Source organism: Leptinotarsa decemlineata, unplaced genomic scaffold (assembly GCF_025532065.1).
Source record: "Leptinotarsa decemlineata unplaced genomic scaffold, Ldec_3_MD MMD2_tig00000882_RagTag_RagTag, whole genome shotgun sequence".
Classification (NCBI taxonomy): domain Eukaryota; kingdom Metazoa; phylum Arthropoda; class Insecta; order Coleoptera; family Chrysomelidae; genus Leptinotarsa; species Leptinotarsa decemlineata.
In genome coordinates this window covers 44222-171469 of record NW_027412556.1, presented here as the reverse complement: position 1 = coordinate 171469, position 127248 = coordinate 44222, and the positions used below count along the sequence as shown (strand labels likewise).

Below are 127248 nucleotides of genomic sequence, written 5' to 3'. Positions count from 1 at the left end.
TTCAGTAGCTTCGGATTTACGTTAATATAAGGGCAGGCAACAGCTAGTGATTTATATTTTTAATTTGAAAATATAGTAACTAAAAAAATGTGCCAACTGAACTAAGTAATGACTAACTTCGAGAATCGAATTATGTTACCTAAAAAGAAATTCGCAAAACTAACATCCTGCATTCTGCTCGCGTTCTCGGCAATGGCGCCTTATTGCTTAGACCGCCCCTCAACCCCCTCGCATGGTCCCCTGTCGTTTTACAGTAGACGCGACGCGTATGAGCTTACTGCATTGCGTCAAATTAATTTTATCCTGATAACATTCGATTCAACCACATTAATTAGTGTAAAAGACAAAATGTATCTGTAATGAACTTAAAACTACAACTATGTAAATTTTTATGAGAATTTGGCATATATTCTACAATGTGCGTTGTAAAAAAAGTATCCAATTCAATTGTATTCATGGCTCAGTATTTTGTATATAGTGACATAAGAGGATTTTTATTTAGAACTATATAAGATGAACAACCTTATGGTACATTATCTGCATGTAACTCCAACGGTATAGGCAGCACACACCAAGAACGATCTCAGGGAGCAAGAATTATTCCGACTTACTTAATACTTACAGTTATATTGTGACCAAAATCTTTGTAGATTGTAGCCTCAATGTTATTCTGATGTATAAGCTGTAAAGTTTCATCTAAATCCGTTCATTCGTTTAGGCGTTAAAGAATCACAAACAAACATAAATGCATTCCTCCTCCCAAACTTTCACATTTTTATTAGTATATATCTTTATTTGAAATAGGAATTCCTAATATACATACAAATCTTAAAAATTATGATAAATGTGAAAAAATTGTCAATATCGCGAAATATATGAATACATCAATTATAATAGCTACTAGTAATAAAATACAAATAGATAAAAACAATTTTTATATCAATCTGTTAAAAAAATATTCTTCAAAATAAGTGTAAAACAGTGAAACATATGAATGTGTGTGTATAAAGTTAAAAGTATTTTAAAAGCTAAAAAGAAAGAAAAGAAAGTTAAAAGAACGAAAAAAATTAATAAATATCCAGTGACCTTATATGTTTTTTTAGCTGATATTTGAAACTATCGATAGTGACCGAGCATTTAATGTCTTGAGGGAGTTCGTTGAAATCATTCAGTCCCCTGAAAAATAATGATATCATAGAATTTTTAGTTTTGGTTCTAGCTATATGAAATTCATTATTAGTCCTTGTATCATAACGGTGAATTTGATTGTTATAAGTAATAAAAGACTTGAAGTAACTTGGTAATAAATTCTTTGTGATTTTATAAATGAACATCATTGACATATAAAATAGTCTTTGCGTTACACTATACCAATTTAGAGTATTTAGCATAATTTGAATGGGAGTATATCTATTACACATCAAGATTATTCGCATTCCTCGATTTTGTAATTTTTCTAATTTTTGTTTGTTGTTTTTGTCCAAGAGATATAGAAGACTAGAACAGTAATCAAAATGTGGCTGTATAATGCTTCTATATATAGTTATCTTTGAAAATAAAGACACTTGAGATGATATCCTAGAAAAAAAGAAGAGTTTTTTCGAAATTTTTTTGCAAATGTAATCGCTATGAGCGTTCAGTGTTAGTGAGTCATCTATTATGAAACCTAAGTATTTAAACTCGGTTACCCATTCAATCTTGTCATGATCAATGGTAAGTTGTAGAGACTCATAGTCCACATACTTTAATTTATGTTTATTACTGAGAATCATGGCTTTGGTTTTTTTTGTATTTAATTTTAGTTTATTAGTTCCCAGATAGGTTTCATATTTTTTTAATACTTGGTTCATTCGAGTTATTGTTTCGTTAAGATTGTGACCATAACATGCAACCAATGTGTCATCCGCGAATAAATTCAGAAAATCATGACCTTGCACATAATTGAGATCATTCAAATATATTATAAAAAGCAGTGGTCCCAGCACACTGCCTTGAGGTACACCAAAATTATTAATAATTTCGTTTGAATAAGAGTTGCCTATTTTGGTTCTTTGAGATCTATTACTGAGATATTCTTTGAACCAATTCAATACTTTACTCTGAATGCCATAATATTTCAATTTTAGAAGTAAAATTTCTCTGTCGATGGTCTCAAACGCTCTTTTGAAGTCAAGAAATACTGCCACTACATATTTACCATCATCAAGTACCTGCTTCCATTTCGATATTGTTAACTGAAGGGCAGTTTCACATGAATGATGTTCTCTAAAACCAGATTGGTTACCCATAAACAGATCATTCTTACTGAAGTACTGAGTTATTTGTTCGTGCACTATTATTTCTAAGAGTTTCTCTATAGTTGGTAAAGTATTTATGGCCCTATAGTCAGACATTTCTATTGCGTTATTAATTTTAGGAATGGGCATTATAGTACTGAGTTTCAATTGGTTGGGAAAACTACCATTTGCAAGTGAAGTATTTATCAAGTTCAGGAAGACAATTCCACCAGTATAAAACGTTTCTCTCAAAAACCTGACACTAATTACTTCCTCAATACTGCCTTTTTTTTTGAGAGAAAATATAGTAGATCTCAACTTACTTAGGTTTACACTTTCAAATTCAGAAAAACTAGCTACCACTGGTTTAAGATTTTTCTGAGACCACTTTTCTTCAGAGATGATAGAACTAGAGATCCGCTCAATGCTATCAACATAGAACGAATTAAACTTATTGGCAGCATCTTGCTCAGTTTTTACCCTTGATATAGTGCCATCAGTGCTAAAGTTAATGCACTTGAAGTTCATATGCTGCTTCTCACCTTTTGTTAATTTTTTAATAGTTTTCCACATTTCTTTAGGGTCATTTTTATTTGAATCAATTTTATTTTCAAAGTATTGCAATTTTTTTATTTTCAGTAAATTAACAACCTCATTTCGTTTTGATTTATATTTATTCCACAACTCCTCTTTATTGGCATTGGAAGTTTTTCTGAAATCTTTATACAATTTGTCTCTTTGTTTTGAAAATGATTTTATCTCATCATCGTACCAAGGTACCTGATTTTGTTTGTTTTTGATTTCGATAATGGGTGCTATCTCATTTAAAATTAATCTACACTCCGATTCAATATTATGGTAAATCTCATTCACATCAGTGGAGGTTTTCAACCATTCACATTCAATCAGCCTCAGGTTGATACTATGAAAAACCTCATCATTTAATCTCCGTGTGAAAAAAGGTGTAGATATTGCAAAGTCACTATTTTGTATAATAACGGAAATTATTGAATGATCAGTAATCTTAGGCTCATGGTGAACACAAACTTTTAGACCACTCTGATTTGATATCGCATAATCAATCAATGAAGAACTATTAGAGGTTATTCTTGTCGAATCACAAACAAGTTGTTCGATACCAAAAGTCATCATTATATTTTTAACTTTTTTGCCGTGAGTAGTATTACTAAGATAATCTATATTTACGTCACCAATCAAAAGACACTTTTTATTTCTCATGAAGTAGTCCTCACACCATTCTTCAAATTTGTCCAGGAACACATCATGACTTGAATTTGGAGAATGGTAGAGTCCACCTACTAACCATTTAGTGTTATTCAATTCAATTTTGATAAATTGGCACCAGTAATTGGTATCCAGTATATATTTTCCTTTTAACGAATAACTTATATCCCCTCTTACATATATAAGTACTCCTCCAGTATGTCTGCTGTTAGAATCACATCTAACGATAGAATACCCTGAAATGACAATTTCGCTATAGAAGAAACTCTACGTGCCAATTACTCGGTAGAGCTTTGGTTGAATTCGTCCACACTTTATTAGGTCCTCACAACAAGGAATTCTTTTACTTTTTTCTGATATTCTTTTTGTTATGTATTCGAAGTTAAATAACTCTTTGGTATTGAAAATAACAGAATTTTGGGTAAGGGCTAGAACAGGTGTTGGAAGGGAAATTAAGTAAGACTGATGTGTACTATAAGTTGAGGTGGTATTAGATTGATTTTTATATTTTTTGTGGATAAGACGGACTGTTTCCAAAATAAAAAGACATACTAAGGTCAGACATACTTCACAATCCCTGTAGCTAGCCTTGCATCCATATCTGATGGATCTTTTTTGTAGAGAGAATACCATATTGTAACGAAACAGTACACAATTTTTCTAGAAACAAACTTCATAATAGGACTCAATTTGTGCAAAATAAACTGATTTTGTAATAGCAGTATCTAACTCTCTTGCAACAACTCTCACTGCATGGCATCCTGTTGCTAGTCTTTTACATAAGTAGGTAGTCGACATGGGATTCAAATTTTGGATTTTCAGCAATTTAGAGCCCTAATTCAATTTTTTTTCAATTTTTACATTTTCCAAGTATACCGCCCATATCACATCTAAACGTGGCCACATTTGTTTAGACAATGTTGAATGATAACAGATTGGAATCGCACCACTCATGTCAACATGGATTTAAGTCATTGACATAAATGAGAAACAACATCGGTCCCAAAACTGAGCCTTGTGGAACCCCAAAGCCCATTTAATGTTCTGATAAAATTCCATCTAACAGAATCTCACCATCTGCAAGATAATAAAGTAAGTGCCAATCAAAATGTATCAGAAAATACATATATCATAATGTACATTGTAATTTTATTGGTATTATTGATTATTTGAGCTTTGAAACTTCTGACAATTTTTAAGGTGTACTTTTATCTTCTCATCTAGCAATCGTATGTGGTAAAAAAAGGTGACCAACTGTAAAATATGAGTGAGCTTGGAAGTATATAAAAACGAAATCATTCCTAAAGATGTATAATTTATTTCACAAGTAAGTCATATAAATTATTTCTTATAAAAAAATACCTAACACTAATGAGAAATCGCACAATGTTTCAATATTACTCAATGTTCAAACATTAATCTCTCATTTCTCCTTCTTCATCTTCTTCTTCTGCACCCCTTATAAATAATATGTTGTTACACCTGATGAGTACTTCACCCAAGTTTCCTGAAAAAAAAATTGTACATTATGTGGGAAACACAAGGCATTTTTTGTATATGACCATGATACTGAAAAACCTCAATAACTTGAAGGATTTTATTAATACTTGAAACAATCTCAGGGAACTTTTTGTCTTTTCTGTAAAATAGTTCGATAGAGATATTTTTTTTCATTTCAAATAAAAAAAAATATTGATATAGAAATGGGGTAACTATTCATCAATAAATTATTCATTTTCTCAAAAAACACGATCCACTGTAGATTGTCTATTTCTGATGGCTACTCATGGACCTTTTGCTATTTAGACGTAAACTTACAGATTAAGCGTATATTCTTATATCTGGAGAGAAGTGTATTTTGAATAGTTGCTTAGAAATGGAACCTACTTGGCTACCCGTCTTGAAGGGAAATATGAATAGTGGCGAAATGACGAGACTGATATCGGAGAACACACCTTGTACTATATCGAATGTTTCAGAAGTAAATCACCATTGACTTATTTTACAACAATCGAGGAAGTCGAGAAATAAAACGAGTCACTGAAGAAAAAACTTCTTACAAACCTAAATTTTGTCCAATTTTAAAGACGGAGGCAGATTTTATCCTCCCAAAACGTTAAGATAAGTAGATGTATAATTCCTAATGTCTTTTTTTGATAATCGCAAAGAAAATCGCAGGTTATGCTATGCAAATATGACTACTAAACAATGTTTATTTCATCTGCATGTGTGGTATTCTCAAGTATTTCATATTTAACTGGTAAGAAATTACCTGTAGCACTCCCATCAATGTACTCTTCTGTATTAGCCAGCTGCAGGTTCATATAACCGTCAACAGATACCAAGTATCCTTTATATTCATGTCCCCACTTCAATTTTACCATAACAGCCTTACCAGTTAGGCTATTCAGGAATGGTTTTGGATTAATTGGCATAGCAGTCGACATTTTGTATGTTTTTTTTTCTGTTCAGCTGGAAAAAATTCAACTATAGCCCTTATTTGTTCAAATATAAAATTATTATAAGAACTTTAACAGCGGCAAAGTTGATGGTTGTTGAGGTTAAGGTTAATACAATTTCTTCTTCTTTTCCTCACCGTACCGCCTATTCTTTGAAAAAAATTAGACAGTCGTATTATTTACTAGACAACCGGGAAACGATGGGGTGGCGACATCTAGACTGTATATGTCATACTCACAGAAATCATTGATTATTGCCGGAAGAAACTACTCACAAACATAGGCTTTTACAACCGGAGTAAAGATTGAAAACGAAATTCGGGTTGTTGGGCCTAAGTCAAATGGAACCTGAAGTATCAAACGTTTCGTCTTCTACTGTGCCAAACATGCGTCTCCTGCAATGACTGCGAGGAGTCTCAGCAACGACTGATTCTGTCAGTAAGGCCAGATTTTATTAATTTCGAATATTATTCATTCAATTTATTTATTGTAATATCAATTTACAGAAAATGAAAATCAGTGCCAATGTAATAAATATACAAAGGCAAAACAGTGATTTTTCAATTCCATTTGCAATTGAAAATCTCCTAATCATATGGCTCTTAGAATATACAATGCTCTTCCTTCAAATGTGAAAAACTGCTTCATTCAAACATAATTTGAAATCCTTTTTGACAGAACATAGTTTTTATAAACTGGATAAATATTTGTCGTGGCAATTTACGGTGAAATCAATTTTTTAGTATTATTGTATTTTAAATGTCAGTAACTGACTTTTTCCATATGCTTTGTAACTGTCTTAAGGAAATAAATGATTATTATATTAAAAAAGAATAATTTTTTTCCTGATCTCTCCTGAAGTTGGACGTACTGTATAATACTCAACCTGATTCTGTGCTCTTGAAGTAATAAGAGGGTCTAATCAATTCGAGTCACTACTTGAAACCATAAAATTAATATTGGTAGAATTTTCAAATTGTATCCTTCTAAATTATTTGCATAACGATCGACCTCTAACCTTTCATCAGATTCTTCTTTTTTATCACATCAATTAACAACATACATTGTAGGGATTTCATTGACTGATGATTATGTTAACTTCATGTACGAATTTTTTAATAACAATTCAAATCAATCGGATATTGCAACACATATTTGAGATAAAATTTATTTTATTTCTCGAACAGTTTCATCAATGAAGATTATGGCGTTATAATAATAATCAATAATCAAAATTTGTAAGATGATACTCATTGAACGAGGAACTAAAATATATTTACTATAATAAATGTCGTATGGAAACGCGTCCCTTTTACCCCCAGTTGAAATATTTGAAAATCCTTTCTAAGTGTGCATCTAAGACCTAAGAAGCACCTATATATCAAATTTTAGCTTCCTAGGACTTACCATTCATGATAACGAAATAATTTTCATACTAATAATATGACTAAAGACGCGTTTCGCTACACAGTAGCTTCCTCAATTGAACTGTCCAGTAAACTATTCAATAATGCATTTTATGCAACAGATAATTTTAGGTAAACAGGTCTATGATTAATACTTAATTAACGGAACTTCATGGAAACAAATTCAAAAAGAATGAGTTATTAACTTCTTGTTTGTTGTTCAATAGAGAATTTATTAGTTTCGTTAAATGATATCCAGGGATTTTAGCAGGTTCAGACGTTATTCCTATATAAATTTTTGGGCACAATCCGACGATTTCCCGGTATTTATGAGTGTTTTGTAGGTTAAGTATCAGCTTCAATGTGTGGATATACTTTATTAATTGCCTGTTTGATATATTTTTTTGAGGATTTAATGACTCATGTTCGGGTTGAAATTGTTATTTAGTGCAATGTGTTCAATCAAATTCAGTTCCTTATTGAAATTCTTAGTGGACATCGAAATACTACCTGATGAGTATGTGGATCACATTATGGTAAGCTGTTAATTTATGTTGATGGTAGTTTATTGTTGGCTTAGTTTGTGACAAATTACGAATTCATGTTTGTTGCTAATTTTTCTAATTGTTAGGTCTGAAGAGTTTATCGAATTATTGGTTTCAACTTCCATTGTAAATTTCATTTTATTGTGAATACAGTTAATTCATTTATAAAATTACTGAAGAATTTACAAAACTCTATGTCTATGTCACATCACAATACCTTATGACCAATTTTGTTGAAAGACGCACATTTAATACGGTTCTCCTTGAAAAAAAATATGAAAATTCAGAAGTAATATTATGTAGGTTATATTCAGTCATTGCAAAAGGTTTAAAATTATCATATTGAGCTGAAATTTTGCCCATGAGCTGAAGACGGAATTCAGAAAATCCTTTTCTGAAAACTTTGAGCATGCGATATTTCGAAAATAAAAACTTTTGGATTTTGTGTATATTAATAATTTTTATTGTTCTCTCATTTTGATTGAAGCAGAGACTGATGTCGAAGGCAAATTCCAAAACAGGTATCAGTAAAAAATACATATTATAAGGTCTTTACCTACGACTAGACACAATGTCAGTATTGCAGATAACGTGGGAGAAAATGAGAAGGGCATGTTTATAATTTTCCTTCAGTTATTTGCGAAAATAATTTTCAATTTCAATAAAAATAGTTGAATATTTCTGTGGGCCGAGAACTTTGGACATCAGGTATATACTCGATAGTACAACTGTGATCTTTAATACTTTTTCGTTTCTGTCAATTAGAGGGTTTGCAACTGATTGCGGAAAATGTCGAGGAATGAGCAACCCCTCAGTATTGTCATTCACTCGCAGAACAATACACCATTATTATTGGGGCTGTCTGGATGATAGTATGTATGTTGACTTATTAGATAATCTGTTCCAAATGACAACGATTATTTATGGTGGCACCCTAGAGACATATGACATGAAGATGACGTGATCCCAATGCAACCATTTTAATGCCTATTATTGAGGTATATATTAACGACCTGTTGCGGAGGGTGGATTTTAAATTGAAATTTGTTTCTTCTTCCTGCTTTATATTCGTGACATTTGGATTCATGTTCTCTGGAATGAGAAATGCTGACATGATACCTGGAGTGTTGAAAAAGTGTATCCAATTGGTTGATGCTACAGTTTCATCCTCATTCAACTGAGGACCATTCGAAGTATTTTGTGAACTTCTATTTTATATTGGAGGGCTGAAGTTTTTGTGATTCTTTGTCTTTTTCTTTAATATCTCCGAAACTATCAAAAGTATCATGAACTTATTTATTACAAATGCGCTGCATTATCAATAAGTTGAAAAAGTAGTGATAATAAAAATAATTGACTTATTCATTCATCACAACAGATAAAGGACTGTATTTACATTAATTGAAGAGAATCTTTGACGAATGGGTTGAAGCTGTTTTTCAACTCAACCCTGAAGTAGCCTTCAAAACATCTTGCTCACTTCAACTAAAGACAAGACGTTTGGAAATGAAAAGTCGGGGATATATAAAATGAGGTTTCTGGAGTTTGTTACAATAATACATCGGTCAGACTAATTAAAATGAAAGTTACTCCCATATATAGAAAGTAACTTACGACGAATCTTCAACTTTCTGCGCGGCATTAGCTGAGTTAGTTGTTGTCTTTCCGTCGGTTATCTGCCACACGAACCTACAAAATCGTAGGTACAACATAGAACATATTTTTTAAACAGATTTTTAAGCAGATATATGTGTGTGTAAATATCTATCTGAGAGTACTTTGGTATGCTTTTCGCTCACATCACAACTGATTCTTTTCCTGTTTCAATTTGTAGTCGTACATTCAGTTTTGGGGGTTCAGTATGTATATATTTATGTGCTCCTCTACATTCGTATTTATTTTTTTTTGAATTTCATCGTATATGAATTATATATAGTAATATCACATCACAATATCACAAAATAATATTCATTACTACACGAAAGGTTCCAAACAGTGCATTACAAGTTGAAATATAGAAATGAATGTATAATCATTTGTACATCGCTTCAAATATATGTTGTTTCCGACCAATAAATTCAATACTGAGTTTCCAAATGATTGCCTCCCTTCTACCATTCGATGTGGGAAATGTGGAAAAATGCGAATGAAGAATATAATGATCATTACAGTCGACTGCAATCTACCTCTGTTTAACCAACATGAACTATTGTCTAATTGGAGTGGAGGATGAGCGTTTGAAATACAAATAGCAGTCCGGCAAATATAGGGTTAAAGGGTTAATGTGCTTGAAATTTTAATTGTGAACAAATAATTCGGTAGGTATTTATTCAGTGTCGTCGATAATGAGGTAACGGTTAGTTAGCTGAGAGAAGATTTAGTAGATTGAAATATGCCTGTGTTTTGCTAATGAAAAAAGTTGATGAGCAGAAAACATGTCAGAAAACGGCGAGTTGCTATCATTCCGTGAAAAATGCCCTCCAGAAATGTATGTACTTTACAAAATATTCTGAACAGTTCACGACGTCATGAGTAATTTTCATTCTGTTTCTTCCACTATGAGAAAAACGTTTTTTTCTTCTCTTTTTTTCTACTCTCTCGATTATCAAATGTCATGTTGAGAATTCTCATAATTTTTTTCTTGTAATGGACTATTTGGAACTTCTGGTGTAGTAATGAATGGAAGAATAATCTTCCTCTTGATGATGGTCACTTGGTCATTGAAACACGTGTCAGAAATATATTAATTTCTGTTGTTATTCAGTTTTATAAACATGATTAAGGCCCTGTTATGAACATTCATGTTTCTTCTGGTGAATGAATGATTCATTGATTGAAAAAAAATGGGAACAACTTAACTTTCATGAAATTTCTTCATCACTTCTCAAGCAAAAGTAATTCTACTTGAATATTTGACTTGCGGGCCAATTCAAAATTCATGGAATAAAACCTAATTTATTTTCTAGTTACTGGATTCGTGGTCTGGGTAAATTCTTGTAACTGTTCCGTTTCATTATATCAGTGTATCAATTGAAATACATGATGAATTCAAAATATCCAATCGAAAAGTTTATAATGATTGACCTGTTTTTACTATTTTCATTTACTAACACTATGGATTTTAGTTTTCTTTAGGTATATTCCTCTTCTAGGAACTTTCTTATCAAATCATATCTGAAGCTCAATAACCACGTTAACATCTGCAGTGAATTATTACTTAATCGTACAGTTCAATTAAGACCTTGTTTATTCTAGATTTTGGCGAAGGCAGTGAGTATAAAATTTTCATTAAAGGTCTTCTGCAACTTTTAATTAGGATGGTTGTTCTAACCTAACCTAATATTGTGTAAATATACTGAAAGTTTGTTATTTTTGTGAAAGTAAAAGTTGTTGAAAGTTATTTATGATACATTTAATCGTATGGGTAGCTCAACAAGGTAACTTCAAAATTTGGAAAAATGCATTATCCTCTCACATGCTGGACCTATATACGCATAAGAAAAAAAATTGGATTGAAGTACTATAAAAGGAATTCAATATTTTATTCATATAGTTCATTATAAAAAATAATTCAACTGAAAAATAAAAGAAAATTGGTAATCGGATGATTTGAGTTTAATAAAAACTGATGAACATCGAATGGTACGGTTCAAGCCCCTAAACATTTTGGAATGGTTGGACCTCTTTAGAGGGATGCAACCAAGTTGAATAATAAATAACAAAGTTCATGGATGAACGACACTGATTATCAAGAGATACAACTTCATCAATTAAAAGTTGATGTCAATGAGGCCATTACACAGAATTTACTTCTCACAAGTAGCACTTTGTGCAACGGGAACTTCATAATGAACTTTTTAACAGTTGAAAAATTAAAACTTCATGGGAATGAATGAATTTTTATGAATTTATCTCAATTATATAAATATTTGAATTGAAATTTGCTTGATTTGATTCTGGTTTCTCACTCTTGAAAATAAAAAAACGAATTATTAACCAACACTAGGTATTGCATGTATACCAATACAAAATAATATTTGCGGAATTCCAGTGATAAGAAATGAACAATTAGGGTCAATGGCATTCCAAATCGTGAACTGCTATAAGTGAAAAATCGATAACGTACGCCACTGCAATCCGCAGTTTTTCCTGACGCTGCAATAAACTTACGGAACAACCTCGGAAATAAAGCACTGCCAAAGTATCTGACTTTGCATTTTGTGCAACTGGTGTTTATTTGTTACCGTTGTATCAAAACCAACTGCAAATTCACTCGAACTGATCGCCCAATTCAAATGTATATTTTACCCAAAGTCAAGTGATACACAATTGCCGAGTTGTTGGAAATTCAACTGGTTTTTTTACACTTGACTTCATGTCCCTTTGCTCTTCGTAGGTGAATTTCCAAGATCAATCCTACGTATTTTCAGATTATGTGCTGATAACCTCACGTATTTCTTTTTTTTATAAGTTTATTGAAAAATACAGATAACTTCTTCGAATTCATTTCAAGATGGAAAAAATATGTAAGTTGACTTTTTTAAATCAATTGAGTGATAACTGTTTGAATTTATAGTCTATACGAAGTCAATCCGAACAGCTAAATTACTCTTACCACTTACTTTACTACTAATGAAAAGAATCTGTGTAGGTTTATGAAAAATAAAAATAATTTAGAAAAACACCTATACCACGCCGCCCATGCCATACAAAGAAACTGCCGATGTTCGGTAACTACTTAGTTTTTATGTCATTCGAGTTAACCTCGTATGTACTATACGTGGTCAATTTGATATACAAATTGAATAATTATGCTAATGTTAGTATCTGAAAGAATCATTTATGGATGATTATACATGTTTCGTAAGAAGTTTTTATATTTTTTCTCCATTCATAAGAAGTTTTTATATTTTTTCTCCATTCATACCTCTTATACAGGATGTCAATCAAAATCAAAAACTACTGAAAATGTGGTCCATTGTAGTCCAAACAGCAATAGTACTCGGCTTTCGTACTCCTTCCTTATCCAATGAAAGACTTAAGAAGAGAAAAATCTAAAGGAGTTGAGTCCAGCAATGCATTTGTGATTGAGCTTGGTTTTGCAACTGACCGCCTTCAGTTCTCTGGCGATCCCATAGATGGCGACCTAGTAAAGGGGGATGTTTTCGTCCTTCTTTGTCTTGAAAAATTTCAATCAATTAGTGTTGGACGAGAAAAAAATTGGTGTGGTGGAGCATTATTCGCTGAAAATGTGTAATAGTCCCTTTCCAGAGTTGATTACTTTCTGTAACAATTTGAGAAGCTCATGAGTTATAAGAGGATTGACAGACAGCGTCTTCAATCATATTAAGGCACCTACAGATTGTCACAGGTAGCGACAATTTAGTCTACCTACTCACATCGTAATTCAGATGAAATGAACAATGGTATTGATACAAAACTGCATTAGGGGGATACTATTTTCAGTGGGTTTCTCTCGTGTATTAATCCCATCTGCTCTGCTACTGTTCTTGACGAACTGGCAGGCTCTCCAAGAGATCTAATAATAATTAAAATCGTAGCTAAACAGTTCAACAAGTCAAACCGATTAAATGATTTGGTAAAATCGTTGAAATTTTGTGAATAATTCTTGTCTTTAAAAACCTTCTAATTTCAAAACATTTTCAAAGAAGTAGTAAGAAAATGAAGACTGCATATGTATCATCTGACGAACCCAAATCGATATTTCACTATTTAATTACATTAAAATTTTTTTAGGATATTTTTGCTGTTTTAAAAATTTCTACTGACGATACAATGAAGTACACCCTCAATGTAGACAAACCTTTCTTCCTGAAGAGGCGATAAGGCAAGTGTCTTATTCCGAAATAGAATTCTCAAGTCTCTTCCTAGTTTTGACATTCACTGTTTATATGAACATAGTTGTTTCGAAAGGGATTTTTCTTCCAGTTTTTGTCTGAAAGTTACTTTTTGGAAGATTCCCACATTTTTATATGAAGATGAAGAACAATTTCTGCTTATTTCTGTAATTTTCGAATACGATTTTTCAAGAACTGATAGGTAATCGAAAACTGAAAACTTAGGTTACTATTGTAAAAAGAATTGAAAGCAATTTTAAATGATGTACTTCTTGGCTTCTACATTATGAAAGTAACTTATATCCCACAAAGATAATGCCCCTTTCAGGAATAAAATTGAAGTATGTTTCCACTTTTCCATATCACTATTTTCTTGAAGGAAGGTATGAAGGATTTAAATTTTTGAACTGAAATTCTTTATATGATTATTTTTTCAACTTTAGCCGAAAATTTCCATTTCTATTCTTCAGAAAAATTACAATTTTCAACATTTTCAAGAGTTCTAGAAAATGGTGATATTTTTTATGGAACCTGGTTACATTTGTGCAAAAAATATCCACTAAGAATGAAAAGTAATTCTTTCTCACTCATTATAATTTAAACTATCAGGTAATGATTTTCTCTGACATTGAATTAGTTTTTCGTGGTCAATCACAGTGAAAATAATTTCCAAAGAAGCGATTAACGATTTATTGAATTCCCCGTAGAATATAATCCCCATGTCACAGATTCCTTTGAATAAAATAAGTACGTAATAAGTGAAAAGCGAATATATCAGAAAACCATCTAATCAGATCAGATAAAGGTCGCAGTTTCAAATCAAACGAGGGCGATCCCAATAAAAAGGAAGCTCAAACTCTCCGTGAAACATGAGCATATAACATGTCCACAATAAAGCTCACTTTTACAACAATATGGTTCAAATTTTCTCAGTGTTGACTGGCTATTGAGGTATAAACAAATTTCCGTAGTGAAATCGCTGGCACCTATCCTGCTGAGAGGGGCGGCGCTTGCCAGTCGCCGCCCCTTCCAGCCGGACTTTCCAGAGCTCAGTTTCTGCTCCCAAACCCAATTCAACCGCCGTCGCGGAAGTAAAAGCCACGGGCCAGTGCCGGGTGCAGTGCTTATGAATAAAGTCAGTGTTCGTGATGGAGGAGACCCAAAACTTGGCTGAGGAATATGTGCAGGACTTCGTGTTAGACCATTTCGAGGATGTGACTGTTAAACGCGAGGACAAACGTCAAATGATTGACGCCGACACTACTTGGTTGCAGCAGGAGGATTCGTCCAGCAGGCTGTGCAGGAGTCAATGGGACGATAAAAGGATACCTTCGCCTCCACCCGAATCGATGTACGTTCAACAACCAGTATTAGTGAATATGTCGCTGATGAACGACCCTGGAACGCCTCCCGACACCCCCCCGAACAACTCCCCGCTTCCTTGTAGACCCCCTGGCATGATGGAGGAGATGCTGTGGTTTCCCCAGAGTATGCGAGCAGATCCACAGCCTCTCGACCTCCGACCCCTACACTGCATGGGCGGCGAACCGGACTGGGAAAGAAGGGAGTACATTCCATCGGGAATGATTCTCGACACTCCCAACCATCATATTATCCACAACCAAAGGCCGCTATCGGTTTGTTCCGGGGCGAGTGCTCTTTCTCCGAGGCTGAACCACAACAGTGGCTATTCCACCTGCTCAGAAGACATCGGATTGAACGACGACATGTTGATGTCGTTGTCGGTTAGAGAACTCAACAAGAGGCTACACGGGTGTCCGCGGGAGGAAATCGTGAGGCTGAAACAGAAGAGGAGGACGCTCAAAAACAGGGGCTACGCGCAAAACTGCCGATCGAAGAGGTTGCAGCAAAGACAGGACCTCGAGCTGACCAACAGGAATCTCCAACTCGAACTGCACAGACTGAAGTCGGAGCTAGCCAGGGTTTCCCAGGAGAGAGATCTGCTGAAGCAGAGGCTGCAGCTTGGAAGGCCCCCGCACCTCAGCAACAGCCTCAACTCCGACGGGCAGAGTTCACCGGAGTTTTACCTATGACATCATTTCCCGGGTCGAAGGATTCAGTGATTTTCGGCCCCACGGTTCATAAAAACTGATAAAGATGTACCGTGAACTCTACAAAAAGTGACTTCAATATTTGAAGGAGTGATTCGCACAATCCATTTTCAGTTAGGGATTAAGACTGTTGAGAGTTTCGTTCAAAGTTTTGATTTGTTATCATATCACTCAAAGTGAATGGCATATCTTCCTTTATTAGTTGTTTCTTTCGTATATCTATTTTTATATCAATCAGGTGTTTTCTGAATCTGAAAGGTTGTGTCAATAAGATATAATATATGTTACGTTATTATACTGTAAATAAAATTGTCTAGTGGAAATAAGTAAACACATTTGTTAGTATTCATACATAATTTTTTATTTTATTTTGGTAATGTTGACCTCATTAGGTGCTTCCGAGTAACGATCAGGAATCTTCAAGCTTCAATAATATCATGACAATACCGTTAACCCCATATTTGAACTTACATTTTTGAAAAATTCATGAGATTTCATGGACGTAACCTTTTCAACATTTGGCATGAGATAAATCAAGTAAGTAAAGAATTGTATCATGAATGGATAAATTGTTTATTCTTCTATTGGTATTATTAACACGAGTATGGATCAATTCAGAACACTTTTACATTATGTGATAACCTTTTGCAATACTAAATTTCATTGTGAAAATATGATTACAGATATCACTTTGATACTAACTGATTTACTTTCTTCCTTTCAATAATAGCAATGATTTTTATGGTTTCATAAAAATAATTAATATGTACTACATATAAATGAATGATTTTTTTTAAATCATTTGTATAATTTCTATCAATTTTCAAGTTCTTTTCCAACTAATGAAAAATCTTAAATGTACTGGAATATATTTTTCATAAAAAAATTATTAGTTCCTCAAATCATTGAATGAAAATATTTGAAGTCTTGTAAAAATATTTTGAATTTCCGAGGAACATATTATATTTTTATTAATGTTTGATTTGAAGTGTTTCCATTATGAATATTGATATATTTCAGGTCGAAATTTTCAAGTTCAACACAATATTTTATGTTATAAATTTATCCATAGATGCCTGACATCCCGATATTTCTTTGAAATTATTACTCTGAGTAAAATAATCAGAAATGGCATTATTAACTTTTTAAATTCATAACATGTGTGAAAAATCAATTCTTCAATTTCCAAGATTTGGTTACAAACCAGAATATATATTATTCTGGATTCATTGGTTTAAATTTTTAATATTCCAATATGGTTATACATACCTATGTATGTTTTTTTCTAATTACTATCACAAAATCGAAAAGTTGATATCTTCAATAAAATATTTCAGGGTGAAATACAGACTTTTTTCTCAATTTTGAAATAGGAATTCAAGATGTGAATTATTAATATAGTATTCTATAAAATATTCAGCATACGACATATTATTTTGAATAATGTTGTGGTAAAAGGTATGGAAATATTTCTCATTTGGTATAAACATGGTAAGTATTTCAAATATCAGATTACACGAGATAAAAAAATTAATAAAGCATTTTGAAAATGAGGTTTCATAAAAACTATCCTAATGGCTTGTGTTAAACAAAAATCAGACCCATACTTTGAAATAATCACTTAATTTCTGTGATTTTGCATAATTTTTGAAAAATGTGCCGTGGAAATTGAACTAGCTAGGATTTCGAGAGAGAGAATGTTTTTTAAGATAATAGTTTTAAATGATTTTTCACGCAGAATTAGCATTAAAAAAATTGTAATCCTTTTACGTCCTTTTTTTCGGAAAAATACAAAAGAATAAAATGGAGGCTTGAAGGTGAATTGAAATGTTTTCCAAATAGTCAATTTATTTTACAACTTACTAACATAGATACAAATTTTGCGAAAAAATATAAATTTTCAATATGATATTCCAATCTGACTAATAAATTTATATTGGTAGGTATCTAAGAAACACTTTATTATGAGATTTTCACTGAACTGCAACAGGTTTTGCTATACAATAATTATTTTGGTTTCATATATTCTTCAATCTTTCAACCAATAATCTCTATGGAAGTAAAATATAGAGTTTTTTGTTTGTGTCATGTTTTCGTGATCCACAAAAACTAAATTTTTTTTTTATCATTTAAATATTTGGTAGTCACAAACTTTCTTGGAGCATTAGAAAAATAATCTCGAATTATAGTATGTTGATGAGTATTAATTTATCCAATTCAGAGTCTGTTCAATAATTCATAATTCAATGAATAAGCGTAACATTATTCAAATTATCGTACAAAAGTAAAAATATTTGAATTGAAGGGAAAGATATTTTTCAGGGCAGATTAGTTTTTGTGATTCAAGATTATTTTCATACCAAAAATCTCTGTTTTTTGCTTGAAGTTGAATAGTACTCGATTGTTTGTGAACCAGAAAGCCAAAAAACTTTATTTCTGAAAATATTTGAATTTGAAAACCCTCAAAAGTCGCAACTTGTGCGAGTTAGGTGAGTCGCACAGAAGTATTCAGAGAAGAGAGACTAGTTCCTATGTTGTTTCCATATTCCAGACCATCAAGGCTACTTTCAGGTGGGTGGTTCTTTTCTAGACAGAATTTAGCAGTTTCAGGGTGTTGAAGTCTGTTTTCGATTCGACCGATAATAAATAACAATCATGATTGTCATTTAATAGCTGTCGAAAGGAGGCATCATAGCATTTTTGACTGAAATTTAAAAAAAACCATTTGAAAAAGTTGGTATTTTTCACACATATACTTTGATTTGAAAATGAAATTTGGCTCATTGGTTCAAATTTATTCCTTCGTGAAAACATGTCAAATTGAACAGTAACTGATTATGAGTGTTCTTCAAAAACATAACAAAAATAATCCTATCATTGATTGAAATTTACTTTAATTGGTAACCTATTTTCATGATTTTTCTGGTTGAATGAATGAATGTACAGTTCAATTCAGTTTCAATTTATTTGATTTCATTTCGGCATTTACGAGTACATGTTGTGTACGAATCATTATTCGATATTTCATCGACCTTTTTTGGGTATTTTTACCTTCCATAATCTGAAAAATATGCCTATCAAAAAAATTGATTTTTTTTGATAAGCAAATTTATTAAATACGACAAGTTACTGATAAATAAAACACTTCTCTTCGTGAAAAATACTTCTTTTTTACGCAGTAACTCATCGAGGCGAACTAAAAGTTTGCCCTTTCTACACTTGTATAAAGTTCTCCATTATAATTTTCATAGTTTTTCAGATTGTGGAAGGTAAAAAACACCCAAAAAAGGTCGATGAAAACTGATTTTCCTCCAAATGACTATCGTTGAATTATTAGATACTAGTCAAAAAACTGAAAGGAAAAATTGTCAATTTTAAAATTGAAATAATTAATAAAATGTTTAAGGGACCTCTTTAAAACACGAGAATGGAAGACATTATGAAAATCATCTAATTTTCAGTATTATTACAATTCTAATTTTGTCCACTAAAATATACATTTTTCATTTCTTTCTCTTCTTGAGAGTGTTTTGTATTGAACTCAGTGTGTCATTTGGTTCGTATCTAATAAATTTTCAATGAAAATGTGACTCGGTGGTTTGGAAAAACATCAAAATAACCCTTTATTCGTCATTCACCTTTTGGTATTGCAGTAGGGCAAACCAGCCCAGATTTTGATCTCTTTAATTGTTTTGAATTTCATTTGGAACTATTCATTTTCCCAATTTCCATTTAAAAAAGTTTTCAAAATACGTCAAATGAGAAATAAATTTTCGTGCCAAAAATGTTTTTCACAGAAGGTGAAATAATTAAAATAATTACTGATAAAGTCTTACTTGTTACATATCGAGCATCAACGAATCATTTTTATTGATAAGAAAAGTTTTGATTATAATTAAATTTTTCTGACACATCGAACATTATTAAATTCTAACAGGAAGATCGAAGAGGATCAGGTCATTCGGTTGCTATCGAGTGGAAATTTATGTTATGTTTTAAGTGGAGATAACATTTTTTTGCAGTTTCAATAACCCAAGTAATTATTACTGACCCCTGACGGCACATGCTTCATTCAACTACAATGTATGTTCATGAATTAATTTCTGTTGGAAACTTGAAAACCGATTGAGATAAATTTGATCAATTATTCAATTATATAGTCTAGTGTTAAATTAGTTTATTTTGCTAGTGTTGAAAGTAATTTTCTTTTTCATCCTCTACACTACACCTTCAATAGATTGTGGGAAATGTAAACAACTACTTTCCGCTTGGGATATCGGTAACTGGAATAGGTATCATTCAACAGTTTTAAAATAAATTTTTTTTGCAAAAATCATTAATTTGCAGATCAAGTTCAAATGTTTGTTTGTAGTTTCTGATTCCTGGTGGTTTTGGATGCACTTTTGATATGTTGTACTTTTCATCGTCCTGATCAGGAGTGTACATAGGCACAAAGTCCAGAATGTACATTTTTAGAGATAACCAGAACGGAAGTTCTGGTTACCTCTCGAATTTTTAATGGACATTCTCTTATCAAATCGAAAGAAACTTCCAGAATCAAACGAGAATATATTTAATATTCATTTTTGAGGTCGCTGTATTCATTTCGACGCAAGTGGCTCAGAATCAAGGGTATCTGAAGGTCAAATCAGGAAAAAACTCCAGAAGCAGAGGAGAACAGACCTTACTATGCCCTTTACCTCAAAAACTTGAGATAGATCTAGCTTATATCTTGATTGGTGAGGAGAAATAGAAGGCCACATAAATATTTGACAGCCTCAAGGATTGTCCCATTTTTCGATTACTTCCGTTTTTTATATTTCGAAAACTTTCTATTTCTGGAATTATTGACTACGACATTTTTTATAAGTATACGATGAATAATAGTACACCATATCAAAAATGCATCCAAACCACACAGAACCAGGTACCGATAAGGTTGGTGGAGATTCTTTTACATTAGGAAAAAATATCGTATATTTCAGAAGCATGGAAGATGTGTATCTAGGGGGCATTTGATATCGCCACTTTTTTTCTCAATTATTCTCAATTCTTCAATCAATTTGAAATGTGTTCAATCAGAAATTTGAAAGACCTTCCATAAAATGTTCCAAAAACGATATTGTACGGACGTTTGGATGTTTTATTCAAAGTCACATTTATAGTTCTTGCTGGTATTTAATGTCTTGTATAATGAAGAACCATAGTAAGGAATTGTGTGTTCATGAAGCAGTGAAGAGCTGTTCCATTTATTAATAGAAGACATTAAATTAATGGATAAAGCATTGATTGTTCAAATTTCTAATACAAACACGAAAATAGGTCGTTATTTTTGCATTTTTGAAAAAAAAACATTGACTATATTTTAATAAATACATTGCATTACGCCCTTCTGTTAAAAATATTTTCAACACGCCACTTTGTAAACATATTCTTTTAATACTCTTTATAACCATTAAAAAGTCACAGTTGTACAAAAAGTTGATTGTGAAGGTTTATGTAAACAACATTGTGTACTGACGGGGTCCAACTCATTATGACAAAAAATGAATTTGTTAGGGAATGCAAATACCCAATCGAAAAGTAACGATAATATCAACTTGGCGAAGGAAAACACCACTGAAATGAATAATAGAAGAAAGAAATGGTTATTAGGAACATCCGAACAATCAAAATAAATAGTAAAAGCGTTATGAGTGCTTGAACATTTACATAGCTTTCTTGTATTCACAGTGGATCCTAACTAAAATAAACAAATTGATTATCTGATATAATGAATATGCATATGTATTCCTAAAGTCCACACAGAATAATTAACCTCAAGACGTCTAGAGATTTACGCATTATTCAAGATTAGTGTTTACAACCATATAATTATGACAGCGCTATGAATCCAGTGAAATTTTCGTAGTGGAGTTTATGTATAGAGCTTTTTCAAACGTCCACTAAGGGGAGATGAAGAAACGTTTGATTTGAAATAATTACTTTTAAACTATACTTTCTAGGCTTGACAGAAACTTGGCCATAATGACCAATGATCCATAACAGAAGCAATATCAACTTCATACTTCTCCATTTCAATTTGAATAATATCAAGCTTATTTTCTAGGTAGTAAGAATTCTGATAAATACTCTCTTTGAATCACATAATTTTCCAGACTTGTAATATGTCTTCGACAAAGATTATTGTTATTTTTAACAAGTTCTGTTTCAACAACAGTTCGGCTTCGCAAATGAAAAATTTTCTGGATATAGGCGCTTCAACAAATATATAGCATCACTGTAATGGTGTTCAGATACTCAGACCTTGTATCAGGATATTTAGCCTCAGAAAAAAGTCATTTTACGTAATTAGTTATGTTTTCTGATGTAATTGTTGTAAGACATTCAATATTTAGTCATAAACTACAAAATGTCGAACAGCCTTTGGAAAATGATAGACACAATATTGAGATGGTTTATCCTGCGGAAAGAAGAATGAATATTTCCAAAGTTCACAAAGATCTGATAAAATCAAATATAGTATTTTCGGTTCATTTCGAAATTCTCTATACTAGCACTCTAAAAATCCTGTATTTCAATAAATACAAGATTTTTTAGAAATATCAGCATCGGTTTTACAGTTAAAAACGGTGACTTATATCAGAGAAACCTTCTGAACTTTTTTGTATACAATTTAATGATGAACAATAAAAGTGATACTTCTTTTTATAGTAGCTACGATGAATTCCGTCATATTTCAATTTTTGTTTAACATATGACTTTTATCATTTGAATACTGAATGTCTGAGAATCAACGACTTATACTAAAGAGGCAAGTTACCATTTTTTAAAGACTTATAATTAACAAAAGGTGTAATAACTTATTATGGCGTATAGTATCGATATTTCTGTCGAAAATATTTCATTAAAATTTATCTTTGAATAAATTAAGAATCTTCACTCGGATTTGAAGGGAATATTCAGGAGTTGTTCTTCACTATCAAGTTGAAGTCTAGTACAAAATTCAGCCGGATGCAAAGTATCAACACTAGACTATCCGCAGATTATTTATGTTCGGTTACGAATATTTCTCTAGCAATAAGTTGTGAGGATATTCATAATTAATTATTCATACTATAATTATTGGGGATTTTTATTGGCAACACATTCTTGTCTCTAAATCTCTACCGAAATTATGCAGGATAAATTCCGTTGCAGAAAATGTTTTCAACATTGTTTGCACAGAGCTTGTATAAATTTTTCGCCGCAATCAATCTCGGACAAAGAACATTCTTCATAAAGAAACTATGTCTGACGAGATAAGGCCTGTTGGGAAAGGTTATTCTCAGAGTTTCTTATACACCGGCAAGGTGACACTATCTGAAGGTTCCAGTCAGCAAAAATACATCGAGGCGTTTCTGATGACTTCTGTAACCCTAAACCGCGTTATGAAGAAGGAAATATATCAGCAGTTTACTGTAATCTAACCTATTGCATTTAATATTACTAACAAAGGGCACGTTCATAACATTGTATGTCGTATTAAAACGGAGAATGAATTTTATGGAGATATAATGACCGGGTTATTTCATTGTTGAAGTGAAACTTTTCACGAGTAAGTTGAACAATACCCGGTGATCTAAGACTATTTTGTGATTTTAATTTTTGATCTCAAATATTTTTAGCACGTTGTATATTTTATTGATGAGAGACATAAAAGTTAGAAGTGTTTTGCGTATTCGTCGATTTTCTGGTATTAAAAAAAATAGAGCACAGCAAACACTTGGAATGTGACATACGTGATTGTAGTCTGAGTCATTAATGTGGATACTCTGGATTGGATACGGTCATATCTTTGTGACAGATGGCAGTGTGTCTCAATTAAAAACGAGTCTTCTGGGTACTGTAAAAACGACTTGAGCGTCCCACAAGGATCAGTATTTGGCCCATTGCCATTCATAATTTACATGAACGACTTCGAAAAGCTCCCTGTGCCAGCATTCTTCACTATGTATGTAGATGACACCTCACTTATAATTTCCAACATGCGAAAACTGTGACGAAACTTTAGGTATCAATATTTGATAATTGGTTCTCGGCGAACTTTCTTTTTCTAAATATTAAAAAACCGAAATGCCTTAGATTTCATAGTTCCCAGAAAACCTGTGAATTTATCTCACTTGGTTCTCCTATGATCTACACTAATGTCACAAGAACGAAGTTTCTAGGATTAAATGTCGATAATAATCTCAATTGGAAGTCTAACTGCGAGGATCTTGTTTCCAAACTTCATACAGTTGTCTATCAATTTAGGATTATAAAAGAAATTTTGATTCCTGAACAGGTAGAAATGATATGATCTTTCGGGGAACATCAACTTTATCGTCTTGTGTTTTTATAGCACAAAAAAATATTGTTCATTCAATGTTGCGGATTTGAGCTCTCGAACATCTTGCAGAAACGCAGTCAAAGACCTAGAAATAGTAACCTTACCCTTTATATTTTAGAATTATGTATATATATATATATATATATATATATATATATATATATATATATATATATATATATATATATATATATATGTACAAAAAAAAGATACATTCCCCCATGTTGATTATAAACATGAGTATAACAGTAGACATGAAAATAACTTTATTGTACCTTCAACAAAACTCAGACTAAATCAAAATGCCCCAAACTTCAGGGCTCCAAATTATATTATTCGATTCTAGAAAACATAAAAATAGTAGTTCAATAGTAGTTTAGTGCATCACTTCTGAGGAATTTTTTTCATTTTCCTGTTATTTATAATTGTTTTTATGTTTTTATGAGGTGTTTGTCATTCGTTTTTTGCTGGTATATGCATTTTGTATTAAACCCTTTGTTTGACTTTTTCCATACAGCATGATGGGCGACTCAGCCTATATCCGTCGACATAACGCGACCCCAAAGGTGCCGCCCTACGCTCCTGGAGATATTGAGCCCGTTGTGGGAAATGAGAAGTACCGAATTTGTTGGAACCATTCATTCCTCACCCTCAGGCTCATACAATATAATAAACCTGATGTATTTTTTCTCGACCACCAGAGCAAGATGCTATTATTTGTCGTCTAATTTTCAGTATAGGTATCAAGTATGAAAACTAACTAATAGGTACAATTTAAATCTGAAAATATGGTTATATGGGGAGTTTGTAGATAAGCTGAATGGTGAGGTAATTGAATGAACAGGGGTGCCAATTATAAAAATTTAACACTTGAGCTTATAGAAATTACCGGGGTGTGTCAAACTCATAAATTCAAGATACAAACCCCAAACGAGATTGAATAAAAAAAATCAGGTATTCATAGAACACGTCTGTTTGGACAAAAACTCTACAGTGTGTGAACATCTGTGATGATAAGTGAAGATAATCTCAAAATCCTACACACACGTAATAAAGGGACGAACATGATATTGTTGGAAGCCATGGAAATTAGTAAATCAATTGAAAATCCGAAATATATGACCCTAAACGAGCAACTCCACTCTTGAATTTATAAGTTTCACAGCCCCGGTAATTTCTATGATCTCCAGTATTGAATTTTTATAGTTGGCACCCCTTTTCATTTAATTACCTCCTTATCCATCTCACCTACAAACTCCCTAAATAACCACATTTTTGGGATTCAAATCGTAAAAATGAATTGACTAGCTGAAATTAGACGAAAGTGTTTTCATTCATTTCATTAAAGGGGCATAATATCCCAAAAAAATTGAAAAGAAAAATAGATTGATTCATTGATACATGACTGCTCTGACTGGATGTTTAACAATGGCTGAGTCACCAGGAAGAAAGTTGTACATTCTAATGGAGTGGAAGATGAAAGATCTATGAAACATCGCATTTTTGTGTCAGGCATAGTCAAGGCGATGGCAATTTGCAGTCAAAATTTATAAATACAAGTTACCAAGCTGCTACACACAATCGTAAAGTACGACTGATGGGGAAATGAGATCACTAATTTCAGAAAATCCTGCGACCAAGAATCGAAGATCCCCCTCGAGAACACTCTACCTGTACCTTTCCATCGATCCGACCCACAAAAATGCACACAAAAAACGTAATCAAGCCAGGGACTGATGAGAATGACGTCACGAGCGCGTTTTCAGAGAGGCGAGGGTCGGGTCAGAATTGACTGGTGACCAATAAAGCAACGTCAGCATTCTATTGGAGAGCAGCGTCGCGACGGCGCACCTTATTCCGACGCCCAACGTAATTAAACTCACCTGTGAACAGAACAAACGCGGCATAACTGGAGGAGATATGTAGATCGGTGGATGGGAATCCAAGAATTGTATTTTTGGATCGTAGGGGTGTACTGGGGTGTTTATTCATATAAACACGACTGGGGAGACGCGTATGTAGGTCAATGATACTGGGTCGGTATTCGGGTGATAACTAATTGTTTTCCGATACTTTGTTTTATGGTTTTTCGTTCATTAATTAAATCCCCCTGTTTTCAACAAAAACTTTTGTCAAAACTCCTCGGTGAGGGGTAATATGAATTTGCACACCTTCAGGATTTCAGTCCTATTGCAGATTTATTTCTTTTAAAAACTTGAAAGATCATATTTAATTTTCATACACCACTAGATAGAGAATGAGTTCAAAAAATTATTTTTGAGATACTGAATTCCACAAATTTTTAAATCAGCTGATTCTTTCCATTTATGATGCATATGCTTCTATCAGCCAGCTCTATATTACTTTCAACTTTCAGTTGAAAAACGATATTACATAAGATTTTATAGCAAAAAAAATATTCAATTTTACAGTTATCTTGTATTATTATGAACAATAATTGGAGTCTTTGAAGTCCACTAGATACTCGTTAGGACAACAAGAGGATTGTTCCGAATTCTTGGGGTTCTTGTTGAATACTCTTCGTGAGCAAAACAATAGCAAAATCAATACTCCCAGCCGCTCTGGACTGAATGATTCCGTACAACCCATCTCGTCTTGTGTTTGTAAATCTTTTGGTGGAAAAATCCTCACTTGTTTACTTTGCGGTAAATGTTCAAGACGTACTGAAAACTTATGTGAATTTCTGGAACTTCATCTAGCTTTTCCTAATACGACTAATTACCAGTCCGTGCAAAGCTTATTGTTAAATCATCTGAAAATGGAATTTTTAACAGGTGATGATCAACTGTATTGTCAAACATGCGCCAAACTAACTGACTGTTATAAGGAAACAAGTATAGCTAAGGCACCAGTCAATCTAATAATAACACTGATGATATTCAAACAAGACTCAACCTCTGACGGAAGCAAGAAACTCTTTGGAAGGTTCGAAATAGATGAACATTTCAACCTAGCAGACCACTGTTATAATATTCATGCAGTCATTGTTCACTGTGGTTCTGGCGTTGAATGTGATCATTATTACGCCTTGGTCAAAGAAGAAACGGACTGGTTTAAGTTTGACGATAGTCGTGTCACGAAGTGTTCTGGCGATGCATTGAATTTATTGGAGCCTCTGGAGACACCCTACATTTTGTTTTATGAGAGAGAGGACATTGTTAGATCAAGATCTTCAGATGATGTGGTGCTGCAGGTTTTTCCGGGTTTTCCTGCAGCTGAAAAAGCAAATGCGCCACTGGAATCAATGAAGTCGCCCCGGAGCGCCAATTAATTTTTATTGTTGTTTTTACTCACAGTTATTAAGAATTTTTCCCAACATGAAGAAATAAATAATTTCTTTTTTCGTGTGGCTGGTCAAAACCTGACATGAATATGTATGCACAGAAAGGGGGTCTTTTTTTAGGACGGATTAGTTTTTGGGAATGAAGCTCTCGATCAGTGACTTGAAAATCATTTTTGAATAGTTCAATTATAATGACTCTATAATTAATACTAATAAATCTATAGAATCATCTTAACAGCGGGTCCATTCCGGCGCCTATCACGATTGAGCTCACCTGTAAACAGAACGGATGTACGATAACTGGAAGAAAACTAATGACCGGCAATCGGAAATCTAAAAATTTCAATGAGTTCTAATTTTAAATAAATCGTATGTTAGGGGTGTACTGAGGTGTTTATCCATATTTTGCTACTGGAAAGACGCGTATGTAGGTCAATGCTATTGGGGCCAATGTTCGGATAATAACCAATTGTTATTCGATACTTTATTGTATGGTCTTTCGTGTATTAAAGCTATGGGCTCTGTGAAATTGAAGAACTCAAACTGAGGAGACGTGATGATTTGTTCGCAGGCGGAAGAGTAAAAAATCAATTCACATATTTTTAGGTTCTTGAATGAAAAGGAAGGCCCGAAGGCTCTCAATTCAATTTGAACAAAAATTATTATACAAAGTCTAATTTTATAAAAATTATTAGATTAGGTGGCACACCTAATAGATACCAGCAAGAAATTCTTACAACATTTGACATTTACAATAAGTTCCACATTTATTTCAAATAATTTGATATTTGCGAACTTTGGCGAAATATTTCAAACGTCTTGCTCATGTGAAGTTGTTTAAAGTGCTTCATCAATACAAAAAAACTCATATACCCCACAGTGAATTTAGGAACTTGGTGGTTGAATTAAAAACAACCTTTTTTTCTGGTTTTAATTTCAAAGGGCATTTGGTGATGAACATATTACATCAGAAGACGAATTGAAAAGCATGTCAACTTTTAGATTTCTATCCAATTGCATATTTGAAGAAAACCAACCAAAACAGCGGTAAAAAGTTTCCTCCCAACAACGAAAAATCTGACAGAGATTGATTAACATCTGGTGTCTTTATTATTCAATCATACGTCACTCTCATGGCCCAGGAATGCATCATTCTTACAATTTCATTGTCACTGTCTTAATCAATTGAATTAACGTAATCAAATATTCAAATATGATTATGGGCTAAATACTAAAACTTTGCATAAATAGTTCTACAGAAATTAACAGGTTCAATGTGATACATAACTCCACTGAGACATCAGAAAATATGCAAATAGACTAAAACTCACCAATACATGAACAGATACAAGAAACCAAAATGAAAAACAAATTTCCACACTCCACTTTCACGAAAATAAGACAATATTTCAGTTCAAATTCCAAATTGAACACCAACAATTTATATTCCGGGTTTTCCTGCAGCTGAAAAAGCAAATGCGCCATTGGAATCAATGAAGTCGCCCGGAGCGCCAATTAATTTTTATTGTTGTTTAATAATTTCAAAATTTGTATTAATTTCTTCTTCAATATACTTCTATTACTGGAGTTTTTTCCCAACACCAAACCATTATTTTAACACCCCTACACGTGTTTCGATCACCAAAATCAAACTTGATGATCTTCTTCTTGAAGATGATCACTTGGTGATCGAAACACGTGTCGAGGTGTTAAAATAACGATTTGGTGTTGGGAAAAAACTACAGTAATATAATTTCAAAAGAAGTAACTCTATACATGGATGTGTAGATCAACCAAAGAGGTAACTGTCACACAAACTGGAAGAAAAAGCCTTTATGAAACAGTTACTTTATATAAACATTGGATTCCCACATTTTTTGTATCAAGATGTAGTAGTAGAAAGCCACAAACTTTTTTCCCAAAAAATTAATCACTCCTAAAAATATAACCCTCTCAATTTAAACAAGACATTTTTTATTCGAATCGAACCAGTTAACTGAATAGTAGCAATTTTATCTAGCTGGTTGAGTAAGTCCGTAGACTTGAGTATCGGTCTCATGTCGAGGCACGATAGATTTTAACAATGAAATTCTATTGTTGAAGAATACGTGTTTAGTCATTTACCTGCTCTGTTTAAATATTGAGATGGTTGTGATCTTCATGTTACAAGAACCAATCTTTCAAAGACCATGAACTGTTTATTTCAAAAGGAGCTACTGGATTTTAGTGAACTGCAATATCAAAAAAAGGATACTGAACAGCAGCACTTAATTTTGAGAAATGACTGACGTTTTTGCCTCAATCTCTTGCAGTGGCGTACGGAAATTATACAAAACAGATGAGAAAAAATTATGATGAAATATTTAGGATCCCAATGCAATAGCAGCTCAGATACATTTCACAGGTTTTATGAATGCTTTCGAAAAATTGAACGAACGACATTTTTTTGTGAATACGCAAAACAACATAATTATTTTTGTTAAAATATAGATACTTCGAAAACAGGCCAAACGTCACAATCCACACTTCAGTAGTTCTGACCAACAGGTACACCCTGTAAATACTAGTGTTTGTTGGTAGTTGCCCATAACAAGATAAATCCAATCTTCTTCCGATATAATGAACCCAATAATTCTCGCCCTCGCACCAGCCAACTTTGTCTTCGTTGACACATATTCTCTCGGCGACGTCACTAATTGTAATCGTGTTGGTTTATAACAGATCGCCCGAGAAAGAGGAGACAAATTGTGATCGATAAATCGGAAGTTGGGGAAAGTTTTCGTCGGAACCCTGAAAATGATCATGTGGAATGATAGAAACTCGAGATTGTTGTCTTTCGGCACGTTTTGTCTCGTTACAAAAAGATGTAATGTGGTTTGATTCACAAGGTCAGAGAAAACATCGTTTGATCTTCCTCTTGAAGATGATCGCTTGGTGATCGAAACATGTGTCGAGGTGTTGAAAATAACGGTTTGGTGTTGGGAAAATTTTTCGGTTTGGTAAATGGATGTAGGTAGATACATATATTACATGAAATTCGCACCCACGGTCGAAATTATCAACTCAGAGGTAAACTTTAAATCACCTTAGTACTTTTTACGAAACTGTTATAAAAAAAATGTAAAAAAGTGTAGGTATTACAAAGGATATGAAGTATTTTGAAATGAGGCGTATAAACACATACGCTTAAACAATAGTTGGATATTATAATCAGACATCTGACCTATTTTCGTTTTGTTTTTTATGATGTCAACCAATTGGAACCGCGAAGTTTCTGGGTTGTGTTGAGAGACAACGATTGTTTTAAAATTGTCTGATTTTTATTACAACATTCGTAAATACAACTCAAATTGATTTACTTTCCCGTCACACTTCAATTGTGATACGCACTCATTTCGGTTTATTTTTCGTTCACACCATGATCATTTTCTTGCATTTTCTTCCTTATTCACCATTATCAGTTTTTGAGAAGATTTTGATATAAATACAACAGTGACCATGAAATCGATCGTGTGATTCTAGTAATGATGTTGATATAAGTAATGGAAATAATAATAGACGAAAGCAATGATTTGAAACCTGAAAGTAATAAAATCTTAACTTCTTCTGGTGTAGGTACTGAACTTAGCAGATTATTTAAAAGACTCAGTTCTCTACTTTCAACAAAAAAGTTAATGGTAAAGTTACTGCCCAATCTTAAATTGTTATTATTTTTTGGTCAATAATGTTAGTAACCTTTTCAAGCAATCGAGAAAACAATTGACCTGTTTTGCTCTTGGATAAAGAAAAAATCCGAAAAGTTGTTACTTTCATGAATAACCGCAAATTGAGCTTCCTAAATAACATATATATATTTATAAAACCATATCCTGTATTTTATCATCAAAAGTTTTTTCATTTGTATTTTCAATGTTCGTTTCTTTTTTATATTCGAACATAATTTCACATTCTCTGGTTTTTGGGAGTTTATCATGTTAGGTATACGAATATTTTATTCTATACAATTTTGTTTAGAAATGGTTGAGTTGCGAAACCGATTATTCAATAATATACTGATCCAAAGATAGTTCATTACTTAACGACATATTTAAAATTTATTTTCAACAATATTTTCACAATGTCTTCCACGAAAATAATAACAACTTTGTTGGTTTGTCATTTGGTGCGAGGTTAATTACCTTTGAAATATAAACTTATTTTACTCTAATTTGCCGAGGGATAGTCATTAGTAATATTGGTGTCATTTTAAAAAAGTGCTAACGCATGTTTGGGTAATATGCTCCTCATTTCAATACATCAAGATGGGTTAATGACCAGCTGTAATGCGACACTAGTTTTCATTATTTGATAACGAATATATACGTTATAACTTTTCGCGGAATTGAGGAAGCAAGCATGGACTGATCATTGTAATATTTCAAAAGTTATTATGAGTGTGGTATTTAGTTTTGCAGGAATCTTGGCGGTTGAAATAAAAAGGAAATATTAACCGCCAAATCACAGTCAACATTTTCAAAACTCCTGACAGGAAATATAAGAAAACAAATGATAAAGGACGTAATACTCGAATAATAAATTCTACTCAATATAAACAAAGTCTGAAAAATATAGGTTTTCATTCATAACACGTTTCCATTGATAAGTAGAACGACCGCCTTTCAAGATGAAGAATTTATCGGCCCATTAGAAGAAGAAAACATGAACTGGATATTGAGTTACTATGCAAGATGTTTACAAACAATACGATATTGAGATATCGGGACACTGTGAAGTATTCGATGAAGAATGCATCGGTTAATCCCGTTTTTAAATAAACTTGAATTGAGTCACAATAGACTGCCATAACATATTAGTCATTACGTATAGTATGAAACTAATTTTATTATTGAAGAATTATTTGAGATTGCGGATCCTAAGCAATGGAATCAATGGAAAATTTAAAACGTTAGTTTATGATTTTCCTTTTATCTTTACCAACCAACTGCTTTCATTCGACTAGTCTTTAACAAATTATGCGAAATAAAAAACAGCGAGGGTTTGATCAAGATTAAGAAATGGTTTCATAATATTCATTTATTCGTACTAGAAATCATACTGATAATCGCATGTTAAATGGCACGACCTCGTTTATTCCCTAATCAGTCCAAGTTTCGTTTTTTAAAAGTTCTCGTTTGTAAATTACCTACAATAGACAACGTTGAAAGAACAACAACAAAAGTTCAAAACTAAAAAAGAAGATTGAAAGAAGAAGTTGAAACAAAGATGAATAGTACATATCTGATGAATTAAAGGAATCCAAATATTAAGATTACCTTTTACTCTCTTCAATCAGATCCATATTTCTAAATATCATCCTGAATAATAAGATAAAAAATTGACATTTTGCCTCCATTTCAATAACTTTATGTCATGTATTTTTCCATTAGCACAAAAACTTATGTACTGCTTCATTGTTAAATCTCTTTTTGAATATATCCCCGTAGTTTGATTGTCTGATTATTTGTATCATATTAAAAATATTGAAATGAATCAGAATGAATCTATCACTAAATCTACAATCACTCGAAAAATGGGACTTTCGAGTTCTTTGCATTTTTTTTCAGGCGATGATAATTGTCCTGAACTTTCAAGATAGTTTGGGTTTAGTATTTCTATGAAACTAACTAAAAACATGTAACTTTTTACACAGCCATCTGTTACACTAATTATAACTTCCACTCGAAAATAGACGTATTTGAAACAACATTACAATATTTAAACAATCTATTGAATAGGAATGATCCACAATACAGCAATACAACTAGTTTCTTTTGGGTCCACGCTTTCAGAACCATCACAGGAGTCGGTGCTTGCACCATGTTCTTCCTAAAGAGGACCTTCAGTAACGAACTGAAAGTGCTCACAAATAATAAGACTTTGTCGAATCCCCTGTACAAGGGGCTGACTTTGGGCGAGATCAACCACTACGGGGGCTGGCACTGAAAATACTGCAATACCCCAGCCTAGTGGAATTTATAGCCAGCAAACCGAAGAACATCATCGGCTGGGATAAGATTGAGCACAAAAAGATAGACAAGAACAACATCGCCCACTCGTCATTGCTCGTTCTTAATTGTTTTTGTCAACAACACCATATTCATGCCTCAGCCACAGTATTCACCAGATTTGACTCCCTGTGACTTTTTCCTGTTCTCAAGATTGAAGGTACCACATAATACCACAATCAATAGTTGTGTGTGAATCGAATACAGCCATCGTATCCTGAATAACATAAAATAACTTTTTGTCAAGTTTTCGGAACAACCTTTACATCCAACAAATGAAATTTCTATCAGAGCCATAACGATGTTGACAGATCTATCTTCCGTCGCGGCATTACGGCCGTATAATCAATTTTAATCTGTACTTCATTAGTTCCGCCGCTTTTCGGAAGTAATTCCCATTAAAAATGAAATTAAAATTACAAACGGTCGCAATTAGAGAATGGGCGTTCTCCATGACATACTGGATCAAGGAGGGATCATATTCTTAATTTAACAAGTGACGTATAGGCGGGTAGATTTCGCAGTTTTGTCGCCTGACGTGATTCTCGTTTAAGGGCTCTGCCACCCCTAGATAGGGCTACCCCCGAACCGTATGATAGACTGCCGCAAGGGGACAAGAAGACTATATCAAGAAGAGGACTTCCGCCCTCCGAATCGTGACAGCGAAATAATCTGCAGTGCAAACGAAATGTGTCCTTGTGGGGGAATCACTGGAGTCGAGTTTCGTTTTCGATTATGAGCGCTGAATGTATTCTTGTTATACAGGAAATTCCTTCAAAACGATTGCTAATACTTCATAAGTGAAGCCAACCGTCCTTTATAAATGGATTTTATCAATTTCAAACTCTAAAGGATTTGATTTACGCCAAAATGATGTTTTATCCTTTTCATCATTTTCGAAGATACAGATAATGTAATCACCCTTTTCAGTGAATAGTGATCTTGGGATCAATTTTATTTCTCCATTTACATCGGGACATTTACGAGGAGTTCTTCTGTCTAAGGATTCAGATAATATATGAACTGGAGGAGTCGAAATCTAATCAGATAGTTTTTTAAAATTGCATGGATTTATAATTGAGGATATCGAAAAATATAATGTCCAGGTTAGATTTTTAGACGAACAGTTCAAATTATATTAATTTTATTCAAAAAAACGAACAAACAAATTATAAAGATATTAAATTTTGAGCGAATTTGGAGTCCTACCATGCCGTCCAATTTCAATTTTGTATGATATCACAGACCAGAATGTCACTATGGCCGTTACAATCACCATTGTGGGTAGTAATCTCAGGAATTTCCTTGTAAACTCAACGTTTTCAGTCAAAACTACAGGTATTGTATTGACTTCTGTCAATTATTCCGAAACATCTGCTGTTTGTTTTTTCTGGTTGCTTTCCCCATGTACTGCCTGTATATGTTTTCCGATTTGTGTGTAACTGTGTCTATATACAGTGATGAACCTGAAAATATCAATTCAATACTGCTCGAAATTGATATTTTAATCATACTTATCTACTGAACGAAAAGATGAAGTGGAATTTAGTCCTTGGTGTAATCACCTCTGAAAAAAAAACATTAATCAAAGTCGAATTCATGAACCTTATCCATCAACGTTAGATGAAAGTATACGTTCAACTCATGACACCTATTAATTGATGTTAACGTCGATAAAAGCTGAGCATATAATCTTCGTAGAAACATCATTAGCAAGACTTCAACGTTCCCCTTCTATGCCGATTAGTAATGTGCTCTCATACTCTGTTAATATAACGTGCAAGTACACATTTTTCAGGAGATATTTATTACAATGCTTGTTGAATTGTTATAATATGTTTTATCATCTATTCTCAGTTTACCGAATCTCGCTGATCCAATTCACTGTTATGTGTTAAAATGAAAGTACTCACTTGTTTTGATTCTCCAAACACACCGAATGTATTTATTTGAATTTTAAATTATCACGATCTTTCTGAGTTATTCCCAGATCCTTCGCCAAAATATAAACTCCATTACTCTTGGTTTTTTCCTTTCTATTTCCACTTCTCGTTAATTTTTTGAGACGCTTTATGGACTCAGTGAAGCCCTGTTCATGTTCAGTTTTGTATTAACCTATCGAAAAACTTTTCGCAGTTCAGTAAAACGTGTAGGTTTCACAATCCATAGTTTTCTTTATTTGTTGTTAGCTTCTATTTCAGTGTGTGTGAAGAAACTCGTGTCTTGTCAGAGGAGAGAGAACATAATTTAATCTTTTTTCATTTGTGAAATTTCAAATTATATTTTTCAATTTTCTTGAATATTACTACCTACAATATATCAACTACCTACGTAGTACTATGGTATACATATAGATGTTACTCTATTTCGATGTGTCTGTGTTATAAGTTGCCAGTTTAGGTTAATCCTGTTCGTGAGCCAATTGCAGATATCTGAAGAAAATACCTACACCTGTATACTCAATCCAACTCTGCGTTACAATCAATATTCCATAGGATTTGGATTTTACACAATAAGAAACAAATAGAGCGAACCAAACTCAATAAAACAAATCCCATCTTCCAATCGGCTTTCTGAGGAAAATCAGACAGAAATATTAGGGAGTATATGTCCTCGGCCGACGCATTCAGAATTCTACAATAAATGTCCGAAAACGCAAATGTCCGAGTAACATTTGCCAATAACGGCGTCTTCGGCGGGCCTTTTTATTATTATGCGGAAGCACTAAAAAACCAGATGACGGTCCTCCGGTCACTTTTATGGCCCCAACACGCATCTAATTACGAAACACTGAAGGTCTACGAGCTGATTATTGCCTTTGCTATGATGTAAACGCGGTCATTTTTTATGTTCTCTGCAAGGGATGGACATGCAGGATGGTGTGAGCAGGGGCAGTTAAAACGGAACGGGAGGAACGCTTATTGTATGCAAAATACACTTTGATTTCCGATCCGACAACTTTCGGAAGTCGGCGGAGATGATATTTATCTTGATGTCAACTGAAATTATGGTAGTTCAACACATGGGAATGGGAAGGCGAATGATACTGGAACCTCCGCCAATATTTGAAATAAAAATTGTTCTAACCAGCTCGGTTTTGGAGGATCGTTGGAAGTAACCACTTTATATTTTGAATATAAAATTGAAATCTATGAAAATAGTTTGTTATATAGAACAGTTTGTGCCAAAAAATGCTCATTTATTATGGCCAATTCAGGGATCTTTTGAAATTCAAAAATGTCTACTGATGACTATCTGTTTGTTCAATTTACATATGCATAATCACGAACACAGCAAACATAATCCATCAGTGTTGAAAGTAAATATCAGCTTAATTGTTAATATCGTAATATTACTGGAAAAATTAATTAGTCGAACAAGTAACATGGGATTGAATGAGGCGAAGTTTAGGATTTTTCGCGATTTCCATTGAAACTAGTTCTTCTGCCCAACAAAGTTGATTATAGTAAAAGTTGTAGGTAATGAAAATATTAATAACTTTTCTATGCGCCATGTTTCCAAATTTAAAAAATTGTTGAAACTTGTTATGTCCCAAATACGTTGTATTTTTTATCAAATATTTATTTTTATATTTATTTTTTAAACCTTAAAAAAATTTCCTAGTGAAACTATCTATGTGCTGGTTTTTATTTCAAGAAATCATAATTCTACTGATGATTACCCATATGTTCAATTTAGATATGCCTCATCACAATCGCATCACACAATAAATTGTAAGTAATTAAAAGAATAGATACCCAATAATAATAATAAATTTATTGTTTCAACAACAAATGAACAGAAGTAATACACGAAATTATTTTCACATGGGTCCGCATTTGTATGTTTTTCCACAAAATGTAACCGAACGAGTCAGAGACTTTAGAATTGCGCATTAGTTTCCCAGACATTTAGTTACAGTATATCAGTTTAGACAGTAAAGCAGTATGGCAGTAAACAGTTAGGCTCTATAACTGAAGCTTATGAAAATATCGTAATAAAATAATGGGTGAGAAAAAAAAAACATATACAACCGACAGAATAGTTGGAATATACAGATGTAGTGAATGAAGTAGAGCTGATAGTACGATAGAACGTATGTAATGAAGTATATAATGAAGTCAGTATAATGAAGGGAACTAACAAACAGATAAAATAAGATAAAAATCAGAACAAATAATATCGCAATCATGCGAGTAACATAAAATTTAAATAAAATAATTAATATAAAATAGTTGCTACAGATATGTAAGTCAAACTAACTTGATCACAATATACAAACACTCAAGTACAATTAATATCCCAACCTGTGTTGAGTATCTTCCACGGGATTGTGCAACGTCGGTCCTGTATCGTAAGTATGGTCTTTTTGTTGTAGAAATCGCTTTTTTTTAAGTATACATGATTAGCTTATATAGATATATCTAACGCGGATCCAGTACTTACAAAATTCATTCAACTTCAACCTGTGGGAAAAAAACATCATATCCTTTACAATTTCAAGAAGTTCAACAGTTCAAATACCTCGTATTTTTTGCGGTTAGTTCAAGAACATCACCGGCTCTATTATTATTTTCAGGGTGGATCTGATGGTGAAGTATGGAGAACGGTTTAAGCGTGTTCAAGTGCCGCTATCCTGTCTTTGTCCTTGCACGGATTCCTTTTTGGTATGCTGAAAGGATACGACTGGCTCGCCGACTGAAAATTACATTACCGGACTGAAGACATGAATGGAATTTCCTCTCGGATACAGACTTTCAGATAATTTTCGCCGATGTATTTATCTTTCGTGTTTAGATAATTTCATTCCATGAATAAAGTTGAAGGTTAGTGCAACAGAGTTTTGAAAAATAATTTTGTATGTATATTTGCCTACTAAATCATTTCAATGATGAGAAAGAAAATCAGAGTAATTTCAGCAAATATTGAGTTCGTGGTCATTATATCATAAAACGTAATATTTAAAGTTCATGGGAATTCCTTTTCAAAATCATCCATTCAATCATTGTCTTGAATTTTCAGTTGGAAACAAAAGTTCTTTTCAGGTATGCGTTTTCCTGTAAAAATAAGCAGATAAATTTCTTTTAAAATATTAATTTCCTCAGAAAGATTCGCCAATAACCAAGAACATGCAGGATACTCCCGATACCAAGTTAATGGTAGGTATGTCCCTTTTTCAAAAGGTTTTACCGAACCCATTTCTGAAGACTATTTACAGAATTGAATTTTGATAAAGTGAAAAGGAAAGTGAGGAATAATTCGATGCGGACAGCAAAGAAAAGAACCAGCCGGCCTTTATAGATTTATAAAATATGCTGTGTGGGCATTTCTTGAGCGGGTCGAAGACGATCGGCTCGGCCCTTTCAGTGCATTTATGTTCGGCTAGAACATTGAGTGGCAGATTTATATCGCGAAGATGTGCACTAGGGCTATTTATAGCGATAGCATATAAACGATCTTATATGCGAGTCCTGGAACATGAGAATCGCCGGAATCGAAATGGTAATTCCACCAATATAATCAATGACTTTCATTCTACTTGGAAATATCGGCAGGACTGAATTTAAAATTGGTTGCTTTGATTTGATTCTTTTAATCAACATATTTTGGGGAGGTATCTACTAATGTTGTGGGTTTTCATCATCCTACCGACTGTGGTTTCACATCACGAATGCTTCGCTTTTGGGCGAGCTGTCATTAAACATTTGTTTTTGAAAGGTAATACGCCTACGAAAATCAAAGATGAGTTAGATTCTGTGTATGGGGACTCTACACCATCATTTACCACATTGGAATGTTTGGCAGCTGAATTTAAACATGGCTATAACGACGAAAACATCGCCAAAGTTCACCAAATAGTGCTAGACGACCGCCGAGTTAAAGTGAGAGAGATAACAGAGGTTATGAACATTTTTGTCACATATTGAATCAACATTTAGGCATGAGAAAGCTGTTCGCGTGTTGGGTGCCGCGTTTGCTCACGTTAGACCAAGAACGTGTTCAAATGAAAATTTCCAACGCTATGTTGGCGCAGTTTAGACTCAATTTGGGCGCCGAATAATTACTGTAGATGAAACTTGAAAAGAAAATCCTGTTTTACCAAGACAACGCACAGTTTCACACCTCAGCGATTGCGGTGGCAAAAATCAACGAATTATGTTTCGAATTGCTTGACCATCCGCCTTACTTACCAGATCTAACCCCTAGCGACTTTTTTTGTTCCCTCATCTAAAATCTGCACTTGGAGGAAAGAGATTTTCGTCAAATGAAGAGGCAATTACGTTCGTGAACAATTATTTTGCAGAGAAAAAGACTGAATACTATTTGGACGGGTTACAAAGATTGGAGCATCGCTGGAAGGTGTGTAAAGTTGAAAAAAAAAATTTTAAAAATGTCTTGTAACTTTGTTAGGTTGTTTCATTCAGTAGGAACATCGGTAGAGTTGAATGTTTCGAATTTCAATCCAAAATAAATATTTTCTCAGAACTGAAATATTTTTCTTGACAAAGAAATGAATAGAAATGGAATTCAATCAGACTGTATACTGCTCGCCCCCGTGTTATGGCCACCATAGTTCCGAATACACGACCACAGATTGGGCTTCACGTACCTATCTTATAATTAAAAACATAAAATTAACATTATCGTCCGGCAACATAAAGTGGAAGCAAACGCAATAAATACAGTTTGTAATCTTCAAATGAAAATCCGTTCGACCAGGAGGGCAGTGCATGTTCAAACACATTCAGATATGATGGGTGGCCATCAAAATTAGCATGTTCAAATATGCCCTCACTCTCGACGGTGGTGATGTTCAAATGAGTGTCAACATATTAACATTCAAGAGAGATTTTTGCATTAATATCAGAATGTAGTACGACTTCAATTTATGCATATTAATGAAGGTTTTCAGTACACACTGTTAGTGGAGGGTGCAGGCATTCGGATTATCGATTCAGTTTGTAAATTTAGCCCCATCGTTTCAAAGCCAAGAACGAAATATCATTCACAAGTTAAGTCGTCACCCTATATTTTTCTTAAAATAAATAATACAAAAAAGTCAAACAATGAACACTAAAATCCAGGTGCCTGAAAAGTCTACTAGTATCGAAAAGAGTTTACAGTATTTTATTAGTTTTCGAGAGTATTCTTGTCAGGTAAAATGTTCAGTATTGAAAGTCTAGAGAATGTTTTTAGTTTGCTCTTTTGCTGTTCATTTTCTTTCATACATGGTGAAACCTGTGTCAGAATCTGATGATACTTTGACCGCAAAAAGGCACCACTCTTAGAACGCCTTGAAGATTTTCTTGTAGTGGAGATTCCTTGGTTATCGTTTTCTCAGTATTCGATTTTTTTCCGGAGTAGCAGTTATGCTAGAAGGAGATATTCGTATTGTCTTCTGTCTTGAACCTGCTTTTGGTCCAGTAATGAAAGTGATTGGAGCTAACGGTGTAGGTGTATCAGTTCCGAACTTATCTCTTTTCATGTCATAGTGTTTTCATTCACATTGTTTTCTGTAAATGTATGAGGCTTATCTTCTTTGGATAGCCCATCAAGTCATGTGTAGGCAAACTTTTTCATAGAAAAATTAAAACAATATACCACAGAACGAGCGGCTTTACCATATTTTTGGCTGTACTACTTTGACAAATTTTCATTCAAGCACTCAAAGAGTTACGTCAAAAATAGAAATATATATTTCAGTGTAGTCCATATCATGAGAACAGGACAAAAGACGATTCCTCTTCAGTTTCGAAAATAATCATCAGACAGGCCCAATAAAATCGGGAACTCCGTCTGCAAAACAAACAAACAAGATAACAGATAACGGGATGCGTCGCACTAACTTACTTGCCTGTCGATTTTAACTTATTGTCCTTCCATCCCTTAAAAGGTCAATACACGACCCTTCTGAATTATTTCTCTAATTTCGGTTCATAATATATATTAACCTCTAGATGAAACAAGCATTTCTGATCCGGTGATTGGAATGATCTTGTATTGATTATTAGAAAGACAAAAAAAGTTTCATAGAAAAACGAGCGGACTATACATTTGCTTGAGTTTTGGAAAATATCTATGATATTATAAATGTATCAATATACTTCGATACATTTTTCCGGTTTTGCTCTGTCAATGGAAAAACAAGATTGTGAAATTTGCTGGAAGTTGAAGAATATATTATATATACGCCATGTATACGTTCACATGTTGTTATTTTATGAATAATGCCAGAAAAATTCTCGTCAGGTGGCACGATTATATCGCGAAAGTTTTACTAACGAGTAGAACACAAGTGAGGAAAGATTTGTGCTAATACAACAAAATAACAAAGAAGTATGTTGAATAAGTAATACACTACTATTCGAATAAATTAAACAATCATCACGTTGCTATCAACCTCCAAGTATCTGAGGTGAGATTGAAATCAGTAAACGTAAACACAGAGGCGATAAAACCCAGCATGGCTGAATCTAATGCGCCTTTAGATACATATGACTTACAGATGCTCTCAATTGAAGAGACTGATGCGGTCATTGAGGTGTTACACAATCAATAAGCTGGAATCTCTTCAATGTGCCGTCATTTCTAGAAGAGAGGGCCTAGTTACCATTCCAGAGATCCACATTCATGACTTCTTGAGAGGATCAGTGGAGCTTCTCCTGGATGGTTGATGCAGTTAGTATTCTGCCTAGCAGGATGTCTCCCAGACTTTCTGAGCCACAGTAAACTTTGGAGTGGATAATTCTTCACAAGAAAATCAGACAAGCAGAGCATATGCTCTATGCCTGCCCCGTCGTGGACTAGGTCAGATTTTTAGCATTCTGACCAAATTAAGGTAAAGTCTTCGTTCAGAAGCTAGATTTATTTGATCAAGTTTGAACAAGTGGGCCACAATAAACCACCGCTTTGGACTCACTTTGGACCTAACGACAAATCGTCTTCAATCCAAAAAAATATAAAGATAATTGCCATTTGATACGTACAAAAAAATAATTTGCCATTTTTCGGTTAGGTTCTCGATGATGGTAGTGACCCAGCAGCTATATCACTATATTTTTCAATTAGTTTCGATCATTTCAAATAATGGAGATAGGATAGGATAGGAAGAAACCTAGCGAAAAACATTAAAAAAAATCCTATTCACAAAAATAAGAAAAATATAACGAATAATTCAATTTTTCTCACACCTACAAGTATGAATGAGATAAGGAACACTATAAATGAATTGAAGAATAATAAATCTCCTGGACACGATGGAATCAAAGCCGAAATTCTCAAAATCATCATTGACTTCATTAGCAAACCTTTAATGGACATCATAAATAGATCATTTGAATCTGGGACATTTCCCTCAGTTCTGAAGAACTCAATAGTAACTCCAATTTTCAAATGCGGCGAAACAGATAATGTCACAAATTATAGTCCCATATCCCTTTTATCATCGATCAGCAAAATTTTCGAAAAAATTCTAAAAGCCAGATTATGTACATTTCTAACCAAATATAATCTACTGTCAACATCTCAGTTTGGCTTTAGAGATAATAAATCTACTACTGATGCAATTCATTCCCTAACAAAAACCATCTATGAATCTCTGGACTCAAGTACCCCTTCAATAGGTGTTTTCATAGATCTGAAAAAGGCATTCGATACGGTCGACCACTCCATACTTCTAGATACCTTAGAAAATATGGGCGTAAGAGGTACTGCACACAAATTACTTAAAAGCTACTTAACAAATAGAAAGCAAAGAGTGAAAATTGGAAGCCAAATCAGTGCAGAAATGAAAATAACATGCGGTGTACCTCAAGGGACAGTACTGGGGCCGGTGCTATTCGTGATCTATTTGAATGACTTATTCATACAAAAAACAATCGGGAAAATTATAAGTTTTGCGGACGACACGGTAATATACTATAAAGATGAAGACTGGTACAATCTGAAACTGAACATTGAAAAAGACCTAAGAAATCTCAAAGACTGGTTTGACAGTAGATTACTTTCAATTAATTTTGACAAAACAGTATACTTACCATTCAGCAGTCTCTCAACATCCTTGCCAGAATACACTCTGAATATTCAACAAAATCTTGTAATTAAACCTGCGAAAAAAATCAAATATCTGGGTATATATATATAGATAATCATCTTAGATGGGACCACCATACACAGTACTTAACAAAAAAACTACGTTGTATTTCATATAGACTGAAACAAGTCGGAAAGTTCGTGAATTACAAATACAGAAAAATTCTATACCACAGTTTAGTAGAATCACACTTGAATTATGGCATCATTGGTTGGGGAGGAGTATCAAAAACTCACCTACATCCTCTTGAAGTCTCTCAAAGACGATTTCTTCGAATACTACTCAATAAACCTGCAAGGTATGAAAGTAATTTGCTGTATAAAGAGACACAAATTTTAGATTTGAGACAATTATTCATCGTTCAGATAGGATGCCAGCTATACAAGAACAAAGCTGAACATGACACTCCAAACCACCCATACGCAACGAGAAAAAGGCATCACCATTGTATACCACTGGTTTCCAAATCTATAGGACAGAGAAGCTATCGTTATCTAGCTCCCAAACTATTAAATTATTTACCAAAAGAAATTACATATGAAACTTCTATGAAACGCTTCAAAAAACAATTAGTATCATTTGTAAAGGAAAATGCAAGAACGGATATTCATAAACTAATCGAAGGTTGAACCACTGTCCAAATATATTGTTATTATGATTATCAATAGCTTATTTATATATGTATGTATGTATGTGTATATGCGTGTATGTATTGTGTATGTATGTGTATATATGTATGTATATGTGTGTGCGTATGTATGCGTGTATATGTATGTATATATGTGTATATCCATTGTTCATTAGATATAAGATTTCTGCAGAGATGGAAATGCATGTATGTATACTCAAGTTTATCTATACTATTATAATATGAATTAATCAGGTATAATTTTAATTGATGTATATTTATTTTACACTTAGTTTTATATTTTATCTTTCGTGACTGTCTCTTTTGTAATTCCACAAACAAGTATGTTTGATACTTCTGTGGATATTATTATGTTTATTCATTTTTATACACAACTCTTATATTATTGTATGGATTTTATTTTATCACGAATAAACGTCATTATTATTATTATTATTATTATTGTCTGTGGAAAACAATGTAGGTCACCCTGTACACTCCCAAATAATGTGGTATTTTGCTCGTCCAGTGATGGAACTGACAGACCAGTCCGTGTCTGTATAAGCTTCTGATACACAAAAGAACGCAGCTATATGGAGGAGTGTATTTCTTTATCGGACAAGCATCTAACGAGGGTAGTTGTTGGCAGCTCACGGGGTCAGATCTTTGATACGTCACGTCCGTTCTCGTTCTCCTTTGGCATCCCTTGATCACCTCGATATTGACACGGCGGTAAACGGCTACCAATAACCCTCTCGTCCATATATACAGGATCCCCTGCACACGTTGTTAAATGTGTATTCGGTGACCACTGACCCAGTCAGTGGAAATAATTAGGGATAGAGGTATGTATATGTGAATAGTTCAGAGTGCATTGACTGAAGTTGTCAGTAATAAGAATTAAATTGAATGTGGTTCTATTACGGATGAATAGTGTCTCATATGAAATGAAATACACATCTGTCTTGCTGATTATAATTGGAGATTTGATTGTGCAGAAATCAATAGATACGACTTTTTCCCGAAAGTAACGATAGAAATTCCTACCGATTCCCTCAGTATAAGAAAAAAAGTTACTGCCAAAATTTTCAGCTAAACGTGTGTCCTTATACATACTTTGAGGAACAGAAAAATTAGACTTATTTAAAAGTAAATTCTGATGGTTATTGTAAAAACTTACACAAAAACAATTACAATACAATATTATTGGCATTTTATGCAAAAGCTCTTTGACATTTTATGAAAAATGTGGGAAACTTCAAAGAGAAGAAAGACGTTAACTAAAATAAAAATTATCCAGAAAGATGTGTAGACCATAAACAGAAGTTTTCTTATGTTGTGAAAGAAATTAATGCTTTGTTTTGTAATTTTTTTCAAAACTGTACTATTGAGAAGTTAAGACAAGTGTCTTGTCCAGAAACTTCGAAGTACACCATTGAGTATAGTAGTGTTCCATGTAAGTGAAATAATATATCAATATTTTTCCACATATAACGTTGTGTAGCGTTTTTATGAGTGATATCTGTTTCCATTCCAAAACAAATGTTTGGAATAAATGCTGAAAAGGAAAAGTTATTTTTATGTTATTCAATGTTCATTTGAAAGAAGTTGTTTCGAATTAACCTTTCTCTTTCGTGTAATTGAATATTCATGTAGAGTTGTTTGGAGAGAACTTTTTCATCCTGTTTGTATCCGAAAAACTTCTTTTGCATGACCTACAAAACTCTGTAAAGAGTTGATCTCCCCACATTTTTTGTTGTAATAGAAGGCCAAGACGTTTTTCTTTCAAAATAATTTATCCAAATGTTTTTCTTGAACATTTTCAAATGGATATACCATTTTTTAATCGGATGATCGTATCAGACACTGATTTAATTTGTATACGACTTTCTCTTGGATTCGAATAACTTCCCCTTTTATCCGACATGCATAAAATCATCTCGAAGTAAACAATGGAAAGACTCTCGAAACTTTTCAGTGTGTTGTGAATTGTACTCAAACTTCTCGAAGTCATGTCTTGTCTGAATATATGAATTTCAATCGAAATTTGTAATTCAGTGGAATCTTCGACGGAATATGAACATTCTCGCGATAATATTCAACTCTGTACTCCTGTTTCCACCGGTGAAAAGTATTCTTACTAAAAGTTGTGTAACTTTTTTTTACGGGACTACGGAAGCTTATTCGAGACAGATACAGTATCATTCCAATAATTAGTCGAAGTAGACTCGGAAGCAGTTGCACCAACTCAACGTGAAGACTGAAAAAAACTAGACGTCTTCAGGAATATGTACCAGAAATCTGCCTTTCCATAATGTATGTCCCCGATGAGAGGGTGGCAGTGGATTTTTGTATTTTGCTTATTTATATAACGGAATGGTACCGGACGAAGCCTTTGAAGTCAGAAGTTCGGTTCCACTTCTCTGTATGTTGCGCGACCATGAGACGAAAGGAACTGGATTATCACCTTTTAAGGTGGTGACCAACTCTGGTACTGCATAGAAATCCGTTTTGTGAAAGGCCCACATCACAACCGCAAAGAACACCTGATTAACTAGATCAGGTACTGGAAATGAGTGGAACTCTGACAAAATTATTATTCTGATCACAGGAGTCCTTTTTAGATTAATGCCCTCTTTACTCTCGAACTCAGGATCATGCTAGCTTGCCTTGAATCGGCAGCCAGACAGTTGCAGAAAGCTGACATCCTTGTTTCGTTACTTCTAATGAGGGCAAATGATTTTCAGACCCAATGATCACTTACCCTTAGTTTCGTGTACAGAGCTTAACTAAAAACTCATTTTCAGGTTCAAAAATAATAATGAAACTAATGAACCCCAATCCATTAGCAGTTTCAATATCTATAGTTTTACAGATATCTATATAGGTATGTACTTTATTTTCATAAACTTCATGTTTCGCTAACACAGAAGTTTTTTCGTAGTGAATTAAGTAATAGTTTAATTTCAAAAGACAAAAAAGTACAACAGATTCTGTTTCAACAAGGGATGTGGAAAAATATGTCATCTACAAACACTGAGAAAGCTTTTAAACTGTGATAGCTTACATTCTTTGATCAATCATGACTTAACTATTCCATTCCGAAACAAAGGTTTTGGCTTTCTACTGTTCCATCCCAAAAATGAAACTCCCTCAAAAATATACACAGAAACAGGAAATTCAAGGAAAATAGTTTTAAACATTTATGGAATTAAAAATAGTGTTGTCACGGTTCTTGTGTTCTCCAAATATTCTACCTATAAAATTTGAACTTCAGAATGCCCAAAAGTCTCTTGTCGAGTATTTTTCATAGTAAAACGATTCTGGCCCGTAAAGCATTCCGGAAAAGTTTCAATTGCAGATACAAGAGCAAAATTATCATTTCCGTTATGGACTATTTACCGAAACGAAGCCGCACATTTGATTTTGATTGAGCTCGTATTCCGAAGCTTTGAAGTGGATCAGTTCCGAAAACCGGATTACACTAAACAAAGTATCGCTTGAGACATAATCTCGGACCGAAATATTCTATTAAGAATCTGTACAGAATCAAGGAAGATTTACGATCGGGGCGAACGGCCCTTTTGCCGCGCCATGCCTTCCAAGATTTATATGAATGGAATATTTATAATCCTCGTGGCGTGGTCGAACCAAAACTCCAGAACAAATTAAAAGTAACGTGGTCCGATTTGGGGATTTAGGGGCTTAGGAAAAATATTGGTTTTGAATGTCATTTTTTTACTTATTGAAAACAAGGGGGCACGGAAATCGTATGAAACGAAAAGACGTTGAACTTAGTTATCTATTTCTAGGGTAGCAGTCTGGTTTTCTTTGAATCATTCCTGGAATCATGACTGTAATTAAAGGTGCTTGCAGCGATTTTTCACTATTTCCAGAAAGTGAATGGTGAAAATTTTGAACATTTATTGAGATTTCACATATAATAAGGAAGCATACTTGAAGATTGGCTGTAAATCAAATTATCTGGAGTTTTATCCCATCACCAAACGGTTACTTTTAACACCAATTGTTTTAATTTCGAAAGTAAGACTAATCTTCCTCTTAAAGATGATACTTGGTGATCGAAAAACGTGTCGAGATGTTAAAAATAACGGTTTGGTGTTGGGATAAAACTCAAGTAATATTCAGGGAATTATCTGTCAACGAATCTCATGTATCCACCAATGGGCAAGCTGTATTATGTCGTATAGTTCATCTATCTTTATTTTTCTCATTTATGGTTTTATCAGAAAATATATTCAATCCAATTGCTCAAATACTACAAACACCACACTATCTTTACAATTATTATCATTGTCATTGGACAACTTGTAAGACTTCACCAGTCGATCTTCCCGCCGCATTCGCCAAATTATCGTAAACAACTTTTTATAATTCAGGTCATTTTGTTGTCATTTCCATAGTATTTTCTGATTTGTTTAAATCAAAATATAGCTCATATACGTAGGTTTCTAGAGGTCGAAAAAAAATTAAATCGGCCAAGTATTTTTGGAGATTATACCCAAGTGAAAAAAAGGGTAATTTGTTTGCATATTCATCTGATGAATAACTACATAAAGATGTATACATTACACAAATTCAAAATCATACTCCACAATCGATATTTTCTAAATAATACATGAATGATTCTACAGCAAAAATCATTAGATAAGTTGTCCCCAATTGTAAGTTACATCCTTCTTTATAATGTAATCGATTTGGCCCGTTATGCAGAATCAAGGGTCCAGATTCATACGATAAACGCAAAATCGATATCGTTTCTCTATTGAACCCCAACCGATATGATTCCAGTCACAAATAACTGGACAGGGACTCCGAATGAACATCGTGAGTGAGAGACTGGCTGTGGATATGCAGGACCAGATGATCTGGTCTATTATGGGAAGTGTATTTCGAAGCTGAGACAAATTGCCGGACAACATTGTCTGAAATACCCTCAGTTCTGGAACCCCGATTGCTGTCACTTTACGAGCAATCTCCAAACATAAAAGAATCGATCTTATCCGTTACTTATACGTTTCAAAGAGAGTTTTTGACTTTTCTCTCGACCAGATGTACTGAAAATTAACATCAGCTACTGAGTTAAGAGTAATGTATTTTCCTATTTCTTTAACTAGTTTCAATCTATTTGAGACACAGTTTTTTAAGGTTTTTTCGCTCCATTTTTATACAAAAAATGTGGGAAAAGGTCGGAAAAAGGAAGAAAGTATATTAGTTACTGAAATAAAAAAATCTTTAAAGAAAACTACCTTTATACGAACATTGAATTATACAAAAGAAAAAGTATTTTCGAAACAAGTACTTAATCATGAGTTTTGAATTATATTCTAATCATTTATTATCGAATTGAAACATCATTCACATAATGCTATAACGTAATATTTCAAATGTATCAGAATATATACATATAATCAAAGGATAATTTGAACTGATTTGATGTCTACCAGTACATGAAAATTCTGAGAAAAATCACTGCCAATGATAGATAAACTGAACTTCTGTCTCCGCCAGTGTTTGTAATCATTGCCATGCAGACGTTGATACAAAGCTATTACTATTCTATTGCTCGCTTTCGTTCGACTAAGCCCCCAGTTTCTTAAATACCTTCTCTAAGATGACGTTCATTATATCATAATTCAGAAGATTTCCACTGAAACGATAAATGAAATTAAAAAGTTATTTTGAACTCGCAAATGGAGTTTTTAATACAGAGATTGTCGAATCTGAGCAACGTAAAAAATTATTGGGCCAATAGTTTTTTTCTATGAGGGTGTGAGGGTTTATAGTTGAATTTTTGTCTTTGTTTTGTAATAATAGAAAACAATTTGCCAAAACTGTGTTGAACTGAATGCATTCAGCATCTTGAATTGAAAACATTTTCTACCAAATTTGCTTTACAAAAATACATAGTTTTGTAATGTAAAATAAAAATACAAACGTCAGGTAGAAGTTTACTAAAGATTCAAAAGTGTTTTGTAATTTTTCTAAACAGAGTTGGAATACATCGTTTAGTAAATTTACAAAACGTGATTATTATTAAAAAATGTTATGCGTTGAAACTTCCAAAGCTTTTTTTTGTAAAATTACTATTGACATTTCAATAGTGTGTATAGTTTATACCAAAAAGGTAACGAGAAGTTTAATTTTTCAAATTAGATAATGTACATCTTTGAATAATGAATCTTCATGTACTACTGAAAAGTTAGGCGCTACCCCTTGGCCGAATAATGTTCAATCCGGTGAAAGGGTAGAGAATGTAGAGAATCATACACACGAGGCCGCAATTTTAATCATGAACCAACCAAGCGCTTATACCTAACACCACCAAGCACCGCTTTATAAGTTATTACCAATAAATCATGCTAGTGTAATTGCGCTTGTTCTGGTATGTTGAGTTCCGATTTATGGCAGAGTCGAGATCGGTCATTTATACTTGGTGATACATTTTTGAATTAGGTACACATTTTTCGTAGCTTTGGAAGAAGAGTTTGATGAAGAGCGGATTTAAAAAAATTGTTTATCTCTGATTGATGTAAGAATGCTGAGAATACGGAAGTTGAAATCAATGAAAATCCGTCAATTCACAACACATGTACCTAACAAATTTGTGAATAAAGTGTCGGATCCGTGCCCAAATAGTATTTTATAAAACTAGCTTATAATGCAGGGGATTAGAACTTAAAACATAATGGAACATCAAAAGTATCCACTAATTCACTATTATCGGCAACTCAACATCCAGATCCATTGAATTTTTTGCAACCAACATCTAGATTTGATAATTAGAAAAGCATTGGTTATTGTCGTAAGGAACACTAGTGAAATAATTTTTTTGTTACATTTGTTTATTGTAATATTCTCTAACAGAAATGTGTGCATGCACATCTTTTTCCAAGATCAAAACTAGAAATAAAATAGAAAATTACAGCAAGAATCGGTACAGTAAACATATTTGTTTGTGAGGAAAATATTAGTAAAGTAAGTAGCATATGTGTCAGTACTAGCAATCATCTAACCTTCTAACACTACTCTTTTTTTTTGCAAAATGTCATTTGCCTTCCCTTTATTTTCCTTGAGTTCCATCACGCCATCTTGCGGTAATTGTCATCTTGAATTATTTGATAGAATGAAAATGAAACGCTCATCAAGTTTAAGAACATACATGCTTTCACGACCAGAGTCATGATTGAATAGAACAAAATCCGCGCTGGTAGGTCGTGGTCGAATGGAACCTATTCTACCAAACGTTTAGTCTTCTACTGTGACAGGCGTCGTCAATAGGTCAATGATGTGTATGTTGACCTTTGTCCTCGCAGTAAACGCACATACCACTTCACGATATACCGGAGTATGACAAAATTGCTACTGTAATCATGACATAGGTGGTCGATAAAGAACTCATCCATATAAACTATAAAAGTGACGAATGTAAAATCTTTATATCAGGATTTTTTAATCTAGTTCCCATTCTACATATTTATAAATCATAAGTACAGGAATTATCAACTAGTTTCGACAAATAGAAACAGATTAGGAAAAAGTTACTGTTTCACCTAAAATCCCAGTCGTAACCCGTAACCGCCAGCGAAACGACGGAAACCCTCAATTCACACGGAAGAAAGCAGAGAGGGAAACTGAATGAACAATTATCTGTGCTTTAATTACCGCGGCCTGCGGTTACTAATGACAGTATTGTCGACTTCTCCCGTGGGAGTCAGCATTTCACACTCTCTCCTGCTCTTCTCGCAAGAAGCTTTATCTGAGAATCATTCAACATCCCCAATATTGACCATGTACTGGGATCAAAAACTTCAACAACGTTTTCAAGTTGTTAAAATTCGAAATGGTAGAGCTGGATGGTATAGGAACTGATCAAAATGGTAATTTATCGTTGAAAAGTAATTTTAGTAAAAATCAAATGATTCAAACGAATGAAGAACCTGTATTTATACATTTTGATTGAGATGCAATTTGAAAAAATTGTTTGAAATTATCACATCTCAATCGTAATACTGGGGTATTGGCCTGAAGAAGGTGTTCATTATTGAAACACGTATCGCGATTTTGTGAATCATCAAATGAAAATCTCAAAATAGTTATTTCAATGCAATTAATGTATCTTTCCGTACCTACAGTAGGAACCTGCAGTACCTACTGTATGTTATGGTAAATGCCTACCGGTCCTTTTTGAATCAGAATTAATCAGAATACTGATAAAACGTTGCATACGGAAGTTGATCAGAATTTTCTAAAAAATTACTGAAGTTTTAATGAAATTACCATAAGTATGTCTTTGAGAAGAACAATCAGCCTAAAGAAACTTTTTTAAATAACATTTTGTTGTATTATTCGTCTACTGATTAACTTAAAGTCAACCTAAATCCATGCAATAAGGTTATCGAACACGCATTAATTTCTGGTGTTGTTCAAATTTTGATTAGGCAACGAATAAATTCTCCTTGTTGCAATACCTGTGTTCTGTTATTCACGAACAGATATAAAATCTTGCTCAATACCGAATTATTTTCCCAAGTTTTTCAATCTGTTTATCGATTTTTTCCAATTCTTTCTCCTGTCGCCCATTCACTTTCCACCGATTTCTAAAAGGCTCTATTTAGACCAAACTTACGACAGAAGGAGGGTGACATTAAAGTAACGATTTCCAGTTTCTCCACTATAACAATGTCGTTAGGCACCCGCATAGCAAATAAGCATCAGTGTGAACACGATTGGTGTGGGGCAGAGACCGCGATTTTCGAGAAATAATACCGAATGCAGGTCGGGTCCGCCGCAAATATCTTTCAGCCACGACCTTCTACAAAGACGGAGGTACATGCATCAACGAAAATTGGGAAAAAAGAATTGCCCATATAAATTGAAACACGAACTGGTGCAGTGACGTACGAGGTCTCCCATAAAATGTAATGGATACAGTTGAACCTTTTCCAATAAGATAGAGGCACGCTTTTATTTTCCATTCATTCGTTCGAGTATGATTCGGTAGATGTATAAGACAGCGGCTATCACTTCAATCATTACAATAAGAAAAAAAATCCTCTGAGAACTGTTTCATATCTTTACTATCTTTTACTTCAGAGGTCAGCCACCAAAAAGTCATACATAACATACCTTTATAAATACTGGCAGTAAAAGCAATGTACATTCCATCATCTACATATTAGTAGATAAAATTATACTAATTCATCAAACCCAACTTCGCTTATTTATATCTAACAGGATAGTGATTTCCTGAATACAAATCAGTAGGATATTTTCTATATAGGAAAGTTTTCGGTAATTCTAATAGAATTGAAAGTGAACACTTGGGCTATTTGAAATGAGAATTTGTAATTTTTTTTTCATTTCAAGTATACATTCGAGCATTTTCAGCAACACTAGACTCTTCTGGTCTACGAAATCCTAAACGCACTCTTTTCAGGCTTCTCAATCTCCATCATCCCATTCTCAAGGTATTCTCAAACTTATTGAGTAGATCATCTACAGACCAGTTTCTAGTGCAGGAAAGATCCAACCAAAACAGCAGTATGCCTGAGTCTCTGAGGATTTCATCGTGGATCTACTACACATACGATACATTTGTCTAGAAGGGAGATTTCTTAAGTAGCTCAAACAGATTGAACAGTTTTATGTAGATACAAATCCCAAACCGAGAAAAAAGCACCTTACACCTAACAGAAATCAAAAACAGTCTGATGACTTTGTCCAGGGCGTTCCTAGACGGTGGGATCTTGTGAATAAAAATACTTTTCCGGCTAATATCACGATGGACATTGGCTTATATCCGACAGACATTTATGCAACTTAATTCACAGACGTTACTCTTGCAGATGTTTTTGTTCATATAGCAAGTCCTCGCTGAAATTAATCGAGTAGGTCACTACTGACAGCGATTTCGAGGTATTACTTCTCATTAGTACAGAAACGATCCAACTCCAACAGTAATGTGTTTGGAGCTCGATGATTCCATCGTAGATCTGCTACATATACGATACCTTTGCTGAGAGAAAGATTTGTTGAATAGAAAAAGTCCTATATTGTAGACAAAGTCATCCCATGTACCAATACTCTGAAATAAATCACAATCGGATGACTGTCTTGGAGGGCAAACACAGACATATCAACATTCTTAAACAGTAGTATCTGGTAAATGCCTGCCGGCAAAAAATTACTTCAAGGGCTAGCAGCGCGATAGAAAATGAATTATATCCGATAGGTATTTATACAAGTTACCTCACAGGTGATCCATCATGAAATGAATCGAGTAGATCATCTACAGACCAGTTTCGAGGTATTACCTCTTATCGGTGCGAGAAAAATCAACCCAAACAGCATTATACCTCTTCATTCGAGCGAAATTTCTTACCGGTGAGCATTTTTTGAGGTCTGCGAATAGCCAGTAGTCACTGGGAGCCAAATCTGGCGAATACGGTGGATGTGGGAGCAATTCGAAGTGGGAGCACGGTTCCTTGTCTTGATAAAACATTTTTTTCTTTGCCATATGCAGTCGTTTCTTTGAAACTTCGGCCTTCAAACGCTCCAAGATAGTCAATGAATATTATACCACGCACATCCCAAAATACCGAGGCCATAACCTTCCTGCTTCGTGCGCTTTGAAGGTTATTAGTAAGTGAAAAAGTCGTAACTCATGGACAAATTTCATTCTATTGTAATTTATCCATTGATGAAGCAATTGCTTACATTTAGAATATAATTGTAACCGAAAAAGGTGATTACGTTTTCAATATTTTAGATGAGTATTATTTTCACTCTTCATCCTAAATAAATACTGAAAAAACATTAAAATGTCTCGGGTATAGATTCTACTCAAGATTTTGAATGAGATATTTCCGATCAGTTAATTCGTAACACTAATCAATGAAATCTAAAAATTATTGATCTCGGCCGTCGTACACAGAACAACCACCCCTGCTGTCCACCCTCACTTCCTATTCTTTCCGCGGCCACGGCTAATTGAGCGAAGGCGACAGTGGGCCTCGGTAATGAAGTTACCTTCTGTGCCGGTCTAATGGACACGAAGCGAGGCCCAGATAAAGCTTCTGCCCGCAAAAATAATGGTGGCGGTGCCTAGCAGCATTTATCACTGCTGTAAATAACACTGTGCTTTGTCGTACTGATTATGTGTCGTTAAGCGCTAGATCATCGCTCTTTATGGTGTGTAAATGCCCGCAATTCGGCGGCCGTTTCGGATGACCGCCCCAGGACCATTTCATTAATACATCAAGATGATTTTTCGAAAATGACCTGCAATACATTACGAACCGGAGGGGATAGTGTATGGATTTATAGATGTGAAATCATGTAATGAAAGGTAAAAGTGGAACCTCATCTCCACACTGTTTTTCAAGGAAGCTATATAGGCACTACAGGAAAATAATGAGAATCTTAAAAAAACTTTAAATTGCAGCAGACGTTCAGATAGAAAATATAAGTATGCTCGAGTTATTAAAGCAAGTTATTGGATTGTTGGTCATTTCCTATTGAAAACGATCTATTATCATTGATGGATAATAATAAAAAATGAGTTGGAGATAATACAGAAGCCTAGAGAACACCAGCGTTGATTTTAAAGGTATCCAAGACATAACCACCGATGACTACTTATGAGAATCGGTTTTTTTGAGAGCTGGAAAGCCTTGAATAAAGACGATCTGAGAAGCCATAACATCAAAGTTCCCCCTTTCCAGGCACACTCACAAAACAAAACAATTAGCTCCCAATTTTTCTCGAATGCATATTGTAAGAAGATAGTCTGCCTGGAAACCATATACCTAGATTATCGTTATTAGGATATTCAAGAATGTGATGATTAACAGCTTTCTCTTTGATTTTCTCTATCAATGACAGTGAAGCAACTAATCTATAGTTCCGAAAACATGCACTTCTCCCAATCACCAAAAATGCAATACTCTTCTCGACGCCTGTTTCACCAACCAACTAGGCCTCTTCAGGAGATGAAGAAAAAACCTTATTAAAGTTTTTCTTCATCTTCTGAAGTCGCTTAGATGCCAATCTACGGTTATTAAACAAATAATTTTTCTTCTCCTTTTTTAAAATAGACTGAATATTCCATTATATTATTCTATTCTGAAAGCCAAAGAAAACTCTTAAGCGAAAAATTTTGTTTTAGAAGCAGTTTTTAAAGATAATGTATCTGTCGATCATTTAGAGTTTTTTATGGGCCATCTTACAACGGATACATCTCACAATGAAACCCACGAAGAAAAATTTTAATGTTTCTGCATCAGTTTTTCAATCATCACTACAACTGAACTCAAATATCGATTCAATCAGTGAACTATACTTACGTACATCCCAAACCATCACCCTCTCGTGTTAAAGAGCAAAAAGAAACAAAATCCAAACAACACTCCAGACGTATCGTGTTTGTCCTTTTATCAGACTACTGAGAAGTATTATATATGTGCTGAAATATGTCAATTCGTTTGTCGAGTCCCGAGGGAAGAGGTTAAGCGCTCAATTTGTCGCGGTAGAGCATTAAAGTTGGCTGCGCCTCGAAAAAGAGAAGACCCGCTCCCTTGGCGCTCGTCAACGAGATTACCCTCTAAACGTAATCCAATCACAGGAACTTGACTTTATATGTGAAGCTACTGCCGCCTAAGGTGGAGGTCACTTTCGCATCAATACACGCACATAATATTATATTAGATTGGAATTCATTTGTTGGTTACTGTTATTTCTTTTTCGAGTTCGAGGGAAACTACGGAGAAACTTCTTAGGTTTTATAACGTTGACGTTGATTTTTTGCGTACATGACTGACACATACAGGTTCATCCAAGAACAGATCACTTTCTATCAGATATATTTTCAAAAAAAACGACGAAGAACTTTCATGACATTATTTACATTTTTCTTCTGTCAAATAATCATAGAACGGTAAAAATGAGCATGGAACATATAAAGCAGATTAATATCGTTACATACTACCGATATAAAATAATTTTAACATAAAACTCAAGATGGTGACCGAATATCGATATCAATAGTACCTGTCAGTTGCAAATATAATTTTGTAAAAAAATATGTACCATTTTCATGAGCTTCAGTTAATGACTTGACATTCAAACGATTGTAGTGGTTAGTATCTAGTTCAGCAGATTCATCTGAATCAGCAGATTCAGACCGTGCGGTGGCGGCGGCAGGCAAGGCCCGTCAACTCTATTCCCATTAATCAGTATAGCGGCGGCAACGAATAGACACTTGATCAAAGCTATCACCTTTACAAGCAAAAAGGTAACGCAACATTGAATTCGTTTTGTTAACTTTGTGAATATTGAGTTTGAAATAATGAGTTTTTCCGTAAACCAGCTGTCGTTCTCATATGAACGATAACCTACAAAAATTTAAATTTGGGCAAGCTAAGCAATAATAACGTCGATTCTTAACACTACCCGGTATATTGATCAAATTCTCATCCTAAGCCATTGACGAATATACGGCTTATTTGAATAATAAACTTTGTCATATAGATTTCTTTTTTGAGAAATATTAGAAATTAGTTGAAATAGTAGACACAATTCCGATGATTTATGATAACTGTCAACAAATATCTTTCACTCATTTTGTAGCTTTTCTCAATTTTCAATTAAACCAACCTCAGATACTTTTCTTAACTCTACTACTAAATTGTTTGTTGAATTTGGTGCAGAACTTCTAAATGGCAACTTAGAGATCCCAAAAGAGTTACTTGATTAAAATGATATAATAACCCTTCTCACTGTCAATCAAGAAGTTAGACAATTCATTATCAAATGCAAATTTGATCTGTAATCAAAGATATACATAACTATTCTGATCGTTTGGAATCACAAATGAAAGGCTTAACAGTAGCCAAAAATACGAATTCATTCTGATAGAAAAGACAAGTCTTGTTGAAATTCCATTCAACTGTGGAGTCAGCTTTGGAGACTTCAAGCTACGGAACAAAAAAGACTTGTGACAGACCTCTCACAAACCATTCCAGAATTTGAGAAAAAAGCCGCTGATAAAATTCACCGTCCAAAAGAAGATGTACATGCAATTCTATAATATGCAAAGCTTCTTCAAATCATGAACGTACAGAGGGGATCCACTCCGCAGTACTCAGCTTTTTTGCAAGAGTCTCCATAACCTTTCTGGTGGTTGTCCTCGCTGTTTCCATAACCTGGAAACTTCACAAAAAAAGAACCAACCCGTGCCGAGAAAGTCGAAAACTAACCAGTATATCTTCGGAGATAGAGGAGTTATAAACCCAATTTCGCTGATCAAGCTACGCAAAGGATATCATTACATCCGCTATTCCGAAGTCGACGAAACAATTATTTTAAATATATTTGAATTCGATTTCATTGATTCTGTTTACTGAGTCCACTCTGTCAATGTCGAAATGAAATCCTTTAAAAAAATATCTTCGTATATTGCTGAAAGGTTTACAGGTTCAAATTCGAATGTTTTTGCAACATCCACTGAAATGAGAGTTTCAATTCCCTTTTTGGTAAGCCGATGACGAATTCTAATAAACACCCATTCGAAACCCCTCAAATGCAGTGCAAATTGAGTCAATAAACTTTTCTCTCTTACCTAAATAGGGCGTGAACGCGGCATTAGGCCGACAAGTGTAGAGATCAAATCCTTAGCGCGGTGGAAGTGATTAATAGTGGTACAGTGGCGTGTAAATGAAACCTAAGTAATTAAAATCGGATCTCAGTCGGCCGCAGCATCGATATCTCTATATTGCTCGTGTATTCCGATATGAATAATTCATAGAGGGTTGCCGTGGAAATTTAAATCTCAAGATGCGTGCCTGAGATATTCCTTCATGCCGTCAAATGACGCGTTACAAATTATAAAGCTATTTTTGACACCAGCGTATCGTCTGTTCTTTCTCTGGGCTCTGGGATTTACCCGTTTGTACGATTCGTATCGAAAAGAGATTGAATTTTCTACACACATAAGTTGAAACAATTTTTTAGAGACCCATTCGTATCTCTAAATCATAAAATCAGTCAACTGCAGACCATGGAGAGAAATTCAATGTAAAAGTTATTCGTATATCATTGTAAAAGTAAAAATTCCGAGAAAAGGAAACTTGGGAGCCGTCTGACTTGTGCAAGTCTTTGGAAACTACTGCTACCTGATTACCTTATTGCATTTTTTCCCCATCTTTTCGTCCCTGTACTAGTTTGTAGAGGTCCTTGTTATTGGTCATATTCATCTGGAGATAATTTGGATTGTTCAGGAATTGCTTACCTTATGTATGAGTGGTCCTCATACATAACATTCAACAAAGTACTGGATTGGTTCAAAAAATATCCTAGCAATAGATCTCAATGAACACCCCTGAAAAAAATCATCGTTCCGAACTGATGAAAACATTTACAAAAATATATTTTCTATAGTCAAGACTGAAATTCATTTTTCAGAAATGTATATTATGTACCTCGATGAAACAGCCAATATCTTTATCCAACTACAGTATCGAAAGTATGACATCAAAACAAATCAATTATTCATATTGTCGAACAATATATCGGGAATGGCTAAAGGAGAAAATAATTAGAACGAATGAATTTATGGTGTCATAAGAATATATTTCATCTCTCACAATCCCCCGTATCAGTCGCATCTATGGGGAAGCATGCAGGGGTAACTGATCGCAACTATTTATTGACTGCTGCTGGACATCGCCCATAAAATATATCGGTTCCGGAACGTCCGGACCAGGCTCGGGAAAAACAGATCACGTCTGAAGCCGCCGCCGTAAAAACTTGGCATCGTCATCGCACCGAGCTATGTCACACAAGATAACACCAGATGCGAACAGATTAGAATCTTACAAAAAGGAGTTTGTGCATTGTAAGTTTCAGAACAACGACAACTTATAATATTTCAGATAATAAACGATAATTTTCAGATACCTCAGCACAGGTTGTCCTTGGATTGTTAGAGTCGAATAGTTGAGCCAATTAAACTATTTTGGAACCTTTGGTATAGTAATGGATATTACTGGAGTTTTATCCCAACACCAAACCGTTATTTTCAACACTTCAACACGTGTTTCAATCACCAAGTGATCATCTTCAAGAGGAAGATTTAATCTTCTTATAAAAAAAAGAAATGAGATCACCATATGCAAATAAGTTTTTCATCTACTATATACTAGTTTATCGATATATTCAATATCTTCATAACGATTATATCTATACTTTTTTATCCATTTAGCATAGTTTATTTCATTGATTTTCAACCAAATTTGTACTCAAGAAAAAATGTATTTAGTTTCAATATGTATTAATTCCTTGTTTTCAATCGTGTGGTATTGTATATTAATCTAAGGATTACATTTCAATTGATATATTTATTGTGAGACAGTAACTGAATAGTCAACTGTGTAGTGAAAATCTAACAATAAAATGTTATTTGAATACTATAAAATTATGTCTTGATGTTTTGATTTGAAGTTTCATTCAAAATATTAATGGACTAAAAATATTTTTTCAGTGAATAATTTTATTTTTCAAATCAATCTTTTGATTTGATATGTATGTCAAGCACCTTGATTCTAATTTTTCGATTTTTTGAAATATTTAAGTAACTGAATTTTTTAGGTGTACAATTTACGATTAAGTTTTCATTGTTGAAATCCATATTCTGGTTTGCTTTCAAATAATCGAATTAGATTTTAAAATGTATCTTCCGTTTCGTTCAAAACTTTTTTCTGTACTGAATCACGGGTAATTGTAAATATTTTATCTGTAGTACAAAATTTCGCTAACACTTATAACTCTTAAAATATGTTTTTATTTTGATTTTCTTTTGAATAACCTAGCAAGGAGGTTACGAATAGCGGCATCTGCCCGCGAATGGCTAAAGCAATAATTGATAGTTACGTACAGCGCCATCTGGCCCCAAACAGATCAAGCAATAATTGATAGTTACATACAGCGCCATCTGCCCGCGAATAGATCAAGAAATATCAATGAGGTTACGTACAGCGCCATCAGCCCGCGAATAGATCAACAATAATGCCGATAATTCTGTCAGTACAGATCCCGAGCTTGATAGTTACAAACAAACATACATACATACAGGTGTAGCTGATATAAAGCGTGTAAAAAACAGTTTCTTCGCAATCATATCTCAGCTCGATCAATCACAAATGATTCACAGTGCATGAGTTTTAGGATTATAGTGTATGCGTATGAGTTTTGAAGTTCGATACCTTCAAATTAATTTGTTCACGTACCAGAAATTCAATATGCAAAACTTTTTGAATCAATGAGTTATCACTGAATAAATATTATCACTGCGAGCTGTAAGGCAAATTCTGCTAACGTAATTTACCACTTACCTCTCCTGTTAAGTGAAATAATCACTTCAACACAGAATAAAAAGGATACTATCATAGAGAATAGACGTAAATGAAAATTATCAGATGTTCTGCAGCTAGTTTTATCCGAACCGTATAAGAATTCAACATATTTGATATTGAGCTTGTTCAAAAAGTGGGTGTAAATTATCAAATTTCCTGTCCTAACGAAGTGACATTAGATAGTGGGATTACCAGTGCGCTATAAGTTACAAACAGTTCTTGGATTAACATTCATTTATTGATCGAGTAAGTATTCAGTTTTGATAATACTTTTCGAAATAAATAAAATAATGACAAGTTGATTGTCGGTGTATAACAGAATATTTTTGTTTTTATATTATCTAAATGCCAGTTTTTTTGTCAAGAATGGTAAAATTCCGTTTGTCACTGGCTATTTTTTTTTCGAATGAAATCATGGATAACCTTGAAGGTTGTTTTTAGGTAGTAAGAAAAATAAATTTCGACAACTTCATTTCCAGATGGAACATAATAAAAAATAATATCTATATTTTTCTTTGAAGCGCCACATTAAACATTTATAATCATACGTCAAATTCTAACTTCTTTCTGCATAACTAGATAGTCTTTGAAATTATATTCCTAACCGAATTATAAACAAATTGGATTCGACAAAAGTTTTTTTTTGAAATATGTGTTTCCGGTAATCATCTTCGATAAACAACAACTCTCTGAAGTATAAATTGTACGAGATAAAAATTAACGAGGTCTTAGCTCTAAACGTACGATTTCTAGCACTTTAACACGTAGCTAAGGTTTCAAACTTTGCAAGGTAATCTTATTTTTTTACGTTGACAGGATTCTTAGAACTTGGTTTCTTGGAGATCTGTTGCCTTTCTTCATAGTTCTGTTGGAGTGGCTGACGAGAACTGTCCAAAGAAGTGAGAAATTTTGAATCTTCTAAATGTTTCATTGCAGCGAGTCAATTTTCAAGTATAAGTTATTTATAGTTCACGCCTTGATTTAATTTACGTGAATGTGTTTGATGTAAACAAATGTGCTTACATACCATATCAAGTAGTCCTTTTTTAATAAATGTTATCGTGGTACAAATTAGTTATATAGTACAGATTACCGATTGCAAATAAGAATTGTTTGATGAAGGGTCTACTTTCAGACTTTATGGCATGTGTTCAGTCTGATAAGATGAATTATTTCGTTCCTACAAGCACCTACTTCTATTTCTCCTCGAAAATCGGAGTCTATCCCTTGAATTGCAAACTCCGTACTTTCCGCGGCTGGATTTCAACATTGAAATAACATCGACATCTATCGGGTGGATGCTTAATTAACAACCAAGGAAACAGGCGGTTTTCAACATCCCCTAACAAGGATCCTTTGAATTGTTTGTATTTCTACAAAAGAGGAACAGTTTTTATGGATTTGGGCGTCGTTGTTGGAAGAGAATCTCTTGTACGAACGATTTGAGTTAAAAAATATTTTGAATTCAGTTTATTATTTAAAAAGATTTGAAGTGTTTGCTGAGATTTTCTCATAAAATCAACTCGATAGTCACACTGCATACTGTATTAAAATTAAATGTAGCAAAATATAACAAATTGTCAAACGATAGATGACAGAGATTTTGAAAAACGTCAAAACGAATCAAATAGATTTGAGCTCAAGCATAAAAAAGCTAAAAAAAAATTGTTACGAATAATCATTCGATGAATCAATCAATCAACAGAAAAAAACTGAATTCACTGAGCTGATGGGCTCGGGTCTTAAGAACACTTCGAAAAATGCGGTTGCAGTAATCTAACTTTTTTGAACTTGTAAACCGAAATGAACTACAAACGGAGGTTCTTAATTACAATTTGTTCTATTTTGTTATATACCAACATTCAAGTATCCTGTGATGAACGATTTCCCTATTATTTCGCTCCTAATTTGATTGAGCCGAAATTTTGCATGCACATTTGGTTTGGAATTGCTTACTATTTTGTGGCCAAGACGGCCAACTAGTTACTTTCAATGCACTTCCACGATATAGATATTAAATGAAAGGGTTTGTTGAAAAGAATACGAAAAATAAAATGATGTCATATGAATCCAACATGGCGAACCGCCCAAGATGGCGAATGAATTTATTTCCAAATGTAAATATTGAAATATAACTTGAGTAATAGTGTCCCTTTTTGGGGCAGAGTGAAACTGCAGGTAGAGAATATGGCGTTTTGCAGCGGTGAGCAGTATATCTGGTTTCGATGCGTCGCGATGCGACGGCGCTCTATTTTAATATTGAACGGTTCCTTCGGCTGCCAGTTGGCAGACTTTTCAGTCTCCTCTAGTTCTACTATTCATAAATCCACTTGAAATGTTGTTCAATAAACTCATTTCGACAATAATGAAAACTGTTCGCAAATGTCCGTGGATCAGAAGATAGCAACGAAAAATTTGGTAAATATTTTTCAAAGATATTTTTGAATTCCTTAAGTATATATAGTGCCAAGTGTCACATATTTACATCAAGTTAAAATTCAATAAGAATTTCTTTGTGGAATGTGCATGTATACACGAATCTCAAAAAAGTAATTTCAAAGGAATATTATGTATGCTCCTAGGGTATGACTTTCTCAATTATATAATTTCAACCCACCATAAGATTTTGTCGTTATAGGCAATGATCTCTAAAGAAGCCATATAATTCAATCCTTGAATATAAATATAGACTGTTACCTTCAAATTCTCTGAAGCTCGATCGATTTTCATGAAAGTTTCAATTTGAAGTCTTCTCACCCTCAACTTCAATAGTGGCATATGTCCGACACATGAAAAATAAAAAATACCCAACTACACTTCGACGGTCGAATAGACCCACTCACTTTGGACATAACCTAACCTAACACTTCTTCCGAGTTCTCGAACATGATTCACGATGTATTTCAACATTTTTCCTTAAAAACGCCCCCTTGCCTAAATTAATAAAAAAAAAAATAACCAACAATACTTATGTAAAAATACAATATACCTACCTACATGAAAATTTCATTTATTTTGAAACTATAATGGGTAGGATTATTGTCCGTTTTTATGAACTTCCATCAGGGTACACTTAATAAATATAGTGAGAAGAGTAATAATCCCAAAGCCTAAGAAAAGAGGATGGCAGGAATCTCTGAATCCTCTTGCTATAATTCCCAGAGCTATCTTTTATAGATTGAGTATTATATGTGCATTACAGAAGTTTCATTACATCAGCTGTCTGTGAAACAATTCAAAGTTAGAGGATCTAAGAACTTGTGAATCAACCATGTTCTATGATCACCGAATGAAGAAAGTCGAAATAGATATTTTTTTTTGCTAAGATCTCTAAATGAAGTGCCCAGCTGACTCTGTCGTCACCTTGGGTTAGAGGTGATAAGAATATTTTGATTTTTCTCCAAATTCACTTTGAGCCTATTGCTCATGACTCTAATTTAGCTATTTTTATGGTTGATTGAAAAAAACACTTCATTGTGGGATTTCCAAAAATCAGTTTACAAAACCGCAACACGTATTTCGCTATGCAATACCTTCTTTAGGCGTGTTGCACGTGTTACGTTTTCCTAAAACTGTTTAGTGAAAATATCACAATGAATTGTTTCTTGAAAATCCAAAAACACATCGTATTTGTTTTTAAGTAGTTCAAACCCAATAACTACTGCCTTAAGCGAGGTGAGTGTCATCTCCCAATTTTTTTAATGAGAATGTTGGTCGAATCGATTTCCTATCGATTGCTGCTTGAATTTTGAAAATCTTTCCATTCATTTAGAAGATATGAAGCTTCAAAACGTCAACGATGCGTTTTTTAAAAAAATGCAAAATACTGTATCAATCAAATCGATGTCATAAATGTTGGTCGCCAATCTAGAAACATACAATAGTATAGATTTTCTTCAAACTGTTGTACTACTATTGGTTGTTTCGAAAGTTTTATCCGTTTTTATGGATATACCATTCTTTCATATCGAGCATATGAAAATGCTTCTAGTGAAAATCTCACAATGAAGTTATTGACTTGAATGAGAAAGTAGTATCATCAGCAGAAATTTTAATAATAATAATCGGCTTCATTCATCGAATAATTACAAGTTAAACAAAAATGGAACATTCGATGAAAGACGAAGTTCAGCTTGTGCTGTTTTTCAACTTAACCCGTGGGTAAAAATATGGTCGTAGAGTAAAAGACCAAACATGGACACTTCATACGAAATTTTACTAATTTTGTTCAACATTTCTATATTTTGAGCCAACAAAGCTCACTGAGATAGGACATGAAAAATTCTAAAGATAGATATCTGATATCTAATGGTACGGTATGGTGCTGTTATTGAAGAAAAATTCCTTGACCTGGAGGGAATGCGTACCGAGAGCGTTACGAAAAGTGTGATCGGGCGAGGCGAACGGAAGTTGAGAGGGAGGTATAAGTTAATGAAGATAGAAAGAGAGTTACATTTCGTATATTACTGTAGGGGAAAGAGAGAGAGAGAGGTATGAGCACACATTTACGGTCAAGTAGACTCTGAAGAATAAGGAGAAAACTATCAAACGTTGTCACTAATTTTAGCAGGAGGAGGTAAACTTTCTACAAGATAAATTAGAACTACAAATGAGTAATAAGTGAAATAAGCCTACCACAAGACATGGAAAAATAATCGATGCAGTTTTCTCCAGATATCTTTCTAATTTTCATTCTGAAACATATGTATCTTATTTCTCATACCATAAGCCTATTGGCTCTGTCTTACAGCTAACTACAGTAACTATTGAATCATGTTATTTTTCAATGAAAACCAATAATAAATTCAATTATTTGTAGAAAATTAATATATGTATAATACATGCATATATAAACAATATACAAGCATATAGATGGAGCTAAAGTAGCTTTACTTCAGTGGTGTGGTCTAAAACACACTCGCTTTTTTATATAAACTTTTAACACACTGTATGGATTGAAACTAGTAATTGGAATCAACTCACATCGTATCATGATGACACCAATTCAAAAAATATGTTTGTCAAGAAGTATTTCTAATTCGTAGTATAGAAAAAAATATTTTTATGTCAACATTGAAAACAATCAAGTTGAATGTTTCTTATCGATATTTTTTTCATTTTCAGAAGAATTTTCAATGGAATGGAAGTCAATGAAACCAAACTGAAGATACCATATGCATTTTGGATTTTGCTACTATGTGGGGCAATGCTATTTTACGCTGATGTCTTCCAGATTCAGTTGTACCCACCCAATGAAATATTATTGAGGAACAACAACTCAAACAAAAATTATCTCGCCGGTTTCGTCATAAATACACCTGGATGTAGAATACCAGATATGAATCCATTTAGTGATGGAGTGAAGAAATATATAAAAGAACCAACCCCATCGAATTGTAACAATGGAATTCCACCTCTATTTGAATCGAATGATACATCACTTTATTTACTGAATTCTTCTCTGGCATCCTACAATATAATCGATGTAAATGATTTGAAATGCTGTTACAGGACAATTTGGAGAAAAGAACCGAAAGAAGGTGAATATGATAATAAAATGGAATACAGTACCAATTGTTATGATTTCAGCGAAAGTGTCGATATCCGGGAAGAGTTCGTTAAAGTTATTTGCGTGCATGATAACAGAACCATATACAAAGATATGTTTTCCTTCGTCCCAGTGAAACATTTCTCGAAGGGGACAGTAGATGACACTGGCCTCATGAATATTCTTGTGATTGGGCTGGACAGCGTTTCTAGACTGAACCTGCATAGACAAATGCCCAAAACTGTGGATTACCTGAAGCAAATTGGGGTTGTAGAGATGCTGGGTTATAACAAAGTAGGGGATAATACCTTTCCGAATTTGATTCCAGTGTTAACAGGAATGTCTGAAGAAGAACTCACGAAAAGTTGTTGGCCTTCCTCCAAACATTATTTCGATAATTGTTCCTTCGTATGGAAGGAATACAAAAAGAAAAATTATGTAACTGTTTACGGAGAAGATTCCTCATGGATGGGCTTATTTAATTATCAACGAAGAGGTTTTCGTAAGCAGACCGTGGATTACGCTTATAACTATTTCAACAGATGGAGTGAGAATGAAATCGGAAATTCTCATGAAATCAACGTGGAAGAATGTGAAGGTGGTAGACTGATTTACATTGATTTACTTGAATACGTCAAAAAAATTCAAAGAACCATGGAGAGAAATAAGCTCCCTTACTTTGGATTCTTTTGGAGCTCGAGTTTATCACATGATTACTTGAATAAGCCCAAGTTGGGCGATGAAGCCTACAAAACATTTTTCAAAACCATCAAAGAAGAGGGATACCTGAAAAATACTCTGTTGATTTTCATGAGCGACCATGGCATAAGATGGGGCGGAATTCGACAAACTTTCCAGGGAATGATGGAAGAAAGACTGCCATTCGTAATGATGGTGTTGCCGGACGGGTTCGAAAATCAATATCAGAGAGCATACCACAATTTGAAGAGGAATACAAGACGACTCACCTCTCCATTTGATTTACATGAAACACTGGTAGATCTGATCAATCCGTCTGATATGAAGGATGAATACTTGGAAGGAGTCGATCAATCCAGAGGTGTTAGCTTTTTCAGGCAGATAAGTAAAGACCGGACTTGTGAAGATGTCGGAATTTCGAGTCATTGGTGTACGTGTCAGCAGAGTGTCGAAATCGAAAACAACGCTAGCGTCGTTATCGAGTCGGCCTTGTTTGCAGTGGACGACATGAACAATCGGTTGAAGGGTTACGCACAATGTGCCACGTTAACCCTCGACGCAGTACTGAACACAAGATTGATGACACACGGAAGCGCAATAAGGGGCAAGAATAAAATTCAAGATTATATAATAACTTTGAGGACGTTACCAGGCGAGGGAATATTTGAAGTTACCGTTAGAAAACTGGAAAAGCTGAAAAAGTTTGCCGTCATGGGAACTGTGAGCAGGCTGAATCTGTATGGAAAACAGAGTTCCTGCATAACCGACTTCCATCTCAAGCTTTATTGTTACTGTAAAAGTTTAGTTGGGGCATGAATGTAAATATTACAAGATTAATCATATCTCATATTTCGGCTGTGTCACACCTCTGAGAAGCTTATCGTGAATTCGTTTTAGTTTTGATCGTTATGTTGAGGTGTAATATAGTAATATATTTACTAGTGAACTGATATCTAGAAAAATGGTTTGTTTTGTAGAGAACGTGTAAAATAATTTCATATTTTCATAAAAAACAAATATACGTATACAGAAAAACATAAGATATATTTTTCCACAACCAGCAGGTACTGAATATTTGAGTACTGATCTAATTTGGACTTGTAACATTGATTGAATTGACCGATATTTTATGAAAATTCACAAATTATTCAATGAAGGAAAGTTTTTGGCTTTCTACTACTCCATCTTGATATATTGTGTAGGAATCCTGTGAATGATATCTGATTCAATTCCATAACGAATGTTTGGAATACTGAGTGGAGAAAAGTTTTTTTTTGTATAATTTAGTGCTCATATTAAAAAATTATTTGTTTCGAAAGATATTTTTCTTTCTTGTAATTGAATGTTTATATGAAAGTAGCTGTTTCAGAAGGGCTTTTTTTCTAGGTTCTGTCTGAAAGTTACTTCTTTGCATGATCTACACATCTATGTATAGAATTAATTCTTTTGACATTGATTGCATTCTACATTTTTTTGTATTAAGATGGGGTAGTGGAAAACCACAAACTTTCTTTCCCAAAAATTAATTACTCCAAAAAATATAACCCTTTCAATTTATCAAATGAATACTTCATTTTTAGATATTTATTTACTAACCAGGTTTACAAGACGTATATCATTCTTCAGACAGGTCTTTGATATAAACAATTTGTATTGAATTGTCAATCTTTAGCTAGAACAATTTCGACTTCTAAAGACTATCGTGCGAGAGAGGAAGAGAGTTCATCGGCGAAAAAAAAATGTCCTTCAATTCAAAAATATATCTCACTAAGAGTACATACATCTATTCGTAGATATTGAAGTCAAAAAGCATCATAATGTTGAGGAAATATTCAGAGTAGCAGATAAATGAATTTATTCATTGAAGGATTTGCTTAATACTGTGGGTATTGAATTTATATTATTGAAAACTGTCCACTCAAAGTAAGGAATTCCATCACTAGTATAGTGTTTTTAGACATCCAGATAAAGAGCTGTTTTCTCTCGCATTAGGTTGTAGAACTTTTTCAACTTCCTTCTAATAATGGAGGTCTGACTGCATAGAAGTTGTCTCATGGAGACATTTCAGTTGTTGAGATAGATACTTGTCATGCACAGTTTGGAACTTTTGGTGTAGTAATGAATATTACTGGAGTTCTCTTCCAACACCAAACAGTTATTTTTAACATCTCAGTGTTTCAATCACCATGGTATCATCTTCAAAACAATTGAGACACAGGTATCTAGCAGAAGTATCTATAGAATGAATAAGGACAACATTGTATGTAGATTTAGTTCATTCCCGTAATATTCAAGCTCGATCAAGCCACACAGGTTGAAATGCAATGATATACAGCAAGAATTCAACACTTGATAACCTGTCGTCATTAATTAAGAATATTTACGAGATGACTTCTGATACAGCTGTGAGAATGACTGTTTTGTGGAACTTTTTTTTTACCTTTAAAATCCATCTTTATATTTTCTATTTGCTGTTATAATAAACTTTTTGTTTTTATTATTTTGGTATCGATATAAATAGCTGTAAGATTGTATTAATCAAAGAGTAATTTGCAGGCCACAACACCAGATCTATTTCAACTGTTGACGATACTGGACCACCCTCAGAGTTGCTCTATATAAAAGCGAGAAGAATTATTAAGAATACCAATCAAATGAACGTTTACTTTTAGACTTTATAATTTAGAGATGATTATTCATTTTCATCATACAAAATACTAGATTGAGAAAAATCGTGCATGCTTTCATCGTAAAGATTTTCAGGCACACTTTCATCTATATCACCTACGAACGTAGGAAATGGAAGCGGTTTCGTAGGCTTTCGTAGTGGTAACTTGGTGTCATAAATGTAAACGATAGAATTCGTCTCTCCAGGAATATGCTGTCCTCCAACATAAATTATATTGTACTTTGTATTTATTCTCAATATTTTCTGACCTCGGTTGATTCGATATCTGTTGCCCATGTGACCCGGCATCTTTGTTCCTGGCCAAACACGCCCTTTTTCTCCTCCTCCGCCAATATTACCTCCTCTTCGATGAGTTTTTGTGACCCCGTGTGAAGCTGGCATGCCTTTGAAACCGTGTCGTTTCATGACGCCTTGAAAACCGCGATCAATTCTAAAAAAATTATATCAATATAACTGAATACATTCATCATCAATATTACGTTTTTCCTCTCACGTCCACCACATTTCCGACCTGAAAATGCATGGCATTTATGAGGGTGCCTAATGGTAAAGCTGCATCAGGGCTCACGAAAAATCTTGCCAGAACTTTCTTTGGGATCACACCAGAGTCTCTAAAAAGGCCACAGTATTCTTTTGTAAACTGAGATGGGTCTCCAGGATCAGCTCCTATGAGTAAACATCCCTTCTTATTATAAACTTTCTCAATTCTTTTTCTCGGTGGATCATATTGCTCTGGAGGATAATATCGAATGACATGGTTATCCAAAACCTAAAAATGATTTATATACCTATGCAAAATGTAGCATTGGTTCATAGAAATCCTTCATTGCCCTGTAAATGTGGCTATATTGTTCAGTCACAAAACACTTTACAGACAAGTCACTCAACTAGCGACACTTAAATGTTGAAGGGTAAAGTTTCTAGAGTCTATATTCTGTGTTGGAGGTTTTCAATGTCATTTTTCCAATAATTTAACAGAATGTTGTACTAACATTTTAACCAAACTAGTTTCATTTTACCATGTTCACGTCCACTCAATGAAATATTCAATTATACTATAATCACCTCAAGATTGTTGAAAGTTTATGGTTCTTGTACTGCTGAGCGTCACTTCTGTAAGATGTTCTGTGGTTCAGAATCTAAAAATACTAAGAAATACTTACTTGAAGTAGGGTAGTGGAAGTTATTTTACCATCTTTCATCCACATAGGATAACTTCCAAGCTTCCTTGCAATTACTCCAGTTCTTTGAAGTCTTGGAGTCCAAATGATATTTGTTGAAATATCTTTTTGGGATACTGACTCATTGTTGTACTTATCCTCAATAACTTCTTTAATGAAGCTTTCATTCTCTGGAGTGACGAGTTCTTCTCTTTCCTTTTGAAAATGAAATTATAAATAGTGAATTAAGAAAAACCACAAGCTAAATGAAATGTTCGGAAGTTTGCTCAGATAGGTATAATTTAGTCAACTAATCAGTCACTTAAATTTTGGGCATATGACTTTAGAATGGTGCAAGAATTCTCACAAAAAGCTAAATGAATATTTTGAAGACGAAGAAGTAAGCGAGTTGAAAGAAGAATTTTACTAACTGCTATCTGTTTCTTGACGAACCAAGTAGGATTTCTCAGTCTCGGTTTAGGATTTAATTTTGTTCTTCCACGAATTTGGTTGTAACAGGATAACCTAAGGAAAATACTACAATAATTTCAACATCAGAAAATTAGACTGACTTGTCACCTCAAGGTCAGAAATGCATCTTCTAAAGATTTTATACTAGCTGCATTTACGACATATTTAACTTTTGCTAAAACAAGGGACATAATTGAAAATATTTTAAAATGCAACTTTATACTTCCTCTCCTCCACAAGTTAACATAACCTCATACTTTTGTACAGGGTTGCCATTCGATATTTTGGTAAAGAATTCAATGACTTCATAACTTCTGTGAGTGGAAATGCTCCATATTGTTTTTATATCTTTATATATTTATAAATAAAAGTCGTGTTAGTTACAACATTTATAACTCAAGTGTGGCTGGACCAATTTTTAAGATTTTTGTGTTTCTAGATTTGTCGTGAATAGGAAATTGAATTTATTGGAGCCTCTGGAGACACCATACATTTTGTTTTATGAGAGAGAGGACATTGTTGGATCAAGATCTTCAGATGATGTGGTGCTGCAGGTTTTTCCGGGTTTTCCTGCAGCTGAAAAAGCAAATGCGCCACTGGAATCAATGAAGTCGCCCCGGAGCGCCAATTAATTTTTATTGTTGTATTTATTTTATTTTTAATGTCATATATATAATATATATCAAAATATATTTCATCAATAAAAATGATAATAAAAGAGGCAAAACATTAGTGATAACAGTGACGTGTTAAAATAAAACGCAACTGACAGTTCATTTGTTTAAATAAAACGCAATTGACAGGTCACGTAATGTGACGATATAATTATTAACGATGCCGCGACCAGAAGATCTGAGTTTTCCCGACAAAACCGTAATGCAATTAGGATTCCCAATTAGCAAATTAGCACTTATGGAAATGCAACTAATATTTGTCGATTACCTATTCTACCGGTAGTCTACATAGGTAGTCCACGTTATATACATGAATATGTGCAAGATGCAATGACATATGTTTGTCATTACGACCGGCTAGATTTCTTCATTACTTTTACGTGTAATCCAGAATGGGTTGAAATTAGCCACATGCTGTTTCCCGAACAAACGTCAAATGATCGACACGACATCACCGCATGTGTATTCAGGCAAAAATACAGTATATATTGTTTAACAAGGCGTCTTTGTAGAAACTCAATCCTGGATGTACTCTATAGAATGACAAAAATGAGGCCTACCGCACGCACACATATTCTTATATGGTTAGTTCGACCAGACGAAGTAGATGATATAGAAAATGAATGTTTTTCTCAAGGTCAATTGTAAGTGGCACGTTCCCGAGTCGGAAAACCATCAACTTTATTTGTACTTGTGTCTGATAACAAAACAAAAAATATCGTATGACAGAGGATGTTTCACTGAAGAGTGCTCTCTTCCTAACAATTCCCAGTTGTTTTATTATAATAAATAATTGGACTTGATAATTTTGTATTAATTTTAAAATCCTGAATATACTCACTCATTGATTGTTAGACGGAACGAAGTTCACCGGGTCTGCAATTAAATGAATAAATAAATTGTTACATACCCTCATTTTTTTATTGTTTATTATTATGAAACTTGGTTGGCCAAAGCACGAATCAAAATAAAATTTCAGAAGAAGAAGATTACAAATGGTGGGTGGTGATAAAATTTTGAATATTTGACATTTCCAAAATAATATTAATTTCAAAGTGAAATTCGATATTCCATATTAATGTTATTTGTAGAACTATGAAATACTATGTCAATAACAATGATGAAATTGTTAGTTACACTTTTGGCTAGCCTCATTTCATTATCTCTTCCCTTCAATAAAGTTAATGCAGGAGTGATGCACAGCCATACGAACGAATTACACAAAGAACGTGAAACTGACGGAGCCTACAGTCCCAGAGATCACAGTCATTTTTCTGAAGAAGGTGAACATTTCAGTGAATTCGATCATGAAGCCATACTGGGAAGTCACAAGGAAGCAGAAGATTATGATCATTTACCTCCCGAAGAGGCTAAAAGGAGATTGAGTATACTACTCAAGAAAATGGATATCAATGGCGATGAACAAATTGATAGGAAAGAACTCAAGGCTTGGATCATTCGCTCTTTCAAGTAAGGATTTGAAAAATCCCTATTCAGCTGGCAAAACAATCATCATTTTAGAATGATTTTCTATGTGCATTTCAAAGAGAAAAATCGTCCTAATCGTCCCGATTTTTTGGAGAAGGGAGTCATTAATGTTCGATATATGAGAAATCATACATCAGTCATGGCTAAATGAAACGCTGTAACATTTGGCAGTATTCAATTCCATGCCATTGCAAGCACCCGAATTCTCAATTTATCTAAATCTGCTCAGAGATTTTGGCACTCACTGTTCTCAGTAATAGTAGATTATAAAAATTCTGAATATAAGACGCACAGTACATATAATTGATGAAATTAGTATGTATGTCGATCCCATAGATGGCGTCTTCGTATGATCAAATCGTTTGTTCAATGTCACCACTTTTTGAACACAGTAGTGCCATCATCAGTAGATATTTTTTCCTATACACATTGTTTTTGAGTTGTAATGATCACTTTTTTTGGCGTTCTTGAGCTTCAGGTTCTATCTTCCATTTATGACGGTTTGAATGTTGAAGTTGCTTGCAAAATTCATTTTGAGCATCATATCACCGAACTTATTCTTTTTGCCAAAGCTACTGCAGTATGATGGATTCCCCTCATTGTCTTAATTATTAAACAGTATTTGAAATTTTTTCACCGATAGAATTGATAAAACAAACTAAATAATTTGCAGAATGTTATCAGAAGAAGAAGCCAGAGACAGAATGGAAGACGCTGATGAAGACAATGATAACATGGTTACTTGGGAAGAATATATATCTGACACTTACGGGCTCGATAGTACGGAGAAGGAAGTAAAATTTGGGGATGAAAATGACAAAGTGTGTATACTTTGAAATTTCAATGATTTTTTTCTAACTCGATAATTTTTAGCTGATTCAAGATGATAAGATCATGTGGAAAGCTGCAGACATCAACAGTGACGGTATTCTCGATAGCGAAGAATGGATAGCATTCACCCATCCAGAAGAGCATCCTAATATGCTTCCCATTATTTTAGGACAAACTTTGAATGATTACGATAAAGACGGCGATGGATTTATAAACTTTCAGGAATACATTGGCAACCGAGGCGCGGCATTAGACAAGGAAGCTCTAATTACGGAAAAAGTCAAATTTGATGACGCTCTGGATAAAAATCATGATGGAAAACTAGAAGGTAGTGAAATATTGTCCTGGGCTGTTCCCAGCAACGAGTAAGTTGAAACGAAATGGAACAATAATTTTTCTATTTTTATCCACATATTGGTGCCCTGGTATAATGATAATAATCATAAATATACTTTATTATCGAGACTGAACTTGGGCTTTTGCAATCTAGTCAGATTTTGGAACCTCTGACGTAGAATAAATCAAAAACAAGCACTTTTTCCAATCACCAGAACTTCAATACTCTTCTCGATGCACGTTTCCCAACCAAGTTTGCATCTTCAGGAGATGCTGAAAACTTATTCTAACTCTAAAACTCGTCTCTGTTCATATCTAACTGAGTTCACTTTTCTATACACATCGATGGATTCGGTTGGAATTTGCTGGAAATTTTGGACCTTTGTCACTGTTTTCATTGCATACTTTGCCATGTCCAGACTTTTGAAAACATTCAAAAATCTATTGTTCACCGATCTCAACAATTTCAGACATTTTTCATTTAATCTATGGTCGTTTTCCAAGGTGTGTGTTCCTTGAAACATTAACATGATCTACGGTCCAATCAGATAATCGATTCTTATTTAGAAACTCTTTCTGTGTTCTTTTATGCATGCTTTGGATATTTTTTTGGTTTGACCCACGTAAAACATCAGCCATTTTGTGTCAACCTTTCATAGTGAGAATCAAAATAAATGAATGAGTAATATTTGGTAGTTGTTTCTTCCAACAGACAATTCAAATTCAATAATGACGTTCCCATCAGCCTCCCAGATGGTTTCAAAATAAATTATGGGATCATTATTTTTTCCACGACTGTCATAGGATGTTTTAAATTTTTAGAGAAATAGCCACGGAAGAAGTAGACCATTTGTTCGCCCACAGCGATGACAATCATGATGATGTTTTAAGTTTTGAGGAAATTCTCGATCACCATGACACATTTGTTGGCAGCGAAGCGACGGATTATGGTGATCATCTTCACAATATACACCATTTCAACGATGAGCTGTGATGTGTACAATAGAACTGTAAGTTTACATCCAAATACGTTTGAGATTGTATCTGATATTTGTAAATTCAAAACAATCACATTGTCTTCCTGATTGATTATAAAGTTATTATTTATAACTATCCGAATCAAATTTATGAACATATGAAATAGACAGAAATCGGGAATCATTTATACTTGACTAGGCAATCAGTTTTTTTGTATCTCGTATTTTTTTATACAGTTAGTTTTACAATTTGGCTGATGGTGTAGTGGAAACATTTTTTCTGTAATGGTTATGAACCATGTTAGTGGTGTTGAAACTTTTGCATATTTAGTTATGAATATTACTGGAGTTTAGTCCCAACACCAAACCGTTATTTTTAACACCTCGACACGTGTTTCAATCACCAAGTGGAAGATTAAACTTCCTCTTGAACTTCAAGAGAGAGATTCAATCACCAAGACACGTGTTTCAATCACCAAGTGATTATCTTCAAGAGGAATATTAATCTTCATCTTGAAGATGATCACTTGGTGATTGAAACTTCAATCTTCCTCTTGAACTTCAAGAGGAAGATTAATCTTCATCTTGAAGATGATCTCTTGATGATCGAAACTCCAATCTTTCTCTTGAACTTCAAGAGGAAGATTAATCTTCCTCTTGAAGATGATCACTTGGTGATTGAAACACGTGTCTTGATGGTTGAAATACGTGTGGAGGTGTAGAAAATAACAGTTTGGTATCGGGACTAAACTCCAGTAAAATTTCTTTTTCTCAGAGAAGTCTTTATAATCGACAGATATTAATATTTTGCTTATTAAAAATTCGTAAAATTATAGGTTAGTTTGAAAAAAAATCTAATTGATATCTTAAATATAATGATTCTATGTAAAAACACTTTTCAGGGACTCTTCAACATCGTTTTTGTTCTTTCTAGAATGTGGTAGTGTCAGAATCTCCAGTATTGGGATCACGTGGAGAAGATATCACTACTTGAAGCAGCAACATGATTTTAATTTGAAATTTCGACTCTTTGTTGTCTAACATGAAAAACCTGAATGAAATTTACCATTTGTATTGGTCTTGCTATTTCTGACTACCTGCTATTTCTAACTACCTTATCATATATCCTAATTTTTCCACCAAACACTTCAACGCTTTTTATATATATCTCAAAGTTATTATCAGAAACCTTCCACTATAAAATATTTGTATATGAATCCTTATAAAAATTATAAAAAGTCTATTCAATAAGACCTCAAGGTTTGGGTCCCTGGTTTCATTCCATAACAGGTGACTGAATTAAATGACTAACGTGCGCAATTCAGCGCAGGTAGTCAGACTTTATTAGTGTTAATTTGAGTAATGCTCGATAGAACTACTACTCAAGACTATATAGGGAAGCAATAGAAATTCAAAAGACATAGAAACAATTTCGATCCATAAAATAACAATAAGTTGTACAGGTAAAAGGTTATTGAATTGAACTAAAATAGAAAAGAAGCCATGAACACCACCGATGGAATGAAACCAAAGACTCAAACCTTGAAAGTTGTGTCTGCTGTCCAAGGCACTTCCTCTATTGCCTCTTTCGATAATGACTACTGCAGTCATATATGAAAACCTGCAGACCATGCCCAACAAACCTAGAAAATAGATTCAACACACTTTATCTACCATTCGTAAAAATGGGATGTTATTAGTTGCCTCAATACATTTTTTACAAGTCAGTTGATACCATCATTAAATGTAAAATTTCATTCGGGAAGTAGTATAGGCTGTAGATTGCTGAAAAAATAATTACTGTTGACTTTCTTATCGATTATTGAAATGCTTATTTTGTTTGATCTTAAAAGTCTTTCGTGAAATGTTGCCATCCTCACATTTAAACTTTGAAATATCTGGTTGCCAAGAAAAGTTGGAAATTTTGTTCAAACATATGTGAAAGGTTGTTATTTTGGCCTTGTCATAATTTTATTTTTTGGTAAAAAGTAGATGGTAACAAAAACTTGAACAACTGAATATTTCTCATCTCATTAATGTTGTTGAAACTTTCATCTGCATTCTTCTGTTCATTAAATGTCGTTGTTACCAAGGCTGGCTTTCAAAACCTTTCACATCTCGAGTTTATTCAAATTGAAAAATAATTCGATATTTTAAAGAAAATCTTTGAATTTTTGGATGCAAAATATTTTCATATCATATTCATATATATGGAATTGAAACTAACTTTCTGGATCAGTTGGTGAACAATTAAGCTTGAACTTCGGCCAGAAATGTATTTCAGCAATCTTTAAATCTACACAAAATTTGTGGGGAATCATCTACTGGGAATTTCGAAAATTACCAAATACTGTATTCTGGTCCATGCATTGCACTATTAATTGAATGTTGAGTGATATTATTACACCTTATTCCTTATAGTCAATTCAGTTCAAATTATTATCCATTGTGTACTTTCCAGTCTCTTGTTGGCATTTTTGGAAAAAAAATATTTGCATTTACTAACAAATAAAAAATATTTGATAATTTGAATCTTGTGTCTGTAACATACAGTATGTATGTGTAGTCAGTCCCTTTTCAGAAATAAAGTGGGTGTTTTGCATTATCCTAACTCATTAATATTTCATTGAACTATTTTGATTTTTCTAATATTTTTGCAAATAGCTCATAACATTTTGTTTTATTTTTTCTGTGTCATTTTTTTTGTTGCTTTCGAATGTTGAGTATCAACTTAGTAAATGAACGTGTTTGATAACAATTTTGGAATAGATAATAAAGTGTTCTTTCATTTAAATATTCCCTATTTTGAAAAAATGTTACTCGACATGTTCATTCACCGAGCTCTTCAATTAAGATAATAAGTTAAGTGAACACAGCTTTGAATCAACATTAACTGAAGGAAATGTCTATTCTTCTAATTATTTCTGTATTTGTGCCATGTCGTGCAAACGATTTATTTATTTATTTATTAAAAATATATTTTAAATATGCGTGAAACAATTTTAGTATTTCTTAAATTCTGCTTCTGCTAAATATCTACTTTTCATTTTGAAGGCAAGATAACAAGAAACGTAAGGAATATAAATAAAAAATTAAAAAACATAAACAAAATGTCGGGAAAGCAAAAGCGGATTGCTGCAGTTTTGAAGTCAATAATACAGAAAATAAAAATAAAAGTGGGAAATCATTTGAGATTTTACACTTCTACAGAATCATCTCTGCTGTTTCCATCAATCTATTCTACTTGATTTTCCATTAAATAGGATTGAACTTCTTGAAAGTTTTTCTGAATGGATTCAAATCCAATGTGAATCGCTACTTTCGCACAGGCACCGCTCTTAAAGCGCCTCAGGGATTTTCCTGTAGTGCTTTTGTGTTTTGTCCTTGAAAGAAATTGCTTTTAATGATGGGTTGCGCCCACTCCACTATTTTATCAAGTGGTGCAACTGAATAAATTAGTACTTCAGTAATCGTTGCTTTATAGGAATATCAAATTTGTCAAGATTGATTGCCAGTTTAATTATATTGTCCCAAAATAAATAATTGCTCGCTGCACGAGTTCAACTGTTGAAACTTTCCATCTACTATAAGAAAAATAAAACTGGGAATAACTGGAAAATGATATATTCTTCAACTTATTGTACAAATAAATAATTTAAATATGCACCGCTAACGAGCTAAATATCAGTAAAGCTTTGATAAAAGTAGTACGTGACTGAGTATACAATAAAATGCCTGAAATATATTCTCTCTTTAGTTGAATTCTTCGAAAAAAATACTGCCCAATTTTGATTTCTCGTATGCCACAACTCAGAGAGGCATTTCAAAGTTGATATCCAATTTGGCGTCTCTTGCCAAGCTTACGATGTTCGACAACTTTACTGCCAATCTTGCCGCCTCGTCCAAATTATCCACAGGTAAAATTTTCAAACCGGAAGAGGCAATCAATACTTTCGCATCATCGACGTTTGTTCCCTGAAGCCTACAAACAATCGGCATTTTCAAGCTGAGCTCTTTGGCGGCGGCAATAATTCCCTCTGCAATAACGTCACACCTCATTATACCCCGAAAATGTTGACTAGTATGGCGTGTACTTTGGGATCCGCAGTTATTATTTTGAATGCTTCTTTGACTGCAGACGCGGTAGCCCCTCCTCCAACGTCAAGAAAATTTGCGGGGGAACCTCCATGTAGAGAGATTATATCCATAGTGGCCATTGCTAAGCCAGCTCCATTAACCATACATCCAATGTTGCCATCTAGGGCGATGTAATTCAAATCGAACTTGGCGGCTGCCACTTCTTTCTCGTCCTCTTGGGTCCAATCGCGAAGAGCGAATAGTTCCTTCTGCCGAAACTGTGAATTGTCATCGAAACGGAATTTGGCGTCCAATGAGAAATCTGCAAAAATTTCAATTTCAACAGTCTTTTGAATATGAATCAATTAAACAATTCAACTATTACGGGTTTTAGACTATAAGAGCAAAGGTATAGAGTTGACTAGATTCATTCCAATTCTTTCTCACTTGTTTCGTGAAAAGTTTTGTTTACTGATAATTCATTCATTTAGACAGGAACTAAATCCTGCGTTCCTCTAAAGTGGATAGATTCAAAATAGTTGAGATGGTATTATATTTCAGAGTACCTCATACAAATCTCAATTTGTATGCTCGTATACATAAAACTGATTCTGGACCGAATATATTTCATTTACATTTACAGAATAACAAGCAGAGTGGCAAGTAAATGATATGTAGATCATGCATAAAGAAACAACTACTTTCATATCGACATTGAATTATAAGAAAGAAAAAATGCTTTCAAAACTACCCTCCTAATTCTTCTCTATCCCAAATTCCTATTCTTTCCTAAAAAGCAGTTACATTTCTGGTCAAATCTGATAATTATTTATTTTGAAAAGTTTTTTCATTTCGGGAGAATAAAAACTTGAGAATGTCAAAAAAAGGGCCTACAGAATACAAGAATAAAATTGTACTTTTTTTTGATAAAAAAAGCATGCTGTTTTTATACACTGAACCTGAGAAAAGTCAGTGGTATAGATCTTGGAGGATTAATGAAAAAATTTGGCAATGATCATTTTGCAGGAAACATTTTCTAAAAGAGAATTATTAATGTAGAATAAAATGATAGTTTCTCACATGTTTCTCCTGCATCTTCAGCGTATGGGTTGATTTCAATCAATAGTGCATCTTTCTTTATGAAAAGGTCATACATCCTCAGAAGCATATCAGCAGTTTTGCTTTTTTGGGATTGTAAGCCCACTGCGACAGCAATCTTCTCGGCTTGTTCTTTCGATAAACCTTTCACAACGTCAACTGGTTCATAAAGGATTGCATCTGGATTCTCTGCCGCCACTTCTTCAATGTTAACTCCACCCTGTGACGAAGCGATTATCACAGGTCCCTAAAAGATTTTCATAGTTCCCACAAAATTATAAAAATTCAATTGTGTTTACATTGAATGCTCGTTCCATCATAACTGCAAAGTAGAATTCTTTTCTGGGAAATTTACGCTCGGCAACCATGACGGCATTACATATTCTGCCTTCTCCCCAGTTTGCTTCGTCACTAAATACTGTCCCAACATCTGACCAGTGATATCTTCTGCCTCTTGAGGTCTAAAAATACAAATTTCACACATAATGATTCAACTAATACTTTCAACTTACGAATAAACCATACGGACACCGCCCTTAAGGCCATTCTTGAAACTTCCTTTGCCTCGTCCTCCAGCTAATACCTGTGCTTTCAATACCAAATCTTTTGTATTCAATTTTTCTGCAATTTGTCTAGCTTCCTGTTTGGTTTTAGCAACACCAAAATTGGGAACAGTTATTCCTGCTTCTTTCAGCAATGAATAGCTGATATGTTCATGTACATTCAAGTTTCTCGTTTGTTGTTGTTGAGGATGCCAAAGGTTACTTGGTATAGAAAATAGAATCTGTAATGGTAGGAGTTAATTATATAAATTGACCGATATTTATGTAACACAATTTGAGATCTGTCAAAAAAAATTTTTTTTTTTCTGGCAGTGATAAAAAATATTACACCCATAAGAATGTACCTTAGAATTATTTTTCAAAACTATATTTTCAGCAAGCACTATACTCCTCAACATGTTCGCTTTTTATGTGAAAAAAATCGGTGAAAATTTCGTTACAAGACACTGACTGAACCACGGAATAAAAATACAGTGCAAAAATGAAATATGACTGATACTAGTTGGTATGGTAGCAGTGTTGCCAGATAACATTTGCGAATTTCTTTAGACAACTCGATAAAAATCTTTAGATTTTTCAAATCCAAAAATGTTCAACCATGCCAACTCAAGTTCACTTAGTTTTTTCATTTCATTGTGAAACGGATTTGGATTTTCAGTATATGGACGTTAATATGTCACTAATCGAATTTCTCTTCATTTTTATTATACTTATATTTCGTGTTTAATTATTTTTGCCAAGAATTTAGCTGCAGATGAGAACGAAATATTTTGATATAGTTTACATCCAACAGTGATACTGTCGTATATGTGGGGTACGAAATATAATCGTCTTAAAACAATTATTCTGTGACATGGTATCCGCGACAAGAGGAAATCCGTGTTCCTCCAATGACGTCACTTATTCATTTAGGCCTGATCTGAAATTTACCAAAACATTTCTGAGGTATTGTTTCAACCAATAGAAACGCGCTAACGTTTTAAATGAACCACTGGAAATGAATCCATCGGTAGACTCACCGATGAATTCAAGAAAGGTTTACAGTCAAGCTGGTGGCAAATAATTCCATGAAAATGAAAAGCTTCCTGTGTGACATCCGGGTTCAGGAAATCATATGGATATGAAGAATATCGACATAAATTCAAGAGATAATTTATCGGACATAGAAAGGACTATAGCTGCTTCCTTGCAAATTTTAGTCGTATTCTTGTAAACGTAAGATCCATTAACCGAAACCACAAATGTGCAGCTTGCTTCTGCTGATGGTTCCGTGTATTTGAACTTTTTTTGTAAATCAAGTGTAGTCGATCCTTGCTCTTGGCTGTACCAAACTTGTGATAAGCCAAAAGCCCGAAATACGTGTCTATGGTTTGTTGAATATGAGTTGAAAAATATTTTTATTCACATTACCTTTCGACAGTTTTGAATAATTCCATTCTGGCGAGTCGTATTGTTAATGAAGTCAAGACGCCAGACGTTAGTAGGGTTGTTTCATCTCATGCAGAATTTAACTTACGGACAACCTATCACAGCATGGAATCTCTATTTTCAACAAGTCACAGTTACGAATTCTATTGAGTTTTCAACTTTGTTACTTCAATAAGTTTTTTAATCACTTCTTTCTGAATTAATATTTTCTGTACTTTAGCAATTTAATTGGTAATGTCGCCGTGTGTGAAATTGAAACAATCTTGTTTAAAAACAAATCTGAGCGCTCGGCAAGCGTTCGATAATGCAGATCTGTTGTTTGAGTTACATCTGATCGGTTAGTTCCGAGGTCAACGAGATATTTCAGTTGTCATTTGTCATGTTGGATTTGGAATCTATTCACCGTTTGGTGCTTCTGTGCGGTGATCAGTCCTTTAGTTTTTTGTGCTTCGCCTGTGACCCATCTTTTCAAGTGCATGGACCATTGAATGACTCCTACACAATGTATCTTACCGGGATTTTCTCACTGTTTAGCCATACTCCCAACCGAATGTGGATGGGTCCGTCCCAGGCTCACTTTATTGTTGCCACGTTCGGCTCTAAAGTATCAAATTTGTTACCCACTGGCCGGATAATCCTGGTAGCTAAGGCCATTACAAGAAGAGAAGAAGAAGAAAAATTGGTGGTTATAGATACTTTTTGGGCAATTAACTGTTATTTTCAACTCTTTTCGGCACATACTATCTTATGAACCCTTACACTTATGAATTCCTCACTAGGTTCATTTTTTCAAAACAAAAACATTTATTTCAACAAAAAAGGAGGTATTTATCTGGTGTCACTTCACAAAGTCAATAATGATAGTACAAACAAATTGTTATTCAATTTCCCATTGATGTGGGAATATACTTTCCACCATCGACATATCATTAACAATTCAACAATATGTTGATACTTAGTAAAGTCAACACAGATAATTGAATATTTTTCAATTTAGTCACACTAAATCAGAGCAGAATTTGATACTATAGTTGTGAAACATTAACTACTGAAATTATTTGAACTGAGCCGGAGTCGGACCAAATAAACTATTTCCTTGTTTTGATGCCGCTCTTGAAGGAGCAAATCCAAGTAATTTCTGAATATTTTGTCTTATCGACATTGTACATAGTATATACAAGAAAATGAAGGAACAGTCGTAATAATCCTCTCCAGGAAGGTTTCGATGGCTAAGTCCTTGTATCCATGTCAACGGTAGAAATGGTAACCTTGCAACCACTCTCCCATCAAATCTGCAACAAAAATGTGAATATAAGTACCATTGACTGAGATGTTATTCCTGTTGATTGATTGGACAAGATTAACTTTACTTCAGAGTTTTCCAAACCAAATGAGGGATGATAATTATAAAAACCATTCATTTGAAACTTAAATTTGTACACCTAAAAAATTGAAATATGTTATCACTGGTTACTGATTTATATCATGGATTGATTTTGTACACCTCTACCAGGCATTGATTGTACTGTTAGAACTTTGAAATAAATGATCTTTTTTATAATCTAAATGGTTCAATTTAGTGATATGAAGCTTTTATTTTTGACTTTTTAGTTATATGAACTTTCAAAATGATTCCAATACATTTTTAATTCCTCAGAGCCTCGAAAACTCGAACGTGATATTAATATTGTTGAATCGATAACCAAGAATAACGTATACAGAAGATTGTTTAATATTCCACACCATATTTCTTGAAACTTGTTCAAAAACCCACCGACAAAACCAAAGATTTTGTCGAACCACTTACATGCTATTGAACATGCTCAATAAAGCAGTGAATGCAAAACCAATTGCGAACATAGATTTCATTTTAACAAAAGACAAATCTCTGTTATTATTTTTCAAACGTTCCTCTTCTCTTTCAATTTTCTTTTTGTGTTGTTTATCCAAAGAATCTCCATGCGTTTCTTTTCTCTTCTCCACTAGAATGAATATCATTAGTAAGGAATTCAAAACTCCATATCAAAGGCTCACATTTTTTGCTCTGTTTTTCCACTTCTGCTTTCAATTTCTGATATTTTTCAGTACGATACACCATCAGCCAAGTGAGTCCTTCACCTAGTAGAGCTGTGCAAATAGAAATGAAGACAATTAATAAAGTGTCTGCCCACATTTCAATTTAACTTTAGAGAGGGTTGGACACGAATTATCTATATTCAAAAATAAATAAACGATCGACAACACTTCAGTTTCTGAAACTGTGTACTTTACAACCTCCAAAGATTATTAGACCAACTTCAAAGTTATCCGAAAGTCCGAGTACCCACGAGTTAAGATAGTAGAACACGTTCACAATTTTTCATTTGTCAATTTTTTCGCAGTTCCAAAAATAATTGGACACAAGCGTTTTATTATGTTTTGGTTGGAGTATTACTGTTGACTAAGATGAATTTTGCTGTGAATTAATATAAGTGTGAATTGTGGAAAACTATCATTATCGATTTTTGTGGTTATTTTTCTCATTCGTATATTAAATTTCGTGAATTTTATTACGATAATAAAATGTGAAATGTAAAATGTGTAAATCTATGACACAGAATAGGTGTATGCTCATGGAACATGAGCACATCATAAGTGGCTGTTGTCTCCAGATGATTTTTGTATTATTATGTATAATTTATTGGGATTCGTTTCTCGTCGACATTTTTACTACTAGTTTCACTGTATTTTTTTTCAATTAAATTTCGGAAAGTAATTCAAATGATTTGTGGTTCAGATTAAGGAACATATCACTATGCCGCCTAAAAAGAAAAAAACTCCTGCAAATCCTGTTGTAGTAGGCACTGTGTCAACTCGATCAACAAGAAGACAAAGTATTGTAAATATAGAGATACCAAAATCAAGCAAAATAACAAAACATATTTCAAAAACAGCAAAAGGTTCTGGCAAGGAACATTTGGAAAAACCCACAATCCTGAACAAGCTCAGTCCTGAAATTCTTACAAATACAATTAGAAATTCCTATGAAAAAGTTTTTGGATCAATTTCTGAAATGCCAACTTTTCATTCCGACTTGAAGAAGCAATTATTACCTATCGCTTCAAAACCTCAGAGCAGTTCAGCTGTTCAACAAGCTACAGTATCAAATGTTGCTAAAAGTAATAAAGCTCTATTACAAATACTGCAAGATTGGGAGGATGACGAGGACAGTCAGGATGACAAATCAGATATACAAGTGAACAGTGTCTTGGAAGAGGAAACCACTAATAGGGGTAAGGGTTATGAGAACTTGGAATTTGACGCTGATGATATCAGTGAAATTATAGGACATAACTATAAATCAACTGTGGAATCAATTGGAAAAGTTGAAGACGATGCTGAAATTTTCAAGGAGTCGTCGCCTGAAAAAAAAACAAGTGGGTTTTCTGATGAAATTGACAAAAAAATGTTGATGGAAACTGATGTTTCTGAAAATTATACATCAGATCATGACAGATCTAATCTAGAAGAATGTTTTGTTCAAGAAAGTCAAGAAATTGTCGTGGGGGAGTCTGTTGAAGTAGCATACGAAGACGACGGAATGGGATGCATAATTGAAGAAATTGTTCCAGAGAAAATGGAAGAAGTAATCATATCTGATGGTATGTATAATATGCCTAATACGGAGGAAAACCACGATGACAATATTACTGAGATTCCTCTCGATCCGAACGATGTTGAAGGTGAGGATATCAAAGTCATTGAAGATGTAACAGTTTCAGAAGAATGTCAGTCAGTCTCTACTAGTGACTCTAATGATGCAGAGGTAAGGAAGTTTTTTTCTCAAGAAATTGAAAATGAGACAATCCTTGAGAAAAATAATTCAAAGCTATCTGACGCCACTATCAGTGAGAGTGAAAATGATTCGCTTTTAGAAAAACAGACACAAGATAGAGAATTTAAGAATGAAACGTCTCTCGAGTTTGGGGAAAAAATCCAGAGTGATGATAATAAATCTAATGTAGGCATCCAACCACCGCATACAAATGATTGTGAAGAAAAAGTCACAGACCCTGAGGATAGAACCAATCCAAAAGCTGAAAACGTAGAAAGTATGGAGACTGAAGAGCATGTTACTATCGAAACAACAACCATTGAAAAAGAAGTAGAAAAATTGCACCTTCAGGATGAACCTGCAGTGCATCAGTTTGTTTCTAATAGTGTATTGGAAAGAGAGTCGAATAACCTTCCTTTGTCTGGAGTTGCAGCTGTTGAATTAGATTCTTTTTCAGAACAGGAACAAATCGATTCATCTCGTAAAATTAGAACTCGAAGAATAAAAACACCCCAAGTAACAGAACGGCAATTTAAAATGTCCAAGCAGGTACTACCATCTAATAAGTCGAAGGAAAAAGTTTTGACTAAGACGGTGGAGACGAAATCAAAGGAAAAGAAAAAGCAGGAAGTAAAGACTAAGAATCCATGTTGATTTCAACTTCTAAAAAAGTACGAAGTAAAACTGATGTGAATAAAACTGAGAAGAAAGATAAGAAGGAGGAGAAAACTGATCAAGACTCTTCAAAAAAATCGTTCAAAGTAGAAAATGATTTGGATGATATGGAAGTGAGAAGATCTTCGAGAATAAAATTCATAAATCATCTGAATAAAAAAACTACAGGCCGGGGATTGGTCAAGTCTAAATCAGAAAGCTCTCTTAATGAATGCGATGTTTCAGATAGTAATTCTGTTCAGATGGAATCAGAAAAAAGTACTCCGACCGCATCGCCGAAAGTGATGTTGAAGGAACGGAAAACAAGATGGACAAGATCGAGTGATAATATAACCGCAGCTGATTACCCCTCCCAATCAATATTATCTTCGATTCAGAAAAAAATTGAATGTCACCTCGAACCACCTTCTATCGATAATGTAAAAGCCAAGATTCCAGCAAAAGATCCAGTGATAGCAGCACGACTGAAACAGTTTGTTCATTTAAAAGAAAATTTATATAAAACAGATAGAATGACCTGCAAAGAAGCCAAAAAAATGACCTGTGATTGCTTTTTAACTGCAGAAGAAAAAGAAGCCAACGAATTCGGTTGCGGAGAAGATTGTTTAAACAGATTACTACTAATCGAATGGTATTTATATATATATATTCAATCGTAATAACTCTAACTGATTCTCGAATTATTTCAGTGGAAATCTGTGTCAAGTAGGAGAGAGATGTACAAACAAGAGATTTCAAAAAGGTCTCTTTGCTCCCGTGGAAGTTTTCAACACTGAAAAGAAGGGGCTGGGTCTCAGAGCTGCCGCAAATATTGCTTAGTGAGATATTTTGTATATTTTTGTATTTTTTTTTTTCTGAAATAAGAATAAATTCACTTTGATATTCATGCCTTGCAGTGAAAGACGGGAAACAAATCTCGTCGGCAGTCAATGTCGAAGCTTGGCTTTGTAAGTGACCGCCTTGAAGAGGCGAATATCTTTGATATTCGAGGATTGAATTCTCTGTCGATCCCATAGATGGCGTTTTCCTAAGCGGAGACGTCATCGCTCTTCTTTAACATTTGGCAAAAAGATTGAAGTAAATAATATTTCAGTGGCGAGTTCATCTTGGAATATGTAGGAGAGGTGCTTGATTCCCATGAATTCGATAAAAGGGCCGAGGTCTATTCACAAGATAAAAATATTCACTATTATTTCATGGCCCTACGGGCAGATGCCATTATAGATGCAACAATGAAAGGTAACGATTCTGAAAGAACTTATTGGTATAGATCTTAATCAAAAATCCTAATTTCAGGTAATATATCTAGGTTCATCAATCACTCCTGCGATCCGAATGCAGAAACACAAAAGTGGACTGCTAATGGAGAATTGAGAATTGGTTTCTTTAGCACGAGGACAATTCTAGCAGGAGAAGAAATAACTTTTGATTATAGATTTCAGAGATACGGGTGAGTTCCGCTCTCTGGTATAATAATAATAATAATCTCTTTATTTACTCAGATTGATTTGTATAACCACAAGAGCAGAAGTACAAATGAAAAAGAGGAAAACGTCAATGCACAATATTGAAAAGAAATAAAACTATACGAAATAGATAATGTCACAAAGTTACAAATTAAAAAATGTGTAAAAAATAAAATAAATTATATCTATATATACACATATATACACACACACACACATATATATAATATATATATATATATATATATATATATATATATAATATATATACACACACATATACACACATATATACACACACATATGTACACATACATATACATATGTATACACATATATACACATACCCGCATATATACAACATACACGATGTATACCACATAAATATAATAATAGATAATTGTTTTCTATACACACATATAGTATTGGATTACAAATAAAAGTCATCAATACTGTAGCAGTTCTTTGACAGAAGAAGTTGCTTCAGTCTTGATTTAAAAATGTGTACATTTTCAGAATTTCTGATATTGTCGGGGAGTTTATTAAAAAGTTTGCAGCCTTGAAACTCAAAACTTCTTTGGAAAAAAGCAGTGCGATGTTGACTAGATAATAATAAGTGGGCATTCCGAGTAGAGTGATTATGATAGGCTCTGTTAGCAGCTAAAGTGTTTCTATTTCGATAGATATATGTGCAAGCTTCCATTATGTATACTCCTGCTAGCGTTAATATTTTCAAATTCTGAAAAGTTTCTCTACAAGAATCTCTATAGCCCAACTTAGCAATGATCCTAATAGCATACTTTTGTATAAAAAACACACGAGACACGGTAGAGGATGTGCCCCAGTTAAGGATGCCATATCTAAGATGCGAATTGAAGTTTGCGTAATAGACAGTTAATAAAATACTTTGACCACAATGGTGCGATAGAAACCTAAGAGAATAACAGGCTTTTCTAAGTTTATTACATAAGTGGTCAATATGTGTCCTCCATTGAAGTTTGTCATCAAAAATAACACCCAACATTTTTGTTGAGTTGATTAGGTTCAATTTTAAAGCAGTATCATCAAACAGTTTCAACCCATATTGTTGCCCAGTATTCATCTTGAAATTTAACAAGTTAGTTTTGGTTTCATTCAACATTAAATTGTTTTTCTTTGATCACATAATAACTTTTTTGTAGGTCTCTAGAGCTGTGTTTTTCGCGGAGTCCATATCGTTTTCAATAATTAATATATTAGTATCATCAGCATAACATGTACAGTGAATGGCCGAGTTCTTATTTAGGTACACTGATAAGTCATTGGCAAAAGCTAAATACAAGAAGGGTCCTAGAATGGATCCCTGTGGTACCCCATCCTCAATATTTCTTTCAGTACTTTAGTAAGGATAGGGGTATTCCTCTTACACCATATCTTGAAAGTTTGTCCAGCAAAAGATTATGGTTCACACAATCGAAAGCCCGTGAAAAGTCAATAAATAATCCTAAAACACATTTCTTTTTGTCTAGAGCACTTACCATTCGATTTCCATATATTTCCCAGTCGGTTTTTATTGAAATGCATTTTTCAGAAAAGAAGCTCAGAAGTGCTATTGCGGCGCTTCCATTTGCAGAGGATGGCTCGGAGAACAACCTGATTCTGAAGATGAGGAGGATGAAGAAGAAGAGGAAGAAGATGATGAAATTCTGAACGAATCGTTACCAGAACCCAAAATAGAACCTCCTCCCATAAAAGATAAAGTACCTGAACTAGCAGTAGAGACCGTTCGAGAGACGGAAGAAATGAAAGTAGTTGACCCGGAGAAACTAGGTGACACGAAAGAAACACAGATTCAAGAGCAAGTACCTGTTACTCCGACCGTGACTCCTGCCATAGCGAAAAAAAAATGTCAGAAGAAGAAACCCAGAATCGAACTCTTTGAAGAAATTGATGTAAGTGAAGCTAACTCGATAGGCTTCAAAAATTATCGTCTTTTATTTCATTCCAGCAACTTAATGAAGAGATGGAACTGTTGATAACAACTGGATTGAAAAATCAAGCACATACTTTGAAGCTGAGTCGACTCATGGTGAGAGCCAAAGAAACCCAACAGAGAACCAAATTGCTGCGTGTCTTGAGACGAGGCGAACTTCCTTGTCGCAGGTTGTTCTTGGATTATCATGGGCTCCGCCTGATACACGGCTACATGATTGACGCTCAGCATCTGGTAATGGCAAATAAAAAGTATGAATCTGTAAGGTAGGTCGACAATTGCGAATATAATCATTGAACTTATTTTCATTGGCATTTTGCAATGCAGATATACAAATTTTCACAAATCTATAGTACACGGCTTTTGCGCTCGGCGCTCCAGTCTACTTTCGGAGATACGGTCATCCAAAAATTGAAAAATCCACTATTTCAGGAATACAGTTCCACTTCCTTTTTTATATCATTCAAAAAGTATAATTTCCTCAAAGCATACCCTGAAGCTGCTGGATTCTATCCAGAAAAAACCATCCTCCTGATTGGAGATGCGAATATCATTTGCAACTTTGATAGTCTGGAACATCGAAGAAAGGTCGGGATTTGTCTCTCTTCTGTAGATACTTTCACGGGAAGTATTCAAGTGACTTGGCACATTTGATTCCACCAAGAGCGGCACATATCAGAAATACGTGACGGTCTGTGGCTGCTCATCGTTTTTGAGGTTCAACTCGGTACACCTCGAACTTCACTGTTTGAGAACTCTTTCATTTGGAGAACTGCGTTTATGTGGAATAAACTTACTGGGTACGTTTTTCCAAATGGATTTAATCTCCAGCGATTCAAATCTAATGTGAATCGCTACTTTCGCACAGGCACCGCTATTAGAGCCTCTTCAAGGAGTTTCCTGTAGTCCTTCCTTTCACAAGGAACTTCTTCAGTGGTTCTGTTGGAAGTGTTTCAAAATTATTCAACAAAATGAGTGAAAGGTATCAAGTATCTAAAAAATAAGAAATGTCATCTTCTTTTTTCCTCTAGTTCTCTATATCAGACACATATATCTAAGATGGAGAAATTACAAAACAAATTTGTAAGATCTTCACTACGAGTACTCTTGATGTTTTGCTACTTTTGAGTTTATCTACTTTGGGAACCGCCGACCTGAAGTTGACTTGAGACTTCTTCATGAAGTCATGAATGGTAATATGAACTGTCCATTTGTAACACGACTGATTGATTTAAATGTAAATTCAAGAAGAACCGGAGTATGGAAGTTTTTCAAAGTTCCTTCCCATGGTACTAGTTATGGCTCAAATGAATTCATTGCCAGAATGTTTTGGCTAGCAAATGAGAACAGCGTTGTTATTGATTTATTTGATAATTTTTTCAAAAATAAGGTTAAACTAATTTTCTATGAAGAAGCTGCTGATTATCATCATCAATAATAATTGTATATTTTTAGTATTCCATATTATTGTTCAATTTTTTTTCTTCTCTCTCACACTCACACACACTGTCTGTGTTTATTGTAAAATGGCAAGTCCTTAATGAAAATAAATAAGTAAATAATTTTTTAAGAGTGGGCTGTATATCAGAATAACTACCAATCTATACAAGGTCATAACAACATATATTAATTTTCTGATTGATTCGGCCGTTACTTGATGAAGATCCATAGTAATTTCACAAACTACACTTAAACGATTTGATCTCCACTAACTTTATTGAAAATAATCATAACATGTTTCGCTAAAACATTAGCTTTTTCAAATGATTAAATAATTAATCATTTGAAAAAGCTAATGTTTTAGCGAAACATGTTATGATTATTTTCAATAAAGTTAGTGGAGATCAAATCGTTTAAGTGTAGTTTGTGAAAAAACATATATTAACTTTTGTAATGGTCTTACTTTCAGATTGGAAATACTACAAACTCTTGCAGTTTTACCAATTCCTAACAAAACGATGCTTCAAGATAGCAAAGTACTCGCAACTGTGGAGAAATGGTCTACCAATAAAGAATTAACTTCCCCATTAGATTCAGATAGCAATTCTCCTAAAATTGAGCAGGATGTTATGGCCGAGAGAGTCAAGAAAGAAATTGATGTAGTGATGAAAAAAGAAGATTCAATGCCTGAAAGAAGCATTGAAGATCAAGAAGAAGAAATTAAATTTCTGGCGACGAAACTGTTGGAAGAATGGAAAAATCTGCCAGAAGTATTCAGGATTCCCAAGAAAGAACGAATCGAACAAATGAAAGAACATGAAAGGGAAGCAAATAAGAAATTCATGCAGAATGCCCAGAACGTTTATGGTGGTGACCACGATAAAGAAAGAAAGAGCGATAGATACCGATCGTTATCTAGATACAAAAGTGATAGAGACACTAATAGGAAACCTCCAAAACCTGGCGAGAAGCCAAGTGCCGAATTTTTGAGGCTCAGTAAAATAGAAAGGAGAAAACTGTTTGCTCTGCAGCATGAACTGAAGGAAGAGGAAAGGAGGATGAAACAACGAGAATTATGGCGGCAACATGAAATGAATTGTTTGATGATAGGAACGGATCCTAGGTTCACGGCTCCATTCGATCCCAGCCGTGGCTATCAGTGTATATGGAATCCTCAGATTGGTAAGTCGAAATTCTTTTCTTGAATATTTCGTATATCTGCCTCACAAACATGGAACGGTAGTTGGAATTTACTGTGTAGTAAATATATAGGCCGTGAGCCAGCTGTGGGGGTACCAAAGTCTTTGGTACCCCCACTAGATTGGAAAGTGGGTCTGTAAGCCATATAGAGAGTAGTGGGAAAACAAGCCAGGGAATACATTTGGGAAAACTTTTATAAAGGGACCTTATCAGGAGAGAACTGAAGAAGTGGTTCAACAAAGTAGGGATTGACTCAGAACAATTACTTGTCAGTGTCTATTGAGTGGCACCTGAATGAAATAGGGCTGTACGACAATGTTGAGTGGTTCAGCCTGACACCATCGAAAAGATCTTGGCGGGTGGAAACGGCGCGTTGGGCATATTAGATCATGAACTCTCAGACTCTAGTTGAGTTCTATACATGTCAGCCGTATATTATATAAAATACCTATGTTGCTGTATCGCTGCTGTTCCAATGTTTTGACAGAATCAGAATCAACGAACTTAGACGTGCGCAGCTTTCAAAAAATTGTTCTGCAGCGCCTACTAGTGGCGAGTTACAGAAAAACTGATAACCTAAAAACCTTCTCTATGAAAAATTACTTATGCTTGTCAAGTTTCATCACGATCGGTGGAGCGATGTAGAAGTTTATCACTTACCAACCAACCAACCAACCAACCAACAAACATCCATTTTTATATATTAGATGGGCGTAGGACCACAAGTTAATATTTAACTACTTCTGATGTCTCCAGTACCGATATTTTAAATTAATTTTTGAGTCATGTTTGAGCATTTATGTTGGAGGTCCTACTTTCATCAATTTCTGATTTGTCTCATTAGTAAATACTATGTACTTGAACGTAAAATCAATTTGCTCACATTTATTTTATTTTTTAGGTCAGTGGCAAAATTATCCTCTACCTCCAAATACGTCCCTGTATCCATCCCAGCCTCCCCAGTTACCCAACTTGAATATACCACCACCTCAAATTCCAAAAAGCTTACCCAACTACTCGTATACCCCACCTTTAGGCGTAACCAACAGTTTGAGCCTCGATATTGCTCAACTTCCTATAAGTGGGATGTCTGGATCAATCCAGCTTCCCGCACACAACGTACCTGAGATAACAACTGCCAGTTCGTTGCATCCACTAGCTCAGAATATTACGAGACATCCGCAGGTAACATGATATTTAATATGGATAAATAAATGTTTTTCCAATGCCTTCCTCAAGCATAAACTGCCAGTTTATGGCAGTTTATGCCAGATTGTTCCTCAATACTCCTAATCAATACAATTAACTGTATTGATTAGTTAATTTTTTAATATGGATTTTCATCAAGTATCGGCCAGTTCTATTGAATTGAGATACAGCAATTGAACGTAAGGTGTAAAAAGTATCGAACAGATTTATGAATGTGATACACTTTTTTAAGCTCTTTTATTTCAAAAATACTTTTGATTGCCTCTTTAACAAAAATTCAGTTGACAAATGGGTCGATTCACATTCGAGTTGCAACATGGCTCTACGGTAATAAAAGAAACTTTATTTTAGTTTTATAAGGTCAATAATATTGTGATGAAAGTTTACATGGCCCTGCACGGAATTATACGTAATACAAACCTAATATAAGCGTTACCTAAATTCTTCAAATAACACTCCATTTTTATCCACCTCCATCATTTGTTGATTGTCATTCACTCCAGCCAAGACTAGAAACATAATAGTTGAATTATCAGGACCGTACTTGCCCAGTTGTACCATTTGCAATGGGGAATGTTCCTCAATTTGGGTTATTACACCAAATGCAAGTTTGAACAAAATAAAGTTGAGTTTAATTCATGAGTTTTTCAAAGTCACTTCGAAAAGTATTCAAATTGATGTTTCAGATGTTGGGTTTTAATTTTTAAAGGGATTTGTTTCTAATTCACATATTGGCAACAGCGCCTATATCAAGTCGAAATGATGTATTCGTACCTAGATATTCTACTTTAAAAAAGCAAAATTATCTTTATAAATCAACAATTAAGGCAAAATATAAATTATAGTTCAATACCACCTCCACAAGCCACATAAACAACAGTTGTTTTGTTATTTATTTATATAGAGGAAGATAGGTTAGGTGCACAAAATGTCATATGTCACAGAATGTCTCGGAACTCGGAACATAAGTAAACAGAACAGCACGCCTCTGAAATATGTCATCTTTGTTTGTCTCATACAGGTAACAGATTCATTGTCCTTTATTAGCTATAACCGATGTTGCCAAATGGTGAAATAGAAACGAATCCCTTTAAATGTTGAATGCATTATTTCATTCGTCTTTTTTAAGCATTTGAATAATTTTTTAAAGAAAAAGGTTTAAATGATAAGTTTAAAATGCGTTGTTTTAGAGTTCTTTTATGAAAACTACTTGATTTTCGTCAGGAAGAACATTCCTCATTATACAACAAAATACATTCATTTCAATAATCAAATCGAAAGTAAAATCATTTATTTCTTTTACTACTATAACATTTTACAACCTAGAAACACAGCCCCTGGAGAAATTGCTGTCATTTTGAAGTCAACCAAGATATAAAGAAGGAAAATGTTAAAGTTGGTTGAAAATCCCCTTTATTTGAATGACATTTCTCCATTTTTTTTTTACATGTGTTGCTGTACAATTCAATTGTTTATATGTAGATACCAATGAGTCATGCCACAACGACAGTGCCGTTGATACAATATCAAGAACAGATCAATGTGAAGGAAGAAGATTTATCACAAGTCAAATTCATGGGACCTATTCCACCCCCTGCAAAATTACCTCCGAAATGGAAATGCGCAAAAGATAAATATGGAAGACCCTACTACTATCATATTAAAATCAGAAAAAGTCAATGGGAACCACCACCTGTTGAAGAGCCAACAGAAGAAAATGATTGTAAGTAATTAAGGTTTCTATTTATTGAAACACGAATTTAGGGGATGGTCCAGGATCACGTAAGCATGTTTATTACAATTATTTACCCCCCCCCATTCTCTTTGTCAGCAAAAGTAAGCAAAGCTCTTACCCCTCTCCCATGCTTACGTAAACATTGTTATATGCATTTTGCGTTTAAAAATATGAGTATTTATGCCTTTAATACTTCCATCCGTAGTCAAATAGTTCATTTGGGAAGAAGGTTAATATCATTTTCTCTCATTTCATGATTTCAGCATTCGAATCCGAGTCGAGTTCTGATACAAGTACTGTAAGCTCCGATACCAGCTCAGAAAATTCCGAGAGTGAAGATGACATTGATGATACGAAACTGTTGTTGGAAGTCAGAAAGCAAATGGATAGTTCTAGTAAGGTATCTCTCAAATCTGTCTTACCAGAACAAAAGAAAATGGAAGAATCGATGGAGACAACTCCCAGTCCTGAAGATAAAATTTCGAGAGGAGTTTTAGACCACGAAGAAAATATTGTGAAATCGTCGTCTTTCGTTGAAGAAGAAGTGAGAAGACCCTCCATAGATATGAGATTGAAAGAACTTGATTTATTCAAAGACGACAAACCACCTAAAAAAAAACGAAGGGTCGGTTTGTGCGAAGAAATTATTATTAGTGTAAGTATGTCGGCGCTGTTTCGAATTGAATATTTGGGATTTTGAATACATGAGTACATTTACCAACACATTGAAATAATGAAGTGAAAACAGATAACAGGAAAAAACTACAATGTCGGGCTATAAATGCTTTGAAGTGAGATTTTCCTCGATAAAATAAAAACACTCTCCACTTCTTTGCTATTGGCTGGTCTATAAAAGAAAGAGAAGGGCACATTTTTCCTAAAGTTGGACTCTATTCATCAAGTTGAAGAGAAACGGAGGCAATTATTGCACCAACTTCTTCTCTGATGAGCTTCCATACAGTCTGATTTATTTACAGAGCTCAAAACAAAATCATGATTATAGAATGTCTTAGTTTCATTGACCAAGTTCTTCAAGATACTTCTCTTCTTCCTGTATCATTTTACTGGGTATTGATTACAGGCCCTACTTTGAACTATAAAGTGCAGATTTCTTATGGTCAAGTTATTATTGCAAATTCAATTCGTATCAGATTTTTCATTTTTGAAGCAATAACTTCTTATGGGAGGGTTAACCGCTTCGTTCCTAACTCGTTATAGCGCCAGTCTGTCTGGCTTTTCTTTCTCTCACGCATACGTCAGTGGAAGTCAGGTTCCTCCTCTCTCGTCGGACAGACGCTCAGTGTTTAGTGTGCGACAGACATATACTGTATTATAAAAATGTAACCAGCAAGCACGTTGAATTCTTTTATTATGTTAAACGTTTCTTAAAAATGATACTGATTTTGTGTATGTACATTATTAGTATAATTATTCAATCCTACAAAAATTAATCTGTTTAAAATCTGTTTTTCCGTTAATCAGCTGTCGCCCCCATACGAACGACAACTTTCAGAAGTTGAGAAACTTGTGCGAGCTTAATGTGTGACTCATATAATATATGTACATACACAAAATAATCAATGAAAGATTTCATTATTAACGTAAGCTTCTCTCAAGTTGAACAATTTCAAGATTAAATAGATCAACTTGATTAGTTCATCACTTCTGTCGGGCGTCCCGATACGCACACGTTTTTTTGTATGTAGGTTTCCATCTGGTGGAACTGGAAAGTAATGTTTCGAAATAGTGGAAATTAATGATGCGGTCACTGACCCAATGAAAATTCTATTTTGAAATAAAATGTTGTGTGTATTTTGAAATATCGAACAAGCTTAACAGGTTTCGATCTCTCCGATTCTAGCCAAGGACCGAAGAAGACAAGAAACAGTTCAAGGAGGACATCAAAAGGTACAAAGCAAATAAAGAAAAATTGAAACGGCAGAAAGAATTGATTCTGCAGCAGACGAAAAAACAACTGCGGGAAATAGAACTCAAAAAAATAAAAGAAAAACGTTCCAAACCGTTCTTGAAGGTAAAAATAAAAGACTTGCCAGATTTCAATAGTGACGCCGCCAAAAAAATCAAGGAAACATTCAGAACAAATATGGCTTCAACCGTTGTCAGTTCTCTGAATGCCTACAGAAAGACTGATTGTACTGAAGGGAGAATTACCAATACAGATGACTTCAAACATTTAGCCAGAAAGGTGAGAATATTGTTGCCATGATAATCGTTTCATATCTTGATATCATACAGGGTGTAGTGAGTAAGTACGGCAAACTTCGAGTGGTGATGCTGCTTGAAAAAATCTTGACGGTTTACTAGATAACTTTTGTCTGCAAAAGCTTCGTTATCCGAGATACGGGGTGATGAGTTTGTCTTAAAAATTAACTATACACAACGCAGCAACTAATTTATTTCTCTATAATCAGGGGTTGCAAGTATAAAACAATTTTTCCGGGAAATTTGTATCAACACAGTGATAATGGAAACAAAACTAATGCTACTCTAATTTTTTTTTAGTTGACCCACTTCGTGATGCTGAAAGAGATGAAGCACATTTCTAAAATTGAAGATCTTACATGCACAGATAATGTCAAGATGAAAGCAAGAGAATATATTCGCAAATATATGAGCAAATTTGGCGAGGTTTACGTCAAACGTAACGACTCTCCAGATTTCAAAGACTAAAAACTTTGGTTGGCTTCCATCTGTGATAAAGAGTTCAACTGTTCAGTTTTTATAAATGTTTTCATTTCTTCAGACTATTGGCAGTACCACGTTGTTTAATGTGTAACTGTTGAAAGAGTTCAGATTGTTTTTATTTATTTCCAGTGTTCTGTTTTTACTTTTATGTAAGGAATGTATTTTCTGTTGAAATTAAAATTTTCAGAAAATACTATCATGTAATTATCCAAATATAATAATTATCTTAGAGCGCCTACGTAAAAATAAAATGTTGAGTCTTCGGCAGTGTAAAACAGCAGTTTTGTTAGAGGTGTACCAATTCAGTTGAATTTTTTTTTCTACTATGAACGAGATATTGAACATCGTTGAAATTCACCAGAATTGGGACAGAATCCGAGAAACAAGTTTTGAGAAGGTATAAAATAAATTAAACCAGAATTTAATCAGAATTTCAGCCAAACAACAAAGGAAATTATAGTCCGTTCATAATTTGTTGATAGCTCACTGCAAGTTTGACCCTCATTAGAGAACTGAAATACAGAGAGGACAGCTAATATGATATAATAACAAAAACCAAACTAAAACTGGCAGTTTAAGATGTTTTCGACTAACCCACCTTGTATCTGAAGAAATACAATACAGCTATAAAACTTTTAATCCGATTATGTAGGTATTTTGAGTGGAAATGAGAGACCAGTGTCGTAGAGTATATGATTAAAACATTAGTTACTTTAAATAAATAAATATATTAATATTCTTAAACTGTAGGTACTGTAAACTGTATTTTTATTTTAAAAAAATTTCTTCATTTTATTCAAAAATAATAAGTTACTTGCAATTTGTAAAAAATACATCTTCGGAATCCGAGTCGTCTTGCAGGTTAATAATTAGCGGTTGTGTCTCTACAGTCGCATCAATTATATTGTCAAGATCCCACATTTTTTGTTCTTCTTCTACTGCATGTCTTACTGCATCTCGCCAATTTTGTTCTGTAATATGTTGTAAAGACTCATATAACAATTCACGTACAGCTTGTATTTTATATGACGTATTTTTTTTAGCCACATAGCTTTTCATTTGTGCCCAAGTGAGTTCAATTGGATTTAATTTGCAGTGGTAGGGTGGAAGTCTAAGTAAGGACTGTGATGTTTCGTCTTTCCGCCGTTTTGTCAACTACGTATTTCTTGATCTTAGATTTGTGTTGCCGGGCAATTTTTAAAAGTTCTGCTTTAACCATTCCATCTTCGTAAGGCAGGGACTTATTCCGCAGCCAGTCAATGATATCCTGTTTCTTCCACGCAGTCGTTGGAAGTCTTTCAACTAGTCGTGAATGATAAGGTGCATTATCTAATACTATAATTGAGTTTGGTGGTATATGTTCAATCATCTGCTCAAAATACTCTTAGAAAACATCAGCTGTCATCTCCTCGTGATAGTCTTTTGTGCTTTTGGATTCAAATTCCAACAAACCATGCTTAGCAAATCCTTTTTCACTGCCAATGTGAGAAACTATTAATCTACTGCCTTTACCAGAGGGTGGGGAAATACCAGTAGACCAACCTTCCATAAAGGCTTGCCTGGAGCTTGATATATTTTTATCTGTCCAAATTTTTGTGAGAGTATGACCTGCGTTTACCCACGTTTCGTCCTGATAGTAAATTGGCCTTCCTTCAGCCCGAAATTTTCGTATAGATCTTAGATACTTTCTCTCCAACATATTATCTCTTCCCGGTCAATCAAAAGTGATTTTCGGTCTGATTTCTCCCACCGGAAATTTAATTCTTTTAAAACTTGCCACAATTTGGTTCGTCCGACATGAGGCAAATCCGGGTCATCTCTAACTTCTTGTAAAATTTTGTTTAAGTTGGGTATTTCTTTTTTGGAAAAAAATTCGTGAATTTTCCTTCGAATACCATTTTTGGCAAATTCATCAATTTCAATAGGTTGTCTCCCCCTCTTTAAGTATTCGTTTCTATTTGGGTTAGCTATACCTTTTTTTTTCTTTCTGATAGGAACCTATATATTGTTGACTCCCCTACGCCCGTCATGTTGGCACAACTCTTGATTATGTTCTGAACAGTGTTTGTGGGATTCTGAGAAACCAGAGCATCGTGAACGTTCAAAACAATAGTCTTCTCTCTTGGTGAATAGACAGACTTACTGACTGTACGCAACAGTACCGGTGTAAAACTTGATGATGTTGATGATGATGATGAAGCCATCGCAAGCAATCAAACAAAACAAGCAGGAACGAAAGGTACGTATATGTTTGTAGGAATATGAAAAAAAGTTACTCACGCACTGCACAAAATTCGTAAAATAAATATTAGAGACGTTAATTAATGCCGTAGACGCCGAAAAACCAACGAGCCGTAAATTAAATGCGATTAAAAAATGTACTAAACCAAAAATTATTTTCGTTCGTAACAACTTCACCCTTTCAAAGCAAGTTTCGAATATAAACTGAAGCTTTATATTTAATGAATAAACACCTCAGGAACCTCCGCCTATGATTTTACGACCGTTTTATGACTTGGGTCCTCATTTTGTGCTATCGACAAATTATGAACGGACTATAGATATTATAGAAAATTCACACTATTTTTCATCGAAATTAATGATGGACACTTGATTGATTTTCAAGAGTATCAACGGTTTGAGAATTTGAATCTCTTCTTCTATTTTGTCTTACTCTACTCGCATTTCTACTGTAAGGATTCTTACGAATTTTCAGATTGTTCAGTCATTGTTATTGTATAACAGAATTCTTACACTAAAAAAAGTCCAAACACCAAGAAACCAGTTGAATGAAAGATGAGTTCTTAAATGCATCATATGGATTCATCTACTAGTCGATTCGAAACGTTAGCGCGTTTCTATTTGTTTAATCAAAACAAATTTTCAGTTGGTTTTAAGAACTCACCTTAACAAATACGTGACGTCATTGGAGGAACACTGATTTGTCATCCAGCACAACTATGAGATATATACAGTGACGGCTATTCAAGAAAGAACGGACTGGCTATTCAAGAGAGAACGGACTCCAACAACTAAACAAAGATGTAGAGATTCACGTTTGGCATTTACGTTTCTGATTCTCATAACATTAGATACTTTTTACGTGCTGTATATTTCCATTGTGAAAATTTTGGAATTTGTCATATGGTGCTGTGACGCAATAGCCAAGATGTGTGATCCGCAGGTGGAAAGTGACGTCACGGATAGTCCGTATGATTATGGCTCTGAAGAAAATCCTAGCAGGAACTCGAGAATACAGGATTAAAGAAATCGTTCAAACGGTTTGCAGAGTCACGTATGCGTTTGACTGCTAACCTAACCTCATACCGATACAAATCGGTATTCACTATTCCTCGGTATTTTTTGAGCCAATGTCATGTGATTTTCAGGCTCACTCAAGTGTAATCACATTTGGCTTTACAAATGACCTTCGTTAGCAAGTAGCGGGATGCCCCTAGTTGCTGAGTCCATTGAAAATAAGAAGAAGTCAATGTAGGTTAGATTTTATTTTCAATTATTTCTGCAGTTATGTTTAAAAAAATTATTTTAGTTTCACTCATTGGAATAATATTAAGTTTCCTCTTTGGTGATGAAGCTACTGAAGTAATAGCTAGCTTATTTGGTTCATTATTATTTAGCCATTACCGCTCGACCTCACATCCAGAACCTACTTCAGAAAAGCTGTTTGGCAAAGATGAGCTAAAATTATATAATGGTCTTGATAAACCTGAATTGTATTTGTCTTTATTGGGATATGTATTCGATGTTAGTAAAGGCTTCAAACATTATGGTCCAGGGCAGCAATACAATATTTTCATTGGTTGGTTTTTATTTCAAAATCACTTTATTCTGAATTAATCAACATCAAAAAAAGATATAAGATGTGTGGTTGTTTCTGAATTTTAATTGCACTTTAATGAATTTACACACAAATGTCAATATCAAAACAGACTTCCTTCCAGTTATTAATACCAATTCTAGGTTGTGATGCTTCACGTAGCTTTGTAACGGGTGATTTCAATAAGGACGATATCAATGATGAAGTGGCTGATCTCAATAGAGATGAACTAAAATCCTTACAACATTGGTTGAATTTCTACAAAAAGGAATATGTTGAAGTAGGTAAGTTTATTCTGAAAAATAAAATTGAATAGTTATATATTGAATTTGTTTCCGAGGAAAACTGGAAGGAAAATATTTTGACAAACATGGTAAACCTACTCCTTATGGAATACTAGTACAAAAGCTAATAAAAGAAGCTGAGATTATCGAACAAAATGAAGACGAGGAAAAACAGAAATTTCCACCATGTAATATTGAATGGGACCCAGAAAAGGGTACAAGAGTGTGGTGTTCAAAAAATAGGTAGGTAATTTGTATTTACGAAACGTCATTTTTTTCTGCAGTCTAAAGTAGAATACTATATAAAGATGAAAACATATATAATCTAATGACAAGTAATCTCTGGATAATATTTGTTGGGGATCTGAATTATGACATCCTAAAGAACAATAGTGAAAATTCAATAAAATTCAATAATACTAATGATACTCAAAACAAATTAATAATATTCAATGAAAGTAATTTTTTGTGGAGGAAAAAATCAGTTTTTTTATCGACTTTTTTTGGGTATTTGTTATCTTCCATAATATGGAAGTTTATTTCTTTACTTCTTCGACAGATTTCAAAGAAGTTTTAAAATATATTGTATATTCTCATGTCTGGAGAGAATATCTCAAATAGCTCCTTAGAAATGGACCGTACTTGGCTACCCATCTTGAAGAAAAATTTGGATAGTGGCAATATGGCAACAGACTGATATCGGAGAGTACCTTGTATTACATCAAATGTTTCAGTTGTCAATCAACAACATTGACATAATTTCATATTTCAAAACTTCTTTGACATCTGTCGAAGAAGTAAAGAAATAAACTATCAAAAAAAGAATAACTGCGAATATATTCAAATTTTTTATCCATTTCAGAAGTCAGTGGCAGATTTTGGCCTCGGAAACGTAAAAGATAAGTATTATTTCTTAACAATTTTTTTGATAGGCAAAATTGTCAAATGCGACAAGTTACTGATAAATAGAAGATTTTTCTTTGTGAAAAATACTTTGATTTTTACGCAGTGACTTATCGGGGTAAACTAAAAAGTTTGCCCTTCTACACTTGTATAAAGTTCTCCGTTATAATTTTTATATTTTTCAGATTGTGGAAGGTAACAATTACCCGAAAACGGTCGATAAAAAATTAATAATTATCCGACAAAGATTCCTAAAAACACTATTTCTTTGATTGATGTTAAATGTATTTCCAGTGAAATGGAAGTTGGGTCTGGTACATAAAAAGTCTTGGATATCTTAGAGCAAATATTGATCCACTGCTCTATAATCACTGAAAATACATTTACCAACAAAAACTTCAAACAAATATTGATAAAAATCAATAAAAACTTACCGAATAACTTTCCAACTGTGACTTGATTCAAAGACAATCTTTTCGAAGAGGGTATAAATAATAAAGTGAACATATTTGATCAATATATTCTCACTTGGGAAATCCAGACCACCAGGGCTCACTGACAATATGTAAATGATGTTATCTTCACTTAATAAGGATGATGATAGCAAAATTACATCGAACACGAAAAGTGGTTGGGGACGAAAAAAAATTTTTTTCAAAAAAAGACAATTTTTTGTTCGGAAATTAGTACTTGAGTAGAGGTCGACGAGAAATATATTTGGTTGATAATCAGTAATGCAATAAAACTAGATAGTCACACCCACTTCTGAAAATTATTAATTTCTGATTACGTATAGTGAGCTACTTGAATTTTCGATTGAAAGATAATCACATCAATAAAATTTATGCGGGTCGTAAAGTACCAACCCTAATGATATTAATCAGTTTGATTTTTCGTACTAGTAAACAAGGCAAATAATGATAAGAATCACTTTCATATGTCTCGAAATAACTTAACTAGATCTAGATACGTCAAAACTTAAATTTTTTTCAATATATTTCAGCGGAGGCATTTCAAGAAACTGGATTGGAGTTCCACGACAGTTATATGAACCCGGATCGAAGAGTTACAGATGTGCATGTATTAGCGAACATAACGAGAAGTTGGCGAAATTTAAGGAATACAAGGATTGTCATAATTCTGAAAGTTGTATTTTGAAAGAGTAATTGTGTTTATCCAAAAATTGTTTTAAAACATGACATGCGGAAATATACTTGGAAATACTAATTTCTTGAAGCAGCGGCACAATAAATCATTAAGTCACTATTCCATTATTGCTATCCTGTGTTTGTTTTTATTATTTGATGTTGATCTTCTGAAAGAACATTAAAAATCAACAAATTTTATGTCGTTTTTCAGCTTGTATCGTTTTCACAACAACCCACGAACTCACGGGATGATGTGGGATTGAAGGGGACTATGGTGGGTTGTAAAAGTAAAAGATGAATCTACACCTTAAAAATATGTTCATTTCAGGCGAAATATTGATGATTATATGGAGGCGCTAATAGGGCATGCCCTATTAGCGCCTCCATATACGTACCTCACAAACAGATGGCAAAAAAGGTGCCAAATCAAAATTTTTCTTTCCATGATTTTGTTTTTGGAAATTACATTCCTCAAAGCATTGGGTATCATTATGAAACTATACTGTGACGCAACTCCCTCTCCTAACCCTGGAATTTTTTTAGTACAGAAGAGTCATTGTAGAAACCGAGTATTCCTATGAAGTATTCTAATTGGTTCGTTTACGAAATGATATGCTATTCAATGGCTTGTATTATCGTTCATTTCTGAAACAGATAGATATCAAGTTGACAATGTTATTGAATTTTAAAATAAGATTCGTTGATAGAAAAGTTTACGCGGACGCCACCTAGAGTTGACTAGCAGAACTTACTGGAATGAAGATCCAATGGAAATGTAGAAATTTTTTTGTGCCTATGGAATGTTTTTATGTCGAGGTTATATAGTTCACGCCTTCACAGATAGATGGCAAAGGAGGTCCAATAGGTCATAATATGCATGTAATATAAAATAGCTCATTTTAATTTTTTTCTTAATCTATTTTGATACCAGATCAATGTAAATGGGTTCACATGACTATATACTTTATAAATTTTGAATAGTTCATAAATGAACCACATACATACAACAGAAGTACATCTATGTTGATTCTCTTCTTTTACTTGTACGAGACTGAAGCTTTACTTTTCATAAAGTTATTTTGTCTGAACTCGGACGTAATTTTACAAAACCCACAAAAAATCATGATTACTTTCATAATCGATAATGATCCCATGTTATTCAAAGTCTAAAGTCAGAAAACCGAGATTGAAGTCATTGAATAAAATGAAGAAATCAAAATCATTGTGAAATGATATACAACAAAATAAATGTCAGGAATAATTCTCCCCAAAATATGGTAGATCGGTGACCAGAGCCGAGTTTAAACTGTGATGTGATCTAAGTTTCAACTGTCTCAGGAGCCGAGTTTCGACTGTGAAGGATGACGGGTTTCAATTTTGACGGGAGCTCAGTTTCAACTGAGGAAAAAGACCAGTTTGAACTGTTGCAGGAGTCGTGTTTCAACTGTGGCGGGTGCTGACGGGTCCCATATGATATGCTATTCACTGGCTCGTATCATCGTTTATTCCTGAAAGAGATGGATATTGAATCATTAATAAATTGGTGGATGTAGCCGTCACTACGTGGTAGGAAATCATAATGAAAAAAAGAGAAATGAAACTCTTTATGTTTTTACCGCTTTTATTTGTAACTAACGTTACTGCAGTTTCATCCTATACGGTGTTACGGTTTCATTTTGTCATTTATTCTGTTTTGAGGTCGACGACTATTTAAACCTGAAATGAATACTTCCTTGAAAGTTTTGGGATATTTTAATACCTCGTCATTCGTTTAGTTCTCATTCACTGACAAACAACTATATTCGAACGCATTAATTATATTCGAACACATATTCGAATCCCTTTAAGGATTCCGTGCTCTGACGGAACACGGAAAGGTGAATGTCTTGCCGCCGAGATTCAAAATTTGTTGTGATACTTTTGGTAGCCATTTGCTAATTTTCGAGTTTATGTCTAAACTTCTCGATTTTTCGGATTAATCAAGTATGATCATCTTTTATAAGAATAGGAAATTTTTATTCTTGGCATTTGGATGCTGGTAAAACATTCAACTCACTTGTTGGATTCAATTGCTTATGGAGAACAGAATCTTACTGATTTGAATTTTGGCTTCTTGGGACAAAAGTAAACCTATAGGCCACACGACACTACAGGCGAGTTGATATTTATCAACGAGACAACTCATATATTCAGAGAATGAGCTTGATCATTCTGTCCAGACTCCAGACGTATCGTCCCGGACATCACTTCCAGTGAACCGTTTCCATCTAATATGAATTGTTTCATTTTAGGCTTTCTTTCATCTGAATACCGCTTCCTCGTGTTAGTATTGCTATAAGACTAGACATCCTTGCATGAATGCCTAATACAGTAGTAGCAGTAGTTAGTAGTTAACCGCTGTTGTACCGATCACAATTGTTGTACGGACAGAGCACTGCAGACCTAAGTTTGTAACTCTAAAACCATTCTTGTTCTGCAAGCCACCTTGAGGGAGAGACACACACATATAAGCTTAGTTATTAAGATAGGGACAAATAACTTATCAGAGACTAGATTTTTGATGCTTGATCTATTATCTCAACAAAGATTTATGTTCTTCAAACCTGCCCAAAAGGGGAAGAATATTAGTGTAGGATATATGCTTTTATGCCTATGTAGATGAATTCATTCTCTCGACCTACTGTAAGCTGGCGATATAGCTATAAAGGGGTGTTGGTGAGGAAACTTTTTTGCAGTTTGAGTCGAACTGCAGTTCATCGAGCAATACATGAAGTATCAATTCGAATAGTTGAAGTGATGGGTGCAGAATGTATAGTATTCCCCCAGAATATTCGGGAAAGGAATGTATTGAAAATGGCTTTCATGGAGAAATGGAGAGGACAATTTGCTGTAGAAGGAATGAGGGTTAGAGATAGAATTGTCTAGCAGTATTACCTGTTGTAATTTGTAGGAAATCGAACTGTAAACTCTACTGAACCAGGTTTTAATCATGAATATACAAACGATACATTTTATATGTATTAACAATGACATTAAAACTCATTCAATCAACAACGATTTCCAAGGAATCATAAAAACAACAAGATCAATCGAAATGAAGTGAACATGGATTACTTCAACACTCCCACTCTTTGTTTCACTTCGAAGACGTTACCCACAGACCTTGTCGATTTGTTGAAAATTTTTCTCGTGGTAAGGGTTGGTTAAAATATCTGCCAACTGGTTTTCTGATTGGGTGTAAACAACAGTGATATTTTTTTCGTTTGTGATGATCATTATAGCTCATCAAGTTTATAGCACTTCTATTATCAACAAAAAAATCCGTTGGATTTGAAACGTCAACATCAATTTCTTTAAGCAACCTTCTCAACCATATTATTTCTCGTGCGGCATCCCAAGCTGTCGTGGATGTTGCAACACTTTTGTCGTTGAGATGTCCATGTAACTGGACAACCTGATAATAAAGTAACATAGCCAGTTGTTGAATATCTAGTATCAATGTCTCCTGCAAAATCTGCATCTGAATACGCTTTTAAATATTCGTTGCTCCCACCATTGTATAGAATTCCATAACTTTTAGTACCCTTTAGGTATCTGAAAATACGTTTGACTGCTTTCCAGTGCTGCTTTCCTGGATTTTCCAAATATCTGCTAACTCTGCTCACTGAGAATGATATATCTGGACGAGTGACAACCGCTAAAAACATGAGACGTCCTATAGCTTCCCTGTACGGAATATTTTTCATATATTATTTTTCTTCCTCGTTTTGGGGGCTTTGAGCTGCATTCAGAATAACATTCATTGTGGAAGTCCATTTTGTGTCTCTTATGTGGTGGTTCCACATCATCTCTCTGGGGCATAGTCTTTGATGTTGACGGTTGGTTTATGTTCTTCAAACCTGCCCAAAAGGGGAAGAATATCAGTGTAGGATATATGCTTTTATGCCGATGTAGATGAATTCATTCTCTCAACCTACTGTAAGCTGGCGATATAGCTATATCAAAGGTAAAGTATAACTTCAAAACAGCGACGTCTCAAGTATCGAAGAGACATCCTCCTTTTTTCCTTGGGGAGCCTGGGTTCATTAAAGTCCCCTTAGAATTGAAACATTTGTGCTATAGGTGTAATATAATTTATATCTTATGAACATATTGGTATTGTTTACAATTAGAAAAGTGAAATCTTCTCACATTTGAAACTTTGTGGCCTCAGGAGCTCAAGGCTCCCTGCCCTGCAAGTATTATAGGGGGAGTCCTATAATAACGGTTGAATAAAATTTATAAACTGACAGATAAATCAAGGGATTTGTTAACAAATTTGGAATCAACTGAGAAAGGTGTAGATGTTAGGGAAAGGAATTATGAATATTTTAACTGGATTCGAGTTTGATTCGATCGGTTACCGTTTAGAGTTAATTTCCCGTTTTTGTTTCGTATGCTATATAAGCTCCAGGGTTGATATCAAGCGGGTGGCGCTCTACCCTCCATCTTATCCACGCCCTTCTTCACTGTTAAACAGCTGGCGGCCTACCCTGGGAGCTATGATCTCTCTCTATCTAGTCTAAATTTTATTTTGTTAAAAGTGAAGTTCACGCGGACGCCACCTAGTGTTCACTAGCTGAACTTATTGGAATACGGATCCAATAGAAATGTAGAAATTTTTCTGGCTATGGAATGTTTCATTGTCGGGGTTACATAGTTCGTACCCTCACAAACAGACGGCAAAAAAGGTGCCAAATCAATTTTTTTCTTTCCGTGATTTCGTTTTTGAAATTACATCCGATTACATTACTCAAAGCATTGGGTATCATTATGAAACTATACTGTGACGCAACTCCCTCTCCTAACCCTTGAATTTTTTTAGTACAGAAGAGTCATTGTAGAAACCGAGTATTCCTATCGAGTATTCTAATTGGTTCGTTTACGAAATGATATGCTATTTAACGGCTTGTATTATCGTTCATTTCTGAAACAGATAGATATCAAGTTGACAATGTTATTGAATTTTAAAATAAGATTCGTTGATAGAAAAGTTTACGCGGACGCCACCTAGAGTTGACTAGCAGAACTTACTGGAATGAAGATCCAATGGAAATGTAGAAATTTTTGTGCCTATGGAATGTTTTCATGTCGAGGTTATATAGTTCACGCCTTCACAGATAGATGGCAAAGGAGGTCCAATAGCAATATAAAATAGCTCATTTTAATTTTTTTCTCAATCTATTTTGATACCAGATCAATGTAAATGGGTTCACATGACTATATACTTTATAAATTTTGAATAGTTCATAATTGAACTACATACATACAACAGAAGTACATCTATGTTGATTCTCTTCTTTTACTTGTATGAGACTGAAGCTTTACTTTTCATAAAGTTATTTTGTCTGAACTCGGACGTAATTTTACAAAACCCACAAAAAATCATGATTACTTTCATAATCGATAATGATCCCATGTTATTCAAAGTCTAAAGTCAGAAAACCGAGATTGAAGTCATTGAATAAAATGAAGAAATCAAAATCATTGTGAAATGATATACAACAAAATAAATGTCAGGAATAATTCTCAGATGATGTGGTGCTGCAGGTTTTTCCGGGTTTTCCTGCAGCTGAAAAAGCAAATGCGCCACTGGAATCAATGAAGACGCCCCGGAGCGCCAATTAATTTTTATTGTTGTATTTATTTATTTTTATCGTTGTTTTAACACATTGTAATAATTCTGTAATCAAATATTCCAGTCATTCTCCCCAAAATATGGTAGATCGGTGACCAGAGCCGAGTTTAAACTGTGATGTGATCTAAGTTTCAACTGTCTCAGGAGCCAAGTTTCGACTGTGAAGGATGACGGGTTTCAATTTTGACGGGGGCTCAGTTTCAACTGAGGAAAAAGACCAGTTTGAACTGTTGCAGGAGTCGTGTTTCAACTGTGGCGGGTGCTGGCTGACGGGTCCCAAATGATATGCTATTCACTGGCTCGTATCACCGTTTATTCCTGAAAGAGATGGATATTGAATCATTAATAAATTGGTGGATGTAGCCGTCACTACGTGGTAGGAAATCATAATGAAAAAAAGAGAAATGACACTCTTTATGTTTTTACCGCTTTTATTTGTAACTAACGTTACTGCAGTTTCATCCTATACGGTGTTACGGTTTCATTCGTCATTTATTCTGTTTTGAGGTCGACGACTATCTAAACCTGAAATGAATACTTCCTTGAAAGTTTTGGGATATTTTAATACCTCGTCATTCGTTTAGTTCTCATTCACTGACAAACAACTATACAAGGATATATTCGAACGCATTAATTATATTCGAACACATATTCGAATCCCTTTAAGGATTCCGTGCTCCGACGGAACACGGAACGGTGAATTGACGACTTTGGTTCCGTGAATGTCTTGCCGCCGAAATTCAAAATATGTTGTGATACTTTTGGTAGCCATTTGCTAATTTTCGAGTTTATGTCTAAACTTCTCGATTTTCGGATTAATCAAGTATGATCATCTTTTATAAGAATAGGAAATTTTTATTCTTGGCATTTGGATGCTGGTAAAACATTCAACTCACTTGTTGGATTCAATTGCTTATGGAGAACAGAATCTTACTGATTTGAATTTTGGCTTCTTGGGACAAAAGTAAACCTATAGGCCACACGACACTACAGGCGAGTTGATATTTATCAACGAGACAACTCATATATTCAGAGAATGAGCTTGATCATTCTGTCCAGACTCCAGACGTATCGTCCCGGACATCACTTCCAGTGAACCGTTTCCATCTAATATGAATTGTTTCATTTTAGGCTTTCTTTCATCTGAATACCGCTTCCTCGTGTTAGTATTGCTATAAGACTAGACATCCTTGCATGAATGCCTAATACAGTAGTAGCAGTAGTTAGTAGTTAACCGCTGTTGTACCGATCACAATTGTTGTACGGACAGAGCACTGCAGACCTAAGTTTGTAACTCTAAAACCATTCTTGTTCTGCAAGCCACCTTGAGGGAGACACACACATATAAGCTTAGTTATTAAGATAGGGACAAATAACTTATCAGAGACTAGATTTTTGATGCTTGATCTATTATCTCAACAAAGATTTATTTCTTCAAACCTGCCCAAAAGGGGAAGAATATTAGTGTAGGATATATGCTTTTATGCCTATGTAGATGAATTCATTCTCTCGACCTACTGTAAGCTGGCGATATAGCTATAAAGGGGTGTTGGTGAGGAAACTTTTTTGCAGTTTGAGTCGAACTGCAGTTCATCGAGCAATACATGAAGTATCAATTCGAATAGTTGAAGTGATGGGTGCAGGCAGAATGTATAGTATTCCCTCAGAATATTCGGGAAAGGAATGTATTGAAAATGGCTTTCATGGAGAAATGGAGAGGACAATTTGCTGTAGAAGGAATGAGGGTTAGAGATAGAATTGTCTAGCAGTATTACTGTTGTAATTTGTAGGAAATCGAACTGTAAACTCTACTGAACCAGGTTTTAATCATGAATATACAAACGATACATTTTATATGTATTAACAATGACATTAAAACTCATTCAATCAACAACGATTTCCAAGGAATCATAAAAACAAGATCAATCGAAATGAAGTGAACATGGATTACTTCAACACTCCCACTCTTTGTTCACTTCGAAGACGTTACCCACAGACCTTGTCGATTTGTTGAAAATTTTTCTCGTGGTAAGGGTTTGGTTAAAATATCTGCCAACTGGTTTTCTGATTGGGTGTAAACAACAGTGATATTTTTTTCGTTTGTGATGATCATTATAGCTCATCAAGTTTATAGCACTTCTATTATCAACAAAAAGTTCCGTTGGATTTGAAACGTCAACATCAATTTCTTTAAGCAACCTTCTCAACCATATTATTTCTCGTGCGGCATCCCAAGCTGCAATATATTCAGATTCTGTCGTGGATGTTGCAACACTTTTGTCATTGAGATGTCCATGTAACTGGACAACCTGATAATAAAGTAACATAGCCAGTTGTTGAATATCTAGTATCAATGTCTCCTGCAAAATCTGCATCTGAATACGCTTTTAAATATTCGTTGCTCCCACCATTGTATAGAATTCCATAACTTTTAGTACCCTTTAGGTATCTGAAAATACGTTTGACTGCTTTCCAGTGCTGCTTTCCTGGATTTTCCCAATATCTGCTAACTCTGCTCACTGAGAATGATATATCTGGACGAGTGACAACCGCTAAAAACATGCTTCTCTGTACGGAATATTTTTCATATATTATTTTTCTTCCTCGTTTTGGGGGCTTTGAGCTGCATTCAGAATAACATTCATTGTGGAAGTCCATTTTGTGCTCTTATGTGGTGGTTCCACATCATCTCTCTGGGGCATAGTCTTTGATGTTGACGGTTGGTTTATGTTCTTCAAACCTGCCCAAAAGGGGAAGAATATTAGTGTAGGATATATGCTTTTATGCCTATGTAGATGAATTCATTCTCTCAACCTACTGTAAGCTGGCGATATAGCTATATCAAAGGCAAAGTATAACTTCAAAACAGCGACGTCTCAAGTATCGAAGAGACATCCTCCTTTTTTCCTTGGGGAGCCTGGGTTCATTAAAGTCCCCTTAGAATTGAAACATTTGTGCTATAGGTGTAATATAATTTATATCTTATGAACATTTTGGTATTGTTTACAATTAGAAAAGTGAAATCTTCTCACATTTGAAACTTTGTGGCCTCAGGAGCTCAAGGCTCCTTGCCCTGCCAGTATTATAGGGGGAGTCCTATAATAACGGTTGAATAAAATTTATAAACTGACAGATAAATCAAGGGATTTGTTAACAAATTTGGAATCAACTGAGAAAGGTGTAGATGTTAGGGAAAGGAATTATGAATATTTTAACTGGATTCGAGTTTGATTCGATCGGTTACCGTTTACAGTTAATTTCCCGTTTTTGCAAACAACTATACAAGGATATATTCGAACGCATTAATTATATTCGAACACATATTCGAATCCCTTTAAGGATTCCGTGCTTCGACGGAACACGGAACGGTGAATTGACGACTTTGGTTCCGTGAATGTCTTGCCGCCGAAATTCAAAATTTGTTGTGATACTTTTGGTAGCCATTTGCTAATTTTCGAGTTTATGTCTAAACTTCTCGATTTTTCGGATTAATCAAGTATGATCATCTTTTATAAGAATAGGAAATTTTTATTCTTGGCATTTGGATGCTGGTAAAACATTCAACTCACTTGTTGGATTCAATTGCTTATGGAGAACAGAATCTTACTGATTTGAATTTTGGCTTCTTGGGACAAAAGTAAACCTATAGGCCACACGACACTACAGGCGAGTTGATATTTATCAACGAGACAACTCATATATTCAGAGAATGAGCTTGATCATTCTGTCCAGACTCCAGACGTATCGTCCCGGACATCACTTCCAGTGAAACGTTTCCATCTAATATGAATTGTTTCATTTTAGGCTTTCTTTCATCTGAATACCGCTTCCTCGTGTTAGTATTGCTATAAGACTAGACATCCTTGCATGAATGCAGTAGTTAGTAGTTAACCGCTGTTGTACCGATCACAATTGTTGTACGGACAGATCACTGCAGACCTAAGTTTGTAACTCTAAAACCATTCTTGTTCTGCAAGCCACCTTGAGGGAGACACACACATATAAGCTTAGTTATTAAGATAGGGACAAATAACTTATCAGAGACTAGATTTTTGATGCTTGATCTATTATCTCAACAAAGATTTATGTTCTTCAAACCTGCCCAAAAGGGGAAGAATATTAGTGTAGGATATATGCTTTTATGCCTATGTAGATGAATTCATTCTCTCGACCTACTGTAAGCTGGCGATATAGCTATAAAGGGGTGTTGGTGAGGAAACTTTTTTGCAGTTTGAGTCGAACTGCAGTTCATCGAGCAATACATGAAGTATCAATTCGAATAGTTGAAGTGATGGGTGCAGAATGTATAGTATTCCCTCAGAATATTCGGGAAAGGAATGTATTGAAAATGGCTTTCATGGAGAAATGGAGAGGACAATTTGCTGTAGAAGGAATGAGGGTTAGAGATAGAATTGTCTAGCAGTATTACCTGTTGTAATTTGTAGGAAATCGAACTGTAAACTCTACTGAACCAGGTTTTAATCATGAATATACAAACGATACATTTTATATGTATTAACAATGACATTAAAACTCATTCAATCAACAACGATTTCCAAGGAATCATAAAAACAACAAGATCAATCGAAATGAAGTGAACATGGATTACTTCAACACTCCCACTCTTTGTTCACTTCGAAGACGTTACCCACAGACCTTGTCGATCTGTTGAAAATTTTTCTCGTGGTAAGGGTTTGGTTAAAATATCTGCCAACTGGTTTTCTGATTGGGTGTAAACAACAGTGATATTTTTTTCGTTTGTGATGATCATTATAGCTCATCAAGTTTATAGCACTTCTATTATCAACAAAAAGTTCCGTTGGATTTGAAACGTCAACATCAATTTCTTTAAGCAACCTTCTCAACCATATTATTTCTCGTGCGGCATCCCAAGCTGCAATATATTCAGATTCTGTCGTGGATGTTGCAACACTTTTGTCGTTGAGATGTCCATGTAACTGGACAACCTGATAATAAAGTAACATAGCCAGTTGTTGAATATCTAGTATCAATGTCTCCTGCAAAATCTGCATCTGAATACGCTTTTAAATATTCGTTGCTCCCACCATTGTATAGAATTCCATAACTTTTAGTACCCTTTAGGTATCTGAAAATACGTTTGACTGCTTTCCAGTGCTGCTTTCCTGGATTTTCCAAATATCTGCTAACTCTGCTCACTGAGAATGATATATCTGGACGAGTGACAACCGCTAAAAACATGCGTCCTATAGCTTCCCTGTACGGAATATTTTTCATATATTATTTTTCTTCCTCGTTTTGGGGGCTTTGAGCTGCATTCAGAATAACATTCATTGTGGAAGTCCATTTTGTGTCTCTTATGTGGTGGTTCCACATCATCTCTCTGGGGCATAGTCTTTGATGTTGACGGTTGGTTTATGTTCTTCAAACCTGCCCAAAAGGGGAAGAATATTAGTGTAGGATATATGCTTTTATGCCTATGTAGATGAATTCATTCTCTCAACCTACTGTAAGCTGGCGATATAGCTATATCAAAGGTAAAGTATAACTTCAAAACAGCGACGTCTCAAGTATCGAAGAGACATCCTCCTTTTTTCCTTGGGGAGCCTGGGTTCATTAAAGTCCCCTTAGAATTGAAACATTTGTGCTATAGGTGTAATATAATTTATATCTTATGAACATTTTGGTATTGTTTACAATTAGAAAAGTGAAATCTTCTCACATTTGAAACTTTGTGGCCTCAGGAGCTCAAGGCTCCCTGCCCTGCCAGTATTATAGGGGAGTCCTATAATAACGGTTGAATAAAATTTATAAACTGACAGATAAATCAAGGGATTTGTTAACAAATTTGGAATCAACTGAGAAAGGTGTAGATGTTAGGGAAAGGAATTATGAATATTTTAACTGGATTCGAGTTTGATTCGATCGGTTACCGTTTACAGTTAATTTCCCGTTTTTGCAAACAACTATACAAGGATATATTCGAACGCATTAATTATATTCGAACACATATTCGAATCCCTTTAAGGATTCCGTGCTCCGACGGAACACGGAACGGTGAATTGACGACTTTGGTTCCGTGAATGTCTTGCCGCCGAAATTCAAAATTTGTTGTGATACTTTTGGTAGCCATTTGCTAATTTTCGAGTTTATGTCTAAACTTCTCGATTTTTCGGATTAATCAAGTATGATCATCTTTTATAAGAATAGGAAATTTTTATTCTTGGCATTTGGATGCTGGTAAAACATTCAACTCACTTGTTGGATTCATTGCTTATGGAGAACAGAATCTTACTGATTTGAATTTTGGCTTCTTGGGACAAAAGTAAACCTATAGGCCACACGACACTACAGGCGAGTTGATATTTATCAACGAGACAACTCATATATTCAGAGAATGAGCTTGATCATTCTGTCCAGACTCCAGACGTATCGTCCCGGACATCACTTCCAGTGAACCGTTTCCATCTAATATGAATTGTTTCATTTTAGGCTTTCTTTCATCTGAATACCGCTTCCTCGTGTTAGTATTGCTATAAGACTAGACATCCTTGCATGAATGCCTAATACAGTAGTAGCAGTAGTTAGTAGTTAACCGCTGTTGTACCGATCACAATTGTTGTACGGACAGAGCACTGCAGACCTAAGTTTGTAACTCTAAAACCATTCTTGTTCTGCAAGCCACCTTGGGAGAGAGACACACACATATAAGCTTAGTTATTAAGATAGGGACAAATAACTTATCAGAGACTAGATTTTTGATGCTTGATCTATTATCTCAACAAAGATTTATGTTCTTCAAACCTGCCCAAAAGGGGAAGAATATTAGTGTAGGATATATGCTTTTATGCCTATGTAGATGAATTCATTCTCTCGACCTACTGTAAGCTGGCGATATAGCTATAAAGGGGTGTTGGTGAGGAAACTTTTTTGCAGTTTGAGTCGAACTGCAGTTCATCGAGCAATACATGAAGTATCAATTCGAATAGTTGAAGTGATGGGTGCAGAATGTATAGTATTCCCCCAGAATATTCGGGAAAGGAATGTATTGAAAATGGCTTTCATGGAGAAATGGAGAGGACAATTTGCTGTAGAAGGAATGAGGGTTAGAGATAGAATTGTCTAGCAGTATTACCTGTTGTAATTTGTAGGAAATCGAACTGTAAACTCTACTGAACCAGGTTTTAATCATGAATATACAAACGATACATTTTATATGTATTAACAATGACATTAAAACTCATTCAATCAACAACGATTTCCAATCATAAAAAAACAAGATCAATCGAAATGAAGTGAACATGGATTACTTCAACACTCCCACTCTTTGTTCACTTCGAAGACGTTACCCACAGACCTTGTCGATTTGTTGAAAATTTTTCTCGTGGTAAGGGTTTGGTTAAAATATCTGCCAACTGGTTTTCTGATTGGGTGTAAACAACAGTGATATTTTTTTCGTTTGTGATGATCATTATAGCTCATCAAGTTTATAGCACTTCTATTATCAACAAAAAGTTCCGTTGGATTTGAAACGTCAACATCAATTTCTTTAAGCAACCTTCTCAACCATATTATTTCTCGTGCGGCATCCCAAGCTGCAATATATTCAGATTCTGTCGTGGATGTTGCAACACTTTTGTCGTTGAGATGTCCATGTAACTGGACAACCTGATAATAAAGTAACATAGCCAGTTGTTGAATATCTAGTATCAATGTCTCCTGCAAAATCTGCATCTGAATACGCTTTTAAATATTCGTTGCTCCCACCATTGTATAGAATTCCATAACTTTTAGTACCCTTTAGGTATCTGAAAATACGTTTGACTGCTTTCCAGTGCTGCTTTCCTGGATTTTCCAAATATCTGCTAACTCTGCTCACTGAGAATGATATATCTGGACGAGTGACAACCGCTAAAAACATGAGACGTCTATAGCTTCCCTGTACGGAATATTTTTCATATATTATTTTTCTTCCTCGTTTTGGGGGCTTTGAGCTGCATTCAGAATAACATTCATTGTGGAAGTCCATTTTGTGTCTCTTATGTGGTGGTTCCACATCATCTCTCTGGGGCATAGTCTTTGATGTTGACGGTTGGTTTATGTTCTTCAAACCTGCCCAAAAGGGGAAGAATATTAGTGTAGGATATATGCTTTTATGCCTATGTAGATGAATTCATTCTCTCAACCTACTGTAAGCTGGCGATATAGCTATATCAAAGGTAAAGTATAACTTCAAAACAGCGACGTCTCAAGTATCGAAGAGACATCCTCCTTTTTTCCTGGGGAGCCTGGGTTCATTAAAGTCCCCTTAGAATTGAAACATTTGTGCTATAGGTGTAATATAATTTATATCTTATGAACATTTTGGTATTGTTTACAATTAGAAAAGTGAAATCTTCTCACATTTGAAACTTTGTGGCCTCAGGAGCTCAAGGCTCCCTGCCCTGCCAGTATTATAGGGGAGTCCTATAATAACGGTTGAATAAAATTTATAAACTGACAGATAAATCAAGGGATTTGTTAACAAATTTGGAATCAACTGAGAAAGGTGTAGATGTTAGGGAAAGGAATTATGAATATTTTAACTGGATTCGAGTTTGATTCGATCGGTTACCGTTTAGAGTTAATTTCCCGTTTTTGTTTCGTATGCTATATAAGCTCCAGGGTTGATCAAGCGGGTGGCGCTCTACCCTCCATCTTATCCACGCCCTTCTTCACTGTTAAACAGCTGGCGGCCTACCCTGGGAGCTATGATCTCTCTCTATCTAGTCTAAATTAAATTTATTTTGTTAAAAGTGAAGTTCACGCGGACGCCACCTAGTGTTCACTAGCTGAACTTATTGGAATACGGATCCAATAGAAATGTAGAAATTTTTCTGGCTATGGAATGTTTCATTGTCGGGGTTACATAGTTCGTACCCTCACAAACAGACGGCAAAAAAGGTGCCAAATCAATTTTTTTCTTTCCGTGATTTCGTTTTTGGAAATTACATCCGATTACATTACTCAAAGCATTGGGTATCATTATGAAACTATACTGTGACGCAACTCCCTCTCCTAACCCTTGAATTTTTTTAGTACAGAAGAGTCATTGTAGAAACCGAGTATTCCTATCGAGTATTCTAATTGGTTCGTTTACGAAATGATATGCTATTTAACGGCTTGTATTATCGTTCATTTCTGAAACAGATAGATATCAAGTTGACAATGTTATTGAATTTTAAAATAAGATTCGTTGATAGAAAAGTTTACGCGGACGCCACCTAGAGTTGACTAGCAGAACTTACTGGAATGAAGATCCAATGGAAATGTAGAAATTTTTGTGCCTATGGAATGTTTTCATGTCGAGGTTATATAGTTCACGCCTTCACAGATAGATGGCAAAGGAGGTCCAATAGCAATATAAAATAGCTCATTTTAATTTTTTTCTCAATCTATTTGATACCAGATCAATGTAAATGGGTTCACATGACTATATACTTTAAAATTTTGAATAGTTCATAATTGAACTACATACATACAACAGAAGTACATCTATGTTGATTCTCTTCTTTTACTTGTATGAGACTGAAGCTTTACTTTTCATAAAGTTATTTTGTCTGAACTCGGACGTAATTTTACAAAACCCACAAAAAATCATGATTACTTTCATAATCGATAATGATCCCATGTTATTCAAAGTCTAAAGTCAGAAAACCGAGATTGAAGTCATTGAATAAAATGAAGAAATCAAAATCATTGTGAAATGATATACAACAAAATAAATGTCAGGAATAATTCTCAGATGATGTGGTGCTGCAGGTTTTTCCGGGTTTTCCTGCAGCTGAAAAAGCAAATGCGCCACTGGAATCAATGAAGTCGCCCCGGAGCGCCAATTAATTTTTATTGTTGAATTTATTTTATTTTTATCGTTGTTTAACACATTGTAATAAATCCAGTAATCAAATATGGTAGATCGGTGACCAGAGCCGAGTTTAAACTGTGATGTGATCTAAGTTTCAACTGTCTCAGGAGCCAAGTTTCGACTGTGAAGGATGACGGGTTTCAATTTTGACGGGGGCTCAGTTTCAACTGAGGAAAAAGACCAGTTTGAACTGTTGCAGGAGTCGTGTTTCAACTGTGGCGGGTGCTGGCTGACGGGTCCCAAATGATATGCTATTCACTGGCTCGTATCACCGTTTATTCCTGAAAGAGATGGATATTGAATCATTAATAAATTGGTGGATGTAGCCGTCACTACGTGGTAGGAAATCATAATGAAAAAAAGAGAAATGACACTCTTTATGTTTTTACCCGCTTTTATTTGTAACTAACGTTACTGCAGTTTCATCCTATACGGTGTTACGGTTTCATTTTGTCATTTATTCTGTTTTGAGGTCGACGACTATCTAAACCTGAAATGAATACTTCCTTGAAAGTTTTGGGATATTTTAATACCTCGTCATTCGTTTAGTTCTCATTCACTGACAAACAACTATACAAGGATATATTCGAACGCATTAATTATATTCGAACACATATTCGAATCCCTTTAAGGATTCCGTGCTCCGACGGAACACGGAACGGTGAATTGACGACTTTGGTTCCGTGAATGTCTTGCCGCCGAAATTCAAAATTTGTTGTGATACTTTTGGTAGCCATTTGCTAATTTTCGAGTTTATGTCTAAACTTCTCGATTTTTCGGATTAATCAAGTATGATCATCTTTTATAAGAATAGGAAATTTTTATTCTTGGCATTTGGATGCTGGTAAAACATTCAACTCACTTGTTGGATTCAATTGCTTATGGAGAACAGAATCTTACTGATTTGAATTTTGGCTTCTTGGGACAAAAGTAAACCTATAGGCCACACGACACTACAGGCGAGTTGATATTTATCAACGAGACAACTCATATATTCAGAGAATGAGCTTGATCATTCTGTCCAGACTCCAGACGTATCGTCCCGGACATCACTTCCAGTGAACCGTTTCCATCTAATATGAATTGTTTCATTTTAGGCTTTCTTTCATCTGAATACCGCTTCCTCGTGTTAGTATTGCTATAAGACTAGACATCCTTGCATGAATGCCTAATACAGTAGTAGCAGTAGTTAGTAGTTAACCGCTGTTGTACCGATCACAATTGTTGTACGGACAGAGCACTGCAGACCTAAGTTTGTAACTCTAAAACCATTCTTGTTCTGCAAGCCACCTTGAGGGAGACACACACATATAAGCTTAGTTATTAAGATAGGGACAAATAACTTATCAGAGACTAGATTTTTGATGCTTGATCTATTATCTCAACAAAGATTTATGTTCTTCAAACCTGCCCAAAAGGGGAAGAATATTAGTGTAGGATATATGCTTTTATGCCTATGTAGATGAATTCATTCTCTCGACCTACTGTAAGCTGGCGATATAGCTATAAAGGGGTGTTGGTGAGGAAACTTTTTTGCAGTTTGAGTCGAACTGCAGTTCATCGAGCAATACATGAAGTATCAATTCGAATAGTTGAAGTGATGGGTGCAGAATGTATAGTATTCCCTCAGAATATTCGGGAAAGGAATGTATTGAAAATGGCTTTCATGGAGAAATGGAGAGGACAATTTGCTGTAGAAGGAATGAGGGTTAGAGATAGAATTGTCTAGCAGTATTACCTGTTGTAATTTGTAGGAAATCGAACTGTAAACTCTACTGAACCAGGTTTTAATCATGAATATACAAACGATACATTTTATATGTATTAACAATGACATTAAAACTCATTCAATCAACAACGATTTCCAAGGAATCATAAAAAACAAGATCAATCGAAATGAAGTGAACATGGATTACTTCAACACTCCCACTCTTTGTTCACTTCGAAGACGTTACCCACAGACCTTGTCGATTTGTTGAAAATTTTTCTCGTGGTAAGGGTTTGGTTAAAATATCTGCCAACTGGTTTTCTGATTGGGTGTAAACAACAGTGATATTTTTTTCGTTTGTGATGATCATTATAGCTCATCAAGTTTATAGCACTTCTATTATCAACAAAAAGTTCCGTTGGATTTGAAACGTCAACATCAATTTCTTTAAGCAACCTTCTCAACCATATTATTTCTCGTGCGGCATCCCAAGCTGCAATATATTCAGATTCTGTCGTGGATGTTGCAACACTTTTGTCGTTGAGATGTCCATGTAACTGGACAACCTGATAATAAAGTAACATAGCCAGTTGTTGAATATCTAGTATCAATGTCTCCTGCAAAATCTGCATCTGAATACGCTTTTAAATATTCGTTGCTCCCACCATTGTATAGAATTCCATAACTTTTAGTACCCTTTAGGTATCTGAAAATACGTTTGACTGCTTTCCAGTGCTGCTTTCCTGGATTTTCCCAATATCTGCTAACTCTGCTCACTGAGAATGATATATCTGGACGAGTGACAACCGCTAAAAACATGCTTCTCTGTACGGAATATTTTTCATATATTATTTTTCTTCCTCGTTTTGGGGGCTTTGAGCTGCATTCAGAATAACATTCATTGTGGAAGTCCATTTTGTGTCTCTTATGTGGTGGTTCCACATCATCTCTCTGGGGCATAGTCTTTGATGTTGACGGTTGGTTTATGTTCTTCAAACCTGCCCAAAAGGGGAAGAATATTAGTGTAGGATATATGCTTTTATGCCTATGTAGATGAATTCATTCTCTCAACCTACTGTAAGCTGGCGATATAGCTATATCAAAGGTAAAGTATAACTTCAAAACAGCGACGTCTCAAGTATCGAAGAGACATCCTCCTTTTTTCCTTGGGGAGCCTGGGTTCATTAAAGTCCCCTTAGAATTGAAACATTTGTGCTATAGGTGTAATATAATTTATATCTTATGAACATTTTGGTATTGTTTACAATTAGAAAAGTGAAATCTTCTCACATTTGAAACTTTGTGGCCTCAGGAGCTCAAGGCTCCTTGCCCTGCCAGTATTATAGGGGGAGTCCTATAATAACGGTTGAATAAAATTTATAAACTGACAGATAAATCAAGGGATTTGTTAACAATTTGGAATCAACTGAGAAAGGTGTAGATGTTAGGGAAAGGAATTATGAATATTTTAACTGGATTCGAGTTTGATTCGATCGGTTACCGTTTACAGTTAATTTCCCGTTTTTGCAAACAACTATACAAGGATATATTCGAACGCATTAATTATATTCGAACACATATTCGAATCCCTTTAAGGATTCCGTGCTTCGACGGAACACGGAACGGTGAATTGACGACTTTGGTTCCGTGAATGTCTTGCCGCCGAAATTCAAAATTTGTTGTGATACTTTTGGTAGCCATTTGCTAATTTTCGAGTTTATGTCTAAACTTCTCGATTTTTCGGATTAATCAAGTATGATCATCTTTTATAAGAATAGGAAATTTTTATTCTTGGCATTTGGATGCTGGTAAAACATTCAACTCACTTGTTGGATTCAATTGCTTATGGAGAACAGAATCTTACTGATTTGAATTTTGGCTTCTTGGGACAAAAGTAAACCTATAGGCCACACGACACTACAGGCGAGTTGATATTTATCAACGAGACAACTCATATATTCAGAGAATGAGCTTGATCATTCTGTCCAGACTCCAGACGTATCGTCCCGGACATCACTTCCAGTGAAACGTTTCCATCTAATATGAATTGTTTCATTTTAGGCTTTCTTTCATCTGAATACCGCTTCCTCGTGTTAGTATTGCTATAAGACTAGACATCCTTGCATGAATGCAGTAGTTTAGTAGTAGTTAACCGCTGTTGTACCGATCACAATTGTTGTACGGACAGAGCACTGCAGACCTAAGTTTGTAACTCTAAAACCATTCTTGTTCTGCAAGCCACCTTGAGGAGACACACACATATAAGCTTAGTTATTAAGATAGGGACAAATAACTTATCAGAGACTAGATTTTTGATGCTTGATCTATTATCTCAACAAAGATTTATGTTCTTCAAACCTGCCCAAAGGGGAAGAATATTAGTGTAGGATATATGCTTTTATGCCTATGTAGATGAATCATTCTCTCGACCTACTGTAAGCTGGCGATATAGCTATAAAGGGTGTTGGTGAGGAAACTTTTTTGCAGTTTGAGTCGAACTGCAGTTCATCGAGCAATACATGAAGTATCAATTCGAATAGTTGATGATTACTTTCATAATCGATAATGATCCCATGTTATTCAAAGTCTAAAGTCAGAAAAACGAGATTGAAGTCATTGAATAAAATGAAGAAATCAAAATCATTGTGAAAATGATAACAACAAAATAAATGTCAGGAATAATTCTCAGATGATGTGGTGCTGCAGGTTTTTCGGGTTTTCCTGCAGCTGAAAAAGCAATGCGCCACTGGAATCAATGAAGACGCCCCGGAGCGCCAATTAAATTTTTATTGTTGTATTTATTTTATTTTTATCGTTGTTTTAACACATTGTAATAATTCTGTAATCAAATATTCCAGTCATTCTCCCAAAAATATGGTAGATCGAGTGACCAGAGCCGAGTTTAAACTGTGATGTGATCTAAGTTTCAACTGTCTCAGGAGCCAAGTTTCGACTGTGAAGGATGACGGGTTTCAATTTTGACGGGGGCTCAGTTTCAACTGAGGAAAAAGACCAGTTTGAAATGTTGCAGGAGTCGTGTTTCAACTGTGGCGGGTGCTGGCTGACGGGTCCCAAATGTATGCTATTCACTGGCTCGTATCACCGTTTATTCCTGAAAGAGATGGATATTGAATCATTAATAAATTGGTGGATGTAGCCGTCACTACGTGGTAGGAAATCATAATGAAAAAAAGAGAAATGACACTCTTTATGTTTTACCGCTTTTATTTGTAATAACGTTACTGCAGTTTCATCCTATACGGTGTTACGGTTTCATTTCGTCATTTATTCTGTTTTGAGGTCGAACGACTATCTTAAACCTGAAATGAATACTTCCTGAAAGTTTTGGGATATTTTAATAACTCGTCATTCGTTTAGTTTCTCATTCACTGAAAAAAACTATACAAGGATATATTCGAACGCATTAATTATATTCGAACACATATTCGAATCCCTTTAAGGATTCCGTGCTCCGACGGAACACGGAACGGTGAATTGACGACTTTGGTTCCGTGAATGTCTTGCCGCCGAAATTCAAAATTTGTTGTGATACTTTTGGTAGCCATTTGCTAATTTTCGAGTTTATGTCTAAACTTCTCGATTTTCGGATTAATCAAGTATGATCATCTTTTATAAGAATAGGAAATTTTTATTCTTGGCATTTGGATGCTGGTAAAACATTCAACTCACTTGTTGGATTCAATTGCTTATGGAGAACAGAATCTTACTGATTTGAATTTTGGCTTCTTGGACAAAGTAAACCTATAGGCCACACGACACTACAGGCGAGTTGATATTTATCAACGAGACAACTCATA

General features: G+C 34.4%; 9 protein-coding genes and 2 long non-coding RNA genes across 16 annotated transcripts; 5 read left to right on the top strand and 6 right to left on the bottom strand.

Annotated features, from left to right (window-relative positions):
• Positions 1-4819: 4819 nt before the first annotated feature.
• Positions 4820-6187, bottom strand: SmF (Small ribonucleoprotein particle protein SmF). 2 transcript variants are annotated; one of them, XM_023165806.2, is made up of 3 exons: positions 6051-6187; positions 5794-5993; positions 4820-5028 (listed from the first exon to the last, which is right to left on the bottom strand). In XM_023165806.2, exons 2-3 carry the CDS (start codon positions 5966-5968, stop codon positions 4937-4939), a joined length of 267 nt encoding a protein of 88 aa, XP_023021574.1. In that variant the 5' UTR covers positions 5969-5993; positions 6051-6187; the 3' UTR covers positions 4820-4936. The 2 variants fall into 2 exon arrangements, with proteins under 2 accessions (XP_023021574.1, XP_023021572.1); XM_023165804.2 differs by having other exon boundaries at positions 5794-6101.
• Positions 6188-14749: 8562 nt separating this feature from the next.
• tj (Maf family bZIP transcription factor traffic jam) lies at positions 14750-16192 on the top strand. The gene has a single exon (XM_023165803.2). The coding sequence runs from the start codon at positions 14938-14940 to the stop codon at positions 15841-15843; it is 906 nt and encodes a 301-aa protein (XP_023021571.1). The 5' UTR covers positions 14750-14937; the 3' UTR covers positions 15844-16192.
• Positions 16193-34483: 18291 nt separating this feature from the next.
• Positions 34484-61779, bottom strand: LOC141482105 (uncharacterized). The gene is made up of 3 exons (XR_012465343.1): positions 61713-61779; positions 35095-35147; positions 34484-35046 (listed from the first exon to the last, which is right to left on the bottom strand). It is a non-coding gene; the product is annotated as an uncharacterized lncRNA (long non-coding RNA).
• Positions 61780-61843: 64 nt separating this feature from the next.
• Positions 61844-68942, top strand: LOC111509955 (uncharacterized). 3 transcript variants are annotated; one of them, XM_023165815.2, is made up of 3 exons: positions 63992-64151; positions 66858-67273; positions 67323-68942. In XM_023165815.2, the coding sequence occupies exons 2-3, from the start codon at positions 67233-67235 to the stop codon at positions 68794-68796; spliced, it is 1515 nt and encodes a 504-aa protein (XP_023021583.2). In that variant the 5' UTR covers positions 63992-64151; positions 66858-67232; the 3' UTR covers positions 68797-68942. The 3 variants fall into 3 exon arrangements, with proteins under 3 accessions (XP_074030805.1, XP_023021583.2, XP_023021582.2); XM_074174704.1 differs by lacking the exon at positions 63992-64151 and adding an exon at positions 61844-61979 and having other exon boundaries at positions 66858-68942; XM_023165814.2 differs by having other exon boundaries at positions 66858-68942.
• Positions 68943-70635: 1693 nt separating this feature from the next.
• Positions 70636-72569, bottom strand: mRpL3 (mitochondrial ribosomal protein L3). The gene is made up of 5 exons (XM_023165816.2): positions 72409-72569; positions 72261-72354; positions 71833-72045; positions 71149-71438; positions 70636-71099 (listed from the first exon to the last, which is right to left on the bottom strand). Exons 1-5 carry the CDS (start codon positions 72489-72491, stop codon positions 70673-70675), a joined length of 1107 nt encoding a protein of 368 aa, XP_023021584.2. The 5' UTR covers positions 72492-72569; the 3' UTR covers positions 70636-70672.
• A 1382-nt stretch (positions 72570-73951) lies between these two features.
• LOC111509953 (reticulocalbin-2) lies at positions 73952-77680 on the top strand. 2 transcript variants are annotated; one of them, XM_074174701.1, is made up of 5 exons: positions 73952-74444; positions 75136-75283; positions 75336-75658; positions 76452-76639; positions 77541-77680. In XM_074174701.1, exons 1-4 carry the CDS (start codon positions 74080-74082, stop codon positions 76621-76623), a joined length of 1008 nt encoding a protein of 335 aa, XP_074030802.1. In that variant the 5' UTR covers positions 73952-74079; the 3' UTR covers positions 76624-76639; positions 77541-77680. The 2 variants fall into 2 exon arrangements, with proteins under 2 accessions (XP_074030802.1, XP_074030801.1); XM_074174700.1 differs by having other exon boundaries at positions 77509-77680.
• A 2534-nt stretch (positions 77681-80214) lies between these two features.
• ScsbetaA (Succinyl-coenzyme A synthetase beta subunit, ADP-forming) lies at positions 80215-82847 on the bottom strand. The gene is given in 7 exon segments (XM_023165809.2): positions 80215-80673; positions 80676-81005; positions 81764-82028; positions 82081-82172; positions 82175-82242; positions 82294-82565; positions 82689-82847. Coding segments are annotated over 7 exon segments (1338 nt in total). The 5' UTR covers positions 82743-82847; the 3' UTR covers positions 80215-80416.
• Positions 82848-84630: 1783 nt separating this feature from the next.
• On the bottom strand, positions 84631-105756 carry LOC111509950 (calcium load-activated calcium channel). 2 transcript variants are annotated; one of them, XM_074174703.1, is made up of 4 exons: positions 105449-105756; positions 85807-85899; positions 85580-85754; positions 84631-85064 (listed from the first exon to the last, which is right to left on the bottom strand). In XM_074174703.1, exons 1-4 carry the CDS (start codon positions 105519-105521, stop codon positions 84827-84829), a joined length of 579 nt encoding a protein of 192 aa, XP_074030804.1. In that variant the 5' UTR covers positions 105522-105756; the 3' UTR covers positions 84631-84826. The 2 variants fall into 2 exon arrangements, with proteins under 2 accessions (XP_074030804.1, XP_023021575.1); XM_023165807.2 differs by lacking the exon at positions 105449-105756 and having other exon boundaries at positions 85807-86137.
• Positions 86436-100182, top strand: Set2 (SET domain containing 2). The gene is given in 13 exon segments (XM_023165812.2): positions 86436-88235; positions 88238-88892; positions 88951-89079; positions 89355-89500; positions 89558-89711; positions 91298-91658; positions 91715-91965; positions 93609-94321; positions 95241-95524; positions 97031-97271; positions 97547-97938; positions 99145-99489; positions 99807-100182. Coding segments are annotated over 13 exon segments (5508 nt in total). The 5' UTR covers positions 86436-86566; the 3' UTR covers positions 99975-100182.
• Positions 103473-106360, top strand: LOC141482104 (neuferricin). Its single transcript, XM_074174702.1, has 4 exons — positions 103473-103809; positions 103971-104111; positions 104168-104354; positions 106018-106360. Exons 1-4 carry the CDS (start codon positions 103518-103520, stop codon positions 106178-106180), a joined length of 783 nt encoding a protein of 260 aa, XP_074030803.1. The 5' UTR covers positions 103473-103517; the 3' UTR covers positions 106181-106360.
• A 7286-nt stretch (positions 106361-113646) lies between these two features.
• Positions 113647-114962, bottom strand: LOC141482103 (uncharacterized). Its single transcript, XR_012465342.1, has 2 exons — positions 114658-114962; positions 113647-114579 (listed from the first exon to the last, which is right to left on the bottom strand). It is a non-coding gene; the product is annotated as an uncharacterized lncRNA (long non-coding RNA).
• Positions 114963-127248: the final 12286 nt, after the last annotated feature.

Bases quoted from the DNA above. Each gene is read 5' to 3' on its own strand.
- SmF (XM_023165806.2), bottom strand. From the start codon at position 5,968: ATGTCGACTGCTATGCCAATTAATCCAAAACCATTCCTGAATAGCCTA. The intron at 5,029-5,793 runs GTAATTTCTTAC...TTTTTTTTTCAG, and splicing joins CATTGATGGGAGTGCTACAG to GAAACTTGGGTGAAGTACTC.
- tj (XM_023165803.2), top strand. From the start codon at position 14,938: ATGGAGGAGACCCAAAACTTGGCTGAGGAATATGTGCAGGACTTCGTG.
- LOC111509955 (XM_074174704.1), top strand. From the start codon at position 66,874: ATGGAAGTCAATGAAACCAAACTGAAGATACCATATGCATTTTGGATT.
- mRpL3 (XM_023165816.2), bottom strand. From the start codon at position 72,491: ATGTCCCTTGTTTTAGCAAAAGTTAAATATGTCGTAAATGCAGCTAGT. The intron at 72,355-72,408 runs GTGACAAGTCAG...TATTTTCCTTAG, and splicing joins GATGCATTTCTGACCTTGAG to GTTATCCTGTTACAACCAAA. The intron at 71,100-71,148 runs GTAATATTGATG...TAATTTTTTTAG, and splicing joins GTGGACGTGAGAGGAAAAAC to AATTGATCGCGGTTTTCAAG.
- LOC111509953 (XM_074174701.1), top strand. From the start codon at position 74,080: ATGTCAATAACAATGATGAAATTGTTAGTTACACTTTTGGCTAGCCTC. The intron at 74,445-75,135 runs GTAAGGATTTGA...AATAATTTGCAG, and splicing joins TGGATCATTCGCTCTTTCAA to AATGTTATCAGAAGAAGAAG. The intron at 75,284-75,335 runs GTGTGTATACTT...GATAATTTTTAG, and splicing joins TTGGGGATGAAAATGACAAA to CTGATTCAAGATGATAAGAT.
- LOC141482104 (XM_074174702.1), top strand. From the start codon at position 103,518: ATGTTTAAAAAAATTATTTTAGTTTCACTCATTGGAATAATATTAAGT. The intron at 103,810-103,970 runs GTTGGTTTTTAT...TACCAATTCTAG, and splicing joins GCAATACAATATTTTCATTG to GTTGTGATGCTTCACGTAGC. The intron at 104,355-106,017 runs GTAGGTAATTTG...AATATATTTCAG, and splicing joins GTGTGGTGTTCAAAAAATAG to CGGAGGCATTTCAAGAAACT.
- LOC111509950 (XM_074174703.1), bottom strand. From the start codon at position 105,521: ATGTTCACTTTATTATTTATACCCTCTTCGAAAAGATTGTCTTTGAAT. The intron at 85,755-85,806 runs GTGAGCCTTTGA...TATTCATTCTAG, and splicing joins GGAAAAACAGAGCAAAAAAT to TGGAGAAGAGAAAAGAAACG. The intron at 85,065-85,579 runs GTAAGTGGTTCG...TTTTTGTTGCAG, and splicing joins TTGAGCATGTTCAATAGCAT to ATTTGATGGGAGAGTGGTTG.